This window comes from Balaenoptera borealis (assembly GCF_965194805.1).
Source record: "Balaenoptera borealis genome assembly, chromosome: 17".
In the NCBI taxonomy this organism is placed as follows: domain Eukaryota; kingdom Metazoa; phylum Chordata; class Mammalia; order Artiodactyla; family Balaenopteridae; genus Balaenoptera; species Balaenoptera borealis.
The window spans coordinates 37,819,325-37,941,220 of record NC_138876.1 but is presented as its reverse complement, the minus strand read 5'-3'; the positions used below and the strand labels follow the sequence as shown (position 1 = coordinate 37,941,220).

The 121,896-nt window shown below is 40.2% G+C and overlaps 1 protein-coding gene, 1 long non-coding RNA gene and 1 pseudogene across 18 annotated transcripts; 2 read left to right on the top strand and 1 right to left on the bottom strand.

Annotated features, from left to right (window-relative positions):
- Window positions 1–6,851: 6,851 nt before the first annotated feature.
- NIPAL2 (NIPA like domain containing 2) lies at window positions 6,852–79,621 on the bottom strand. Of its 14 annotated transcripts, none has more exons than XM_082364376.1 (12): window positions 78,171–78,342; window positions 71,085–71,184; window positions 59,092–59,160; window positions 57,598–57,769; window positions 41,206–41,265; window positions 31,873–31,994; window positions 23,150–23,246; window positions 18,210–18,345; window positions 16,185–16,273; window positions 12,222–12,285; window positions 11,011–11,105; window positions 6,852–9,656 (listed from the first exon to the last, which is right to left on the bottom strand). In XM_082364376.1, exons 1-12 carry the CDS (start codon window positions 78,206–78,208, stop codon window positions 9,544–9,546), a joined length of 1,155 nt encoding a protein of 384 aa, XP_082220502.1. In that variant the 5' UTR covers window positions 78,209–78,342; the 3' UTR covers window positions 6,852–9,543. The 14 variants fall into 14 exon arrangements, 11 of the variants coding, with proteins under 11 accessions (XP_082220502.1, XP_082220503.1, XP_082220495.1 ...); XM_082364377.1 differs by having other exon boundaries at window positions 71,085–71,145; XM_082364369.1 differs by lacking the exon at window positions 71,085–71,184 and having other exon boundaries at window positions 78,171–78,452.
- A 1,998-nt stretch (window positions 79,622–81,619) lies between these two features.
- Window positions 81,620–83,074, top strand: LOC309615125 (EF-hand domain-containing protein D1 pseudogene; annotated as a pseudogene). Its single transcript has one exon. The product of its transcript is annotated as an EF-hand domain-containing protein D1 pseudogene (transcript).
- Window positions 83,075–83,144: 70 nt separating this feature from the next.
- Window positions 83,145–96,724, top strand: LOC309615189. 3 transcript variants are annotated; one of them, XR_014236609.1, is made up of 3 exons: window positions 83,145–83,803; window positions 95,659–95,918; window positions 96,474–96,724. It is a non-coding gene; the product is annotated as an uncharacterized lncRNA (long non-coding RNA). The 3 variants fall into 3 exon arrangements; XR_014236608.1 differs by having other exon boundaries at window positions 95,693–96,724; XR_014236610.1 differs by having other exon boundaries at window positions 95,659–96,724.
- The last annotated feature ends 25,172 nt before the right edge of the window (window positions 96,725–121,896 follow it).

Here is a 121,896-nt window from a genome sequence, read left to right as displayed (position 1 = left end):
CCAGATGTCTGGGGGGCAGTGGTCAGGCAGGGGCTGAAATGCCAGTCAAGGAGTTGTGACCACACTTGGCTCTCCGTTGATTTGCACTGATCTGTTTGTTGGGGGGTCCCAGGATCAGTGGAGAGACTGCAGGATCAGGCTGGGAAAAGAGGCAGCGTCCAAGTGAAACCACATGGCTGGACCTACGGCCAAGGTCAGGCTTCTGGCAAATGCTGGATGGCGTCTCTGGCGACTTTACAACTAGATGTTGGATGCTGCCCTTGCTGGTGGCAAAAGAATACATTTTAAAGAGGCCCGTGCTCCAGACTCAACATTTCTGGGAGGAAGTGTCAACTGCCAGGGCTTGGGGACAAGGGGTCTTGCCTTTCAGCTTCCAGGGTGGATGTGTGGGAAGGGTCTGCTTCCCCGCAAGGTTCTCACCATGGTCGATTCCCCAGTCACAGCACGCGAGGCACATGCAGGGGGCTGAGGGAGACAAGAGTCCCTGTGTCAGTTTGCTAGGGCTGCCGTAACAAAGGACCACTGGGGGCATTAAGTCAGAAATGTATTGTCTCATAGTTCTGGAGTCTAGAAGTCCGAGGTCAAGATGTGGGCAGAGTTGGCTGCCTCTGAGGGCCGTGCGGGAGCCTTTGTTGCATGCCTCTCGCCCAGCTCCTGGTAGCCTCAGGCGTTCATTCCTAGACTTGCAGATGGCTGTCTTCTCCCAGTGTCTTCACACTGTCTTCCCTCTGTGCATCTCTTTGTGTCTAAATTTCCTGTTTTTATAAGGACATCAGTCATACTGGATGAGGGCCCACGCTAATAACCTCATTTTTAACTCGACTACCTCTGTCAAGACTCTATTTCCAAATAAAGTCCCATTCTGAGGTAGCGGGGCTTAGGACTTGGATGTATCTTTTGGGGGGGGGGGGACACAATTCAGCCCATGACAGTCCCCTGCAGTAGCATGTTGGTTTGGCTTTTTGTAACTTCAATTCACTTCTCAAGAACAGGATGGTTTCCATCCTGATGGTTTTAGGAAGATATTTGTGTAATTGTCAATTTTTAAATTATGGAAATTAAATAAATCTGCTTTGCTGTTTCAATCATTCATAAGAATCAGTTAACAAGCTTCGGTTTGCTCTCAGCAATTTCTGTTGATAGGTTGGAGATTCAATGCACTGCTTGCGGAGTGTCCCTGGCCGTGGGATAAATGTTTTTTCCATTATTAACTTTATTGTTGTGGTGCAAAAATCAGTCAGGACAGTGGGGCTGTTCTCACTGCTTTCGGACGGAGAAAACACGTTCAGCAAGTGGGCTGCATCAAGGGGCCAAATACCAATTTACAGCTGAGACCCGTCACCCCAGGCCCACCCGGGGGTGGCTGCTTCGCCAGTCAGACCTCCTCCCCACGCGTATTTTCTCCCCCCGTGGTTTCCAGAAAAGACTCAAGTGGCACATGTGTTCGGCCTGACGTCTGGGGGCTTCTGCTCCATCCATCTGGATGAGCTTTTCCCGTCTGGTCACCTGCACCTTTGCTGTTGACTCCACTGTCTCGCGAGCATTCTTCTGAAGGAGGATGGAGGGCCTTGGTGGTGCCAGATCTCAAGTCCCCTCTTTCTGCCGTCCCTTTACATGTGTCATCTGCTCTTTCTTCCACATCTTCCCTCTGGGCCCAGCAGGCCAGGAAAAAAGAGCTCTGCTTTATGAACAGGAAAATGGGGCATCAGAGGCAGACAAGCACCCAGCAATTGGCATCCCTCTAAACAGGGAGAGAAAAGGGAGATTTGGGAATGGACCGGGCAACCCCCCCCAAATAAACATACGTGCAACTAAAGGAAGGGAAATGGCAACAGGGGAGGAAAAAAACTCCTCACTTTCAGTGTTCTTTGGAGGGGCCTCCATGCCCAGATGTCCAGCGGGGCCCCTGGCCAGGGCTGAGAGCAGCAGTACTGAGTAAACAGGAAACGCCAGGAATCTATTTTAATTTGGTGCTGTCTTTACTTTCCCTCGTTTCAGTGGAAAATGAGTCTGCATTCCACAGACTTCTGAGTGCCCAACAAATAGAAGCGGAGACGGTGCCAAGGCTAAGGTTCCTCTGCGCTGGTTTGGACCCGGTTCTCCTTTGTGGAGACCTTGGAAGGCTCGGCCCGGCAGGAAGCAGGTGGTTTGCTTTAGAGAAGACCCGCGGGAGGCAGCGGAGAGCGCCTGCGCCCGTGACAGATTTCTGTCCTCTCTGCAGCAGCCTGCTTCCCATCAGTCGCTGACAAGTTTCAGCCCCGCTCCTGGCCGGACACCAGTCTCCGGGGCTGACAGCGGAGGCGGCCACGCCACAGGGAGAGGATGGCCGTGGCCGCAAGTTCTGTGAGGACACCCAAACTGTTCCTGGAGGCCGAGCAAACTTGGCCTAGGGGTGCGGCCAGATATGGGGCTGCGGTGGGCTGGGGGGTGCTGGGTGGGGGGCGGGTGGTGCATTGCGGGGTTTTGCCCTAAGGCCCACCTGCTCAGATCTGCAGGCCCTGGTGACAGAGTCGAGGAATGAGGTATTTAAAGGGCTCTTTCGTGGTTGAGCTCCCTGGTTTTTTCCCTGTCTGTGTGACTGGGGGTGACTGATCTCTCTCTCCACGTTGAGACGGCTTCACGTGTGTCTCCAGATCCCCACGGCATCCCTTTCTTCAGCCCCTCTCTCACTCAGCAGATGCCTCAGACATCCTTAAATCACCACATTTCAGGATTACTACACCTTTAAAAAAACAACAAGGGGAGCTTCCCTGGGGGTGCAGTGGTTAAGAATCCGCCTGCCAATGCAGGGGACACGGGTTCGAGCCCTGGTCTGGGAAGATCCCACATGCCGCAGAGCAACTAAGCCCGTGCGCCACAACTACTGAGCCTGTGTTCTAGAGCCTGTGAGCCGCAACTACTGAGCCCGTGTGCTACAACTACTGAAGCCCGCGCACCTAGAGCCCGTGCTCTGCAACAAGAGAAGCCACCGCAGTGAGAAGCCCGTGCACTGCAACGAAGAGCAGCCCCCGCTCCCGGCAACTAGAGAAAAGCCCGCACGCAGCAATGAAGACCCAACGCAGCCAAAAATAAATAAATAAAAACAAAAACAAAAAACAAGGTTATGATGTCATCAAGCCTGGGATCTACCAGGGACTTCAGGTCATTTTCTTGGGCCCACCTTCTTCTGCCTCCTGTCTGAAGACTCCCATTGAACGGGTCTGCATTATAATTTGAATACTCGAAGGAATGTCCTGTGGGTTTTTGTGAAGCGTTTCTCCAGTGGGCTCATCCTTTCCCTTTCTGTGCCAGCAGCCCCATCTAACACATGTCTTTTGGAAACCCAATGAGCCCTGGGAAAGTCAGGTTCTGGTGGTGGCCGGGCACAGATATGCTCTGCAGCCAGCTGGGAAGGGCTTGGCTGGTGTGTAAGTGTGCTCACGTGCGGAGGTGAGCCTCAACACACCTGGGCCTTCCCGACACAGGCCTGGGCCTTGGCTCTCTCTTGGTCGGCCCCTCTTGAGTCTCTGTTTCTCTTGCAGGATCTTACTTGCCTTCCTCTGCTAGCAGATTTGGCTCTTAGCTCTTTTACTCCACGATTCCCTCTCCCCTATAACTTTAATTTACTAATAACCGGGGCTTGCTCATGGCCCTTAGCTGTCATTCTACCTTCACACCTTTCTAGGGAGTCTTCCAGCTTCAGCTCCCACTCCTAACTCCTTGGCTCTCTCCACGTCTCCCAATTCAGGTTCTGGAGGGTGCGGCTCTGGTTGACCCAGCTCGTCCTCCTCTGGGCACAGCTTTTGTGCCCCCAGGCCATCTCAGTGGTCACTGTCTAGCCTACGACCCTGCTGCACTTGGTCATTTCTCATAGGACCTGATGTGCCACAAATGCAAAACTTGAATTTGATCATTATTTCTTGAATGTTTATTATGCCATCTGATATCACTCGTGAATGACTAAGAAAGATACAGGGGAAATGTCTTTAAATTCTGATAGGTGAGCTTTTGAAAAGACACCGATGATGTCCTTAGGTCCACCCCACACCCCCAGAAGTGAAGCTAATGCCATCAATTTACCTCCCAAATCAAGTCCAAATTCTCGAGTCTCTATCAGAGCTGGCCACTCAAGGCCTTCTTAGCTGCCTTTCTAGTCCTATCGATCTGTCTTCCTCTTCATGTGACCCGCGTTCCAGATGTTTCCCAAGCTTGCTTTGAGCTATTCAGCTTCTCTTTTGCTCACAGGTTTCCTCTAATGTCCAAATTCTACATGTGCTTCAAAGACCAGCTCAATACCTGTGTTCCTTTCCTGTGGTTGTCCCAACAAATTACCAGTGGGTGGCTTAAAACAACAGAAGTGTATTCTCTCACAGCTCTAGAGGCCAGAGCTGAAGTCAAGGTGTCAGCAGGCCTGCGCTCCCTTCAAAGGCTCCAGGGGAGAATCCTTCCTCACCTCTTCCGGTTTCTGGAGGCTCTGAGCGTTCCTTGGCTTGTGGCTTCAGGCTGTACGCTCTCTGTCTCTGTCTTCACGTGGCCTTCTCCTTTGGGTGTTTGTGTCTTTTCTGTTTCTTACAAGGATCCTCGTCTTTAGATTTAGGGACCACCCAGGTAATCCGGGATGATATCATCTCAAAATTCTTAATTTCATTACATCTGCAAAGATCCTTTTCCCAAATAAGCTCACATTCATAGGTTCTAGGAGTTAGGAGGTGGACATATCTTTTCGGGGTTGGGGGCCCCCATTTGATCCACTACAATCCCCAGTTCCCTTGAAGACTGTCACCTCGCCAAAAGTGACCCTTCTCCCTTTTGGGCTCCCATGCCCTTTATTCAAGACTCTTAAGGCCCTTTGACATTCTACTGTGCAGTTTAGATATTTTGGTACTAGTGGTAAGAGTGTGGGTTGCAGAGGCGTCCTGGGTTCAAATCCCAGCTCTGCCACCTGCCAGCTGAATGGCACTTGTCAAGTTATCTAACTCCTCTTGCCAGGGTCAGGACGCGGTGAGGTGCCTGGGGTACACAATTTAAGGGGGCCCTTATTCACAGGGCCTGCAAGTGCAGGCTTGGCCCTCTCTCTACCCTGAGGGTGAGATTCCCATGAGCTTCCTTACATTTTGTGCCCTAGGTGCCTCTCTTGTCTTACCCTACTCCCTGCCCTGCCTCTTGCCCTGGTTTTTAAATCTGTAAAGTAGAGATAGTGACCTCCCTGAGAGAGAGAGATTATAAGGACTAAATGAACAGCAGAAGTAAAAGACTTACACAGTAAGGGCTCAACAGATGAAAGCTATCGGTTCTCTGACCAGACAGTAAGTTCCTGAAGAGCTAGTCTTCATGTCTAATTTATTTTTATATTTCTAATAACTTTAAACATATTACATTGAAAATAGTATGCGATCAATTATGTTTGAGTATATTAATGCGTATTTGCTGTTTGAGGCATGTGGTAATTGGGTTAGTGTCTATAACCAGGCAGGCAATTCAAGCTTCAAGTCCCTAGATCAAAAGTTCCTGAACTGATTCATTTCCTTTAGTCTAGTGTTTAGAAGATTTAGGTGAGGTGCTTTGGACAGAAGGAGTAGAGCCCAAGCCTCAGAAAATTTTCGAGGCTGGTTTTCAAATTAGAACCATGAAGGAAGAGGCTCCAAAAGCAGGATGCGTGCATGCTGGAAGGATTAGCTTGCGTCTGGATAGCAGCAGCTCAAATGTGCAAAGTGGCTTGTGTCCATGCATGCTGGTCCTTCAGGAATGGATGGGCTCCTTCTCCGTTATGCCTTTGCCAGCTCCCTGGGAAGCAGATTCTTTCCTGGAACACGGAGACTATCTTGCATCTTGCCTGGAACTCTGTGAAACTCCAGCTGCGTGCACCCCAAAACACCACATTTATTTGATATTGGGATTGATATTCCTCTTTTACATTGCGGTTGGGACTCATTAACTCTCAATAAGGACCGACACTGAAGGCGGAGTTTCCTCCCTTTGTAGCAAAAAAAAAAAAAAAAAAAAATTGTTTCCTTGGATGGGCCACCGCTCCTGTAACTGATTTGCTCTCCTGGCACAGGACAGCATGTTGTGTGGTACCCTGAGGCTGGTGAGAAAGCGGAGAGACTCAAGAATTCCTGGGTGGGAAGGTTCTTCCCCGCATTCACAATTACTAAAACACTACATTTAATAGCCCAAGACTGGTCTATATTTGCATGGAAACCACATATATGTGGAATCTTATTTTTTTTACTTCAAGATGGTCATAATAAGAGCCAGACGGTTGATCAGTCTAACAATTAGAAGCAGCTTCTAAATTCCCCACACAGTCATGTTGGGTTCAATTCTGAGATCTTGTTCTAAAAGTTCAAACCGTGTGGTGTTGATCTAGCAACCTCACTAAAGCACTCATATTGGCTGGTGCCAGACATGTGCATTAGGTTTGCAGTTGCCCAGTTCAAGGACTGCTCTATAACCAGCCTTGGAATTTAAATAAAGCAGTCTGGAAGGGTGTTGGAAAGGTTCGTTTTAATAACTGGTTATATTTGCGTCCATAATATCACTATGAAGTTGGCAAGCAGGAGGCAGCCTTCGGTGTGGCCGAGCGTATATCGTCACCACCCCTGGACGAGCTGTGTGCTTTGAAGCAAGGCGCATAAAGGGGTTCTTGGCTTCAGGAACTTGGCTCAATGCTTCTATGCATTTGAGCCATGTCCACCATTGCACCTGCTTCTTCTGGAGCCAGACTTACACATTATCACCATTATTCTTCAATAGCACTGAAATTGCACTAATCTATGAAATCTGTCTCTTCCCTTTCTTTCTCTGCCACAAACTTGAATCTCCAGGAGCTTGTGGGAATGGGTTGGGGGATTGAAAACTACATTCTGGAATCACTGCTTGAGACATGTTTTTATTATATTTTTTTCAAGTGATTCTGGTGACGAAAATAGTATAGTTACAGGGCAAGCAAACACTTAAACTGATAACAATCAGATGGTAAGGACCTCTGCTTTAATCTGCTACATGAGAGGTAACTGCTACTCATTTCTGAGGCAATTATCCACTTAAGAGTGTGGGATTGGAGAGGCCCTTCCGATACAGTTAGTGGTGCTCATAAAAGAACCGCTACCTTCAAGAGAGAAGAATTTGGGCACCAATGATGAACTCATTGCTTTCATTTGTATCTTACATAAGCCACAAGATCCTAATGTAAATATCAAGACATGGCTAACGCTCCCATTGCATCCAGTTTGTTTTTTAAACTCTTGAACGCCCAAGAAATAAGGAAGAAGCAGCACGGCAAGGCCAGAGGAGTCTAGACCAAGGGTTGGAAAGCTATAGCCCACCAACTGGCCACCTCCTTCTGTAAATAAAATTTTACTGACACCAGCCAGGCTCATTTGTTTATATACTGTCTATGGCTGCTTTCATGCTACAATGGCAGAGTTGAGTGGTTGCCACAGACACTGTATGGCCAGCAAACCCCAAAATATTTACTCTCTGTGTCGTTACAGAAGAGTTTGCAGACCCCCCTGGTCTAGACAGTCAGATGACTCAAGTGTTGGCTAAAAGTCCCCAACTCACAATGCCAAGAGAAGGACAGGGTTGGCTTTGGTTGTTGTCGTGCAGTGTGTAATTTAAAAAATCTTTACAAGTCAATACAACTAAATCTCCTACTCACCTTACTTTGAGACGCAATATGGAAAGTAAAATTAGGTCTGAATATATTTTATATGTTACCTAAACTCCTGAAGCATTGCTGGACTGTGCAAATGTGCATGTCAATGTCATTTCTTACAACTTTTAAAAGATGCAAATGTTGGCGACCACTAAAGTACTGGCGTTATGCTTGTCTCTGTGCAAAATTCTACAACGTGCAAAACCACGTGCTATAGCTATAAATATAGTCCCACTTCAAGTAAAACTCTTCTAATTATTTTCCAAATCTTTGAAACCAGTTTTAGGAGTCACCAGAAATCTGTAGTTAAGACACATTTCTTAGCTGAGCCTTCCAATGCCAACATGTTGGACCAAGTTCAGTAAAACATGCCATAAATTATATGACTACGTTATTTGAATTAATGGGACACTTTCCACAATGGCAGGAATTGTTACCAGGAGTTCAAAAGCCAGACATGGGCTCTAGGTTATTATTCATACATTGGTGATGGATTTGAATCTCACCTTTGTGGCCCGGTTTGGTTGGTCTGGTCAGGGATGCAGGTCATGACAAAGAACAAAGATAAAAGACCCAAAGCAGTTAAGACTATAGTTTCAATAGTTCTTAGTTAAACAACCAAACAAATGCAAGACAATTGGCTGGAATAATATTGGACTGGCCTGTCAGAAGTGGTCTGAGGTTTCTGATATGTCATTAAGGATGGGGCTTATTATTTGGTGTTGGTGATAATGAAAGCTAGCTCTTTTCTTCTCATTTAAATATTAGGAGATCATAAATAATCACAGATATGATTATGGACTCTACCTGCAAATGTATCTTAGTAGCTATGTCACTATGGCAGCGGAAGAGCCATTCAGGGTATGGTAGCACCTGGGTCTCCTCCCTAGACTTAGGTTGGACCGCCTGGCCGTGTTCTATGTCTACAGATTTAAAAAGGCTGAAATCTAGTTCTCTAATCATAACTGTTCTTTTACCTAGAAGAATTTTATTCTAAAGCTTGAAGTAATGCCTTGAGGAAGAAACAGAGTGTTAGTGAAAATATCACTAAGAATTTATATATGATTTTTGAGACGTGTTAAAAGTTAAAACATTAAAAACCCACTTGATAAATTATAAGATCTAAACAAATAAAGGCATAGTGTATGAAGTTTGTCTTCAGTTTCAATTCAAGTATAATAGGATCATACAGCTGAAGAAAACGTCACCATTCTATTACATTTTTATTTAAAAAATTGGTACTTATTCTTAAATTTTTCCATTCTTAAGCTTAAAAAAGTCCACCAGTCAAGGTCTTTTGGTTTTGGTATACCCCATCATAGAATGGGGTATAAATTCTAATTTTAAAGACACCCTTAATTTTCAAAGGATATTTGTGATAGGGCTAGTTTTCAGAAAAGATGATTCACCACTCAATTTGGGAATAGGAAGGTGAAATGTTTTGGGGGAGGTTCATAAAAGATGTCTTAGGAAAAATGAATGCTCTCAAACCTTTGGTTTAGGAGCGAGGTGGTGGGGCTAAAGTGTCCCTTTAAAGCAAAGCAACTGATCTTGCAAGCTGTATGGGAAAAGCAACCGATGTGTTCTGCAGCCAAATCGTGGACGCACATTTTTGTGTGACATTCCTGCTTGGGTAGCCAGGCTCTAATTAAGATCTAGCCAGTCCGATGATCACTAGGGAGAGGTCCAGGGTGTGGGGAACACTTCAAATCACATTCCATGAAAACATTAGAGTGTCAAAGCTTAGGAAGGCCCTGATAGTCCATAGACATGGAGGTGGGGTAAAGGACTAAACAAATGGGAGCACATGTCAGCATAAAATAGCTGCTGACACAAATTGAACATGTGCAATTTTTTAAAAGGTGGTATCGAATAACAGGCCAGCAGCCATCCCTCTGGGCATTTCAGACCTCTTTCTTGTCTCCACTTGGGCTCTTTGTGGAGTCACTCCCATCAGGCAAAGTTCCATAGGATAAGCCGTTTGAATCTGGTTGTATTTTGTCCAACATTTGTTTCCCTGCGGAGATAATAATCACAAAGAATCTTTTGAGCTCTTACAGAAGAATAAGTCTTAATAATTTCTCCTCTATCTAGGTCACATTTTATTCCCTTTAAAAGATACTAGGTGGTCACCCTCTAAATAGAAGAGATAAACGTCAAGGAAGAAAGGCCCACGGAACTCCGCGCCCCTTGATGTGTGATCACTGCTGTCCACATGACCGAGCTGTCTCCCGCCCAGGGTCTACCATGCTGAGCACGGAAATCAGGTTGGATCAGTCAGGAGATTAACATGAAGCATGCACTCATCTCCAAACCTCTCTCCCCAGTGTTCTGTCTCCTTGTCCATGTTTAGTCTAACGCATGTAACAACAGAGAAAAACAGTCTTTCCTAGTGGCTTCTAAAGCTGTTACTGATCCTATGTATGGGGCTGTGTGAAATGAAAAATAGAGTTAAGAAGAAGTAAACTTTATTTCCCACCAAAGAACCCCTAACCATACAAGGCATCTCTAACACACACCCTTGCCACGAATGCCAATTCTTGCACTGAGTGCTCTTAGCTGCTAAGATGGCTTGAATGGGAAAGAGAACACAGAACTCATAGGGCCATATTTTCTCAGTCGTAGGGATGAGGCTTTAATGCTCTTTGCTTCAAAGGCTGGGTCCCAGCAGAATGGTGGAGGAAGCTGTGAGAACATCACTGCTTCTTGTCTAGAAATCTATAGGTCACCCCAGATCCCCAGCAAAACTGGAGATTGTTGGGGGTGGTGAGCAGGGGAGGGGGTGAGGACACTGCAGCCCACTTCCTTTGTTCTGGACATGGCTTGTGTTGTGTACGTGACAGAAGCTAGTCATTCTCAGTGAGAGTGGAGAACTGGGACAGAGATGCATCCGCTCTGGATGAGTGAGGTAAGGGAGAGGGGAAGAAGCTCACGTTCAGGTGATCGAGAAGAACGTCTCTCTTGGCCCTACAGTGTACAGGCCACCTCCATCTGAGCACCTGACCTTCTGGCCTTAGATGTTCCCTCAAAGGCTCTCCAAGCAACAAGGGTCTGTTCTTGCCACTCCCACTCCTTTCCCTACCCTTTTCCAATTTAAAGAAACCTCAAAAGGAAATCTGCAACATCACCCAAATCAAGAAGACAGGATCAGTTCTTTTCTAACCCCAGCGTTCTGTGCAAAGCCGATATTCAAATAAATGATTATTAACATTTACAGTTAAACTATCACCTCTGGTTTCATCATGAAATGTACATGTTTTTGAGGGTAAGAATTATGTTTTATATTAATTTAACACCCCAAATCATACCAGCAATGATTAATTTATAAGGATCAAATTTTCTATTCTAAATTAAGGAATACACAGTTTTACCAGGGACATGTCCAAAATCAATGTAAGACTGTGGCAGATGTTCCTTTTCTCGATTTCTTGTGACCAAAACCACACCAAGGAATGACAGAAAACACCTGTGAGAATAATGGTGATAAAGAACACAAGATCACTGAAAGAACTCACAGTGTTAAATAACTGAATTCCATATTCTACACGGTGACATACATTCCACCGGTTTTATTCTTTCTGTTTCTCATGGTAAGCTGCCTAGAACTTGTCTTAATTGCTGCAGCCAATAATATTTGTCCCCAGAACCAAGACCTGGGCAGCTTCCAATAAGTCTCTGCTTCAGGTTTTTACCATCTGGAGGCTAATTTAGGCTCTAAACACTTTGGGTAGACACTAGGTCTCATTTTCTATCCATGCATGCCCAGACTCATTACTGGCATGCAACACGAGCAAAAAAATAATTTATTCTTTAATTTTCTAAGAAATTTTGTTGTCCTTGGCCATAAGAATAGTCATAGTTTCCAGATCCCAGAAGTTTAGCCTCGCCCAAAAATCTTATGAAATTGAATTCTCAAGATAGATGATTTTCTACACTGAAAATAGTCTGGGCTCAAGTTTGCATAACAATGGTCATGCAGGATACCACATCAAGAAGCAACTAAGCATTCACAGAGTGCCAGCTGGAACCAATGGAAGAATTGATACATTGGCGATATTCTGTCAAAGTTCTGCTCTCTGTTTGCCAGAATGCCAGCAGTGACTGTCCTCCAAATCTCCAGGCAGGGTTAAAGCTGGGCACCCAGACACAAGAGAGGAATGGCACCAATCTGATGTTATTAGGTCCAAAGGTAGGGATCTGCCCCAGTCTTGGCCTTTTGTTCTAGGTGATCCTAGAGGCATCTGTGGTTCCCTGATTGAGATCTAACCTAGGGGTTCCCAAGGGTGGGGTAGGTCTGATAGAGTATAAAAATGTGGAGTAGCTACAAGGGCCAGTGGATTTACCTTGACCTTGGCTGGAACAGAAAATCCCCAATGTTTCAGAACCCTCAGAGAGATACTTAAATCACAGACACTGAGCCCTGGGTAGGGTGTTAAGTTGAAAAATATGTTTCTTTTAGGAGCTCGGGGAACTGATGTTTCTTATATAATTTTCCAATTTTCTATGCCTCAGGTACAATGCCAAAAATCTCACATAAAAGTAATAGGATTTCACATACCTTACTTCTGAGACATTTACTCACCCAAAAAGATATATAAATATAGTGAAAAAAGCTGCACCAAGGAATTCCTGATAAAATATGGTACCTACCATAGAAATAGAAGATAACATTAATTTTAGGGTAAGAATATTTACAATAGCTACATACTGTTTTTCAAATTAATATATTATTTTTTCTAAGTATAGTTACCCTTAAAATGCACATCCTGTAGTTTAAAAATATTTGCATGCCATACTAACATTTTCAGTGATCCCAAAAGAACACAGATTTGTAGACTTTATATAATGTAAGTATCATTATTAAAAAATCAGCACCATTAACATAACTTTTGCCAACAGAAGTTTCTTATCCAGTCCAAGATTTGTCCCACTGGCACGTGCAAGAAAACAAAACTCGAGTGATATTTCCCACCTACAGTTTCAAGCCAGGGGTCAGCAAGCCTGACCTGCGCATCTGGGTGGACTCTGGGCCTTTGACACGGCGCTCGCACTTCAGGCCAGCTGCTCCCCATGCTGTCAGTCTTGGCAACGCCCTGCGGTTTGTGGGTCTGGCACATGCTCATTCAGGCACTGGAGGATGCTGATCTGCTACCCCAGCTCCATTTCTCACCGCCAACCCCCTCTCCCATCTCCTTCATCTGGTCTTTCCTTCTGGGTGAAGGGAAATGTGGATGTGTCCTTTACTCCGATGAGCTTTTCTTCTCTCCTCGTTAGTCTCAATGATTTCCTCTTGGCCTATGGTCCCAAAGCCTTCGTAGAGTTTTTACTAAATAAGTTATCTTTAAATTATATATTACTTGGCATCAAATTTGTGTGTGTGTGGTGTTAGCCTTGCTACCCTGTTGACAAGTATTTATTGAGAGTCCTAAGTGCCAGCCACTGCTTAGGTGCTGCAGATACCACAGGGAACAAGACAGGGGCTTTCTCAGTCTCAAGTCTATCTCCTCACCTTAGAGGATAAACTTCCTACAGGAATAAGCCATGTCCCATTCTGATGAATATTTGTTGAATGAATCAACACTTCTGAAGCATTTTTCCATGTTATTACACATTTCCTTGTGATCATTGTAATGTTTTCTTGTTATTCTGAGCTGGTGCCCCATAATATTCATTTCTTGAAGGACATTTTAAATTGTTTCAAATGTTTTGCTTTTGTAAAGTGTCAATAAACTTCTCTACATATTTTTTTCCCAGTATTTTAGGATTTTTTTTGTTGTTGTCGCTTTAAGAGGAATTTCTGTTAAAACAGAGCAAAAACTAAAAAAAGTGTAGTAAAATACACATAACATAAAATTTACCATCCTAAACATTTTAAAGTTTACAGTGCAGTTGTGTTAAGTATACAGTCGTCACTCGGTACCCACAGGATTTGGTTGTAGGACCCCTCCATGGATACCAAAATCCAAGGATGCTCAAGTCCCTTATATAAAATGGCATAATATTTGCATATAACCTACACACATCCTCCACAAATACTTTAAATCATCTCTAAATTACTTATAATACCTAATACAGCGTAAATGCTATGTGAATAGTTGCTACCATGTGGCATATTAAATTTTTGCTTTTTGGAACTTTCTGGAATTTTTTTGGGGGAGGGGATATTTTCTATCCACTGTTGGTTATATCCACAGATGCAGAACTGTTGATATAGAGGGCCAACTATATTCATACTGTTGTGCAACCAATCTTCAGAACTTTTTATCCTGTAAAACTGAAACTCTATACCCATTAAATAACTCCCCATTTCTGCCTCCCCCCAGCCCCTGGCAATCACCACTCTACTTTCCATTTCTGTAAGTTTGACTACTCTGGATACCTCATATAAGTGGAATCATACAGAATTTATCCTTTTGTGACTGGCTTGTTTCACTTAGCATAATGTCCTCAAGGTTCATCCATGTTGTAGCATGTATCAAAAATTCTTTCCTTTTTGATGGCTGAATAATATTCCATTGTATGTATACACCACATATTCTTTATCCATTCATCTGTCAATTTATGTTGCTTCTGACATTTGGCTACTGTGAATAATGCTGCTATGAACCTAGGTGTACAAATATCTGTTTGAGTCCCTGCTTTCAATTCTTTCGGACATATACCCAGAAGTAGAATTGCTGGATCATATGGTAATTCTATGCTTAATTTTTTGAGGAACTGCCATAGTGGCTACACCATTTTACATTCCCACTAACAGTGCACAAGGGTTCCAATTTCTTCATATACTTGCCAACACTTGTTATTTTATTTATTTATTTATTTATTTATTTATTTATTTGCTAGTAGTCATCCTAATGGGTGTGAAGTGGTTTTGGTTTGCATTTTCCTAATGATTAGTGATGTTGAACATCTTTTCATGTGCTTGTTGGCCATTTGTACATCTTCTCTGAAGAAATGTCTTAATCAAGTCCTTTGCCCATTTTTTAATTGGGTTATTTGTTTTTTGTTTTTGAGTTGTAGGATCAAAGAGTAGAAACATTTTTAAGGCTCTTGATAAAAACTATGAAACTCAGTTCTAGGAGGGCGGTACCATGGTACCCAACTCCACGAGAGTGCCTGCAACACTTCAGCCTTGTCAGCATTGATTATTGAGATAAAAAGAGCAAAACAAAAGCTTTACTAATTTAGCAGGCAAAATATGGTATCTCATTTTCGTTTTAAGCTATACTTTTTGATGGGGGCAAAGAAGAGAAGTAAGTCAAGAAGCTTCACCTCCATTCCACACTTCAGTAACATCAGGTGAACTATTATCACTCTCAGAAAGTTCCAGCTTCCCTGATTCATCAATTACTTGGTGTGCTAAGTATTCAGATCCAGACCTGTTGGTCCTCCTATAAAACCTTCTTTTCAGGGGAACTACATGTTTTACACGTCTTTAGCACAGTCATCTTAATTATTATGCTGTACGTCATGCCTATACATGTTTTTGGCCTTGCTCTTTTCCTTTTTCAATATTTCTAGGGCACACAAGTGTACAGTCTTTTGTTACTTTCTTTTGTCAACAAGCATAAAATGCTAAAAAATTAGATGTTTTCAGATATAATCTTTCTCTTTAAAAGTAAGTTTCAATTTTGGGAAACAGAAAATGCATTAATTACACTTAAAAATTGCCCACTGGCAGTCACCCTGTTTGCCATGAAATAAAAAAGATGTGTCCATTAGGCAACAGATAATACCTAATTACCTCCATAATACAGAAACTTTGCATTGGGAAATGAAGTCCCAATATGACAAGGTAGTAAATGCATCTAATAAGCCAATGAACTAAGGTATACCAGTACCAAACTTACAAATGATATACCTGAATCTACTGTATTTTTGTTTGGACCAAGTTTCAAATTTATACTTTTTTAACACTATTGTGTCTGACATATTTTAAAAATTTTCCATAGGAAGAAAAGAACTACAATGGTAGAAAAATAGAGGCCAGAACAGCAAAGGTAGTAGTTTTCTATTCTCATCTGTCTGGCCTTCCCTGGAACACTGGATTCACTTTTGGACCCCTCTCTCTGATGCAGGTGGTGAGGACCAGGGAGGGAAGAGTTCATCGAACTGGGGATGTTTGGTCCAGAGACAGGACACAAGAGGACGTGTGCTTTGATTATCAGAAGGGCTGGCAAGGAGAAGACTCCAGAAAGCAGAACTAAGATGAGCATCTTGAATTCACAGGGAGGCTTATTTCTGCTCCAATACAGGGGAATACTTTCTAATAATTAGAGCTCTCCAAATTATTAGAGCGATTCAAACCAGGACTGAACTGTCTCGGGGGACAGAGAGCACTGGGGAACATTCACACAAAGTAGAATAAGCTCTCCTAGAGGATGTTATGGAGGAAGTTCAGACACTGGGTGGTAGCTAGGAGGATGTGGGCTATACATTCCCTTATAACCAAAATATTCCTTGATTTTCTCATCACTCTGAGGGAGACTTCATTTATGCTTGTTATGGGGATAGAATCACCTAAGCGTAGAAAGCCAAAACTCACCTGCAATAATGGCACTGATTGTAAAGAAAGTATGGTTAACGGGCACCACCGTCGCTGTACTGTAGAGTTTTGTGGCTTGATTCAGGAGCCTAGAGCAGAAGGCACTTACTGAAGCTCTGTCTTTGAGAGACGCTCAACAATAAGTTAACAATAACATCGAGAAATGCATGTTCTTTAGCTACAACTACAAAGGGAAAGGAAGTGCAGTAAAAGGGCATTTCCAATCAGCAGTCATAGCTTATATGCATCTGATGTATGAGATCAGATGTCAGGTTTTACGGTCTGTTTAAACCAACAACAGTAACAATGAAAAGCAATTAATCATATTTGGAGGCCACAGAAGTTTGAGTTGGAAGCGATTCAAGCTGCTGGACCAGTATCACACTGGGGCTGATTCATTAGGATAGACTTTAGAACCTGTTAAATATCATATCTGGGGAATGGTATAGCTATCCCTTGACATGCCACGTGCCAAGAAAGAAGATGGAGAAGTAAAGGAATGTTTAATGTTTCAAAAACAATGCTCAGCCCTCCAGCTGCAGAGCACATGTGGGAGCTCAGCTTCCCACTTTGGCCGCCAACATGGTTCAGGTTCCCACAACTGCACTGTGCAGCCCTGTCAGGGACTAGACCTTTTCTGAAGCAGCGCATTGCATTGACATCACCTGGGCACTTTAAAAAGCACTAGTGTTTAGGTCCTATTCTAGAGCAATTGAAAAAAAAATTTGTGAGTAGAGCCCAAGTGTTCCTCTATGTGTGTGTGTGTACATGCATGTATACACACACACATGCATGTACACAGGCATGTAAGTATATATGTGCATGTATACATATATGTACAAACAAACCTCCTCAGGTAATGAATTGTAATGGGAAGCCAGGGCTGAGAACCATGGTTCTACAGTTCTAGCGTGGTCACGTAGTTCTAGTGTGAGAGGTGCAGGGACTGAAACAAGGATGATAGGAATGTAGTTTACCTTCAGTTGTATCTGGCTTTGAAATTCATGAAGCAGAGTTTAAAGATAATGATGCTAATCACTAAATTCTGAAACTGTACTGATTAATTCAGAAGAGAGATGCAACAAAACAGTTTCATGATTCAAGTATTAGATACACACTTGGTCTGATAAACAAACAAAAGGAACAGTTTGTTTATGACAAATGAAACAGTGACAGGACATTGGATTTCTCCTGTAACACACTCCTTGTAACAGGGTCCATATTCAACCCGTAACAATTAGACTTGACTTCTAGCACCTAAGGAAGGAACCACTCTCCTCCAAAATTTGGGCTTTGATTTCCTGGCTGGCACTGGGCTGGTGCTCCTGCATAGCATTTGGGGTAAACAGAAAGCTTTCTGGTGGACTCAGGAGAACCTAGCAGCAAAGGCAAAATCATGATGTGAACTGGAGGGGAAGAGATTGGAGCAGATGGAGGTGGGGGGAGAGAAGAGCAGAAATTAAAAATGTTCCATATCACCACTGTGAGGCCCCAAGAGAAATGTAAAACAATCATTCTGCAATCCCGTGGGTGCAAAGAAAATTCTGGCTGAAGATGCAAAGTTTTGGGGAAAGGATTTCCCTCCCGGCCAAACGTCTGGTTTTGTCCATCTCTGGGCAATTAATGAGTATGAGCTAAGAAATGAAGGTGAAGGGTTCATGTATTTCCTATATTTAGAATGAAATCCTGGATGTGGACCTGCCCCTTTGATTTATTGCTAATGACAACCTGTGTGCGATGGATATTAATTACAAGCAGAAGAGCATCAGGAAAGTATCAAAGTGCACTTAGCTGGATTATGGCCACACTTTAGAACTCACAAAACATGAAGGCAATGCTTCGTAAAAACTTATTATTGGATGTGAAAGATAAAGCCAGGGATATTGGCCGAGGATAAGCATAGACCCCTCACCCTTAGAAATCAGTTGCATCTAATTTTAATTATCATCTGAGGCCAATAAAGATGAATGCTCAGAGAAGCACAGGAATGTTGAAAGAGCAGTGAGTACGTAAGAGCTAACTTACTTGACTTGGAAAACACAAGATGCTATCATGATGATAAACATGATATAGAAGATGGGATAAGTTAGTTGCATTTTATCCATCACAGAAAAAGTGATCATGCCTGAGACGGCTTTTACTGAAATGACAGTCAATGAGGCTGAAAAAGAAAACACAAAACACAAATAAAATACATATTTGAGGTAGAATTACAAATAAGTATCTTAACTTTACATGGTAGAGTAGTAAATACCCCTATTATGCTTCAAGAATGAAGACTGCCCTGAGAGGTGTAGGGAGAGTAGGTTGTGATGCCAGCCAAGCAGTAGCCCTGTTGCTCAAGCTGTGGGCTTTCCATTTGCTTAAATCAGCTAAAGATCTGTTGTGTGACTGAGTGCTTATCTTTGGAGCAAGATGCTTATTTTCCAGCCCTCACTGTTGAAAGGACGCTGTGGAGGTTATAATTACTAGTAGACGGGAAAGGAAGAAAACAATGAAGGGAGGAGATAAGAAAAGGCAGATTGCCCATGTGACATTAATGGGAAAATAACTATTAAACTATACTGAAAAAATTTAAAGCCAAATAGATGAGAAGACTGGAAAGTGAAAAGCAACTCACTCCGTGAGTTTACTAAGAGTTGTACTAAGTCTACATATGAGTCCTTTTGTTAGTAAACGCCTAGAAGTTTCCTTAAAAATATTTTTTGACAAGGACGTTAATAGTAAGCAGGACAGAGCTGAGTATTCATTTCTCAGAGTCAACCGTAAATCTAAGATTTACATAAGCAATGTCTGTTTATTTTCTATGCTAAAGAGGAACTTATCCCTATGGGAACAAGTTTCTCACATGTTTCAAACAGCAATGAGGAAAAAGTGATTTGATAAGGTTATGTTAGTATGAAAGCAAGGAAGAATTTTCTGGAAACACAGTGTTTCCGTAGGAAGAAGAGAGTGTTTTCTTTTTGTCTTAGGTCCCTTGAAACTACTGTTGCATATAATTCCATAATTTAGCTGAAACCCACAGAAAGTTAAAAAATAATTTTTACATGAAATCAAATATCTGTAAGTCAAAGGCAGTGTGAAGAAGAAATACTATCTTTGATCTACTTGGTCGTAATATATCTGAGCTTTATTCCTTTTAGCTTTTGAAAAGGAGACTATATATATATATATATATATATATATATATAATGTTTAAAATAGCAGGTGATGGCCAACTAGGAAAAGCCTAGTTTTCCAAAAACTAAAAATATACTTTGACTTGAAAGGATACCAGGGCACACTTCCAAATTAGGCATTTTCTTTCTGTTAAAAGTCATAATTAACAGAGGAGACCAGGTGATAAGTTCTAAAAACAAACTTCCAATCTGAACAAAGAGGCCCTTACAGCTGGGCCCTTCTTCACTTTAAATGTTTTTTGACTTGGTCATTTTACATATTTTCTATAGATTATGAAAATAGTCATATTTTAGCTAATCTAGAAATGTAAAATATCTATAGACATATATGTCATTTGATGGTTTAAGTTTATAAGGTTAGCTCTTGCGGGACCTTGATTTCCTCCTAAACACTTGGCTTGAAATTAGAGCGCGATGTGGTGATGGGCTTGTGGTCTGAACAACCAGCTTTCCAAAAGAGATCATTAACGGAGAAAGAGTTGAACACACTATTCCCTTCGCCTCAGAACCTCAGGGTTGCAAAGGCCACCTAATTCAACCACCATCGGATGTTAAATTATACTTAAATACAAAACAAAAACAAAACTAGAATTCTTTATTAAACAGCTAAACCAACTATCAGTTGCTAGAGTTAATCACTATATTTTCAAAGCATGCACAATCACCACCTGATTAATCACTGTTTATTGTATTTCTAAGCTGGTGTTGAGTACTTCTAAATTTTTTTGAGGGCGGGGGTGGTTAATGAGGATGGGTGGGAATACCAAATTGTAATGCAGTATCATTCTAATGCTGTAGATATAAAAGTAGAAAGTACTTACATATGCACAGAAAAAAAGGCTAGAAGAAACTACATCAAGATACTATCAGTGGCTATCTCTAGGCAATGGGATTATGAATAAACTTTAAACTCATTTTTTTTAAACTATAAAAAGTATGCATGCCCATTTACAAAAATTTGGAAAATGCAGAAAAGTCTGGAAAGAAAAATAAAAATCACCTGTAATCTCAACACTCATCCCCAAATCATTTTTAACATTTGAGACTCTTTGTAGTTATTTTTCTATCGCTAAGCACAAATATAACATGTGAATCATACAGTATATACTACTTAGGAACCAATTTTCCATCACCATTAAGTATTTTCTATGCCACTAATTATTCTTCTAAAGTATGATTTTTATTGGCTGGAGAGTAAGCCTTTGTATGAATGGGAATGCCTTTTGGGAATTCCTTACTCTTGGATATTTTGATTGTATCCATTTTTTTGGTATTAAAAATGAAACTGTGATGAATATCCTTGAATACAAATCTTTGTATATCATTCTGCCAATTTCTGTAGGAAAATCACCTAAAGGGCAATTACTGTGTTGACAGCCACTGTTCTTCTGAAATCTGTTGGTAAACTATCTTCTACAGAGGACCAGACACACTCCCATCATATCATGCTGCAGTGCTCAATTATATGAATTTTTATATTTTATATTAAAATATTTTATATTTTATAGTTTCTTGTTGTCTTTCTCTGTTTTCTTAATTCTCAGCAGTAGACATGTATTACTTTCATCATTATAACAGTACAATTTTTACCCAACATTAATTATGCTGACCCATGTTTAAAAGTCAGCCTTCTCAGTTTATTCCTAGTTCTTCCTCAGAACTGATTCTTGGGTTTATGTATCGATCCATTGTTTTTCTGCTTTCTATTTCATTAATTTTTGCCTTTATCTTTATTAATTGCTCCTTTCTGCTTGCCTCAGCTTTATTTCTGTGCTTCTTTCCCCTAACTTCTTGAGTTGAGTACTTAATTGACTTACATTTAAAGCAATGAATTTCCTTCTGAATACAGCATTAGGCATAAACTATAGGTTTAATATTAAGTGTTTTCATAATAATTTAAGAAATATATGCTGTAATGAAATCGTGGTTTCTGCTTTGGCCCAGCTGCAGTTTAAGCATAGTGTTTAACATTCCCAGGTGGTACGGTGTTAGTGGTTCTATTTTTGTTATTATTTTCTGTTTTTATTTCACTGTGATCTGAAAATGTGGTCTGTACTATTTCAACTTCCTGGAATGTATCAAAAATTTCTTTGTGGCCAATCGTAAGATCAGCTTTTGTAAATGTTACACAGGCACTTGAAAGAAGGTGTATTCTCTGCTTTCTGGATTTAGAGTTCAACATTAGAGCTGCCAGATCAAAATTAAGCATTCAGTTTCTCTAATTTTACATATTTTTCTGTCTACTTATTTCCATGAGCTAAGAGAAGTCTCCTGCTCCTCTTATAATTATGCTAATGTAGTTTCTGAAATAGCTGCTGCCCAGTCTACTGAGGGCCCCTGTCCCCTGATGCCTCCTCCTTCCAAGCCCCAGTCCTACCCTGATTAGCAACTAAATACTAACAGGGGAGCCTCCAGGATCCTCTGTTTCATTTAGTGCTTCTGCCTTGATTTCAACTTAGATGGTAATATAATGACCTTCTGCTTTCTTTTACTTTCAATCTGAGTTACCTTGTTTAGATGAAATTTATGTATGAAGTCAAAATATTTCACAACCAGCAGAGGCCAATCAGAAAGGGTGCTGTTTCAATAAACCTTATAGAGCTGAACCAGAGGAAACTGGCTGAATCCAATTTCAGAATCTTTTTCAAAATCAATACAGGAATTTTTCTGAAGTCCAATTTGGAAATCTTTCATTTTCACTTGGTAAACTTACCCCATTTACATTTATGATCAAAGCTGATATGTATGGTCTTAATTCTGTTATCATACTTTCCTATTTAAAATTTCCTTTATTTTCAATATTTTCCTACATAATGTGCATCTTTTCTCTTAGTTTGCTTTTGTTCTCCCTTCCTGGTAATTTGGAAGAAAAAAAATATAAAGTTTCTTTTCTGTTCTTTTGATCAACCACATACCTGAACATGTTCTAGAGTAAATTTGTTTCTATAAGTAACTATCACAAATGTAACTCTTCCAATTCAGAGGAGAGTTGATGAAATGAAGAAATGAAACCTCCAGCACCTCGTGAACATGGGAGCTGCAGCTGCCTCAAAGGTATAAATACAATGTAAAAAGTTAGAGTAAACAACATGTGATGGATGGGTCATCTTAGGCAAAGAAGGAATTATAAATAAATTTTTGAAAAGGGAATTTCCCAAATGATTAGTGAGATCTCCTAGTGTTGAGATATATATATGTATGTATATGTGTGAGAGACAGAGATACAGAGGAGTGGGGAGGGAGAATAGATTTAAAAATATATAGAGGGCTTATGTAAGCATCAGTTTTCAAATCTTATAAGGTGCCTCTGGAAAAAAAGGAAATGGGTAGTTAAATAATGAATGAAAGAAATGTTGTATTCAAGAAAAATCATACTGCTCACATTTGTTTCATATTAGCCATGTTTTAAAGTTTTTTTTTTTTCCTAAATGTAAACAGGATAGTCCTAGATAACTTCTGATACAAAAGTTTCATTTGGGTTTATTCATTTGTTTCTCTTTTAATATTCTTCAATTATTTACTAAGAAAAAAATCCCCAAATTGTCAGAGAGCAAATAAAACTATCAAGAAGTAAAAATCCTTAAATATATTAAAAATTAAACATATATCAATTGCAGCAATGGACATGCAAAGTATAATCTGCGTAACTGAGACTCAGTTTCTATAGATCAGAATTGAAAAGTAGAAACAATGAGAAAAAATAGAATGCTCAAATATTTTCCTTTAAACTCTTTTATGACTTAGCATGGCTAGATTAGATAATTAGAAAACAAAAAATATCCTTACCTAGAAGTGCCACCAGGGTTAGCAGAATCGCAATGTGTTTTATTCCTTTTCTTTTATGGAAATATAGGAGAATGCAGAAAATTAGTATTTCTAAAATCTAGAAATGGAAAAGATGAAAAAGAGTAAAGTGTAAATTATTCTATATGAAGTCTTCAGAATGTCACACTTCTCTTTTTGATTTTGCAACAACTATCATATGAGGGTTGAGGATGACTGGAGCTCCTAAGGACAATTATAAACATATGAGAACAGCATACGGAGCCTTAGTGATCCAGACCCAGAGTTCTAACATCACTTACATGGCAATGATGCCCAAATCTAGATCTCCAGTCCTGACCTCCCAACTCCAGTCTCATTTATCCAGTTGTCTACCAGACATTTTCACATGCATTTTTTTTTTTTTTTTTTTCGCTGCGTTGGGTCTTCTTTGCTGCACATGGGCTTTCTCTAGTTGTGGTGCGTGGGCTTCTCATTGTGGTGGCTTCTCTTGTTGCGGAGCATGGGCTCTAGGCACGCAGGCTTCAGTAGTTGTGGCATGTGGGCTCAGTAGTTGTGGCTCATGGGCTCTAGAGCACAGGCTTAGTAGTTGTGGCACACAGGCTTAGTTGCTCCACACCATGTGGGGTCTTCCCGGACCAGGGCTCAAACCTGTGTCCCTTGCATTGGCAGGCAGATTCTTAACCACTGGGCCGCCAGAGAAGTCTGACACATGCATGTTTAACAGCCATAACACACGAATATGCGCAACACTTAACTCTTTTTTTTTTTTGGCCGTGTCGTGTGGCATGCAGGATATTAGTTTCCCGACCAGGGATCGAACCTGTGCCCCCTGCAGTGGAAGCGCAGAGTCTTAAACACTGGACTGCCAGGGAAGTCCCAACACTTAACTCTCTATTTTTTTTTTCCTTTGGCTGCGTTGGGTCTTCATTGCTGCACGCGGGCTTTCTCTAGTTTTGGCGAGCGGGGGCTACTCTTCCTTGCGGTGCACGGGCTTCTCATTGTGGTGGCTTCTCTTGTTGTGGAGCACAGGCTCTAGGTGCGCAGGCTTCAGTAGTTGTGGCCATGGGCTTAGTTGCTCCGTGACATGTGGGATCTTCCTGGACCAGGACTTGAACCCATGTCCCCTGCACTGGCAGGCGGATTCTTAACCACTGCACCACCAGGGAAGTCCCCAACACTTAACTCTTGGTGGCCTACCTTCCCTACCTGTTCCTCCTGGGCCTCCCCCCCATCAGGAGATGGCATCACCACATGCCCTGTTGCACAAGCTGAAAACTCTTCCCTTTCCCTCATTCCTCACCACCCTCTCTGACTAGTGCAACAGCTTCTACTTTGTCTCTGATTTGACTCTTGCCTCTTTACAATCCAGACATTCAGCAGCAAGAGGAGTCATTTAAAAATACAATTTGGATAATGAAATATTTCATTCATAGAGAGTATATATGAATATACATATCAGGTATTTACAGTAATGTGACAAGTACCATTGTGCCCTCTACTCAACCTGAGAAACAGAACCCATCAATCCCTGTGAAGTCTCTCGTTCCCAATTGCACTCCCCTCCTCCTGCAACCTCCCCAGGAACCACTACATTGAGTTTTGTGTTTACCATTCATTTTCTTTATACTTTATCACATTTCTACGTATCCCCAAATGACGCCGTTTATTTTTGCACACTTGTTCTTTATACAAGTGGAATTATACTTGCTTTCACGCTCCTGCTTTTTTTTCACTGTGCATTATGTTTATGAGATTCATCCAGGATGATACATGTAGTAAAAATAGAAATTAGATCTAGTCATTCCTTTGCTTAAACGTCCCATCACGTTAAGAATAAGATCCACACTCCCTCCTGGATGGCAAAGCCCCAGTTAACTTCTGGGACCTCATCATCTTGTATGGCTGGCTCCTGGACGGTCCAACCTGCACCAGCCACAGATGGCCTACCCTTCCCCGCCAACCCCTGCCACCCCGCTGAGTCCTTTGAGGTCCTCAGATTGCTCAGCTTTGGGGCCTTTGCACTAAGAGTTTGCCCTGCCTGGAATGCTCTTTCCCTGAGCTATTGTTTGCACACTGACTTCTTCTAGTCACTCAGCTCCTTGGAGAGATCTTCCCAGATCGTTCTGATCTCACAGAGCCACCCAGCTGTCCTATCACAACCCCGATGTCAGGTGGCTACCGTAGAGTATTTTATCATGACCTGTTCGCGTGGTTATGTGTTTCTTGTCTGTTTCCCACTAGCACATCTGCTCTATGAGAACAGGGACCTTTTCTGCCTCCAGTGCCTGGAATACAGTTGGTCACTCAATAAGTATTTTTCGAATTAATGAGTAAATTACACCTCAAATTTATTACGAACAACTTGCCAAAAAAACAAGCCTAATGTCTAATAAACTGAGTGTTCAATAAGTATTAATTGACTGAATGTCTAAAATTTTCCTACCTTTAAGAAAACTAGTATAATTTTGAGTCCTCAATTTTATTTTTGTTTTAGCTGTTTTTTTCTTTTTTGTAGTCCTTAAGATAACCTGAAGCATAGCTTTTTTTTTTCTCCCCCCAAAGAGACAGTATCTCTGGACTGAAATCATAAATATGAATGTTTACATTGGACAAGTGAAAATACCAGCATTAATTTTTTTCTTAAAAATGGCTAGAGTTAGGGACTTCACTACTTTCAGGGCTGCATTTTACTTATGGAGCCCTAAATAAACATGTCTCTTCTGTTCTAACTCAAGGTTTTGCTTGTTGGTTTGTTTCTCCCTTTAATCCTCTGTGGGCATGGAAAGCAGCAGGACCATATCTTCCTCATTTAAAAACCTTTTCATCTAAAATGGAAGATTAACTCATCCCTTAGTCTTTTCTTTTCCTGGTAAATTAAACCAATCGTTTTAACTCTTCCTTACAGCACTTATTTGCCAGACCTTTAATTTAATCAAGTCGTGCTTCAAAAGCTATTCAACTCCTATCTCTTTGCCTTCCTGAAAGCTGCCATCGAAACCGAAACATCCCTCTCGACTTGGTCTCCCCTCCACCACAGTTGTCCATTTCTCATGTGATACAATTACAGACAGCTCCCAGCAGCCTTTGGGACCACTGTATTTGTGGCTGGAGGGAAGAGCGCTCTTCCTGCACTAAGGCACAGAGCATGTTAGCTAAATCTGTTAGCATGCCAATTATTAACATTTTTGGGGGGGGATGATGGTAGTTATCAGTTTTGAAAATCATGTATGACTTTTTTTACAAACTCTATCTCTGTGGCTTCAGATCTATAAAACATGAGTTCCTATTATTCACAGAATGACTGCAGTCGCCCTGGGTTCTGTCCTGTGGCAAGAGATCACGGATCTCCCGGGAATAAAATATTCAAGCAGCAAGAGTTAACGTTAATTTTTTCTTTTCTAGTAACATTTTCTCTCCTCTCTGAAAAAATCAATATCAAAGAAGCTGTGACTTCTGCAGGTTGTTGCGACCCAGGAAGAGGCTGCTTTGCTGATTGCTATCTCAGAGGCCAGAAATAATAACAGCACCTAGTGCATGCTTGCCACATGCTTTACTTGTACTAATTCATTGAATCCTCACAACAACCTCAGGAGGTGGGCACTATTACTGTCCTCATTTTACAGATGGGGAAACCAAGGCTCAGAAGGGTTAAGTGGTACAGCTCTGGAAGGCAGAATTACGCCCCCTCTCCCACCCCAAGATGTCCACGTCCTAATCTCTGGAACTTGTGTGTATGTTACTTTACACAGCAAAGGGGCTTTGCAGATGTGATTGAGGCTATGGACCTTGAGATGCGGAGATTATCCTGGATTATCCGAATGGGCCCAGTGTAGTCACAAGGGTCCTTAAAAGCAGAGAACCTTCCCAGCTGTGGTCAGAGAGAGATGTAACATGAGAAAGACCCAAGTCAAGGAATGCTGGCTGCCTCTAGAAGCTGGAAAAGGCAAGGAAACAGATTCTCCCCAAGGGGCGTTCGCAAGGAATACAGCTCTGCCAATACCTTGATTTTAGTCCATGAGACCTGTGTTGGACTTCTGACCTTCAAAACTGTAACAAAATTAATTTGTGTTGTTTTAAGCCACTAAGTTTGTGACAATTTGTTATGGAAACAATAGGAAACTAATTCAGGTTTGGGTACCTGAAGTCTTTCCAGAGGAACAAAATTCTCAGGATGAGTTTTCTGAACTATTCTGGGTTTTCTGGATTCATTCTCCAATTTGATTTAAAGGCCCGCATCACCCTGTTTTCAGTGGTAAAAAGGGCACTGGCAGTCCATGCGATGATGTGACAAAAGACATACACAAAATTTCATCACTGGAAACCCTAGTCTTGCTACCAGAATCTGAGCCTGTGTTCACCTCCTTTTCTCCCACCGAGTTCTTTCTTAAAGTACAGCCTTTGATATATAGCTGCCTTGTCCAGAAGAAATGAGCTCTGCAAAGGTTCTCTCTAAGGCCAAGCCTGGACAAAGGTCTGATACTCGGAGGTCAGCTTGTATTAATTCTGCCTGGAGAGCTGCGTGGGGAAACGAACTGGAGTGTGCACCCCAGAAGTGGATGACCCAGTTTGGAATTCTGGCTCTGCCACTTAGTATTTAAGTGACCTTGGACAAGTGACTGAACCTCCCTAACTCAGTTTCTCCATCTGCCAATGTCTAGGGCTGTTGCACAGATGAAGGACAGAACGTGGTCGGAGTGGGCATAGGGCTCAGACTGCTTGGTGAGGTTGGCTACTGCGGCCGCAAAGTGTATCCTAGCGCAGACCTGCGAGTGCTACTTACATTCAGACAACGAAGCAGATGAACCTCATGCAACAGACACGGAGGCTTTGTACACACATAGTTTTCTCCCTTCAGGTTTTAACACCTGCCGGTGGGTTGTTGAAGCAGCTTTTGCCAGAAAGGCCAACTTAATAATCGGCTTCGGGGTAGAGAATTACACCAATCGACAGGCTGGGTCCCTGCTTTGGCTGATTTAATTTTCGGTCTAGTGGAGAGGAAATGAGCACCATGCAGATTATTTTGTGAAGGATTCTACGTTCACAAGAGAGGTTTCCACCTGAATAGTCTATGGGGAAATCTGGGTGGGCAAAACAGCCACAGTCAAGCCTGCCATAGAACGCGAATTAACTGAGGCTCAGAGCCACGTTCCCTCATGTGGGTTCTGCAGAGGCATTAATAGTTGCTACTCAACAAAAGGTCCTTCAAGAAAAGGGCCTTGTGGTCATATAAGCCTGGGCAGGGCGGGATTAACAAGGTTAAGCCTGTCTCTTTCCTAAAGGACTTCTAGTTTTTAACTTGCTGATGGAGATGTTGAATTTCTCAGGGGGACGTGTATGTTTTATAGCATCTCTCCAAGCTAGTTTGACCTTGCAAACGTGATTGCTCTTTGCTTTTTGGCAAACAGCAGGTGGGAAAAAGTCTGTTTTAGTGGGTGAGCAAAGGACACTTCATTCCTCTCTGGCCAGTAGACACCAGGCTCCTCAAATCCTCTTCCTACCCAAAAAAGTCCCAGCTCAGAGGGTAGGCTCCCGGGCCTTGTTTCTGAGGCTTTGACTTCATGTAAGCCTTAAAAGGAAAATGGATATTGACCTGGGACAGGTCAACACATGATACAAGGAGATGCTATTAACTAGTCTGTAATATGACTTTACAATCCCCTTTTGAGATATGTAAAATTTATTCAGACTTAAAATATTTTTATTCATTTTATTAGTTATTTGATCAGTCCTGAAAGGCAGTTCAGGTGTTGCATTTATACTTGGTGTAATACAAAAACTGTTAGATGAATGTACTTCAAAGAATCGTCTTAATTACTGTAATTATGATCTTTGCAATTATGGTTTGCAGAAAAAGCACAGACTCTGCCACGTTGAAGGATTAAATATTAATTACGTAGATGTTTAACAGATTTAAACCAAACTTCAGCTCAAGATCTTAGTATGTAATTGATAACTTCTAGAGTCTTTAGAGATGCAACATACAATGGATTAAATTCCAAACTGAGATAAACTAAGATAATATAGATCTATTCCCCTAAGAGTCTAATGCCAAAAGTGCTATCCAAATGTGACTTTATTAAAGGTTTATTTTATGCTATCTTATAAATATCTGGAATTATTTACATTTTTGGCAACATTTACTTTCAAATATACTTTCATTATTTTACAGGAATATGGGTCTCTCCCAGGACTATAAAATTCCTGCTTCAGGAATTCTCCTCTGTATTCTACGAGGCTAATAAGTTGAATGAATTAGTGAATAAATGAATGAATTAAGAGCTAACTTTGGAAAGTGGAAAAATGCAATTAATTTCAGAGTACTTTTTTCGTGGAACTATAAGGTTTAAAAAGGTAGTTTTGTTCTTTTAAAATGTTTTCTATGGTGTTAAAACGATATACAATACATCATCATCAAACAATGCTGTTTATTCCAGGAAATAAGTCTTGATGCATCTTTAATCTCCAAAGGATTCAGCTCAGGCTTTTAATTTTCCGGTCACAGACTCTGTGACCCTTTTCTTACCGGATGAAGAATTTGTTTTGCTCGTAGGCAAAGAATAATAATGTGTTGGTAGGACTTCAAGCCTAGACTATCACGAAATGCTCAATGAGCCCTTCTAGTGCTTAGATTTGATTGATGAAAGGCTTAATAGTTAAAGGACTGGGTATGGTGGACATAGGAAGATAAAATAGGGGAGGGGGAGACACAAAGTATGACGGACCTGAGGAAACCTACGCTGAATTGGGAAGCCCAATCCTAAAGTCTGAGGGAGGGCAGGAGTAAGGGGAGCCTTCCAATTTAAGAGAGGAGGGAGTTTAGGGGAAAAGATATTGAGTTCAGTTTTTGAGATGTTACTTTTGTGGAATCTATGGAACATCCAAGCAGGGACGAGTAATAAGTAGACAGATGAGAACACAGCTTTGCAGTTTAGAAGAGATCTGGGAAGGAGATGCAGGTCTGGATTTGGAAGTCTTTCTAAAGAATGATGGTGGTGGAGTGGGCAATGAGATCACCCTAGAAAACCCTGGATGAGTTTTTAGCACAAATAGATAAAGAGTGGATGGCAGAAGAGAAGGAGGTACCTACCAAGAGCCTGGGATGGACTAATCAGAGAGGAGGAAGAGAAACAGGGAAAACAAACCGAGGAAGCCCGGGAAGAGAGAGATGCAAGGAGAAGAGAGTGGACCATCAGGAAGTGCTGCACAAGGCTCAAGAAGAATCAGGACCAAAAAAAGCAATTCCACTTGGTAATTCGTGGGGAGGGGTCTACTAGCTTAGGACAAGTGAGGAGTGACTAGGAGCTGAGAAAGTGGAGGGGAATAAATCTTTGGTGGTGTTTAGAAGGGAAATAGGATAGTTTATTAAAGGGGGTGTAGAGTATGAGGAATGTTTTTAAACAGAGTGTCTCTGTTGAGTAAGAGAAAGAAGTAGAGTGAGAGACTATAAAAAGAAAAGCCCTATAAACACTTGTGTCCCAGTGGTCAGAATTGTATATCAGAGATGGTAAAATATATAGGATTCTTGTCATACGACTAGGAAGGGCCACACAATAGTGTAATACCATGCAGTTCCTGCTGTCATATCCTGAGTTACATCACACTGAGAGCAAAGTTCGCCATGTCTCTGCAAATGCCAATGTCACACGTTTAAATAATAGGTATACAGCAGGATCATACTATTTTACCTGTTTTAATGGCAGATCACTGGACCAGATAGTTTTTTGAGGTCACTTCTAACCCTAAAAATGTTTGACTCTGTGTGCTTTGATTATTTTTATTGAATTCACAACTCTTGATATTTTACCAATTCGGTTCTTGGTTAAATGCTCATTTAGACAATCCCAGTTTTCTTCTTACTGCCTGCCCTTCCTAGAATATTCTTATTCTCCCATCTAAACTGACTTCCATAACAAGTTACATACCAACCATTTCAATCATATTCTCTGTACCAGGGGTCCCCAACCCGCGGGCCTCAGACCTCTACCGCTCTGCACAGCAGCAGGTGAGCGGCGGGCGAGCGACCGAAGGTTCATCTGCCGCTCCCCATCGCTCCCCATCACTCGCATTACTGCCTGAACCACCCCCCCACGCCCCCTCCGTGGAAAAACTGTCTTCCATGAAACCGGTCCCTGGTGCCAAAAAGTTTGGGGACCACTGCTCTATACCTACTGGATACAGCCATTGCATCAAATAAAATATCCCAATTAGTGGCTTCCAATTTCTACATCAGCTCATTCCGTTCTTTCTTTTACACATCTCTCAGTATTGTCCTACCTGCTGTCTGCTTCTCCTAAGATAGGCTACTGCATTGGTCTCAAAGAATGCTTTTTTGAAGGGAATACCTATCTTGGATAAAATTCAGTGAAGTAAAATGTGTCTTCAGGTGCTTTCCTTTGACCTGGGAAGAGAGTTTTTTTGTTTGTTTGTTTTTACTCTGAATTGTCCTAAAATATGTTGCTCTGGAATTTGCCAGGTTAAATTCCATTAAATTGTGGAAATTGTGCCAGTGATAGGTCACCCCCAAGGACAGAATACCTGGGAAACGGGGGTGCTTTTATTGCTGATTTAGTGATTGAAATACTTTAGTACTGGTCAAATATATTTACATTTTAATGAGATATTAATGCTGAGAAGAAAAGATTATATTAGTTCTCCAGCATCTGCATGTACCAGTGGTCTAGATAATATTGCCTCTGCAACAGTAAAATTTTTAGAATTCTTACCCCGTAGGTCATGAACTGCCAGCCAACAAAGTAATACTGTACTGTTCTTGCGGAGATATCCTGAGTTATATTTGGAGCAAAGTTCACCAATAAATATGTTCCTGCAAATGCCAGTGTCATACCTTTAAATAAAATTGAAAAGACAAGTTGAAAAGGGACATTTAAGTCTTTTTGTTTATGTAAACATTACCTATAGACTAAGCATTACTCGTAAAAGTCCATGTCTATTAAAATACAATTCATCAAACCATCCCCAGATAGCATCATGCATTCACCCGACGGCATTACTTTTAAAGGGGGATAAGGGCTAGGGAACAGATGCGGTAGGACATAAATTCTGATTTTTCTCTGTTGTTCCAGATGAATCCTGGCCTCTTCAGAGAAGCTTTCCTCAAAGATGGGGAAGATCAGAACGCATGCATATGGAGACATGAAAACACATCCAACCTGGCTGTTTGTTTCCACGTGGACCAGTAAGGGCACGATGAATCTAGATCCATCTAGATCTAGATGGCAGAGCCCAGAGAGTGGGGAAATCCATCACCTGATGATGATCTACTCTGCACCTAGTCATCTTTGGGTCCTTCACACACACAAACTTGGGTATTTTATACTTTGAAACTCTGGTAAATGAATACCTTAATCATTGCCATTTATTGGAGTCCTTTTAGCAGAAATAACGAAGGTGAAAGATGACTCTGCTGTAAGATTTATTTGATCCAATTTAAAATCTAGAATTCCAGGGATAGCTTGGTAAAATACCACATAATAAACCTATGTAGGAATGTGTTACTGTCATCACCTTAACATTACTTATACTGTAATAATGGAGGAAGGGAATGTGTGGGGGGAGGAGTGGCCACAGAAGAAGGGGACTTGCCTTTCCAAATAACATGGAAAACTGCTTATTTATTAATAATTAGCAGCCTGAGAAAAACTGGTTTATGTAGCATTTTTCAGATAGCACACATGAAAACATAATTCAACCTGTTTCACCACTGAGGTCAGCATTGTTGTGTATATAATTTACAACCAGCATTCACTCCAACCTGGAACAATTTGGTGTGTCTATAAAATCTCACAATTTGAAGACATCAATTTCCTGTTGCTCTTAACCAAATGACTTAGAGTTTTGAACTCTAGTTTCTGAGAATTCATTTGATTTTTTACACAAGCTGGACAATAGCTATTCATGGTGCTGTAGGAGCTATAAAATAAGCTTACTCTAATGCAACAATTTATTCTGTAATACTTTGTGAAGACAGAAATCATATACACAATTTTAAAAGCTATTTTCTAATGAGAATTTTTAAAAAGAAAACAATATACATTATTAAGCATTTCAATGAAAGGAAAATAATAAAAACCATACATAAGAACCTGGACAAAATTATTGGTCAGCTCTGTCCTTTCTTTGGAAAAAAAAAAAAAGATCTTATAAGATAATTGTTCAATATTTCATTCCTAGGAAGAAGGGATTTAAAAAAAAACACTTTTCTAAACTTGGTATAGTAAAGTAGAATAAATGCATTGAATACAATTTCAAAGTCTCAGAGACTTCCAATTTACTTTTGTGAAATCCAGATTTCTTATCTATATTGAGTTCCTCTGCCAGTCATTTCTTTATCTCATCTAACTGCATCTAGTGTCAATTAAATTTCCTTTTTAGAACATTTAGTTTTGAATGGGTAACACACGCATATGGTAAAAAATTCAAAAGCCACACAAGAGGGATCAGTGAAAAGTTAAATCTGTCTCACACCCTTGGGGCTCACTAGGTCCCCTCCTCAAAGTTAGCTACTGCTGCTGGTTCTTGAGGTTTTCTTTTCAGAGATGTTTTAGGCAGGTGTGTGTGAGAGTGCATGTGTTTTGGTTTTTTATGCAAATGATAGTAGCTTATTATACACACTTTTCTGTATCTTGCTTTTTTTCTACTTAACAGAACATCTTTGCAGAATGTTTCACATCATTATATGCAGGGCGGCCTCATTCCTTCAGAGTCTGCATAGTATTCCATTTTGTGGAGGCAGTGTTATTTCCCACATGGTCTCTGTTTCACATCCCGGCACATCCCTCCCTGTTTCACATCTGCTTCCACATTTGCATACTGTGCCCATTTCCACCAATGTAGATCTTCACTGCATTCCAAAACTCCTTAAAAACAAATAAAATGACTGACGGTTTTACAATTATCCTTTCAAAGTACTTTTTCACATGCATTATCTCATCTGTACCTCATGTCACTGCAAGACTAGTGAGTAATTCCGTGGCAGCTCAGGAGGTCATATATTCTTTCTTCTTAATAATTTTAATTTCAGCAACTTCCGACATTTACAAAGGCAGTTCTGGATAGCTGCTACCTGTCATTTGCTTGTTTCTTTGGTGTCATTTTTATTTTTCTGTGTGATTTACTCTCTGCTTCATGAGTCATGTGCACATTAACGTAAGTGTTTAAAAGTGTTGAAGGTAGCCATTAGCAAGTCCTTCAGTAAATTTCTGTAAAATATATTTGCATCCCACCTTTTTCTAAAAGTGGCATGAAACATCAGTTCCTGCTATTTTTATTTCAGTCAAGCCACAAATATTCCTTCTTTTGAAAGGCACAGATTTCTGACTTAGAAAACTTGCTAGTTTACCTTTTGTTGGCCCATTTGACCAAAGGAGTACTCTAGAAGTATAAGATCCTAAAGGAAAGAAAGCAGCACTTGACATGCCCTTGGCCCAGGGAAATGGTTAAATGTCAGGTCAAGACTTGGATAAGAGAAGTCTAATCCAAGCTGAGACTAGCTCCACAGAATTCAAATTTCACTGCTACTGTTAGCTGGAAGGGCCCAGGCAAGTTGATTATCCCTCTGTGACGCAGTGTCCTCATTTCTAGGTACAAATTAACTTATCATACCTGCTAGACTCCAGGAATTTGGCCAGGAATTTGGCAAGAGGCCAGTCTGGGGAGCTGAATATGTTTGAAAGCTCATCTGGAGACCTGATGTGACAAAGGACCCTGGGACAGATCCAACTTAGGATGCTGACTGCCAAGGGTCAAAGACCATCTGAGTCAAGCTTCAAAATTAATCCAAACTCGTATCTCTAATGTTGTAGTCTAGGGATGACCAGGGACTGTCCCTGGGGCTGTCTCTACAGGGTTAACAACTCAATTTGAGAATAGAAGGGCAGGATAGAAAGGACTTGGCTGGCATCTCCTGACTGCCTAGTGAAGACTTCTCTCCACTGGTCTTAAAAGAAGGCAAAAGAAAGCAAAGACATAACTGAGAGAACACAGAGAAGAAGAAACACTACCAGAGCTATGTTTGCTACCCACTGCTAACCTCAGGGAACTGGTGCACAAAGCACCAAGAGCTGGCTATTGAAGGGGACCAAAGGTGGAGCAGTCGGGCAGCAGTGGGTAAGCTGCAGGTGGGGGTCAACCATGGGATGCTGGATACGACCCATGATACAGGGATGTGGCCTCATCTACCACCCTCATGCCCAGACCTGCAGCAAATACATTTTCTCATCAAATACGACTCAAGTCACATAAAAAGTCTATAATGATCTGATGGGAGTTTCAGATTTAGCTTGATACAGTACACAAGTATTAATAAAATCCCTTTCCATAAACTTGTCATATGTACAAAGCAGGGAAACAAACGCATCCCTGCTCTTTATAGTAGATAGACTAGGTATCCTGGGAGGGCAAGGGAAGGTATCATTCTTTTTAAGTGATGTTCTTAAAACTATAGATTTCATAGACAATTGTGGCTGACATGAGAGTTATATTATGATCACCGTCATACAGAAATGTGATGATAATAAGAACTATAATAGTAATAGCTAATACTTAGCACAATTCTAAATGCTTTATACACATATAATAATTCCTACAAAAAAAGCCTACAAAAAATAACTATACCACCATGTTACTATACTAACATATACTACATGTATATTATGTATTATATAATACATAACATTGGATACTGTTAAAGTATTACTAGCCACATTTGACATAGGAGAAAATTGAGTCACAGAAGGGATTTTCTAGCTAAGTGGAGAGCTTGGATTGGAACCTAGCTAACTTATTCTCAGTGATTAGACTCTTCTACCTCTTGTATGTACAATGGACCGGAGCTGATGAACGGACAACTCACGGCTGTCCTTCACATTGTAGTCTCGGCGAGTGGCACCCAGGAGTTGTACCGAGCATAACCTGAGGCTGGATGAAGCATCCCCACTGGGGATGGAAGGAACTGACTCCTCCTGGCAGTGGTCCCTGGGGTTCCTGACTGGCCCTGAGGTTCCTTTAGAAGAGCGTCTCCAAACTGGTGTTCCCTAGAACCCAGTTTCATAAGATGGACCCTCCACCAAAAAAGGTCTCAAGTCAAATCTATTTGGAAAGAGGTGAGTTAAACCAACTTAAATAGTTCTTTTACTGGAAGACCCCTGAGGTCCTCAGTGTGTTAGTGTTCATTGTGAATCTCCTTAGGGAGGATATGGCTGTAATATTTTCTAAACATATTTGACCATTTATATCATCCTGAAGGAGTGTTTTGAGGAATGTTTTATACTCTGAGAAATGCCTGACATTTAACTGGATCCAGCTGTGAGAATGCAGCCTCTGTTTCAAGAGGCTACCGAAGTTCTGTTGCAAAAGTCTCCTATAGATACTTGTGCACTGAAGTTGAAATATAAAAGTGGTGGAAGGGAAAACAGCCTAGAATCAGGCCCCTTCTTATGCTTCTGTTCACCGGCATCTCCAACCCGCTGAGTTCCTCACCTGTGCAAGCCTTGGATTCTAGGGTCTACTTGCATAGTTCTTCCTCAACTGACATCTGGTTTCCCAGCCCACCCTTCTCCTTAAGTAAAACCTGAAATCTCCTTTAATTTTGTCCCCACTCTCCGGCTCAATGCCAGCTAGTGTTAACTGCCTTTTAGCTAGCTTCTGGAATCTGGCTTGACCTGACTTCTGGTAGCCTTAAGAGTTTTAAAAATTCAGCTAACCTGATGTCAACCAACACTGCTGGCTGGTTCTCTTGGAGCCTGAAATATGCCTCCTGATCAATGGGGGTCCAGCTATTGCTTTTGTGGGTTACCAGGAGTCACAGCATAAACTGGACCTCTTAACACCAAAGGATGCCTTCCCCTCAGTACAATCTTTCCAGATTCCCCAGGCTGAAGGCAGCTAAATCCCGAAGGAGCCCTGGATTGGGAAGTCTCAATAATATAGTGAATCCAAATAGTTCTGAATCTAGCATCAGAAAGTCTACCATTCTTGACACAACTTTAAGACCAAATAGCCAACCTGTCCTCTCAAACAGAAATGATGGTTTGTTTGGCTAGATCTGTATTCTAGATACTGGCTTCCAACCAAGCTGACCTCTGGTGTGGGAGTAGGAAGGAAGCAGGTGGTCTTTGTCTCACTATTAATCTCTTGACATTCTATCTGGGGAAACCATTTATAGGTGACTTGAAATAATCAAGTTACTGGTCTCTGGAGAGTGCTGATGAATTGACTATAATTTTTCTTTTTATGATGACGCTATCTGGATTAAATCAACTAGGATCTCACAGACTATTAGATTCAGTATTTTTGATGACTAAGGGAGAAGAGGGGGAAAATACTATAGTTCTGGCTGCTTGAAGGGGAGAGAAATTTGGTGCTTTTTAGAGGAAAAATAATCATTAAAATAATTTAAAATTATTAATCCACTAAGAATCAGAGCACGGTCCAAAGCCTGTCATTGAGTTAATAATAGTTGGCGATTCCTTTCAGACATAGCTTTTGTGAGGTCATTTTTTGAGGCCAGTGCTGAAATGCTTCATAGCCACAGAGCAACATTTGGCAATAAATTAATTCAGCTTGTTTCCACATGGTCCAAAAAAATCTTGATTTGTTCCATCATGAAAAACAAACTTTCATTTGCTTGAAGCAGGGAAAACTAAATGATTTTCTTTTGCACATTTTGACGATTTAGTTTTTAGCATGCTTATACGTTAATCTTTCAAAAAATGCCATTAACTACTCTTTTCCCTGTTTGATTTTAGTCCCTGTAAAGAAAAAAAAACATTTTTAGCTTTTAATGGAAAGAGCCAAAATTTCTCAAGGCAATAGCAATACAGGCCCAATGAAAATAGAGGTGACTTAACACATTACTGAGTACGGTTGGGGAAAAGTCCTTCCCCAAGCACGAAATGGGTTATTACATCTCATATCATGATAATCGTATGATATTGCTGTTGGAAGCATGGGTATGGAATCGGTGACTAAGTCCTTTCTTACTCCTGTGACTCTAGATTCAAGTCAAGAATTGATCACTTTTAATGACAGGAGGAAACAAATGTGACATCAGATATATCCCTGCTCAAAAAGCATTAAGTTAAAAGGCTAAAAAAACTCAACCAGAGTTGTGCGAAATGTTACCTGGATTGCTAAAGTTCGTTAGAATATCCTAATCAAGGTTTCCTCTCGTGAACCAGTAGTGGTGGGTGGTGGTGTTAGTAATAAGGATAATAATAGCTGACATTATTGAGGACTTATTACATGACAGACCCCGTTCTCAGAGATTTACATAAATGAACTCATTTAATCCTATGAGGTAGGTAATACTTCATTTTAAGGTTGAGGAAATGAGGCTTAAAGAGACTAAGTAACTTAGCAAAGGTCACATAGCTCTCTGACACTAGAGACTTACCCTCACCTATTATGCTATAGTTAAATCAGGCTGCCATTATTAGAACACTGGTCCACCACTGACTAATTATTTGACCTTGGTTAAGTTATTTAACCTAAGTATCAGTTCTATAAATGGATTGTTCCTCCATTTAAATGAGGTGGTTCATGTAAAACACAGTACCTGAAAGGGGTAAATATTTAATAAATGTTGACTGTTATTAAAATAAGAGAAATAAGCAAAGAATCAAAGAATTAATAGAGGTTTTTGTTTGTGTTTTTTTTTGTTATGTGTGTATGTGTGTGTGTTTCCTATTTCTTACGTTTTAGTATTACCTCTTGGTAATGAAGTTGATCACAGAAATAATACCAATTTTATTAACAGGGCTTTACATTTCTCAAAGTGCTTGTATCAATTACCCAGTTTGACCCTTAAAACAGTCTTCTAGGGACTTCCCTGGCAGTCCAGTGGTTAAGATTCCACGCTTCCACTGCAGGGGGCGCGCTTCCATCCCTGGCTGGGGAACTAAGATCCCGCATGCTGCGAGCCGCGTGGTGCAGCCAAAAATTAAAAAACAAAAAACAAACAATCCCCTCCCCCCAAAATAGTCGTCTATATTTGTCAGCAAACTGAGGCTTAGAGAAGTTAAGTAATACGTTGGCCACACAGCTGATTGCAGAAGTTGAATACAGATTTGAACCCTTGAGAGTGAGTTTAATTTATACCCTTTGATGTCGAGCTAGTATACTGCTTTTAGCAACGTTTAGTTGATCGGGTTTTCTAAGTATAAAATCAAATCATTGGCACCTATTGCTATTTCTATTTCTTCCCTTTCTATAGTTATGACTTTCATTAATTTTTTTCCTAATCCTCATTGGCAGTGGTTGTAGTACAGTATTACATAGAAACTTGCCTTACTTTTTTGTACCTTTGTCAACACTTCTCGTGTTATTCCCTCTGTATGTCATTCTCCAAATGCTGGGCTGTGGCCCATGCCTGTCCTATTCAGCTGTCAGAACTGATTCAAATGGTACCTCTGCTGTAGAAAATTCTCTCTGAGCTTCCCAGCTAGAGTAATCTCTATTCTAAACCAGTGGTTCTCAACCAGAGGCAATTTTGCCCCCCCCAGGGGAGATTTGACAGTGTTTGAAGTCATTTTTGGTAGTCATAACTGGGGCAAAGTGTGCTATTGGCATCTACTGGGTAAAGGCCAAAAGGAATGCTGCTGAACACCCTACAACGCACAGGACAGCCCCCTAGGATGAATTATCCAGCCTAAAATGTTAGTAGTGCTGAGGTTGAGAAACCCTGCTCTAAACTAAAGGCTCAATGCATTATGATACATATTATTTTCTGCTTTTAAAAAAAGGTGTTTTTGTATACATTTTATCATTGACTGTATTATTTGAAGGCAGGGATTCTGTCTTAATCATCTTTTTATCACAAGGGTTCATGATAATTGGCAAGTTTTCCTTTACATCCATCTGTATTACCTCATTAAATACCTTACATTTATTTAAACATTAACCAACCATTAACTACAAAAGATGACATATGTTAGATTAAATGATTTAAAGTTTCCCTAAGACATTTGATAAATGAGGAACATAATGGAGGACCTAATTGTTTTAATCTATAAAACTCAGGCATTGCTCATTCTTATTTCTGATTCCATACAACCTCCCCAAATGAGTCCATAATCATAATACGAAAAAAGAGTACAGAAAAATAATATATTTGAATTCACATATGAATGCATTTGGAAAAACATTTTAACCATGAAAATTTGACAATGTTGACTAAAAACTCTACTAGCAGGATCAAACCAAGGAAGAAAAAGAGAAAGTGAAAACTCTTTCAAGACACTAGGCTCAAGGGAAACATGATCAGGGAAACAAATGTTCAACATACCAACACTGGTGTCACATTTAAGCTCAAAATTTTTTTAAAATGATCTCTTTGGAACTGAGTAGACATAGATTTATTTAAAGTTTCTAAAGTATCATACTCATTATCATATGTCAGCAGTAATTCACACAGGATTTTGTCAAGGAAGAAAATATGAAGCTCTATAATTCTTCTCACTAATGATATTTCCAACTAGAGGTAGAAGATACAATCAAAATGTGATGGCTTTGCCATATAGCGGAAATCTTTTACAGCCAGGAAGGCTACTGTGATTTTCCATTAATAGCTGTATTTCTAAATAAAATTTTGAAGATCAACATTCTATGTTACTTTTGGAAAGGGCTAAATAGAAATTAAGCAGTTATTTGGTGCATCTAATTTTTGTATGTGGTTTTCATTTTTATGTAGTACTTTCATACAACAATCTATCAAATATGTCCTATGAAGTGGAATACTCTATTAGTTTTCTTGGATTTTATTATGTTCATAAAAATTTCGTAACATTCATAATAATAATACTGTAAAATAATGATTTGCTGTGGTCAACGGCATGGGCAGAGGGTATAATGAAGGTGCACGTATTTCTTGTCAAAGAGCAGATGGCAGTTCCAAGACAGAATAATGTTCGCCTCTAGATGAGACTATATCCATTTCAGTAATTTGCTTCCTGTTTTTAAAACACATATTTTTATTGGATAGGATTATTTATTTCCTCATCAAGCAGTGTTTTAATTACATGAGTTAAATAATTACTTACCTAGTAAATCTGAGGCTCTCAAATTTTCTTTCAGAAACATAACAGAAATAATGGCACTACCTAGAAAGAAAATGGCCATTAGTGGTGTTTCCAAATACAAAAACATATAGTATGCAATGCCATTTGAAAGGAGTTAAGTAGTCTTAGGCCTGACTAGCTGTGTCCTGGTCAGAGACACCCAGTGGCTGGGGCTGTGGAGATGGCCTCTTGCCCCTCATGGTTGAGGATTCATGGAAATTGGCCTGGTTTACAATGAACCTACGACAGTGACTGGGATAGTGCATGGTATACAGTGAGGGCTTAATAAGAGTTTACTAAATGAATGAATGAAGAGAAAAGAAAGGAAGGAAGGAGGGAAGGAAGGAAGGAAGGAAGGAAGGAAGGAAGGGATGGAAAGGCAGAAAGAGATAGATGGGAAGGAAAGAAGAAAGGATGAAAAGGAGGAAGTCTTAACTTTAAATATATTCCAAACGGAAACATTATTTCCCATCATCTCCTCCCATAATCCCTATTCCAGTGATACCTTTATTGAGCACCAGTATCCTAAGGCTCCTCCTGGTACCCCCTCTCCTTCACACCACACATCCAACAGGCTACTGGGTCTGTTAAGTCTGGATTTCACTGTCTCTCAAGTCCATCCCCTCTTCATTCCCTTGTCACAGTTCAGGTCAGCTTCACCTCAGGCTTAGACCGTTAAAGTAGCTTCTCTCTGGGCCTCCCATTTCACTACCCCTTCCCCACAGCACTAGGAGTCATCTTTCTAAAATGGAAATCTAATGTAAATCCACAGCTTTAAAACCTCTTAATGGCTTCTAGCCATCCAGAGACAAAGGCCAAACTACTAAGCATGACATTCAAAGACAGCCGTGACTTTACTCCTGACAACTTCCTTGCCTCGTTTGCCCTCGATCTCTTTTATATTCTATGTCCACTCTTAATAAAATAATCATAATTTCCGGAACCCCCATTGAGTTTCATGCTAAAGGACTTTTATACAAGCTATTCCCTGGGCAACCCTGCCTCCATCCTTTCACCCAACTCTAGACTCAAGCATCACCTCTGGATTCTCCCAGACTGAGTTGACCACTCCACCCATATGTGTGATTACCCCTTATAATATATAACTTTTTTGTTACACTTAAGATTTTTTTTGCCTGTCTCCTGCAAAAGATTATCAGTTCCTTTTACTCTGAGATATGCCTTATTCTTTGAAGATCTCCCATGTGTAGCTAGTACTCAGCATATAAATAAAAGTGTTGGTGGGATCTCCTGCATTTGCTGACCCTTGTGATGTTGAAGACCCTCTTTCCCATTATTGATGCTACTGAAACCTCAGCCTCACAACTGTGCCATGACCTACTGCTATGGCCTCAGGTGTGTGTGGGGTAAGTTGAATCTGAGCTGTTCCTCTTATGGAGTCATGAGTAGAGGCAAGGGAAGATCCAAATTTGCAGTAATACAAAAACAAAAAACAACACCCCACAACATTACTTGTATTTTAAATATTTGACAAAAACTATTAGTTGAATTTCTTATTTTTTTTAAAGCAAAAATACAGAAAGAAAAATCATTATAAAATAATCTCATCATCTAGGAAGGAACCACAGTTAATATGTTTGTGTGTTTATTTCCCTCTGGTTGAGATCAAACTGTAATGCAAAATTTCTTTTCTCAGTTTCCTCAGTTACTGTATTACAGTTTGCCATGTCATTAAAAATTCTTCATAGATATAATTTTAATGAATCTGAATTATAATCCATTAAATCAGTTAAGCTTGAATGTAACTATATCTGGTGCTCTGGCAATTGATTTAAAACAAAATAAAAAAATCCACGCCAGAACACTCATTCAAGATAAGCTGGAATCCACATATGTTTTTTCCATCTTTTTTTCAACCTAGCTCTCTCTCATTCAAGTTGAGCTATGTCCTTGCAAATTTTTCCTGAGCAGGTTATTTATAGGAATGGGGGCTTCACACAAAATAAACAGAGCATGGGAAATGTCCACCAAGCATGAGTTTATTGTGTGGCATGGCTTTAAAACATTAAAGCAATATTTTCTGAAGATAAATTAATGTATAGATATGTGGCCCATTACATTAAGAATTGAGTTTGGGACAAGCATAAAAATGTATGATAAATTTCTATTTCAGATTTGGACCAAATAATTCATGGAAACTAATTTCACATGTTAGAGCATTAGAAAAAGTATAAAAATCAAGACCTCACTCCCAACTCCCATTACTGACTGCCTGTGTAATTAGGTAAGGAATGTTTCCAAGCGGAGGGAGATAGATTAACAACAAAAAATAGGTGAAGTATCATTACACGAACACATACCAGACGCATTCCATTATAACAATACTTGAACTGACCATTTCACAGCAAAGGATTCCAGTAAGAAGGTAGACATTGCTTACATGGAATAAGGAAATTTTAGAGCTAATAGTAGACACAGAGATAATCTACTCTAGGTTCTAAACTTTATAATTGGGAAACTGAGGTCCAAAGAAACTGATCCATTCATCTAACAAACATTTATATTACAGCACAGCTGGAACCAGCATGCATATTTCCTCATTCCAGTCCAGAGCTCTTTCTAGTACATGACACTCCATTTCTCCCTTGGAGTAAGAAAGGCATCATTTTCCTTCTCTTCTTGTTGCTAAACCACCACCTCATAAATAATTTCACTTTCAGAAGGAAGAGGGAAGAATGTTATGTAGGAGATAATTTCACTGCTAAAAGCAAAAAGGACATGACTGGTAACAATAAACTTGAAATATACTATAAGCATCAAATTATATCAATTGCCATAAAATAGAGTTTTATGAAACATAAATATGCTACCTTTACTTTCTGAAAGAATTTATATGTCTGATGCATTTTTTTTTAAGTTTTAAGAGAACATGTGATTTTCTACAAAATTTTTAGATAAGAGAATAAGTTTATCAAAGAAAGTAATAAAAAAGAACATTCTATTAAGATACATCTACTTATAACTCATTTATCTTGCAAAACATGGTTAAAGTGAGAGCTGTGCTGAGTAAAAGACAGTTTCTGAGCAACAGCTAATAACATGACTTCTAAGAACAGAAGTAAATTTTTTAAATGAGAAAAAATAAATAAACTGAAGTGCTCCCATATATATTTGCAATCAGAGATCTGTCAAACTCAACCTTGTCTAGTTGTTGCTACATCAACAACCATTGCCTAATAAACATGTACAACGGGGGAAAAACTATTATACTTCTATTCCTATAGTAAAATTTAATATTTAAAAATAGAGTATTTCAAGATCAATAGTTCAAAAGCAATAAAACAGAACACACCTGTAACTTATTAAACTATAGTTAACCACTGAGCACTAACTTCCAGCACTCAGAGTTTTGTGTACATTTTTGACTACAGGCATATTTGGGCAGAGGTTCATGAATCCTTTTCCATCCTGGCCTTCACAGGACATGGGTCTACACAGAGAGTGCTCCCAGACACTGATCTATACAGCGTGATCCTGGACACTGGAGTTAAATTCATTACACAGTGAACACAGTGACTCCAGAGGCATTGTGACCACAATGATCATAATGCATTAAAAAAAAAAGGTAAAAGGTAGCATATGAAAGATAACATACCAAAATTCAAACAGTGGTTATGGGAAAAAAAAATATAGTAGGGGGACTTCCCTGGTGGTCCAGTGGTAAAGAACCCGCCTTCCAATGCAGGGGACGCAGGTTCGATCCCTGGTTAGGTAACTAAGATCCCACATGCCATGGGGCAACTAAGCCCGCACACCACAATTACTGAGCTCACGTGCCTCAACTAGAGAGCCAGTGTGCCGCAAACTACAAAGCCCACGCGCCCTGGAGCCCATGCGCCACAACTAGAGAGAACCCTGCGCACCACGACAAAGAGCCCGAGCCGCGATGAAAGATCCCACATGCCTCAATGAAGACCCCGCATGCCTCAACTAGATCTGATGCCGCCCGCTCCCCCAAAAGAAAGTAAATAAATAAAATAAATAAATATAAAAAAAAAGAAATAAATGATCAATTTAAAAAAATATAGTAGGAATACCACTGTAAGAGGAAAGGACAAAAAAGTTTTTTCTAGTATTTTCTTTGGTTCAAAAGAGTGCGCCCATGGGGCAGTGTATTAAGGTAGTCACTTGGCCTTCATCATAATACATTATGGTCAGGAGAATCTCAGCAACAATTATAATGTACTGACTCCTACTGGTGAGTCATCTATACTCTTTTAAGCCATTAAATGTCACTTGGTTTAGCAACCAGAATGGAGACGATTTCCTGTCAAGGTTGATACAAGGAAACTTACACTTGGGCATTCTGATTCAGATTTCTAGATGAAAACAGATAGAGGCCTAGCAAGATCCCCGTGGCTTCAGCTGAACCAGGTCTAGGCATGGGGGAGGTGCCAGTCCCAAGTGTAGACATGTGCCCTGATGTTGAGCTCCCTAATGCTTCCTGATCTACGTAGGAATAAACCTTAGTTTGTTCTTCATTCACCTCCAGTCCGACATCACAAGAGGTGGCTGTAATTATGGAAGAGTTACTTACCTGAATGTGGTCAAGAGTTGGCATATGAGAATTCAGATAGGATGTACAAACTTGATTTGGATTATCTTCTGTAATAGCTACTAATGGGGATTAGTAACCCAGAAGTTAAGCATCAACTTTCTATATGTTAGCAATTAAACTCAAGGGTAGACTTTTACATGTGAGTTTAGATTTTTGTGTCTGTAGAATAACAGGTAAATTGGCATTCCTTTTTTCAATTTTCAACATTAAGATATATGTGCACATTTTACTTAAATTCCCTTTCTCCCCAAATAATAATTTTTTTATTAAAGGTTTAAGAGCACAGAAGAGACTTCAGTAACTATTTAAATGTGTTATGGTATGGCTATTTTTAAATGATTTTGTTCACATTTATTTACTTCCCTCCATTTTTGACCCTTTTATGACCGCTTCTAAAAAGGCAAATTTAACCCAAAGTTTTAAAAATCAATTACATTTTACTTAAATGTGATTATGGATATGATATTCTTATCTGATAAAGCTGGAAAGAAAAAAAACCTTTGGTCCACAGGTCACAAACTCAAATGTCTCCAGGGGCCAGTTAAGTAATCCTCTAAAGAAGAAAGAATAATGAGGGTGGTGGGCTGTTAGCGATGAGGGGCTGTGGAACCGTGGTGACCTGGCGTACACAAGATCAGTGAAAGGCGGCAGCCAGAATTCAGCCCTAGCCAACTGCAAGTCCAGTGTTACCAAATCTGATACTTTAAGACAAAAATCTAGTTTTTGTGTATCACTACCCAATTTTTAAACATGGGAAATTAATTTGTATTTTTAAAATACATTCTTTGAGCCAAACAAAACACAACAGTGGCCAGATCTGGTCTACAGGCCACCAGTTTGTAAACTCTGATCTAGTCCGCAAACGAAAATTTCATCAATTTTCCTGCCTGGATATTCAATTTATTGTTTAACCTCTATGATCTGAAGAGAAAGCAGGGTATATGTTTATAATATAGGAAAGTAGAAGACAAAGTAGTAAAGAAAGCACTCTTTTATAAAAAAAAGAACCCATGACATGAAAAGAACATATTTATATAATAATGCTACAAACAGATCCTCACATGTAAATATCTGGCTTGTGGTTTCTGACCACTTATAATGGCAACTTTATTGTACTGCTAAAAAGCAAACCACAAAAGCACTTTCATGTCAGTCACAATCAAGCTTCAAACACGTGGACATGTTGAGTGTGCTCACGGGCTCAATCAACTCTAGCCGTTTTGAGGTATTGACTTCTCCAAAATGACCGTTCCCCGTTAGTTGTAGAATTGGAGGGGAAAAGTATGTCAATTACAGTGAATTCCACGGGATTAGGATTTGAAAATCTGAGGATGTGACACTTTGAAAAATGTTTCTTTATAGAGAGAAAAGTTGTCCCACCATCCATATTGGCAGGAAGGAAAGTGTCCAGTAATTCATGTTAATTAAAAAATAGCTAGAGGGTGTGGAGAAAAAGGAAGCCTCCTACCCTCCTACACTGTTGGTGGGAATGTAAATTGGTGCAGCCACTATGGAGAACAGTATGGAGGTTCCTTAAAAACTAAAAATAGAACTACCATATGACCCAGCAATCCCACTACTGGGCATATACCCTGAGAAAACCATAATTCAAAAAGAGTCATGTACCACAATGTTCATTGCAGCACTATTCACTATAGACAAGACGTGGAAGCAACCTAAACGTCCATCAACAGATGAATGGATAAAGAAGATGTGGTATATATATATACAATGGAATATTACTCAGTCATAGAAAGAATGAAATAATGCCATTTGCAGCAACATGGATGGACCTAGAGATTATCATATTAAGGGAAGTAAATCAGACACAGAAAGACAAATGTTGTATGTTTTCACTTATTTGTGGAATCTAAAAAAAATGATACAAATGAACTTATTTATAAAACAGAAATAGATTCACAGATATAGAAAACAAACTTGTGGTTACCAAAAGGAATAGCAGGGGGCAGGGGGTCGGAGAGATAAATTAGGAGTTTGGGATCAACATGTACACACTACTATATATAAAACAGGTAAACAACAAGGCCCTACTGTATAGCACAGGGAACTATACTCAATATCTTGTAATAACCTATAATGGAAAAGAGTCTGAAAAAAATACATATATATTATATATATATAACTAAATCTCTTTGCTGTACACTTGAAATTAACACAACATTGTAAATTAACTATACCTCAATTTTTAAGAAGGGAAAAAATTGCTATTGTCATTTATTGAAGATAATGAAATTGTAGGTAAAGTGCATAATTTCAAATGAGGAAATTTACCTGGATTAAGAACAATAATCTTTTCTTTTTTTAAAAAATAAATTTATTTATTTATTTACTTTTGGCTGCGTTGGGTCTTCCTTGCTTTCTCTAGTTGCAGCAAGCAGGGCCTACTCTTCGTTGTGGTGCATGGGCTTCTCATTGCGGTGGCTTCTCTTTGTTGTGGAGCACGGGCTCTAGGCGCTCGGGCTTCAGTAGTTGTGGCTCACGGGCTCTAGAGTGCAGGCTCAGTAGTTGTGGCACACGGGCTTAGTCGCTCTGCGGCATGTGGGATCTTCCCGGACCAGGGCTCGAACCCGTGTCCCCTGCACCGGCAGGCGGATTCTTAACCACTGCGCCACCAGGGAAGCCCAATCTTTTCTTTTCTACATTTTTCTTGACGTACATTAGAGATTAAATTGAAAGGAGTCCAAAAAAGTAAAAATACTGTCATTGACAGGATTAACTCTGTATTATAAATGTAATAGTGCATTACATCATCATTAGCAATTTCTTTAGGAATACTCTGTGGCGTTCTCAAAAAATAAGGATGGGTGGAAAAGATGTTTCAAATAAAGTTTTTTAGGTTTTAGGAATGCTTTCAGCTGAGAGTGCATGAGCAGACACAAAATGAGAACTTCAGAGATTTATTTCACACATCTTATTTAGGCTGGTTTTGGGGAAAATGTGCTAAGGCAGACAACCCAGCAAGCCACTGAGAAAAGGGATATTTTCTGCATATTTCCAACATTAAAATAAACGTCCGTGTAAAGTGCCACTATCACAGGCAGCCCATGAGGTTTAGAGCTCCAGTGACTTCATCCAGGCTGGCACCGAGCACAGGGCACTAAAGGACTGAGAGAATCCACAGCGTCGAGGTTTGTGGAACACTACAGGTCACTCTCTCATTGGCCTGTTTATGTTTTCTTTCATTTGTTTCTAATAAAAATCTTGGAGACCAAAGTTTCTGCTTGAGATGACTTCTCTGGAATTCCAAAAGGCCTCACCAGGGCTTTCTGGCTGTGCTATGACCATCATTTAATGGAATACAGACACATTTCAGCTTACAGCTTTATAATGGCACACAGAAATACACGAAACAACGTATATTCCACATCATGAATTTCAATTTGAGCAAAAGCCAGCATGTTAGGGAAAATGAGAGATGGAAAAGACTTACCAGTCATCTGCCTCATTCTCTCAGTGCAGTCAGCTTTCCAGCCTTAATTCAAATTAGCCCAGTCACAGGGTGACTGCTTCTCTTAGGAAATTATTCCAGGGCCAAGGAGACCTCACCGCTATTAATTTTATCATTCCATATAAAATTCCAAGTGTTTGATCTCATATAATTCATCTCAAATTTAACCTACTTATTACTCACTTCTATTCATCTGGGCAGTAATTAAGTAAAATAACAAGGTTGTATGTTTCATACAGTACCTGGCAAGGCGGATGCTCATTCAATATTAGTTTCTTATCTTTAACTATTTCTAAACTGTTGCCTGAATTTAACTTGGAAAAAGGTGATATATTCTCTGAACTCTTTTCTAATTACTTTAAATCAATATACTCAGAGGTATAGAACTGAAAAATGTCCATCACGTTTTTTTTTGTTTTGTTTTGTTTTTTTATAAATTTATTTATTTATTTTTGACTGTGTTGGATCTTCGTTGCTGCACGGGCTTTCTCTAGTTGCGGTGAGCAGGGGCTACTCTTCGTTGCGGTGCGTGGGCTTCTCATTGCTGTGGCTTCTCTTGCTGTGGAGCATGGGCTCTAGGCACGCAGGCTTCAGTAGTTGTGGCACGTGGGCTCAGTAGTTGTGGCTCGTGGGCTTAGCTGCTCCATGGCATGTGGGATCTTCCCGGACCAGGGCTTGAACCCATGTGCCCTGCATTGGCGGGCAGATTCTTAACCACTGCGCCACCAGGGAAGCCCTCTATTACGTTTTATTTCTCCCACCCCCCCCTGCCCCTGCAACAATCTCCCTTCATATCCCATTCCTTTGCCACCCATAGACAAGTCAGTTTTATGCTAAGAAAGGTCTACCAAGAACCTCCTTTAATTTTTTGTGGCTTCAACTCTTTGGATTGTTGATAACTTTATTATTTTTAATCATCTCAATGCTTACGCATAGCACAGATCACAGTCATGGGGATGAACAGAAAAATGAAAACATTAAATGTAAAGTCATGCTTTGTAGATACACAAATAATATAACTCAACCCCCCAAAGGACAAGCTTATAAACCTTTAAATATTTAGAGGAGTGAGTATTCACAAGTTCTTTGCAATGAAATGTTTAGCCATTATGCTTCATCGGGAATTGAAATCTTTTAAACAACACCCTAGAACAGAACAGAACACTTCTCGTCCAACATCCTAGAACAGAGCATCCTAGAATGCCCAATCCTCGTTTTATCAAAATTCAAATTCAAACCAATTCTGTGAGGTTGTATTGTGTGATTTCCTGCACCATGCTCTCCTGGAAAGAGCAGACAGCAGGCACACACAGTCACCAGTCTCCTGGGTCTCAGTTGAATGGCCAGAATGTATTAAAAAGGTCATTGTGAACACGATGAGAGTTGCCAAAGGGGAAGTATAGGGTCAAGCCTGCTACATGCAGTTGAGCAGGTTGTGCACTGCACAAATACACTACACCTGAGGGGGTACCACCCACATGTCAGATCTTGGTGACTTGTATATTTCTCAGGACAATTTTCTGACAGATGGCACCAGAGTGTCCTGCTCTAATGAAATTATTGTATTATGATAATTTGCAGACAGACAGACAGAAATAGAGTATCATGAGAAAGGATGCCTTTTTCTAATTCACAAAGAGGCACCAAATAGCTGAGTAGAGGGCCCATGTAGGGTGCTTAGGGAGCAGAGAATAAGCCTGTTTAATTTAGTGTGGAAGCCCAGAAAGGCCTCCTGGGGAAGTGGGACAGGAAAGATGAGCAGTAGTTTAAAATTTTATTACAAACTCCTCAGAATACTCAACTTATTTCTTTTTATTGGATTTTCTGGTATAATAACTAGTTTCTCAGAAAACACTTTCTCAAATTGCAGTTAGACCTGAAAGACTCTCTGAAGTTAATTAGCAAGTGAACAAAAGTGCTTTGAAGCCAGAGCAAGAAGACAGAAAGTTGCACGCATGTCTCAGACTGCTATGTTTTTCCTTGGACAAATTTCTGTGTCTGTTTTTTAAATGTATTTGGTATTGGTAGGTTATTTGGAAATTTTGGCATTTTCCAACACGTTTTGGAGGGGAATATGTGGAAAAGTCAAAGGGTAAGTGCTGTTTAATGGCTGAACAAATGAGCTGTGAAGAGCCTACATTTCTGCTCCCTGAGAATTAATTACTGCATGGATAAGAACAATAAAAAGCATTTCTTGAAGTGGTTCATCCATTTTAGATAATTTAACCACCAGCCACCTTCAGGGGCATGGAAGTAAACTCTGTTATAAAGAATAAAGTACTGGACTTCCCTGGTGGCGCAGTGGTTAAGAATCCGCCTGCCAATGCAGGGCACGCGGGTTCGAGCCCTGGTCCAGGAAGATCCTACATACTGCAGCGCAACTAAGCCCGTGCGCCACAACTACTGAGCCTGCGCTCTAGAGCCCACGAGCCACAACTACTGAAGGCTCCGCGCCTAGAGCCCAAGCTCTGCAAGAAGAGAAGCCACCGCAATGAGAAGCCCGCGCACCGCAACAAAGAGTAGCCCCCGCTCGCCGCAACTAGAGAAAGCCTTCGCGCAGCAACGAAGACCCAACGCAGCCAAAAATAAATAAATTAAATAAATAAATTCAAAAAAAGAATAAAGTACTTTGTTTCTTTTTAATAATGATTATAAATCACAGTGACAATGGCTAGTTGTCACCGCACTATGTATCCTACACCGTTAAGTGTTTGTGTTTACTCAATTCTTCCCCATGACAACTTCTGAGGTAAGAACTATTTTTATCCCCACTTTACAGATGAGGGAGCTGAGGCATATACCCATTTAAATAACTTGCCCAAGGTCACAGAGCTTTCCAGGGGCAGAACTGAGATCTGAAGGCTGGCAGCGTGGTCCTAGAGCTTGCACTCTTCACCATTCTACTGCCCTGTAGAAGAGTATCCAGCCGAGGCTTTAGACGATGTTGAAAAACCATCCCTTAAGCTTTCTTAATTAATGGAAAAACAAACACAAGTCAACATCTAGAATTAATCAGACTGCCAGCATATAACCAGCATTTTAGTCAGAATAAGCTTTTGCCCTATTATTCACTGAGGAAGCCCTTCAGTGAGAAAAAGAGGGTAAAAGTACAAGGTGATACAAGGGCTCTGATCCTCTTTCTCCAAAAGCTGGACCCAGACTTGGGAATTCAGATCCGCCTGTACACCAGGATCACTCCCCACTATCCACTCCCCACTGCAGGCACCGGCCGGTTATCTACCCTGTTTGAGTCTCTAGGATGCTGTGACTGCTTGTGAGCATTGCTTGAAGAACTCTAAAGGGTTTTCTGCAAAACTGTTGTCCCTTGAGATACTTCTTATAAAGGCACCTTGTGGACAATAGGTTTGGGAAAGTTGGCTTACGGCATCTGCCTCTGAAAGACTGACAGCATGCCTGGGCCCATCCCAGGGCCTCAAGAAGTCCTCCACTAACGAAACCTGTGTCACGTTTTAAATCCAATATTGCGGAAACCTGTTTGCTTACAGAATTCTTTGTTTCTTAGAACACCTATGAAACCATCAGTAAAAGTAGTGCTTGAGAAATGCTGTCTCCAGGTAAGCATGTCAGTGTAGAGCAGCAGGCCACACAGATAGAGGGAAAGAAAGAATAGAAAGGAAGATGGTTCAAGGCAGGAACGTGGGTAGAGTGAGAACTGAAATATCCATGGTGCTTACTGTAATGCCAATCCTAAAAAAAAAAAAAAAAAAAAAATCTGTTCCACTGAAGTGTACAAAGGGAGGAGGAATTTTGATTATGTAAGACAAAACAGTGGGACTGACAATATTAGCAGCCTGGATGTAGTGAGATGGTGACTCACACAATTTATCCTTACTTCTGGAGAGGAGAAAAGGAACACAGTGTGTTGGTATGAACCAGGCTGCCCAAGGAGAATGAGGAAAATGGAAGAAAGTTCCTTCACTCAGACTTAAGAGCTAAAACTTTTTAAAAACTGTTCTGGACTTCAGTTTTCTTCCTTTCTTATTTTTTTTCCTTTTCAAATTTTGAAAGCCAGAAAAGAATATGCAATCTCTCATGCAACATTGCAACAGACATTATCTTTAAAAAAAAAAGAAAATTCAAAGAAAGGTTTGATTTCCCAAGAAATAATAGGGAAAATAAAATTTGTAGCTCAGTAAAGTGTAGACACTCTTCTGCCTCATCTGTAGACATAGCCATAAGATAACGTATTTATTAAAAAATACTGTCCCTTTTGCTTCAAGTTTTCTAGAGTTTCTAGAATCTTTATAAAGAATTATAAAAGTGGTAGGGGGCTGTTCTGGGGAAAATTCTCAATCACCAGCATCCCTTACCCACCCACAGCATTGCACAGTGACCTAAATTCAGTGCAAGAGTGCTGTGAGAATATTATGTATGAGCATATATTACTGTTTGCAAAGACTGTAAAGCAGGAAACGATTTGTGTTTGAGGCTATAAGTTTACTTCTTGGAATCATTTTAAATGGGCAGAGAGGGAGGTTGCTAAAAATGTTCTAAAGTTGAAACATTAATCCAGGCTAGGAGCAGACAAAGAAAAATGATCTGTAGCATTGAGAAAAGCCCATCTCCAAGTCTGAAGGTGGGTGGACATCCCCCTCCCCCCAGGGAGCTTGGGGAGGACAGGTCACTGTCCGAGGGGAAGGTGGTTAAACTTAAAACTTCCCGTTATTAATGAGAGTTTCGAGCAAGTCATGCCAAAATGAGCAGCCTCACAGGCGTCTTCATTGAAGGTCTGTGAGGAGTATCAAGGCTGGCCCTTCATCTCTGGCAATTTCCAAATTCTCACTTCAGGTCCCAAGAGGCCTGGCTAATATTTCATTTCTGTGAGATCGCTGATCTTTATAATAAATCTAGCACATCCCCCTTTCTTTGTGCTAGTTGGAATGGCTCTTTTCTTCTCATTCCCAGAAAAAAGGTTTCCCAGGACTGGGGAACTAGAGGTAAATGGAGAATTTCAGTACAGTGTGGCTCACACACTCAACCCTCCCCCGCCAGGCATCTGTTTGATCTGCACGGACACTTTTGTCTTTGGATATTGCATGGAAACTGAGCATGAAGCAGAATAAGAAACAAAACTAAAGATCAGCTCTAAATAGATACTCGCTGTGAAAAATAATACAACATTTTCAGAACAATTGGGGCCTGTAGAGGCCCCAAGGTGACAATGTAACTATACTTTTTATCTATTATTTCTCAAATTTTGAGAAGAAAAAAATATCCAGAACGTCCACGTACGCAGTATGTGCAGTAGTAAATAGAAGATAAGATATCCTCAAATTGCTGATTGTATCTGAATGTTAAAAATGTCAAATGAAAAAGAAAAAAGAAAAAAAATGTCAAATGATTACATAAATTGTGTGCCTATTCAGAGTAGGGTGATTTTAACTGAGCAATTTCTAGAAAGCCAAAAAAGTGTTCTTTGCTAACTATTCTACTATTGTACATCATGAAAGTATTTTAAATAAGATATTTTAAATTATTAAGAAGGGGAAACTACTTTCAAAATGAAATAAATTTCTCTTTGAGTATACATTATTTCAGTTTAAACTATGCTTTTTTTTTTAAAGACTATCATATAATTTTTTGGAGAAATATTACAATTGGGATATGTGGGTGCACATTATGCTTGATCTAGTTGCTACCAGACAATAGCCATCAACTTGTTTCTATTTCAATGAAGATTCCAAATTCACAGAAACTTAGAAACATGCTGTTTCCATAGCAGCAGATAAAGGGTGAAACAAAAGATTTTATTGATTTTAACATGGCTTAGAGAATTTGTTCTCTTTTTTAGCAGTAATTTTTGCTTTTTTTTTTCTTAGTCTTCACCAACATCATATTTTCTTTTCTAAATGTATTTAGTAAGTCATATAAATTTTGAAAGTAGGATAATTGTGACATTACTGTAAAATTACACATTCTTTCTTTTTTTAAATTTATTTATTTGTTTTTTTTCTTTCCTTTAATTTTTGGCTTTGTTGGGTCTTTGTTGCTGTGCGCAAGCTTTCTCCAGTTGCGGCAAGCGGGGGCTACTCTTCTTTGCAGTGCGCGGGCCTCTCATTGCGGTGGCTTCTCTTCTTGTGGAGCACAGGCTCCAGGCGCACGGGCTTCCGTAGTTGTAGCACACGGGCTCAAGTAGTTGTGGCTCGCGGGGTCTAGAGCACAGGCTCAGTAGTTGTGGTGCACGGGCTTAGTTGCTCCACGGCATGTGGGATCTTCCCAGACCAGGGCTCACACCCGTGTCCCCTGCACTGGCAGGCGGATCCTTAACCACTGTGCCACCAGGGAAGCCCTAAAATTACACATTCTTATAGTAATGTAGAATAACCAATATCGAATTCTTTATTTTTTTAAACATCTTTATTGGAGCATAATTGCTTTACATTGTTGTGTTAGTTTCTGCTTTATAACAAAGTGAATCAGTTATACATATACATATATCCCCATATCTCTTCCCTCTTGCGTCTCCCTCCCTCCCACCCTCCCTATCCCACCCCTCTAGGTGGTCACAAAGCACCGAGCTGATCTCCCTGTGCTATGTGGCTGCTTCCCACTAGCTATCTGTTTTACATTTGGTAGTGTATGTATGTCCATGCCACTCTCTCACTTCGTCCCAGCTTCCCCTTCCCCCTCCCCGTGTCCTCAAGTCCATTCTCTATGTCTGTGTCTTTATTCCTGTCCTGCCTCTAGGTTTTTCAGAACCTTTTTTTTTTTTTTAGATTCCATATATATGTGTTAGCGTACGGTATTTGCTTTTCTCTTTCTGACTTACTTTACTCTGTATGACAGATTCTAGGTCCATCCACCTCACTACAAATAACTCAATTTCATTTCTTTTTATGGCTGAATAATATTCCATTGTATATACGTGCCACATCTTCTTTATCCATTCATCGGTCAATGGACACTTAGGTTGCTTCCATGTCCTGGCTATTGTAAATAGTGCTACAATGAACATCGTGGTATGTGACTCTTTTTGAGTTATGGTTTTCTCAGGGTATATGCCCAGTAGTGGGATGGCTGGGTCATATGGTAGTTCTATTTTTAGTTTTTTAAGAAACCTCCATAGTGTTCTCCATAGTGGCTGTATCAATTTACATTCCCACCAACAGTGCAATAAGGTTCCCTTTTCTCCACACACCCTCCAGCATTTATTGTTTGTAGATTTTTTGATGATGGCCATTCTGACTGGTGTGAGGTGATACCTCATTGTAGTTTTGATTTGCATTTCTCTGATGATTAGTGATGTTGAGCATCCTTTCATGTGTTTGTTGGCAATCTGTACATCTTCTTTGGAGAAATGTCTATTTAGGTCTTCTGCCCATTTTTGGATTGGGTTGTTTGTTTTTTTGATATTGAGCTGCATGAGCTGCTTGTATATTTTGGAGATTTTTCCTTTGTCAGTTGCTTCACTTGCAAATATTTTCTGCCATTATGAGGGTTGTCTTTTCGTCTTGTTTATGGTTTCCTTTGCTGTGCAAAAGCTTTTAAGTTTCATTAGGTCCCATTTGTTTGTTTTTATTTCTAATTCTTAATGTAAAAGAGATGCTAAACTATGGATCAGGCATCAAGGACTCTACGTGTAATGTCAGTTTAGCATATGAATAAAACATAACATTTGGGCTTCCCTGGTGGCGCAGTGGTTGAGAGTCTGCCTGCCAATGCAGGGGACATGGGTTCGAGCCCTGGTCTCGGAAGATCCCACATGCCGTGGAGCGGCTGGGCCCGTGAGCCACAGCTACTGAGCCTGCGCGTCTGGAGCCTGTGCTCCGCAACAAGAGAGGCCGCGATAGTGAGAGGCCCGCGCACTGCGATGAAGAGTGGCCCCCACTTGCCGCAACTAGAGAAAGCCCTCACACAGAAACGAAGACCCAACACAGCCATGAATAAATAGATAAAATTAAAAAAAAAAATAGGAATGCCCCATGTAGTAAACAGAAATCTATTTCCAAAAAAAAAAAAAATAACATTTTATTACAAATGCTTTAAGATTATTCATTAATGATTAAAAAGCATGGTATAACATTTTCTGTTACTGTTAATTTCATTTATTAAGACTCAGACACCGAGAATCAGGCTTTTAAACATAGATGTTACGGCTACAAAATGCAAGTTTCTTTGTGGTTAACGTGGCACCATGACAGTGAATAACTGAAATTGGTAGTATAATTGTTCCAAGTTAACATGTTAAGAAAACAGGAAACGACTTTTTTCTTTTGTGCATGTGTTGTTTAAGTTGTATGTTTTTTTGCCAACTATTTTGATCTCTTAAAATTTCTATTTGTCAAAACACAGAAAAATGGCTCACCTGTAACAGACATACAGCCTAATGGAGCAATGAGAGTAATGGGGGCAAATCCATAGGCTGCAAAGTTTCCTGTCTCTCCCACAGCCATCAGTACGATGCTGCCCCACCACAGCACGCTCTTGAAGTACGGCCTTGGGTGTTCTTGTTGCGCCAACTGAAGATGCGAATATTTCTGGAAGTACATCACGATGTAAATAAGAAAATATTTCCACCCAACCAAAACTTGCCTTGAAATTTTTGGTCCTATAAAATTGCTTCATGGTTTTTAAATTTATTTGCAGATTATTATAGAGCAATTATTACGGTTTTCTGTTTGTTCCAAACATATTAACAGAAGTGAATCATACTGATATAGCATTTTATAGTTTAAAGGGCCTTCTCACATATTGCTTAATTCTCATAACAACTCTGTGAAGTAAATATCATTATTACTATCTAAAGACGGAGTGTGTGTTAAGGAGTTAAGTGACTTTTTAGTCCACCACACCAAAATACTTCTTTTAGATTGTCAAAAAAATTCAAATGCTGAAATAAAGATAATAAATTACTAAAGAAACACCTTTGGAAAAGGGATTCAAATCTATGCGTCAAAGTTGCTACCACAATAAGCATAACAGGGCAGAAAGCTCTGGTAGCAGAGGGTTGGGATGGGGGAACTCATTTATATCTGGTTTGAGTATTTCTTTGTATTGGAAATGTATGAATTCCTGGAAACTGGCCATTAAATAAAGCTCTATTTCCCTATTGATTTTATGATAACTGAACTTACTTCCTTAAGAAGTATGTACAATTCTAGATTACTTTAAAATCTTTTCTTTAAAATTCTTTTAAAATTTCAGAAGTTATTTAGAAAATAATAAAAGTACTATAAGAAAACGTAGAACATTAAAATAAATCTTGGCTTATGCCAAGATATGAACATCTTTTTATTTATTTATTTATTTATGGCTGTGTTGGGTCTTCGTTTCTGTGCGAGGGCTTTCTCTAGTTGTGGCAAGCGGGGGCCACTCTTCATCGCGGTGCACGGGCCTCTCAATATCGTGGCCTCTCTTGTTGCGGAGCACAGGCTCCAGATGCGCAGGCTCAGTAATTGTGGCTCACGGGCCTAGTTGCTCTGCGGCATGTGGGATCTTCCCAGACCAGGGCTCGAACCCGTGTCCCCTGCATTGGCAGGCGGATTCTCAACCACTGCGCCACCAGGGAAGCCCCTGAACATCTTTTTAAGTGTGATACAAATTCACAGGCGCCTGGTCTGGGGTACATAATACTATTAAGAGGCTTACAAAACATTTAATCTCTTTTAAAATCAGAAGAAGAAAAAAGATGGACACAATCTAGCCTGGATTATATTTGTCTTTATATCAATGAGGTCATAAGATATACTTTCTTTAATGGAGGAAGAAGTCCAAGAAGGCAAAAGTGCCTGAGGCTCATTGAAGTCATAATATGTCCCTGGATCAAACTACAGAGTTAGAAAAATAAGCTTCTTCTTACCTGAATATTTAGGGAAATGCTGATTACCAAGTTTCCTAAAATGGCCAGCAAAACTCCAAAAAGGTGAATCTATAAAAGAAAATGTTTTATTTAAATGGTACTTTAAATAGCACTTGTAAGATATTTACCAAAAAAATTACGAAAATTTAAGTTGATACATTCATTCATTTGTTCATTCATTCAGCAAATATTTACTTAGCACCCGTTTGCCAGGGTCATTTGGAATATGAATGATGGTTTTATTAGGATTAATTTTTCACTTTAGTCAAATATTATTTTTTATAACTAGTTCAGTCCTTTACTGAATTCTCTAGATATGTGCTTCATTCACTAAAATAAACAGTCATCAGGTTCTGACTTTTTCCCACTAAGATGCTTCTATTTATCCTGTCTGCCAATTTCCTCAGCAACCTCTCTGATCGGGGTGTTCATTGCCTCAAGTATGGACTATATAATTTTTTCTGTTCTCCCCCTTTTCTTTCTCTTAAGATATTCTGGAAGACTGTGGTATGAAAGAAAGATCATTGGCTTTGGGGTTAAAGGATGAACCTGAGATTCAGATCTGCTATTTTCTAATGGGCGACATTGAGTAAGTTATTTCAGCTCCCCGGCCTCAGTAAACAGGGGATGTTGGATAAGATGTTTCCAAAAATCCCTTTATCTCTAAACTGCTATGAACCTCACTGGAGACAGACTAAATTTTCCCGCCACTCTGCTGGTCAAGAACCCACAATGTCTCTCTACAGACAATTATATTAAATACAAAACTACTGTACCAGCTCCCCATAATCGGTCTTCATCCTGACCATCCAATTGTCCACAGCACACTTTAATGTGCTCCCTCTACCTTGGGTACCTGGCTCCTGACTTCTCCAGTCAGATGCCATACTTTTTCTCATGTCATTCCTCTCACCCAGACAGAGCATCTTCTTCCCTCAGCCCATTTCAATCAGACCTCACCCTCCTGGCCATCGGAGCTCCACCTCCTTACGACCTTCTCAGACACCACAGCTCATCTTTACTTTCTCAGACTCTAAATGGTGAACATCCCTTATTTCTTCTTTTATATTGTCAGGTGTATCATTAGGCTCTATAAATAGACGGCAAATTCTCTGAGGGAAGGGAATCATGTCTAAGACTTCCATTGGGTCTTCTACATCATCTACTATACAAAATGAGGGGCTTAAAAAAATACTTGCTCGAGAAAGTATAGAGTGGTTTAAAACAAGAACTGCAGAGGTTAAAAAACAAGTTCTGACACATTGCCCAAGATCTATCTTTACTATAGATAGCATATGTATTATTTGATGACTTCAAAAGATGCATATTCTGCTCCTATCTAGGTACAAAGATGTAATATCTTCTAGCAGTAAAAATTAGCAATGATAGAAGGGCTCTTCCCCCTTCTTCTTCTACAGTACATAACTTCTAGCTAGCTTCAAATTCCAAGGAGTTATTTGAATTTCAAATGAACATTACAACCACAAGGAACCCTTTTCAGAATGCAAAATGTCTTTGAAGTTTTAGAACTTCATTATATGTGCTGAAGTGAAATTCAGTATTTCTAAAAAACGAAGCAGGAAAGTTGAAAACCCATTTAATAGTTGACATATAATATCCATAGTCTTTAATCAGTTAAGAATTTTCTTTTCCTAATAAAAGCAGTTGGCAATAATTTTGATCACTATTCCTCATGGGGAACAACTGTATCATAATATATTGTGCTATTTCCATGCTTTCGATTTACAATTGACTGCATTTGGCAGTAATCAGGAAAATAAAAATTCAGAAGAAGTTTGGGATTGAATGGATAATTATGAAAATCTTCTATAATTATAAAAGTAAATTGTTGAATAGAAATAACTTACTTCAAAATTCTTTAAATGATTCACTGAGTAGTTTAAACACCACCAGGCCAAGTGTTTAGAAATTGGTTAGCAGGATTTCGCAATGATTTCTTGGATATAACATGAAAAGCACAGGCAACAGAAGAAAAAATAGATAAGCTGGACTTTATCAAGATTAAAATCTTTTGTGCACCAAAGGACACTATTAGCAGAATGAAAGGCAACCCACACAATGGGAGAAAATATTTGCAAATCACGTATCTGATAAAGATTGATATCTAGAATATATAAAGAACCCCTACAACTCAACAACAAAAAAATAAACAATGCAACTGAAAAATGGTCAAAGAACTCAAATAGACTTTTCTTCAAAGAAGATATATAAATGGGCAATAGGCACATGAAAAGATGCTCAACAGCACTAATCATTAGGGAAATGCAAATCAAAACCACAATAAGCTACCACTTCACACCCATTAGGAGAGCTACAATTAAAAAGAAAAACAACAGAAAATAACAAGTGTTGGTAAGGATGTGGAGAAATTGAAACCCTAGTTCATTGTTGGTGGGGATGTAAAATGGTACAGCTGCTGATCTCATAACATATACAAAAATTAACTCAAAATTAACCAAAAGACCTAAATGTAGGAGCCAAAACTATAAAATTCTCAGAAGAAAACATAAGGGTAAATCTTTGTGACCTTGGATTTGGCCATGGATTCCCATAGATAAGACATCAAAAGCGTAAGCAACAAAGAAAAAATAATTGGACCTCATCAATATTCAAAAACTTTGTTTCAAAGGGCACTATCAAGGAAAGTGAAAAGATAATGCACAAAATGGGAGAAAATATCTGGAAATCATATATCTGACAAAGGACTTATACCTAGACTATATAAAGAACACTTACAATGCAATAATAAAAAGACAAATGACCCAATTAAAAATGGGCAAAGGATCTGAATAGACATTTCTCCAAAGAAGACAAATGGCTAACAAGTACATTGAAAAGATGTTCAACATCACTAGTCATCAGGGATTGCAAATCAAAACCACAGTGATATACCACTTCATACCAAATAATATAGCTATAATAAAAAAAGTCAGATAATAACAAGTGTTAGTAAGGATGTAGATAAATCAGAACCCTCAAACACTGCTCATGGAAATATATAATGGTGCAACCACTTTGGAAAACAGTCTGGAAGTTCTTCAAAAAGTTAAGCATGGAATTTCCATTTGACTCAGCAATTCCATGCCGAGGTATATATCCAAGAGAAACGAAAACATATATCCACACAAAAACTTGTACACAAATTTACATACCAGTATTGTTCATATGACAGCTAACGGCTGGGGGTAATGATTGTACAACTCAGTGAATTGTACAATTTAAATGAGTGGATTATATGATATGTGAATTATATTTCAATAAGTTGTTATAAAAAATAATTTTAAAAACACAAAGCATTTACATCTTTTTTTTTTTTGCCCAAAGAAATAAAATATTACAAATGTAACTAGCTCTATTTCAGTCTCTTCTTCCTCCCAGAGATAAGTGATTTTTTTTTCTGAAGTTGATACAAATATATTTCTTTCTTTCCTCGATTAATTTTTATTATCTATTTTGTTTACTCAGCTTTTCTTTTTTTCATCGTTTTCATTTGGACTCTTAACTCATTAGCTTTTTCTGTTTCTTTCTATCATGCAAATAGGGCTTTACATTTCCCTCTAAGTACACCCTCTGTTTTAGCTGCCCACATAGTTTTGGCATGTACAGTTTTCATTGGCATTTAGTTCTAAATATTTCCTGATTATCTCATCATTTTTATCTGAGTCTTATATTATTCAGAGATGTGTTTTTTAATATTTCTAAATGAATGGGGTGTTGATTATCACTTTATTACTAATTTCTAATTTTACTGAGTTGTGGGCAGAAAATACTCTGTGTGTATATTAACATTTGCTTTTGACCTATTATACAGTGTAAATTGGAATTTGTTTTGTGACCTGCTGGTGTAGGGTCAAGTTTATGAGTGTTCCATGTATGTTTGAAAATAAAGTATTTAAAAGTTGAGTTAATACAATTTATATATCCTTCCTATCTATCTATCTATCCATTCATCTATCTATCTCTCCTTCCTATCTATCTATCTATCCATTCATCTATCTCCATTAAGTCATTGTTCAAATCTTTGATATTCTTACTAAATTTTGGATTGCTTTGTCTATCAATTGCCTAGGGAGGTATGTTAAAAATCTACTCAAACATGTATTTATATATTTTAAGACTATAGTCCTAGGTGTATACAAGATCAGGATTGTTTTATCTTCCCAGCTAACTGTTCTTTTTAAAAATTTTTTTAATTTTTATTTATTTATTTACTTATGTTTATTATTTATTTATTTATTTATTTCTTATTAGTCATCCATTTTATACACATCAGTGTACACATGTCAATCCCAATCTCCCAATTCATCACACCACCCCCCACCCCCGTAATTGTTCCTTTTATCATTAGGTTTTTTCTTTAAAATCTATTTTAGCTGATATTACTGTAGCTGCTTTCTTTTGATATTTGCTACTTTCCACATCACTTTAACATTTTTGCATCATATTTTAGTCAAGTCTCTTATACATAGAAAATAACTAGATTAAAAAAAAAACCTGAGACTTTGTCAGATGGGGAGGTTAGTCCATTTTGTTTACTGTGATTATAAATATATTTTCCTTTATTTCTATCTTTTTTTGTTTGTAGTTATCTTGCTTTTTCTTTGCTTTCTAATTTCTTTTTTCCTGCATCCTGTTGAAATGATTGAGTTTTCTTTATTCTTTTCTTTCCCCTACTCTTCTAGCTAGGAAGTTACACATCTTATTTATATTCTTTCAGTAATTACCGTTAAATGTTTTTAATTTTGAAATAATTATGGACTCACAGTAGGTTGCAAAGAAATGTCCAGGTAGGTCCAGGCGCTCTTCCCCCAGGCCTCCCCTTGATGTTAACATTTTACACAACTACAATCCAATATCTATGGTTCTCTCTATTCTCTCCACGTGGAACTCCTCTTACAAGTATGTTGGACTTTTTAATTCTTGTTTCCTAAAATAGCTCTCATATTTTCCAACTCTTTATCTCTTTGTACTGAGTTATGGATAAAATACTGCATTTTATACAAATTGAAGGTTTGCGGCAACCCTGCAACAAGCAGGTCTATCAGCGTCATTTTTCCAACAGCATTTGCTCACTTTGTGTCTCTGTGTCACATTTTGGTAATTCTTGCAATATTTCAAACTTTTTCATTATCATAGTATTTGTTACGGTGATCTGTGATCAGTGATCTTTGATGTTACTATTGCAAAAAGATTATGACACATTGAAGGCTCAGATGATGGTTAGCATTTCTTAGCAATAAAGTGTTTTTTAATCAATATACATTGTTTTTTTAGACATGATGCAATATGCAATATAATTGCACATTTAACAGACTACTGTAAGTGTAAATATAACTCTTACATGCACTGGGAAACCAAAAAATTCATGTGACTCACTTTGTTGTGATACTTGCTTTATTGCGGTGGTCTGGAACTGAACGTGCAATATCTCGGAAGTACGCCAGTACACATTATAAACTGGTATATCTTATTCTTCGTTTTTCTGAAAATTTACCTAATTATTCAAGGTTAATTGCATGCTCATTAAATTCATTTGGCACATACCTGTAAAGAGTAGTAATTCAGTAAATCCTCATTAATGCCCCTAATTGTTGGGGAGGGAAGGTTCAAATTTGCAATGTTTCTTAAAAAAGGTGTTTAATTACCTTCAAGGACATAGACTGACTTGAGGCAAGCATTACTAAATGCTGTTTCCAATTAGAGGCTCTGGTAAATGTGCTTTCATGACTACAAAATCCTCACCTGCAATCAGAAGTGTCATTTGCATACAATGAGCAGCCCTTATAAACTTGCCATTTAAATTAAAGACATCTAGTTTACTTCACTACTTTATTCAGAGTGTTATCTGATTTCTAGCATATTAGAATTAGTGGAAACTCAGAGCTCCTCTCTCCCCCGCCCTCTTTTCTCCCCTCCCTGTTGATCTGGAGACTGGTGGTCAGGAAAGAGAAGAGAGGGCCAGAGAAGGAAAGTGACTTGTGCAAAGTCACACAGCTAGATAGATACCAGGCAAATTCTGGCCCCAAGGCACCCAGCTCATGTCTGAATCACCATTTCTTCACAGACTGCAATAGGTAACCATCTGGCTAGTCAATGCCAATTTGCCACAGTTTTAAAATTAGCAGGATCTGTTTCTTTTTCTCAGTGCAAATAAAATAAAGCAAAGATAATAGTTAGAAGGAAAGGTTGCCCCACATCTTAACAATGCAGCTAGAAGTACAGACCAGAAACACAGAAAGATGCCCTTAATTTTTGCCATGCTCACTCCTGTCAGTACTGTAGCTCAATTTCTGGCTGTTCCAGGGTGGCTTGACAAATAGACGGTGGGAGCCACAGCAAACAATTTATGGAGAATGAGGTTCAAAATATCAGCACTAATGAGTAGTAAGGATGTTTTTGTTTTATTTGGAATAACAATCTTATCTCCTACTTTTTGGTGCCAGAATGTTCTTTAGGTATTTCACATAAAGTTATTGACCTGTAATCCATGGGTGGGGCAGTTTGGCCAGATGGCAATGGGATATGATAACAGGGATGTGTGGAACTGGTCATAGTCTATCCCAGTTCTGGCTTTGAACTCAACCATATTCCTGGCTCTGCCTTCAAAACATAAATCTGGAATCAGACCCAGTGGAGCTAGTACATGGTTCAAAAGAACCATAGATTCAGAGCTAGCCTTGAACACTGTTAATAGTCATATTCAACTCACAACTAGAATAATATTACCTCCTGTTCCAGGCAGTAAAATATCCCTGAACATGGACATGAGCGATCCAGTTTCGAATACCAGAAATACCACAGGTTAAGTGATTTAGGTCAACTAATCACTGCAGGAATGATCTTAAGAGCCTGAGCCTGAAAGGGAATGATATACCTGAGAAATGAACATTCAGGTCACTTCATCTCACAGGAAACTCTTAGGAATGAGCTGGGGTTGTTTTTTATTTGCACCTAGTAAACAGGTAGACACACATCTACTTCCAGAAAGTTGGGAGGGGATAGGAGGACATCCAAAATCTTGGTGATACATCCTTAAGTTTCTAGGAGTGAAGACTCATAATGTGTGCAACTTACTTTCAAATGATACATGACAATATAAAATAAAAAACAGAGGGATAGAGAGAGAGAACAAACAAATATTTCACAATGTTAGCAACAGGTGAATCTCCACGTGAAGGACATATGGTGTTTACTGTATTATTCTTCTGAATTATCTATAGGTTGGAAACTTTTCAAACTAAGAAGTTAAAAAATTCTGCTTTATATACTCAATGAAATTAAAGAGAATATGGATTCATTGAAAAAGAGTTAAAAGAGGAGATGATAACAAGGAAAGAAATAAAAGCAAGAAATAAAAAGGAAGCTGGCTGAACCAAGGAAAGAGATTAAGCAGAAAAATAAAACCACGGCACAGCTTAAAACCACAGGTAGACACTGCTTGGGAAAAACACACAAGCTGGAGGAAAAGGACATGAAATGGAAGTGATCAGAGAGAAGATGGTAGATATGGGAGACAGACAACTCGAAGCCCACACCAGAAGCTATTCACTCAGTCGTGCACCCATTTGGTATTTATTTAGTAACTGCTAAATATTAGGTCCTATTTCAGGAACTAAGGATGCAAAGTATCCTCGATAAGCTCAGAAGAGGTAGAAAAAGCGACCGATAACAGACTACCACCTGTGAAATCTATAATAGAGGTACGTTCTGTAGAACCCATGGGAACAGAAGGGACAAAGTACACATCTGCCTAGGTTGCAGAGTATGTTAGCTTCCTGTGACTGCTGTAACAAATTAGCGCAAACCTGGTGGCTTAAAACAACAGAAATTTATTCTCTCACAGTTCTGGAGCCCAGAAGCCCAAAATCAATTTCACTGGGTTGAAATCAAGATGGCAGGGCCCACATTCCAAGAAGTTCAGTTGCTAGTTCATAGGGTATGCATACGTCTGGGTTTTATAATCACTCACAAAGATTTTTCTAAAATGTTATATAGTAGTAAATAACATTTCCAGGTGCCTCTCTCCACCTCCAACACTTGGTATCTTGGTATTGCAATTTTTTTTAAGTTTAGCTATTCTGGAGAACCTCACATCTCATTATGGTTTAAATTTCCATTTTTATAATGACCAATGATGTTGAACCTTCAGATCATCTTATAAACCACTTGGCTCTCTTGTTTCATTAAATGTTTTTCCAGACTGTCCAATTTTTAATTTATGGTGGCAGTCTTTTTGTACTTGATGTGTCAGAGTACTTTATCCCCAATATGATTTCCTTTTGAATATATGCATTCCATACAACTTTTCTCACTCTGTGTCTTGCCTCTTTTTGCATAGAAACTTTTAAGTAATAAACGGACTTAAATATACTCTATTGAGGAAGTAAACTTATTGATCCTTAACTTTATGTGTGGTACCCTTTATATCTGGGTTAAAAGGTCATGAGAAAACTTCCTACATTTTTTTCTAGAAGCCTTATTTAAAATAACATTTTGCATATAGGTGCACAGACTGGAACTTGTTTGCCTATGCTGTGATATAAGGCTCTTTTGCTGTTTCCCATTTACTGTTTACCTAATCTGTTTAGTTATTAATTTCAGTCATTAAAATTTTTATTTCAAGGATTAAAGAAAAAAAAAATGGCAGGGCCACACTCTCTCTAGAGGCTTTAAGGGAGAATCCATTCCTTGCCTCCCCCAGTTTCTGGTAGCTGCTGACATATCCTTGGATTATGGTTATATCACTCTAATCTCTGTCTCTGTGGCCACATTGCCTTCCTCTTCCACATGAAATCTCCCTGGGTCTTCCTCTTATAAAAAGATACATGTGACAGCATTTAGGGTCCATCCAGATAATCCAGGATAATCATCCCACCTCAAGATCTTTAATTTAATCACATCTGCACGACTCCAGTATAGCTGGACCGGAGAGGCAGGCAGGAGCCTTTTCGTGCCATGGATCTGCTGCTGGTGCTACAACACGCAGGGCTCTAAACCAGAGAATGTTAGGTCCAGCCGTGACTTTTAGAAGACTCATCCTGGCTACAGTGTGGAGGATGGACTAGGAGGGAGCAAGACGGGGAACAGGAAAACCAATTAGGAGACACTTTGGGATCTCAGAGAAGAAGTAGGGGACATGTGGAGAGTGAATTACAACAGGGCCATCGAGGAACAATATTCATATTCATCCCAGCAAACACTGGAGGCAACCTGAAATATGAAATGCTTTTTAGATTACCGAATGGGTTGGACTATTCTTACCACTAATCTCCTTTGCCCTTGTAGATAATTGCGTTGTCTGCAGTACTAACCCAAACTAAGTTAAAACTATAATCCCGTACGTGAAAAAGAAGAAAGGAAAATTTTCAGTCAGGAACAGATTTTTAATTTGTTATCTTGGTTTTTGTATGCTATACAGTTATTGCCTTTCTATCCTGAGAAACTCTCATGACACTGGATCCAAATCTGGTGATTTAGAGCCAACAGAAAAGGTCAGGGTTACATACCACAGTATATCGTTGCTATTCTACAAGCTGTCCCATGCCAATTTTTAATCAACCTTAAAACCTAGGCAGAAAAGCCCAACATATTGCCTTTCCATACAATTAAGCACTATTACATTTTGTCTTTTACTCGGGAACACATTTACTTACATAACTGTACATTCATTATTTTAAAAAACTGAACTCCATTAAGGATAAGCCTTACTAAGCTTACTAAGAAGCCACCGTGTTTTTTTGCTTTTGAGAAATTTAAGTTGCAGCAGAACAAATTTATGGGAAAAATTTAATAAGACATCCTTTGGGGGCTTTTAACACTTTGTTAAAAGGACAGCAACAATAGTCAAGGAAGGTGTGATATCACTTAAGGAAATCTTAAACTTGGTTCTATTACAAAACAAATCAACCCCATTTAACACTGGAAAGGTGAATCTTTGAAACAAGGACAGACATGCTGAACACAAAGAATGCTATTGTTTGCATCCAGATCAAGATGAGGTCCCATTACTTTCAAATTTTTCAAGAACATATTCATAATAATAATTTAAAAAATCTGTCATCTTTTGTTTCCAAAGAAGCAGGATTGCAGGCTGCCTTTTGCAGGGCCAGCCCAGGGTTTGCGAGAGGCTTCCTACCCTAAAGTTGGAAACTTGGGAGCTCACTGAATGACAGCTCTTTCCCCAACACCTGCTTAGGTTTCAAGAGTCTATGTCCGTTTTGAGAGCAATGCCTGCCTTGAACTCTGGCTGTATTTTGCCAGCTCCATCCTCCTGGAGACTAAACTCTATTGTCTATGTCAGGCCCCAGCCACTGGGTGAGTTTGTGCCTCAGTATGGGGGAGGGATCATGACATTGCCACTCACTGACACATATCTGCCAGGCCACCCACCAGACCAGATCTTTCTGACATCAAGGCAGGAATCAAGTTCAAATTTTCTCCTCTGGGACACTCTGACTTGGACTCTTCATTGCCTCTAAAGGGTCAGTCCTCATAGCCAAGATAATTTCCCCCATTCCTGGCAAAATTCTCCCGTCCCACTGGTCCAGCAGGCAGGTTCCAACATACTTTATGATCATCCCACATATGATACCCATAGGACTCATTGATGGTGACTCTGATTTGGGTCTGCAAGTATAGTTCAAAAGGCTAATAAAATGCTGTACATGTAACTCAGAATTATTCTCTATTTTATGGCTGTGGCAGCTGCTTGTAACATGAGGTCTGCTTGTACCTTGTTCACAAACAATCACTCATTTCTCCACTGCTGTGACTCAGGCAGCCATATCCAAAGGTACATCACACAATTTCCTCTTCTGCTTTGGCTCTCTTTATTTACAATTACATAACTGTACTATGTTAGTCTTGGAAGCACAATGGAAGCAATCCATCAGATTATATAAGCAAGGGTAGCTTCACACCAGCCCTTCAAATGTTGTTTTTCAAGTATTTCAAAAGCAGTCTCTCTCTCTGTCTCTCTATCTCACTTTCACACATACACATTGTACATTGTATAATGTACACGTGATATAATTTATGTATATCACACACATATGTATGGCTACAGTTTGAGGACACAGTCCATGTTTTCTGATTTCTTTGATATCACTACCCAACACTGTTCTGTTGAGAAGGACCCTCTGCTTGCGATTTCTTTTTTTTTTAAACATCTTTATTGGAGTATAATTGCTTTACAATGGTGTGTTAGTTTCTGCTTTATAACAAAGTGAATCAGTTATACATATACATATATCCCCATATCTCCTCCCTCTTGCGTCTCCCTCCCACCCTCCCTATCCCACCCCTCTAGGTGGACACAAAGCACCGAGCTGATCTCCCTGTGCTATGCGGCTGCTTCCCACTAGCTATCTATTTTACGTTTGGTAGTGTATATATGTCCATGCCATTCTCTCACTTTGTCACAGCTTACCCTTCCCCCTTCCCATATCCTCAAGTCCATTCTCTAGTAGGTCTGTGTCTTTATTCCCGTCTTACCCCTAGGTTCTTCATGACCTTTTTTTTTTTCCTTAGATTCCATATATATGTGTTAGCATACGGTATTTGTTTTTCTCTTATTGAGTGGAATGTTGGTTGCATTTTGGGCCCTCATTGTCGATTAGCTGATCAAGATTAATGTGGGCTGTGACGAGAGGGAACAGAGTGCTGCTGTCTCCCAAACAGCCCCAGAACAACCAGAGCCCTGCAAGTCCAAAGGCTGAAGAAGAAATAAAGACCCCCCAGAATTCACGGGATTCTCCTCAAGCCTGAATGACATATCAGCAATGCTGACACGGCTTCTAGGACTCCATACAACATCACACTCACATACCACACTATTTCACCTAAATCCACTAAACTTTTAGGAGATCCCTACCGACTGAAGAGAAGACTGTCAATGGTAAAGAAATCGCTAAGCAGGTAGAGGCAAGATTGAGACGAAGCAAGGGACACTGCCTTTGCCAGTGGATACCCACCTCGTTCAGGCAGACTAAAGCCGATGTATTTTCAGTGTTGGAGAAAGTCAAGCTTTCCTTCCTGGAAGTGAAAAGGGAGAATGTAGGCTGGAGGGTGAGCCTGCAAAAAGTGGAAACAAAAGCCCTGAGGAACAGAAGTTGAAGAGGAGAGTGAGAACCCGAGCATTTGCCATGTTGTTGGAGACTGTGGATCAAGGCTGGTGTGGACCCAGAGTTCTTCCAGCCTTCCACGTCATCCAGACTGATTAACTCCCTCTATTACTTAAGCCAGTTAATGTTAGGTTTCCTGTGACTCGAAAACCAAAGCCTCTTAACTTACAAAGCATTCTTGGTAGGGAAGCCAAGTTCAAAAGCCAGAAGAGAGATGGACTCCCGTTGCAAGCTAAAGAAGTCAGGCCAGGGGTCCAAGTTACTGAAAGGAGAAAATTTGAGAGGTGCCGAGAAGGTGAGGGGGTGGCTTAGGAAACCAGAGGTGGGGCTGTTGGCAGGCCTCAAGACGACCTGCCATGGCCAGGGTGGGTCTCTGAAGGAGTCACGCCAGGACAAACGCAATATTTGGTGAGGTGTGGAGCTCATGACTAAACATGTGTTAGCCTGTGTTTACACGAGCCTGTATTTACTCCGTGTCTCCCAACGGGTGCCAAAGATGACAGGAGACCATGCTGGGAGTGACCAAGGGCCAAGCAAGTGACAAGGTGAAGCAAATGTACAGGTATGCACATGCTGAGAACTATGTGGAGGGGAAGTGGAGTGTTATCTGCCAGCCTCCAGGCAATTAGGACACTCTGGTGGACCAGGACAGACTGGCGAAGAGCTCTGACTTTATGTAAAATGTAATTCTGTTGCACGGAACATGTGAGGTAGGTTAGAAAAGGTGTAAACTGAACAGAGGAATGTTGGACCTTCAGAAAACAAAAAACACTCAAGCTAAAATAAATAGCATTTAAGTCTTAACGCTAACACTGCATGAGCCTTCCCAAGCTGGGGTGCTGGTCCTGCTGGGTGGTTAAACTATAGTCAATGTCTGAAGACATCATCACACTACTGCCACCAAAACCTGTCAGCTGTTCCCAGGGCTACACACCCATCCACCCCAACCCTGAATTCTGGAAAGTGGCATTAGACATGGGAGGAATCTTTGCCTTAGTACTTCAAGATAACAAGTGTTCCAATTAGGAGATTACTGCAATCAGGAAGTGTTCTGTAATGTGAATATGTTTGGAGAGTGAAGGGGAGGCAAACATCAAAGGGAGTGAGGAAGGCACTGGATGTAGAGAATTCAGTGGTTTTAGATTAAAGAAAACAGAATTACATCAAATAACTGACATGATTTCTCTTATTTCCGTTTGTAATGAGTTAAGTACAATAATTATTAATTATTAGAAATATGTATTTTATGACTTTCCTATAATATAGGTTGACTGTAATACTTCTAATAATAGCTAGTGTTTATTGAGGGCTTTCTATGTGTCTGGAACTGCTAACTATTTGATATACATTATCTTACTTTATTCCTACATCAACCTTATAAGGTATGTAGTGTTATTATTATTACCATTTCAATAGAGAAAGCCAAGATTTGGAGAAATTAAGAAACTTGCCAACGCACCTAGTAAAGAGGCTGAGCTTTTTAAACCACACTATCCTCGAACAAAAAGGATAGCTTAGGGGAATGTCATCCTTTCCATGGTAAACTCTCAAATGCCAATGTGAACAATCACCAACATTTTAAAAAGAAATTGTTTAAATAATTCTCCTAAGCAAACAAAATGAATATGGCATACCATTTCCCACACCATCTGGGTAAAACATGCAAGTTGAACAGTCATAGCAATCCTAATATTTCTTAACGTTTTAAAATTGTAGAATATAATAGATACAGGCAACCATAAAGAAAATGATATAGATGAACAATTTACTAAAATGAATTATTATAAGGCAAATACCCTCATAACAGCATCCAGATCAAGAAACAGAAATTGGGCGCCTACCCAAAGACCTCCCTTTGCCTCATCCCATCCCAGCCTCTCCCTTCCCCAAGGAAACACTGGCCTGACTCTATGGCAATCACTTCCTTGCTTGTCTCTATAGTTTTATCACCCAAGTGTGCATCCCTAGACACTGTGCACGAAGGCTGTCTTTTTTCCTAATAGGTCTTTTAGGTGTATTTTAATCTACAGATTCTCCCTCTATCCTTGCTCTCCTTTTTTTTTTTCCTTGTAAAAATGATTTTTGAAGAAACTGAGCCACATAAACCTGTAAACTGAAGTTTCCCACAGCCTGAACTTAGCTGATTGCATTAATGCAAGTATTATAGCTGGTTAATATAAATCAAGCCGTAAAGAGGATAACAGGTAGATTTAAAGGCAAACGCGTGGTGTGACAAATGCACAACAGCATTAAGAGTCTGTTCCTCTAATAAGGACCATGGGATGATGATGATGAGAATGATTACAAAAGCTTTGAGGTAATCATTTTCTTCCTTCTTTTTTGCTGCCTTATACATACATCTCGAAGAAAATGTGGTAAAGGGAAAATGCCATGTTGGATATATAAGGAAGGCAAAAAAAAAAAAAAAAAAAAAAAGAAAGGTCAGTAAGTATAAACAAAACAAAAAAGGGATTTTTCTTGGGAAGGAAACGGAAAGGACCAGCAACCTCTACCTGGCCCTTTGGTTATTTGTAAGTTTTGGCACTTTTCTTTCTCTAAGAGGCAATCAGATGCAGCGACCAGCAGAAAGGAGATAAACGGTAGCAAAGCAAAATCAATAAAAGGGCAATATAAAACTCAATGCGATTTTTCTTTAGTACAGTGAGACAAGCCATATTCATTTTCCCCTGCCACATTCTTTTCAAGCCTTAGTTTCTAAGCAATGGCCTTCAGGCATGGAATAAAAATATCTTTGCAGTTAAATCTACTTGCTGTAAGATCTGGGGGCAAGTTATTTAACACAAGTTTCCTTACATGAACAGTGAGGATAATATGTACCTTACGAGGTTGTTCGGGGCTCCAATGAGATAATAGCTATAAAGTGTCACATAGTAAATGCATAACAAATGTCTCTTCGATTCGCCTCTTCCCTGCCAAGTTGTATCAATTTTCCTCTAAATATGTTGACTTTAAAAATTCAAGCCATTGAACATCAAAAGTTCAAATAAAGGACATTAAAAAAATCTAAATTTTTCATTTCACCCTGTGCAGAATAAACCTTTCTAACAGTGTCTTTGTGAATTTAGAGATTTAGCAACATGCATAAACTTAAAGAAACAGCCACAAAACCCCTCCTTCACAATATTCCCACGTTCATCCTTTCCTGTCCATTCCCTCTACAGCCTTGCCGGATTGGCACTTATTTATTCAACCAGATAGCATGAAAGAGCCTGGGGATCTTCTATTCTAAGCCTAATTTTACCAGTAAGGAAAACTGAAGCCCAGTGTGACGCCCACGTGAACTCCGCTAGTTGACGGCAGAAACTAGACAACAGCCTCTAACGCTGGTTGCAAATTAAGTGCCTACAAGGCGAGTAGGTAAAGGAGATGAGAGCAAAGAGAGGGGCCTAAGTGGGGAGCACAGTTGTTCTAAACAGTGAACTCCCCCTCGCAGTTATCACGTGCGAAAGAGGGCCAAGTTGCTAGCACTTCTAATATTTAAACAGATCATGGAAACTTGAAACCTTATACATAATCTACTCATTTTTAAACATTGGCAACGTATTAAACATTTTCTAAACCTCTCTTCAGTTTGACACAAGATACGTCTACGGGCTGGATTCGGTCCATAGCTAGCCAGTTAGAGGCCTCTGCGTCCTGCTAACCCTAATTTGTGTGTTCTTTTTTTTTTCTTTTGGCTGCGTTGGGTCTTCGTTGCTGCACGTGAGCTTTCTCTCGTTGTGGCGAGCGGGGGCTACTCTTTGTTGCAGTGCGCGGGCTTCTCATTGTGATGGCTTCTCTTTGTTGCAGAGCACGGGCTCTAGGTGCATGGGCTTCAATAGTTGTGGCTTCCAGGCTCTAGAGCACAGGCTCAGTAGTTGTGGCGCATGGGCTTAGTTGCTCCGTGGCATGTGGGATCTTCCCGGACCAGGGCTTGAACCCATGTCCCCTGCACTGGCAGGTGGATTCTTAACCACTGAGCCACCACGGAAGTCCCTGACCCTAATTTAAATGTCTTTAATTTGTTTTGATCCTTTTACTCCCTGTTTGAAAAACCTTCAATGGCTCCCCACTGTCTACCAGATATAGTCCAAACTTCTTAACCTGTTGTCCTTCATGGCAATCCATGACAATATCTAAGACCCAAAACTGTATTTCCACTTTCCAGTCAGTGTCAGTTTTCCATTGCAACCAGAATGGCCACTGACTTCTACTCTAGGTACAAAAATGTTCAGAAGGGCACCTGCTCAGACAGCATGGGCTGCTCTTTGGTCTCCAGACTTTTCCCTTTCTTGGAATGCTTTCCACCTGTGTGACTCCCATCAATGAAACTCTGTCTTTAGGTGTCCAGCTCAAATACCACCTCTCCACAAAACATCCTTGATAGCCCCTGCTAAAAGCCACCTTGCTCTGAATTCCCAAAGGACTTTATATTCCTCACACGACACTTAAAACATACTGCCTTGTTTTACAGTTACCCGCATAGCTCGTTTCCCCAAGCACCGAATAACATTAGGAAGGAAGGAAGGGGTTGAGTCTAAAGACTATGTTGAATATCCCACAGTGATTTGTACAAAGCAGGGAGCTCAATAACCATCGCAGAAACATTATTTTTTATACTGAAAACTTGTGGATCAAACAAAAAAGAAAATACCTTTGTAGAACTTTATTGCATTTATACTTGTATAGGTAGACTCCTAAGAGATACAGATGGGGCAAAGGCCTCACTTCCCTGATTCCCTAAAACATTTTCCCCACTGAACTTCTACTTCCTACTTGTTTTGGGATTTCTTCCTCTAGAAGCACTCACATCTTTGCCTTAGACCACACTGATTCTAAGCGGGCACTGTTAAATATTCATCTGTCACCTGAATGTGTTTCAGGGAAGTTGGTCTTTTTCTGTCAGTAAGGTTAATTTATCAGATCTGATGGTTGTCTCTTGGAAAGACACAGAAAGCTGGGCTATCAGTGAACAGACACTGTTCAAACATTTCAGTAGTGATACAACTTATTAAACCCTGGCTATCCAGCAATCAAGGTTAGTTTCAAGTCTTAAACTTTCATCTCTTATTTTGTTTTCCTGGAGCCACTCCCATTTTCAGCCATCTGTATTTAGTTAGTGTCCAAAAAGGAAAGAAAAGAAAAATTAGATTCCATTTTATTTCTACTGGCCTGCCCAGCACTAGAGGCACTCAATAAAATGTTTGCTGAATGAATTTTTAAAAATCAATTTTTACTTTTGCTTAAAAACAAATTCAATCGCTGAAAGGATAAAATACCACAATCTTATAAGATAGTCCAAGTTTGCATAATAATGGGAAAGGCTGATATAGTCTTACCTCAAACTAGCTATGCTTGGGTGTCAGCTGAGTAGTTTCAATTAGCATATCCTGGATACACCCTTTCTAACCTGTACAAATCTATATTGTCAAAGGCAAGTTAAGCCTTGCAAACATAAAGTTAAATTCTCACATTTATGTCACACGATAAGCTGTGTTTGGTGTCAGAGAGCCAAGACAATCTTGAATTCCAGGAAACATTAAAGAAAACCAATGACTGCAGAGGTTTCCACTCTGCAAACAATGTCCTCCTGTTTTGGATGATGCCCTGGTAGGTCACATTTACTCTTTAATTCCTTTACCAAAAGACAAAATATCATTCTTAAACTTTTATTGCGAGTGCTTCTAGCATAAGCATATTATAATATGCTTTATAACATATGCTAGCATAAGCATAGTGTAACAGATATGCTCAAAGAACTTCCCATAAAAAGCAATTCTTGTCTTTGTAACTCCTGTGGGTGGAAGCAAGGAGAAATGGAATCCAATAGGCTCTGTGCCCCCCATTTTTCCTATTTTAGTATGTTTTGTGGTAAAACATACTCAAAGTGATACTCTCTCCTCTGTTGAATACTAATAACGTGAACATGCTAATTTTGTCTTTATATAAGTAAATTATCTTCCGTGTTGTTTTTGAAAACAAAATTTTAACATTTCAGAAACTAACATTCGAAACACGTTTCAAGTATAAAATGCTTCTAGGCCTTTGATTATTGGTAAAACCCCTGATGTAGACCAACAGCAACAAATATTTTATAATTATATTGTTGTAAAGTAAAAAGAACCATTGATTTGTTAAAGAACAAGAACAAAGCAACACCCATATGAAAACAGAAGGAAGCTTGGAATCGACCATATCAAGATCACTTGCACCCACTAGAAAGAACAGAAATACGGCTAGAGGAAGGGCTTTTTTTCTGATCTTAAAACAAGCCCCAAATAAATGGGCAGCTCTAATCCTCTTTGATCCTGTTAAACGTGTACTTCCAGCGTACATGCACGTTGTTGAGGCTCTCGACGTTTCCCCAAAGGGCCGGTGAAAAAGGAGTCTGGCGATCGCAAGCTGAGAGCATCAGCGATCCTCTCGCCGCAATGCAAGAGCTGTGCTGACCCACTGGGGACCCACACACACGCACACGCTCAGAGCATCCGCACAGAGGTGACATTTGGCGGCCCTTAACGAGTTCTCTGATTCGGAGAACAGAGTGTCACTTATTTTTTTTGAACTGTAAAATGATCCTGGCGGGGGGCAGGGGGGGGATATGGGTGGAGGAGATTCGCCCCGCACTCCTAGAATCGTTCCGGGAGAAGAAGGCGGATTCAGGCCTGAGAGGCGGGATGGTTGGGGACCCAGAGGCCCATGACCGCAGACCTGTGCGACCCGCTCCCAGGGACCGATGCCCAGGAGAGGCAGACCAGGGCTTCCCGCTCTCCCAAACGAGGGGCAGTGAAATCAATGTGTGGTAACATCATGTCAGCTCTGCCCACTTGGACAGCCCAGTGTCCTTCTGAGAGTCGGCGGGACAGCGGCCGAGGGGCACGAGGCGCCGCGGCACCACCCCGATCCCCACCAGGCGGCGGGGCGGCCGGCCCTTACCTGGTTCCGGCGGTACCAAGGGCCCGACAGGGAGCCATTGCCGGCGCCCAGCGCCCCGTACGTGAGGTTCCGGGACAGCTCGTCCAGGGCGGCCGAGGCGGCGGCTCCGGGGCCCCCGGGCGCAGGCGCCGCCATTAGCTCTCGCTCCCCGCGCTGGGATTCGGGCTCCCGCCTCCTCCCGGCCCGGCCGCACAGCACGGCGCCACAAAGGAGGCGCGCCCTGCGGAGGCCGCGCCCGGGGCGCACCGCAGCCACTTCCTGCTCGGTGCCCGGGCGAGGCGGGCGCGCCGTGGCCACCTGACTCCCGCCCCCGCGCGGCGCCAGGTTGCCGGGGGCGCCCCGCGCTCTGCGGCCTCCCGGGGCGGCTCGGCTCGCTCCGCATCGTCCCGCCGCCGGGCACGGGCGCGCGGAGGCCTCACGGGCCCGAAGGGGGAGAAGAGCCGCGCCCCTCTGCGCGCCGGGTCCGCACCTGTCGGGGCCAAAGCCCTTCCAGCCCCAGCGGCGCGGAGTCAACACTTATCTAAGTGAATAGGAGTGAAAGGAGACATTGGCGAACCCAAAGCAGCCACCTTCACTCCGCCTGTACCTGGCAATCCAGCTCTCTATCTCAGATGCAGTGTTTCTCACTTGTATTTTTTAAAATGGTTTGCATATGGAAAAGTCACGAGTTCCCGGAAAATGCTGTAAGCGACATGAGAATAAAGATAGGAGAGATTAAATCTCAGTGCCAGCACTTGATAGAGCCTTAGCAAATATTCCTAGAATGAAAGAAGGACTCTCCAGTGGTAGCCGGGGGACGCTGACGTGTTTTGGGGACTGGATGGGGTTTCCTTCAGATGGAACAAGAAGGACATGCAGAAAAGTTGCCAGCCACTGCATATAGGAATTTAGGTTGGGAGATAATTGTTAATGGTCTTAAGGAACTCTAACCAGATGTTCTGGTGTTATCTGTATTCAAATTCTACTGCGTTACTACAGGTGATGTTAGGTACCTCTCACCTTGAGAACTCTGTGATTCTGTATTGTTGTTCGAAGCCCTGGAACTTGCAGTTCTTTTGTTTGCACGATGCTGAGCTTCTTCTTAAATAATGTGCTATGACTGCCATGACTTCATGAAACAGAGACCTTCAAAAAGAGAGAATTGCTGCCTAGCGAGGAACAGGGAGAAATGTTCTTAGGGAAATGTGCGAATGAGAGAAGAAAATGAGAAAAAGATCATTTCAGATAGAGAAAAAATAAGACATCTCCGGGGTTGTATAGTTTCTTGCTTGAGCACCCAAAATGTTCAGTGAACAGTTAATATGGTAGCTATTTCCAATTTTCTGGCTCATTTATTTCAATTAAGTATCTGAAGGAAAAAGTGTCTATTTTTAATATTTTCTTTAACATTATATTACATTGTATTGGAGGCTTTATTAATGCTTCTTTCCTTGAGATGGTGTAGGGTACAAGTAACAGAATATCCAAGTAAAAGTGGCTTGAACAATAAGCATCTGTTATCTCCAAAGGGAAGGTGGCTCTGTGTGGTTCTATGACGCCGTGACCTCCATCTCTCTGCTCTGCCATCCCTGAGGTACTGGCCTTGTCCCTATTCACGGTGGCAGCTCCAGGCATTACATGCAAACACGATCATATTTAGAAAAGAAGCGGGGCTTTTCTTCTTACGCATCTTTTTATTAGAGAGGGAAACCTTTTCCAGAATCCCCTTAGCAACCTCTCCCACCAGGTCCCATTAGCCAGGACTGGGTCACATGCCCGTATTCTACCTGCCAGGGAGGCTGGGAAAGTGATTGTCAGGCATTTCCAGGCTTCGGAGTGGGAGGCGAGCTCTGCCGGCAGGGAAGAACCGGGCTGGGGTAGGAGGGCACCACCGGCAGAGCTTGTCACAGCCAGTCTTTAGGGTATTCTATCACCCAGATTGTAACCAGTCATACAGTCTGTAACGAGCAAAATAATAAACGGTTCGTGTTACTTTCCTGTTTAAAAGACTTCCAAACCTGCTCACTGACACAGTGAAGTTCACACTTCTTAAGTCTGTCAGTATGAGACCCTTTATGATCTGGCCCACATTCAGCTCATTCCCACTTTATTTTATACTCTGCCACATTCAGCTCATTCCCATTTTATTTTTTAATTAAAAATCATTTTCAGCTTCTTGGCATTTGTTTAAAAACCTTTAATTTTGGAGGAAGATGGCACTTGGTGCAGAATAGGTATGATGTCTAGCCTGTGATGTGCTATTCTCCAGATTCCAAGATGTCACTGCAGTTGCTATGACTGTCCTAGCGTGTGCGGGTAGTTGAAACAAAGAATTCGTGACCAGTGTTCCTTCCCACACAGTTCACAAGGAGGCGGCAGGAAGGCCGTGTGAGCTATTTTGGTCCCAGCAGTGTAGGCAGAGCTGGAGGCTGTTCCGGGCATTGTGATGGCCTCTGCCTTTTGCAGGGTTTCTTCAGGGGATATTCTGTTCGCTTTACAAGATGCCAAAAGCCTTTGATCAATCTTCTGTCCTCAACTCTGGAACGGTGGAAGTCTGCCTTCCTCAGTTAATTCAAAGAATTGTATTCTGGGACACATCATTTGAAGTTCAACTTCACTGTGAACTTTGAGAGCAGGGTTACATTTTGCTTGGGATCACTCTCTTGCAGTCTCCACGAAATAGGTTTTGTTTTTTTTTTAAAGTTGAGAATTATGGGTTTTTTTTTTTAAGTCTTTATTGAATTTGTTACAATATTACTTCTGTTTTATGTTTTGGTTTTTTGGCCCCGAGTCATGTGGGATCTTAGCTCCCCGCACCCCCTGCATTGGAAGGCGAAGTCTTAACCACTGGACCACCAGGGAAGTCTCTAGTTTTTTTTTTGTTTGTTTGTTTTTAAATTCATCTTTAGCATGAATCAGTCAACACTAGTTTCACTAATGATGAATGTCTAAGGGGATAAAGTAGTTATTAAAGATTAATTCAGGTATCTTACATCATATACAAAAGCCAACTTCAGATTAAATACTTTAATGAGAAAGGTAAAACTCTAAATCTTTTAGACTCACCAGATGATCTCTACAACTGGAAGTATAAACAGTCTTTAAAGTGCAAATGCTAAAGGCAGATGGTCTGGGTTCAAATCCCGAGTCCACTGCTTATTTACTGTGTGACATTGATCAAATTGCTTAATTTCTCTGTGTCTTACACGTTCGTTATCCATGAAAGGGAATTAAGAGTAATGAAACACAGAAAGTACTCAGTAAATGCTGGTGTTTACTATTTATGACCTTAGGATAGGGAAGGATTCCTTATAACAGACAGAAAAAATGCAAACCACAGAGGAAAAGACGGACACATGCAATTACAATAAAATTAAAAACTTTTGGAAGTGTCACAGAGTCGCTAGTTGGCGAAGAGCGCGCTGTCTGCCCAGTCCCCGCGTCCCTGCGTCCCCGCATCCACCGTGGCCATGGCCAGCGAGGAGCTAGCGAGCAAGCTGCAGCAGTGACTGAAGTGGGAGGAGGTGGACGGCGGGCTCCAGCCTGCGCCCCGAGCCGCCCCAGTCCCCGAGCCCCAGCCGCAGCCGTCTGCCTGGGCGCCCACGGCCAGAGCCCACGCCGAGCTGAGCGCACGGCTGGACGTCAACGAGGGCGCGGCGCGACTCCGCCGCTGCAAGGTCTTCCACCCCTACTCCGAGTTCCCGGAGTTCAGCCACCGCCTCATCAAGGACCTGGAGAGCATGTTCAAACTGTACGATGCCGGAAGGGATGGCTTCATCGACCTGATGGAGCTGAAGCCGGTGATGGAGAAGCTGGGGGCCCCCAGACCCACCTGACCAAGGAGGTGCACGAGGACTTTGACGGCAAACTCAGCTTCCGTGAGTTCCTGCCCATATTCCACAAGGCCGCAGCAGGGGAGCGACGGGAGGACAGTGGGCTGAGGGCCCTGGCGAAGCTTTCGGAGATCCATGTTGCCCTGGAGGGCGTCAAAGGTGCCAAGGACTTCTTTGAAGCCAAGGTCCAAGCCTTGTCCTCTGCCAGTAAGTCTGAAGTGGAGCTAAAAGCGGAGCAAGATGAGCGGAAGCGGCCGGAAGACAAGAGGAAGCTCCACCAGGCAGCCTTCCGGGAACTCAAGGCCGCTTTCAGTACATAGTTGGGCTGAGCTGGACCTCTGTCCACAGCTGTGCCTCACAGATGCCCCGGGGAGAGCTGGCCGGGCATCCTCGCCCCCGCTGACCCTTTGCCCCAACAAGCCTCCACAACCACCACCCAGCGCAAACTCCTTAACCGCATCAGGGTGGCGGGGCGGGGGCGGCTCTCGCCTTCATTTGGGAGGCCCTCCCAGAGAGTCCAACTGCCCCCCTCAAGTCCCTCTCCTGCGCACCTTCCTCTGCCCTTCTCTGTAGCCGGAATGTGCCTCTACTTGGCAACCTTTACTTCTTCCTTTTATCTTTCCCCCTCCACATCAAAGAGTGGTCTGCTGTGTTAATTTGCACAGATACTTCTTTCTTTGGTGGTCCTCAGAGGAGATAGTCCCTGGAGGCCTATGATGGTAATGTTGGGTAATCCTTTTCTGTGCCTCTTCCTGTCATGCCCCTCTCTCCTTTGTTTCCCATCCAGCTTCCCTGTTCTCATTCTTAGCCTGATCCTGCCAGGTGCTTTTGCATCTTCTGTCCTTTGATGATGGTGAGGTTTAAGGCAGGCCAGGCTCGACCACTGCCTGTCCCCTCTCCAATAGGGGAAACGGCATGCTGCTGAGATGACACAAAATGGTGAAAAGATGGAGATTCTGTTCCTTCCCATCACCTTTCTCCTGTCCTCTTAGCATTCCCCCTAGATCTATCCTCTTCATTCTTCTTCCCACTTCAGCCTTTTTTTTCCTACCCCTAAATACTGTGCTACTTAACTGTAAGAATGATTTTAAGTAATATATATTTTTTCAATTTGTATAATTTTTATTTAAATTAAATACGGGTGGACCTACTGGAGGGGCTAAAATTTTTTAAAGTGACAATGACAAATATTGATGAGGGTGTGGAACAACACAAACTCACACATTGTTGGTGGGAGTGTTAAAATGGCATAACTACTTTAAAAATGCTCTGGCTAATTCTTTTTTTTTTTTTTTGTCTTTTTTTTTTTTTTTTAATCAGTCATCAATTCTATACACATCAGTGTATACATGTCAATCCCAATCGCCCAATTCAGCACACCACATTATAAGTAATATTAATGAGTAGAAGAATTCCTGTTAACTCTGACTTCATGCAAATTATATTGCAGTAAACCCCTGACATTCCCAAGTGACACATCCAGAGCCTTTCAAAATCCCAAAAGTCATGACCCTCCTCACCATCTAGCCAGTTTCCAACATCTGCTCTAAGGTGCTGAGGTGAAGCTGTTTTCAGCATAAATTTTTATATGTTATGAGTTCTTGGGATTGCTCACAAATATCAGGGGTTTGTTGTATTTTACAAAATAATTTCTAACATCGTACTTATTTCTTCTCTTTTTTAACTGCCGTCTCTACAAAAAGAAAACATCTGCATTTTTACCTTACAGCTATTCTTTTTAAATAGATGGTGCAAATGGACTTTGCCATCACACACACAAAAAAGAACTTTTATACATCAATAGACCGTAAATATAAAAAGGTAAGTCACGAACTAAGAACGTTTATTTGTTGCACATGTGATTGACAAAGGATTCATGTCCAGAAAATATAAATAACAGGTAAATAACAAAAAGTCAGACAACCCAGTGGAAAAATGGCAAAAAATATAAAAAGGCATTTTTCATGAGAAAATATAAATGGCTCATAAACACGTAAAATGCTTCCATCTCACCAATAATCAGAAAAAAGCAAGTTAAAACCCCAGTGAGAACCATTTTACACCTGCCTGTTTGGCAGAAAAAATTTTTTTTAATTTACAAATTGTCTTGGTATGTTTGGGAACATCACTGATTGGCTAGCTTATAAACAACAGAAATTTATTGCTCACAGTTTTGGAGGCTGAAAGTCCATGATCAAGTCGCCAGCATGGTCATATTCAGGGAGGCCCTCTTCCTGGTTCATGGCCAGCACTTTTTGCTGTGTCCTCACATGGTGGAAGGGGCTAGGGATCTCTCTGGAGCCTCTTTTATCAGGCATTAATCCCATTCATGAGGGTTCCCCCTCCTAAAGACCTCACCTACTAATACCAGCACCTTTGGGGGGGGTGGAATTTAAATATGAGTTTTGGGAGGACACAAACATTCAAACCAAATGTTGGTAAAGATGTGGAGCATCCGAAACTACTATTCATTGCTGATGACGTTGGAAATAGTTTGACATTGTTTGGTAAAGATGAAGGTGCGCATATGAATTTCACTCTTATGAATATATCCCAGAGAAACTTCTGTATGTGGATAGCAGAATTGTACAAGGATAACAGCACTCTTTGTAAAAACAAGTAAACAAACAAACAAACCTGGAAATAGCTCAAGCATCCATCAACAGGAGTAGTGGACAAATGAACTTTGATACATTTATATGATGGAATACAATACATTGTTTGAGTACATCCATAATGTGGGAAAATCTAAAGAAAAGCAAGGGAATGATAAACACAAAATTTGGATAGTGGTTCAAAGGTATTGGCAATGTTCTATTTCCTAAACTGGGCAATGGACTACATGGGCATTCATTTTATTATTATTCTTAAAGATATGAATTTATGTGTAATATGACATAACTTTTGTACTATTATATATTTTATAACTAATACAAAAGACTAATTCAGGAATAAAAGCACGGTTTTGTGGTCAGAGTTTCCAAAAGTTCAAGGTCCATAGACCTAGATTTAAGTTCAGTCTTCTGCTCTTTACCAGCTACATGGCTTTGGACAAATTCTCTGAGATTCAGTTTCCTAATCATAAAGTGAAAATAATCATATTTATCTCAAAGTCTGTTGCAAACTTTCAGTGACAGGTAATATGAGTGAAAAATATCTTATAGTTCAGTTCAGTTCACCAAACATGTACTTTGTGCAGGAGCCAAAGACACAAGGTTAAATGAAACATGGGCTCTGTCCCTGGGAGCTTGCATCCTAGTGAGCGGATAGGCAGGTACACTGGTAAACTCAAGTTAACTTCTGCCTGAGAGCTAGGAGAGAGCAAAGAAGATGCACTCAGTTCAGCTCAGGAAGGCAGGTGCAAGCCTGAGATGCCTGCCTAGAGGGAGGTGATGTCTGTTGCGAATCCTGAAGGATGAGTTAGCCAAATGAAAGAGAGAGGTAGGGGGTGAACAGGGCTGGAACAGCATAAGCAGAGGCCAGAGGCAAGAAACAGCATAGTTTGTATGTTTTCATATTAGTCTTGGGTGAGATGAGATATACTCTAAAATAAGGATAGAGAGACTGGCACGGCCAGGAAATTGAGGATTTTGCCAGTTGGGTTGTCAAAATTGGACTTGACTCTTTTTTTTTAATATTAATTTATTTATTTTTGGCTGCTTTGGGTCTTTGTTGGTGCGCGCGGGCTTCTCATTGCGGTGGCTTCTCTTGTTGCGGAGCACGGTCTCTAGGCACGCAGGCTTCAGTAGTTGTGGCTTGTGGGCTCTAGAGCGCAGGCTCAGTAGTTGTGGCGCACGGGCTTAATTGCTCCGCGGCATGTGGGATCTTCCCGGACCAGGGCTTGAACCCGTGTCCCCTGCATTGGCAGGCGGATTCTTAACCACTGCTCCACCAGGGAAGTCCCGGACTTGACTCTTAATGGGAGTCATTGAGTACTTTAGATAAGGGACCTGCAGGACAAGATTGGGGCTGTAAAAGATCCCCTGCTGGAGGGACAGGTGGAAAACAAGAGAGATAAAGAGACAAGTGAGAAGACTGCAATGGCTCAAGTGAGGATATATGAGAAAGGCTGGAGAGAAGGAGAGAGAGTTTAAGAAAAGTTTAGAAGTAAAACCAGCACAACCTTTTGGTGGGGCAGGGGAGGAAGGCAGAAGGAATAATCTAGCTTGGGCTGCTGGGTGCAAAGCCAGCACCATTACTGATGGGAATTGGGAAGAGGAACTGGTTTAGGGGGAAAGGATGAGTTCAGTTTAAGTTCGAAACTTACTGAATTTGAGGTCCTTGTGGGGCATCCGAGCAGAAAAGGGTGTGCAGAATTATCCCAAGATGCAGGGTGAGGTCAGGGCCAGGGAAATGGATTTGGGAGTCACCAGCTTGCAGGTGGATGAGACTGGCTGGGAGAGCTCATGGCCTCCATCTTTTGGGGTAGGGCTCAGCACAATTTTTCTGTAATGGGCCGGGGAGTAAATATTTTAGGTTTTGTGGACTGTATGGTCACTATCATAACTATTCAACTCTGATATTGTAGTGTGAAAGCAGCCGCAGACAATACATAAGTAAATGCATGTGGATGTGTTCCAATAAAACTACGTACAAAAACAGATGGCCAGCCAGATTTCGCCCATGAGCCATAGTTTGCCGACCCCTGTTCTAGAGAGAGAAGAGCTGAGTGCAGAACACAAGATCAAAAAGGACCACTCGAGAGGGAAGAGACTATATTTTCCAGGCCTCTTGGCACGTGAATGATAGAATCCCAATTCAAAGGGAAATTCAATAATTCGTAACTAAAATCTGGGAAGGCAGGGATGGAGCCAGACCACTGGATCTAGGGACTTGATTTTTTGGATATGGGCTTCATCCTCAGATCAGCTTCACATGGTGGGGGGCGGGTAGGGCCACAGCAGCTTCCAGTGTCCATCTTTAGAGCCTGGGTTCAGAAAGGTAAAGGGAGTGTGGCAGATTGGTCATTGTTCCCAGTTCTTCATGCCCCTCCATGCAGGGATATTTGCATTACATAGTCCCTCCCGTTGCTGAGTGACTGCAGTTGCTCCCACCAGAGGCATCTTCCCAGTGATGTTGGGTGTGGCCACATGACTTGCTTTGGAAATGTGGACAGAGGGACAATGTGACAGTTCCGGGCCACGACTTTAAGAGGTATCACATGTTTCTGCTTGCTCTGTGCTCCTGTGCTCCTTCCTAAGAAGAGTATGTCCCCAGTAGCCACTGGTCCAGAGAGAATAAAGAAACCTGTGAAGCATATCTGAAGCCAGTCCTTGCCACTTCTGTCCTGTAGACTCAAGCGCAAGAAAATAAATACTAGTTGTTATAAGCCACTGAGATTTTGAGGGTATTTGTTACACAGCAAAACTGATTGATTAAGGGTACTCCCAACCAGCTTCATTTAGAAAATCCTAGTGAAAAACTGATTGGCCTGATTTGGGACATGTGACCCATCTCTGGACCAATCACTGAGGACAGAGAGATTTGATATTATGATAGGCCAACCTGGGTCATGTGCTCACTCTATTCAGGGAGGTGGGGCACTTACCAAGGTAAGGAAAAGGGATGCTGAGCAGACAAAAGCATGTTGTGGAGAACCAGCAGATAATAGTGCCATGGAAACTTAGGCAGGAGAGAGTAACAAAAATGAGGGTATGTTGAATAATGCCATCAGCAGCAAAGAGGACACCAAGACAATAAATGAAATGTGTTTCTTGGTTTTGACAATAACGACCAATAAAAGTCATTGGTGATCTTTGCCTGAGCAGTTTCAGTTGAGTGTTGGGATGACGGCCTGATTATAGGTAACAATAATATTTCAGTAAACTCTCATCCACTATAGGAATGTTAGTTGTAACTAAAAAGGGCCTTAGATAGGAGCAGGTTAGGAGTCTGCTAAGGGAGAGCCAGGAGTTTTACCTAATTGTGCATCACTTTGAAGCCACAGGAGGCTTAGGAGAGGGAGTATTGGGATCATCCACATTAGAGGGACACGATTCCCGAAGTGGGAGAGGTCGCTCGAGGGTGGAACCAGGCTGAAAGGTGGAGCACAGTCCTGGTGTGACCCTCAGGGCCTGTGGCAGAATTGCATCTTTGGGAATCAGAAGTGAAGACAGTATCCAAGCAACAAGAAGTTTAAAACAGCAGAGTTTAGTGAGAGATCATGAGGAGGTGGGAGAGGCCAAGGGAGGAGAGAGTTGATAAGAGTCTCTGGTCTCTGGCCTGGAGAAACAGGTACAGAGCCAGTTGCTGTAACACTAGTGTCCAATTGACAGAATGTTCATCCAGTGCCCACCCCTTTGGAGGAGTCTGACCTTTTCTTGACTTCTTTCAAGACCTCTTTCTTGGCCCCTCCCATCCTCTGTCCTCCATCTGCACTCTGTCCCTCCTGCTTTCACTGACGTCTGACTGTGTATAACTTCCCAAGGCTGTGTCCCACTCGGGCCGGTCCTCCCCAGACAGTCCCCCAGCATCTCTCCCTCTGCCTCATCTTAAATTGTACCGTCTTATGTCTCAGTCTTTTGCTCTCTACTTTCATATGGGAAAGAATCCACGCCAAGATATTAAAGTAATAGATATTTTGTGGTTATTTGCCTTCTAAATAGACCCCTGGTAATGTGATGTCTTAACCCAAAGGAGTATTTCTGTCAAAGGAATAAGAATTGGGGCCAGTGGAGGTGGGACATACAAAACTGTCCCTCAGATCTTACCACAAGAAGAGTTGATTTTGCAGTTCAAGTTTGAAGACAGGAAAAAACTGATGTCCCAGCTCAGCAGTGGCGTGGTGGAGTGGGTAGGAATTCCCTCTTATTCAGCCTTTTGTTCTACTGATTGGATGAGGCCCACCTACATTAGGGAGGGCAAGCTACTCCACTTAGTTTACTGATTCAAATGCTAGTCTCACCCAGAAACACTCAAAATAATGTTTGACCAAATGCCTGGGCATCCATGGCCCAGTCAAGTTGACCCATGAAGTTACCCATCATAGTGGGCTCCTCAAGGAAGGGAATAAGAAAGACAGCCCTGTGTTGTTCTTAATACTAACAAAATGGCCTGTGAAGCCAGATGTGGCAAATGCGGCAGGCAGAAGTTTCACAGACATAAATTTGATGATTTCTACCATTTTCCTTTGGCCTGGAGTTTGATCTCTATAGAGGTTTGTTTTGTAGGTTTCTGTGAGCTTTCTACCCGAATAGAATTTCTTTTCTATCTTTGTCCTCCTCTCCTTCTCCTCCAGCATCATCACAGTCGTCATTGTCATCAACATCTAAGGTTTCTTGCGTGCCTGCTGCTTATATGGCTCTGTACCAGGAAGGAATTTGGAATTTGCAGGGGAAACTAGATCTATCCCTTGTTTTGAGTGGCTAAATTCCAGTTTAGGAGACAGAACATGTACACAAAGAAGTACAAATCAAGTATAAATCAAGTATGACCTAGATAACTAAGTGCTAAATGAAGGAGGATATTCATCTTAGATTCCAGAAAAAGGAGCGATTAGCAGGCTGACCATGGTCTGGAATAGCTTCAAGGAGGTTGGGAACCTTGGGTAGGGCCTGAGGAAAGAGTGTGACCAAAATAAGTGTTGGGAAGGAGAAAGACTATGACAGGAATACAGAATGCCGGACGCAAGTGGAGGGTGCAAGTATGTGTGGGGACAGACAGTGCGCGGTGGCTTGGTGGCACCTGTGCCACTGAACAGCTTGACGCCTGAAGCGCAGCACCCCAGGAACAGCTTTAGGCCCAGCTTGCTCATTAAAATTTTTTGACTGTGTGTGAAGTTTTCCAGGATCAGCACGGAGCCTCCAGTCTGCATCTCCTGGAGGCGTCTCCTCCCAAACACGCCTTCCTAAACCTGCCCAGATGGTCAAGCGTCACTGCTGCTCTGCTGACTTACACACACGTCCTCTGAAAAGCCCTTCTCCTGGGTTTGCACATGATCAAAAGAAAGAAAAGCAATTAAAGCAAAAGCCTCAACTTGTTTGCCTGTGCGCAGTTCGTGCTGGTTTTATACTGTTAGTCCTGTGTATCTGGGTCCACAGCACTGTAGGTTCTTCGTGAGTGCTTTGGGGACATGATAGAAACTGCGTGAGCTAGGAGACAGTGTAAACTTTGCTTCCTGCCGCCGATAGGGCAGCCCTGCACCGCCCCTGAATTTCCCCCAGGCCTTCCTCTGTCCTCAGGAGGCAGTGTGGGTTGTGGAGAGAGTCATGTTCTGTGAGAAACCACATGCGCTCCAGTTCTGCTCTGCCACTAACCAGCTGCATGACCTTGGGCAAGTTCATTTGACCTCTCCGATCCTCAGCTTCTCATCTGTGAAATGAGAGGTTTGGCGCTTCCCTGGTGGCGCAGTGGTTGAGAATCTGCCTGCCAATGCAGGGGACACGGGTTCGAGCCCTGGTCTGGGAAGATCCCACATGCTGCGGAGCAACTGGGCCCGTGAGCCACAACTACTGAGCCTGCGCGTCTGGAGCCTGTGCTGCGCAACAAGAGAGGCCGCGACAGTGAGAGGCCTGCGCACCGCGATGAAGAGTGGCCCCCTCTCGCCGCAACTAGAGAAAGCCCTCGCACAGAAACGAAGACCCAACACCGCTAAAAATAATAAATAAATAATAAATAAATAAATTTATTAAAAAAAATGAGAGGTTTGGACCACATGATCATGCAGAATGTTTCCAACTCTGAAGGATGAGTCTAGGAGAATTTTTATCTTTTTTGGATTATATCAAACAGTGTTTTTTTTTTTTTCTCCCCTGTCTACTTAGGGGAAGAGAGAGCAGCTTTAGAAGGGACTAATCCCTCTCCCTAAAATGTCTCGAGATGTCTGACAGTCTCTAATCAAAGAGGGTTGGCTTTTACCTACCAGCCACATTTTTAAAAATATCTTTTATGGGTAATTTAGAGAGATGGACTATTTAGAGAACTTTAAATGTAGGAGAACTAAGCTTCAAATAATGCCATAATTTAGTTGCTGTATGATCTTGGACAGGTTACTTCACTTTTCTGAGATTCAGTTTCCTTTTTTGTACAATAAGAGTAACAATAACAACAAGAACCACACTCCTTAGGGTTATTGTGAGGGTTAAATATGTAAGCATCAGCTGCTGAGGACAGTGCCTTCACATAGTAAATCTCCACAAACTGAAGCCATCAGGGTGACTGTTACCTGTGTATTTGTGAGGAAATGAGGTGTGATGTACAGTGGTTAGCAGTGGGACACTGGAGCCAGACAGATCTGAATTTCACTCTGCGCTTTGTCCCTTTTGTGTGTCCTTGGGCAAGTTAATTTTACTTCCCCAAGCCTCAGTTTCTTCCTCTTTATGGGAATAATAATAGTTCCTGCTTTGTAGGATTATTAATGAACATTCAGCGAGACAAGGCATCAAAAGTGCTTAGCCCGCTTACAGAGTAAGCATTCAACAAATTTAATCACAGTAACAAACAAAAATAAAAATAACAAATGTCGTGCTTCCCTCCTCCACTGGCTTTCCTCCAGGGACAGCAGGAGTGGAAGGAAAATCTCCTGACTGGGGAGAGGACTGAATCATGTGGCCGGATAGCAAGGTTCATGAGTGTAGGGCCATGTCCATCTGGTTTATCCTGAAGCTACAGTGCCTAGCGCAGAGCCCAACAAGTAGCAGGCACCGGCAAGAAGCCTTTACTTATGGAGGAAACAAGACAGAGATGCTCATAAATCGTCCTACTTTTACAAGACAAGGCTTAGCTGCCAAGCTTTCAGGCCTATCCCATCCGCTGCCTTAATGGCTCCACCCAGGAGGACGTCCAGAGATGTCTAGATCTTCTCTTAAGTCTAGACCAGCACTGTCCCAAAGAACAGTAAGGCGAGCCACACGTGGAATTTTAAAAATCTTAGTAGCCATGTGAAGAAGGTAAAAAGAAAGTAATGAAATTAATTTTAATAAGGTATTTAACCCACTATATCCAAAATATGATCATTTCAACACATAGTCAATATAAAAATATTAATTAAATATTTAATTTTTTCATGCTAAGTTTAAAATCTGGTATGGATTTTACACTTGCACATCTCAATTCAGACAGCATAGTTCAAGGGCTCAATAGCCACATACATCTAATGGCTGCTCTATTAGGAGGCGTAGTCCAGATAAGCAAGATGAAGCCTCTCCTTCCACCACCTTCAAGGCCACCCCTCAGTTCTCCTTCCTGTTCGAGGACCCAGTTCTTTCCCAGGTGGCTGCCCTGGAGAAAGGCTTCAGGCTTCTTAGAAGACACGTCCACCACCCACATGGGTGTGCTTTAGCCTTACATGTCTTACCAGAAAAATCACATCAGAATACAACACCAGGGCTTCCCTGGCGGCGCAGTGGTTGAGAATCTGCCTGCCAATGCAGGGGACACGAGTTCGAGCCCTGGTCTGGTAGGATCCCACATGCCGCGGAGCAGCTGGGCCCGTGAGCCACAACTACAGAGCCTGCGCGTCTGGAGCCTGTGCTCCACAACAAGAGAGGCCGTGACAGTGAGAGGCCTGCGCACTGCGATGAAGAGTGGCCCCCGCTTGCCGCAACTAGAGAAAGCCCTCGCACAGAAACGAAGACCCAACACACCCAAAAATAAAAAAAAATTAAAAAAAAAAAGAATACAATACCATAACCTCAACATCCATTCCACAAGATACAAGTACGCCACAGGAATTAATTTTTCAAGGCACTTCAAGCTTGTTACTTGAAGTATCAACTATCATCAAATATCAACTATCAACCTCTTTTTCAGACAAGCTTTTGGAGAGGTTTATCTACTGTGATGTTGCCCACATTCAGCCTTCTCTGAAAATTCATTTGTTCGTTCATTTTATTGAGCACCTACTATGTATAATGGAGTTAGGAATGTAACCATGAGCAGGAAGGATGCAGTGCCTGCCCTCGGGAACCTTAAACTCGAGTTGAATGGACAGATGAGTAAGCAGGATCTTATAACACAGAGTAGTGAGGGAGATTAATACTAAATACCCTGAAAGCTCATAGAAGGGCAACTAACCTAACACAGGAGTGTGTGTGTGTGTGTGTGTGTGTGTTTGTGTGTGTGTGTAAGGGGGCAGTCAGGGAAGAAACATCTAAAGTAAGACCTGAAGTGTGGAGAAAAGGGAACCCTCTTGCACTGTTGGTGGGAATGTAAATTGATACAGCCACAATGGAGAACAGTATGGAGGTTCCTTAAAAAACTAAAAATAGAACTATCATATGACCCAGCAATCCCACTATTGGGCATACATCCAGAAAAGATAAAGTAAGACCTAAAGGTTGAGTTGGAGTGTGAATTATTGGGGTGTACGGGGCTGTGGAAAGGAAAAGAGCATTCCAGATAGGTGAGGAAAGAGCAATCACATGTCCCAGAAGGTGCAAAGACCAAGTAGGGGGTCTGTAAATCACCCCATTCAGCTCGAGTCCAGGAAAAGTACATCTTTGTCTAGAGTAGATATAGAGAAGGCATAGTCAATAGTTTGGACTTTATTTAAATTCTATAGTAAAGATCCTGGAAACTTCAGCTTTGGTTCTGATTTCTCACCTACTTTCTTAAGCTGTATTTCTGGCTGTTTACAGTGTAGCTCCATGTTTCACTTAAAATCAACATGCTCAGAATTACTCATCCCTTCATTCCTCTACTAAGTATTCCAAACTGGTTCTCTGTCTTAATTTCTCTGTCTCTCATAATGAGATTAGCATAATTCTAGTCTCCTACCACAGCTAAGACATCTTTTGTCTCTTCCATATCTTCACCCCCCGTACCCAAGCTGTCACTAAATCTTGCTTATTTTTTGACCGAATCGCTGAAAGCTTTTGGTTCAAGCACTTTCTGGCTTCCTTGAATTCATCACTCATCTTTCTATAATAGCTTTAAATTTTCACCAAGGCTATCTAAACTCCAAGTGGTATAACTTATACTCCTTTGAGATATCATTTTGGAACAAACCAGCAGTTTTAAAGATCACATCAGATTATAAAGTAGGAAAATAATTTCTGCAGTCCAGAAAAGCCTTAAGTAATTTTTGCTGGAAAAAAAAGACAATTCTTAATGTTTTATTTATTTTTGATTCTGTCTTCTTCTATCTTAAAAAAATTCAGCAACTTTCCTCCTGGAATCTCAAGGTTTTATTACCTGCATAGAGAATCCAGAAACAGGGATTTTTATTTGTCTAATAGTGTCCCTCCCTTTCTATTCAAGGCCTTTCCTGGATACATTACCTGAATGCTCACTCACCCTAAAAAAATGTTGAACACTGTTTAAACTTGCCCTGATTACCAAGTATCTTACTTCATACTGGCTCAGCAATTCATTATAACCACACCCCGAGAACTGGAAAATTTAAAATACAAGAACCAGATTGCATTTCGTGTCTCAGGAATAAATGAGAAGAGAAATGATAATTTCCCCCAGTTGTATTTTGTCATATTTTAAACAAAATGTCCACTGGCTGGAAATTCCATTTCAATCAGTTAAGTATTTAGTGAGGTTTAAGTACTGTGTTCAGCATGAAACTACTTGTTAGAGTTACGGTCACCATGTTTTCTACAGTTTAAAATTAGGACACATGGTGTGACAATGGGACAGAGCATTTGAAATCAATACTACCCTGGAAAATTTGAGTTATGTAATTGCCATAGTTACAGAAAATGCAAGGGAAATATTGTCCCTCAAGTTTACAATTTTATTGGAAACACAAGTCTAACACACATTCATTTATTTCACCACTGAATAGTTAGTGAACACCTAGTATAGGAGGTACTTTGTTAGCCAGTAAGATTACAAAGATGAAAAATACAGTTGCTTTAAATGCTTTCTTAGGACTCCCGTGGTGGCGCAGTGTTTAAGAATCTGCCTGCCAATGCAGGGGACACGGGTTCAAGCCCTGGTCCGGGAAGATCCCACGTGACGCGGAGTGACTAAGCCCGTGAACCACAACTACAGAGCCTGCGCCATAGAGCCCATGAGCCACAACTACTGAGCCTACGTACCACAACTACTGAAGCCCACGCACCTAGAGCCCGTGCTCCGCAACAAGAGAAGCCATCACAATGAGAAGCCCGTGCACCGCAACGAAGAGTAGCCTGCGCTCGCCACAACTAGAGAAAACCCATGTGCAGCAACGAAGACCCAATGCAGCCGAAAGTTAAAAAAAAAAAAAAAAAGCTTTCTTAAACAAGGTCGGCCCTTGTCAGGTTAATTATATGTGTCACCTAGGCTATGGTGCCCAGTTGTTTGGTCAAACACCATTCTAGATGTTGCTGTTACGTATTTTTTTAGATGTGATTAACATTTAAATAAGTAGACTTGAGTAAAGCAGATAATCCTCCATAATGTGGACAGGCCTCATTCAATCATTTGAAGGCCTAAAGAGCAAAGACTGAGGTTTTCCCCAAGGAGAGGGAATTCGGCTTTCAGACTCAAGACTACAAGATCGATTCCTGGGGGAATTTCCAGCCTGCCAGCCTACCCTGCAGAGTTTGGATTTACCATTCCCCACAGTCATGCGAGCCAATTCCTTAAAATTAAATCTCTCTGTCTCTGGAGAATTTTAATACAGCCCTCATAAGAATTGTTATTTAAATAAATAACATTCCTGAGGTGTATTTTTAAGCATACTTGTATAATCTTTTTTTTTCCACAAACAGTAACATTCCCCTTCACAATATGTCTTCTAGCAATGTTTTTAAACATATGGCATTCACTTTCAAGGCCCAACTTGCTGCTCAAGAGAAAATTTAGAAGCTGATGTGTAATTATCTGATGGAACAAAGTTGCCTAATTTCAAGTGGAATGGAAATAAGGGAATGCAGAGAACTTGAGGAAACCCGAGAACGTTCAAGTCAGAGAGACAACAGGAACAAAAGCACAGAGAAGGCAGCTTTCTGATGACAGAATTTGGAGGCGAGAAACTGTCTGGATGATAGGGCCAGTGCCTGTGAGTATCTTTACAGTGGAAAAAGATACTTTGTGGGAAAAAAGAGGACAGTAGAGCGAAGCTGGTCAAAGCAATTGGGATAATAATCAAAATTGCTCGTGGGTAAAAAATGAGCAAAGAATGTCATTTAAGGTATAGAACTATGAGTTCAACACTAGATTGTTTGGGGGCTTTGGAGTTTCTATGAGCTTTTCCAGTGGAAAATGGTACAGGTTGATCTGTTCTAAAAGGAAATGTGGGTGCTTTATAGCAAGACAGTTTTGGACGGAATAAGTGATAATTGATTTCCACACCTGATTTGAGCACGTAGCGAACCCACTTCTCTGAACTGGCGATAGAAACCTCTTGGAAGGGGGAAATCTTATAAATAATTAGACATAATTAGGTAGTCAGCTCATATATCATTATGTCTTGCCTCTCAGGGATGTTTTGAGATTAATTAGTTAATGTTTGTAAAATAAGCTCCAAGTGCCATGTATCATTGGCATAGAATTTGATTTTCAGTGTGATGAATGTAATTAAGTCATGCTGATTTCATATGAACATTCATTGCAGGGTAACGTCTGTTCTGGAGTATTCTGAGGGCATGGGCGCACTGGTTCTCGTATTGCCATTTCATCAAGAAGAGCTCTGACACTGGGAGCGCTGTGGCAGGCATTTTGCATCGTGTGTGATACACATCTCAGGTGAGATGAGGCATTTAAAGTGTTAGATGAGAATTGTGGCTTCTCCTGATGAATAAATGCATTTGTAATGATACCCAGCTTGACAGTACAGTGAATAAAAACAAACTATTTATTTATTTATTTAACATCTTTATTGGAGTATAATTGCTTTACAGTGGTGTGTTAGTTTCTGCTTTATAACAAAGTGAATCAGTTATACATATACATATGTTCCCATATCTCTTCCCTCTTGCGTCTCCCTCCCTCCCACCCCCCCTGTCCCACCCATCTAGGTGGTCACAAAGCACCGAGCTGATCTCCCTGTGCTATGTGGCTGCTTCCCCCTAGCTATCTGTTTTACATTTGGTAATGTATATATGTCCATGACACTTTCTCACTTCGTCCCAGCTTACCCTTCCCCCTCCCCGTGTCCTCAAGTCCACTCTCTATGTCTGCGTCTTTATTCCTGTCCTGCCCCTAGGTTCTCCAGAACCTTTTTTTGTTTGTTTTAGATTCCATATATATGTGTTAGCATACGGTATTTGCTTTCCTCTTTCTGACTTACTTCATTCTGTATGACAGATTCTAGGTCCATCCACCTCACTACAAATAACTCAATTTCATTTCTTTTTATGGCTGAGTAATATTCCACTGTATATACGTGCCATATCCTCTTTATCCATTCATCTGTCGATGGACACTTAGGTTGCTTCCATGTCCTGGCTCTTGTAAATAGTGCTGCAATGAACATTGGGGTGCATGCCTCTCTCTTTTTTTTTAAAAAAATTATTTATTTATTTATTTATGGCTGTGTTGAGTCTTCGTTTCTGTGCGAGGGCTTTCTCCAGTTGTGGCAAGTGGGGGCCACTCCTCATCGCGGTGCACGGGCCTCTCACTATCGCGGCCTCTCCTCTTGCGGAGCACAGGCTCCAGACGCGCAGGCTCAGTAATTGTGGCTCACGGGCCTAGTTGCTACGTGGCATGTGGGATCTTCCCAGACCAGGGCTCGAGCTCGTGTCCCCTGCATTGGCAGGCAGATTCTCAACCACTGCGCCACCAGGGAAGCCCGCATGTCTTTTTTTGAATTATGGTTTTCTCAGGGTATATGCCCAGTAGTGGGATTGCTGGGTCGTATGGTAGTTCTATTTTTAGTTTTTTAAGGAACCTCTATAGTGTTCTCCATAGTGGCTGTATCAATTTACCTTCCCACCAACAGTGCAAGAAGGTTCCCCTTTCTCCACACCCTCTCCAGCGTTTATTGTTTGTAGATTTTTTGATGATGGCCATTCTGACCGGTGTGAGGTGATACCACATTGTAGTTTTGATTTGCATTTCTCTGATGATTAGTGATGTTGAGCATCCTTTCATGTGTTTGTTGGCAATTTGTATATCTTCTTTGGAGAAATGTCTATTTAGGTCTTCTGCCCATTTTTGGATTGGGTTGTTTGTTTTTTTGATATTGAGCTGCTTGAGCTGCTTGTACATTTTGGAAATTAATCCTTTGTCAGTTGCTTCATTTGCAAATATTTTCTCCCATTCTGAGGGTTGTCTTTTTGTCTTGTTTATGGTTTCCTTTGTTGTGCAAAGCCTTTATGTTTCACTAGGTCCCATTTGTTTATTTTTGTTTTTATTTCCATTTCTCTAGGAGGTGGGTCAAAAAGTATCTTGCTGTGATTTATGTCATAGAGTGTTCTGCCTATGTTTTCCTCTAAGAGTTTGATAGTGTCTGGCCTTACATTTGGGTCTTTAATCCACTTTGAGTTTATTTTTGTGTATTGTGTTAGGGCGTGTTCTAATTTCATTCTTTTTCATGTAGCTGTCCAGTTTTCCCAGCACCACTTATTGAAGAGGCTGTCTTTGCTCCATTGTATATTCTTGCCTCCTTTATCAAAAATAAGGTGACCATATGTGAGTGGGTTTATCTCTGGGCTTTCTATCCTGTTCCATTGATCTATATTTCTGTTTTTGTGCCAGTACCATACTGTCTTGATTTCTGTAGCTTTGTAGTATAATCTGAAGTCAGGGAGCCTGATTCCTCCAGCTCCATTTTTCTTTCTCAGATTACTTTGTCTATTCGGGGTCTTTCGTGTTTCCATGCAAATTGTGAAATTTTTTGTTCTAGTTCTGTGAAAAATGCCGTTGGTAGTTTGATAGGGATTGCATTGAATCTGTAGATTGCTTTGGGTAGTAGAGTCATTTTCACAATGTTGATTCTTCCAAACGAAGAACATGGTATATCTCTCCATCTGTTTGTATCATCTTTAATTTCTTTCATCAGTGTCTTATAGTTTCTGCATACAGGTCTTTTGTCTCCTTAGGTAGGTTTATTCTAGGCATTTTATTCTTTTTGTTGCAATGGTGAATGGGAGTGTTTCCTTAATTTCTCTTTCAGATTTTTCATCATTAGTGTATAGGAATGCAAGAGATTTCTGTGCATTAATTTTGTATCCTGCTACTTTACCAGATTCATTGTTTAGCTCTAGGAGTTTTCTGGTAGCATCTTTAGGATTCTCTATGTATAGTATCATGTCATCTGCAAACAGTGACAGCTTTACTTCTTCTTTTCCAATTTGGATTCCTTTTATTTCTTTTTCTTCTCTGACTGCTGTGAATAAAACTTCCAAAATTGTGTTGAATAATAGTGGTAAGAGTGGACAACCTTGTCTTGTTCCTGATCTTAGTGGAAATGGTTTCAGTTTTTCACCATTGAGAATGATGTTGGCTGTGGGTTTGTCATATATGGGCTTTATTATGTTGAGGTACATTCCCTCTTTGCCTATTTTCTGGAGGTTTTTTTATCATAAATGGGTGTTGAATTTTGTTGAAAGCTTTTTCTGCATCTATTGAGATGATCATATGGTTTTCTCCTTTAATTTGTTAATGTGGTGTATCACATTGATTGATTTGTGTATATTGAAGAATCCTTGCATTCCTGGGATAAACCCCACTTGATCATGGTGTATGATCCTTTTAATGTGCTGTTGGATTCTGGTTGCTAGTATTTTGTTGAGGATTTTTGCATCTATGTTCATCAGTGATATTGGCCTGTAGTTTTCTTTCTTTGTGACATCTTTGTCTGCTTTTGGTATCAAGGTGATGGTGGCCTTGTAGAATGAGTTTGGGAGTGCTCCTCCCTCTAAAAGCAAACACTTTAATATCAAGATGAGCAGGAGAGAAAACACTAAAGGTCTTAGTTGGGGTCTTATGTTATCCTTGCCTATTATATGATGTGTACTTTAAATATTCTTCAGTTAGGAAATTCATTTTTTAAACCCAGAAATGGCTTTAAGTATTCCCTCATCCATACCTGTTTGTAAGCTCTTCTTACACAGTATAATTGATTGTTGATTCAGAAGCTCAAATGCATATTCATATTTTTGGATTTGAGAGAAGAGTCAAATAAGGTCTAGGACAGTGTTTTCAAACGTTTTGGTTTCAACATTCTTTATACTCTTAAAAATCATTGAGGACCCAAAAGAGCTTTTGTTCAGGTGTGTTCTGTCTATCAATGTTTATTATATTAGACATTAAAGGTAAGAAAAAATTTTTTAAAAAAATTTATATATTCATTGAAAATAATAAGCTCACTATATAATAACATAAGTAAGAGACTTTTAAGGAGAAAAGGTGAGAAGAGTGACATTGTTTTACATTTTTAATAAATCTTTTAAATGTCTATCTTAATAGAAAACAGCTGTAGTTCCATATCTGCTTCTGCATCCAATCTGATATGATACATCATTTGGTTGCAATAGATGAAGAAAATTTGGCCTAACACAAATATGTAACTGGAAAAGGAGGAGTATTTTAACAGCCTTCTTAGATATTTGTGGATATTGCTTTTTGACTTGACACCATAATGCAAAAAGTGATAGATTTTGTTTTGTTTTAACTTTTTATTTTATATTGGAGTATATTTTATTAACAATGTTGTGATAGTTTCAGGTGTCCAGCAAAGTGATTCAGTTATACATATAAGTAATAGTTTTTAAAGGTTAGTTTCTTAAATGTTGGTGGATTCTAAACCATATTAATGACTTTTTATACTCCATTGCTTTAAAAACCATTGGTCTATCTTGTACTTGTGTCATGCAATGGTCATTTGGAAAACATTGATTCACTGAGTTATGCAGATCTTGCAAATGTTGACACATTTCATTATACAATATCAAACAATCACTTTGGTCAATATCACCACTGATTTCATCCTAAAATTCTTTAAGTATTGGTATACTGTCAAGTTTTCTAAAATTTTCATTTTTGCTATAAAGCTAGAATTTTATTATTGGCAATAAATACTTTCAGTTGTTTTCCTTGAAGTGATAGTCTCACTTTGTTCATTTTAGAAAAAAATGTCTGCTAAATACCCACATCTGAATAAGCATAGTTTGTTTTCAAGTAAAAATGGTATTCCATTAAAAAGCAGCTAGCTTAGCTCACAACCATCATGATTGGTATGCATCGAGGTCTTGTTAGAACATCCCATTTCTCACACAGAATATTAAAATGACATGTGTTCAAGGGTTGACATTTAATAAAGTGAATACTTTTTACTGCCTTATCAGGATCATTGTTAAGTGAAATTGACACTTTAAGAAAAATCCAGGAGGGCATGGCAGTGCCATATACACTGGCTGTTACAATTTGGTGCCACTGCCTCAACTGGTGCTAGGGCCCCAGCTGATTTATCCATTTTGCCTTTGCTGCACCAATGCAAATGTCAGCACAGTGAAAATACAAATAACATCCTCGTCTTACAATGAACTTGTAGACTCTTTTCAGAGATCTCCAGAGTCCATGGACAGCACTTTGAGAATCACTGGTATAAGAAATGCACTGAAAGTGGAGCAGAGGAGAGAGACAGGGTAGTTTTTTAAAGCAGCTACTTCAAGAATAGCTATGATGATGCAGGGCAATATAATTTGATGGAATTTGCTGCTGTCACTGTTTTTTTTTAAGCAGCAGGAAGCATAATATACTGCCCTAAATCAGTTTTTCAAGCTTTTTTGACTGTAATACACAAAAGATATATTATCTACATTGTAGCACAGTGTACAATACATACAGATATATTATATTTACTGAATAAAGATATCCTGACAATTTGTGATGAACTCTAACATTTTATGTTATTCTGTTTCATTTTTTAAAAAAATGCTGGTCATGACCCAATAAATTAATCTTGCAACTCACTAATGGGAAACCACAGTTGGCAAAAATCTGGTTTAAATGAAGATGCTTTCCTTTTGTAATATATAAACGCTCCTAAAGGTTGATTACCTTTGGTTGGAGACTAAATGTATCCAGAAGTTTTTAATGGTTGCTTATTCTGACATTTCTTGATTCAGTTGCAAATGAGTTCAGATTTTAATGTGTAGTCAAATGAGAAACACTTTGTTTTAAGGATGCAGAATGTATATTATTACATTAAATACCTGTTTGTTTTTTTTAAAAATAAATTTATTTATTTATTTTTGGCTGCGGTGGGTCTTTGTTGCTGTGCGCCGGCTTTCTCTAGTTGCGGCGAGTGGGGGCTACTCTTGGTTGTGGTGCGCAGGCTTCTCACTGTGGTGGCTTCTCTTGTTGCGGAGCACGGGCTCTAGGTGTGCGGGCTTCAGTAGTTGTGGTGCGTGGGCTCAGTAGTTGTGGCTCGCGGGCTCTAGAGCACAGGCTCAGTAGTTTGATGCACGGGCTTAGTTGCTCCGTGACATGTGGGATCTTCCCGGCCCAGGGCTCGAACCCGTGTCCCCTACATTGGCAGGAGGATTCCTAACCACTGCGCCACCAGGGAAGCCCAATATCTGTTTGATTTTGTTTTCTCTGATAAAGTTTAAATGTTTACCTGGGGTTGATAAAACCTAACACTTTCCCTCCAACGTTGGTGGTTAAATAGACTCACTACAGTCTTATAAAAGATATAATGTTGAGACTGATACAGTAGTAATTATTACTCTCATAAAAAGAACACTTTAGTACTTTCCCAGGATCTAGGTTTATATCCTATTTAATACTGCTCTGACTTCCTACTCTGCCAATATTTTGAGAATCATTACTTTGACAGGTACAACTAATTGTAAATACCAAAATGAAGTGGCTATCAATTTTGGTTTTTTTGCTTTAACAGAATTATTTCTTGTTGGTGATATAAGAATATAGATGGTAAGAAAGTAGAATGTACCAGACATAAAGAAGTAGCTTCTTTGACCTCTTCAGTATTGGTCCCTTCTTTCTTCTTCTCCTTGGCTCTCAGGATATCCCTTCAGAATCAATCTCTCTCTCTCTCTCATTCTCCCTATATTTTCCAATAGTTTTAAAATACTGATCTATTGATCTATTCTACCTTAATCTTTAAAAGTCAGTTTTTAAAAAAATTTTTTATTGGAGTATAGTTGATTTGTAATGTTGTGTTCGTTTCAGGTGTGCAGCAAAGTGAATCAGTTATACATACACTTTTTAAGATTCTTTCCCCATATAGGCCATTACAGAGTATTGAATAGAGTTCCCTGTGCTATACAGTAGGTCCTTATTAGTTATCTATTTTATATATAGTCACTTGTATATGTTGATCCTAATCTTCCAGTTTATCCCCCTCCCCCCTTACCCCCGTAAGTTTCTACATCTGTAGCTCTATTTCTGTTTTGCAGCTAAGTTCATTTGTACCGTTTTCTTCAGATTCCACCTATAAGCGATATCATATATTTGTCTTTCTCTGACTTACTTCACTCAGTATGACAATCTCTAGGTCTATCCGTGTTGCTGCAAATGGCATTATTTCATTCTTTTTTATGGCTAATATTCCATTGTATATATGTACCACATCTTTATCCACTCATCTGTTGATGGACATTTAGGTTGCTTCCATGTCCTGGCTATTGTAAATAGCGCTGCAATGAACATTGGGGTGCATGTATCTTTTCGAATTATGATTTTCTCCGGATATATGCCCAGGAGTGGGATTGTTGGATCATATGGTGGCTCTATTTTTAGTTTTTTAAGGAACCTCCATACTGTTCTCCATAGTGGCTGTATCAATTTACATTCCCACCAACAGTGCAAGAGGGGTCCCTTTTCTCCACACCCTCTGCAGCACTTATTGTTTGTAGATTTTTTGATGAGGACCATTCTGACTGGTGTGAGGTGATACCTCATTGTAGTTTTAATTTGCATTTCTCTAATAATTAGTGATGCTGAGCAGCTTTTCATGTGCTTTTTAACCATCTGTATGTCTTCTTTGGAGAAATGTCTATTTAGATCTTCTGCCCATTTTTTGATCGGGTTGTTTTTTTTTTGACATTGAGCTGCATGAGCTGTTTGTATATTTTAGAGATTAATTCCTTGTCAGTTGCTTCGTTGGCAAATATTTTCTCCCATTCTGAGGGCTGTCTTTTCATTTTGTTTATGGTTTCCTTTGCTGTGCAAAAGCTTTTAAGTTTAATTAGGTCCCAGTTTTCTCTCTGTTCAAGGTCAAGATACTTACTTAGCCTTGCCTCCTGTGCTTTGGCATCATTTATTCCCTGGCTTCAAGCGATGTATAGGAATGATTGGGCACGGAGACAGGATGTGAGAAAAAGAGTTAGCTACCTATTGCAATTGTTCAGAAGAGAAATGAATTAGGAAGGTGCCTCTGGGAATGGAAAAGAATGAACAGACCTAGAAGATTTGTCTGGTGATTACAATGGGGATGCAGGAGAAAGAAAGATTACTTTGAGATTCTCACTTGGAAGAACCTGGTATGGTAGGAAGAGGACCTGATACAGGAAAATGATTAGGTCATTTAAAAAAACATGTTGCAGACTTTAAACAGGCACCAGAAAATATAATAGTGGAACTAGAGAGAGTGCAGGCCTAGAGACTTGAGCTAAATTATCTACACAGGAGCAGTTGTTGAACTCATAAGTATAAATGAAGTCGATGATGTAGAGAACACAATAGAAGAAGCTGACTGAAGATAAACTTCGGGGAATTTTGAAATTGGAAAGAACAATGAGAGACCAGGAGCCCCCAAAGGAGACATTCAAGGAGCAGAGAACCAGTTAGAAGAATGGAACTTATAGAGACAAAGTACTTTGACAGCACATGAAATACTAAGTTCAGTTCTTTGGGGGAAAGGACAGCTTCTTTCTTTTTTCTGAGCAAATGGTAACACTGAGCAATGTTCAAGGAGATGCGTGATGTGGAGAGAAAGATCCTAGAATTTGGAGCCAGCAGCCATGGGTTTTCATTTCCTCCTAAGTGCTTACTAGTTATGTGACCTTGGGCAAGCCACAAAACACAGATATGAAGCCATTAGAGAACAGCTGCAGGATAATCTGCATGTGATATATTGTCAAAAGTACATCAAATCAAATAAAGACACACATGTAGAATAATGGACTTGAGGACACGGGGAGGGGGAAGGGTAAGCTGGGACCAAGTGAGAGAGTAGCACTGACATATATACGCTACCAAATGTAAAACAGATAGCTAGTGGGAAGCAGCCGCATAGCACAGGGAGATCAGCTTGGTGCTTTGTGACCATCTAGGGGGTGGGTAGGGAGGGTGGGAGGGAGACGCAAGAGGGAGGGGATATGGAGATATATGTATATGTATAGCTGATTCACTTTGTTATACAGCAGAAACTAACACACCATTGTAAAGCAACTATAGTCCAATAAAGATGTTAAAAAAAAAAGTATATCAAATCAGAAAGAGTATAGCTTTCTGGTCAGAGGAAGACAGAGAACATCACTGAGTGTGCAGAACTTGAATAAAGTGTCAAAAGATGAATATGATTTCGGCAGATACAATAGTGAAGGGAGAATATGTGACTCAGAAAAATGAAGGTTCATCATCTGGAGAAGAGAGAACGGAAGACACAGATTCTCCCAGAAGAGAATTTTTGTGCTTTCCTTTCCCTTGTTTTGGAACTTAGGAGTCTTGTTTATTTGAGATGTTGATATACTGTAGTTTGATGCTTGATGGAAGAAGAAAAAGAAAAGAAAAAGTACACACTTATATGAAAAGTCTTCCTTTAGGATGAATGGGTTAATCTTCATTTTACTTTATTCACTTTCATTTTAGAAATGTACCGTGAAAAGTTTTCAACAAGATGCTTCTTATGTTATTTGTTAAGGAGATTAGTAGTACTTTATGTAGAAAATTCAGCAACCCCTTAAACATCTCTCCATTTTACAAGTTGCAGGTACAAATAAGCAACTCATTGTTTAACCTCGAGATCAAAAGTGAGAGTCATACAATAGAGGTCTGGGAGATGCATATTAGATGTGATATGAAAGTGCGTCTTCTTGGATCACAATAATAGAGAAAAACAGGAGTTGATTTCAAACTGAATAGAGACACAGAGGGAATACAATCCAGAGGAATAAATTGTTTAAGAGTATTGTGACTTTAAGATAAAATATCAGTTTGGTAGTAAACCAACATTCTTGGGCCATGATGCTTGTTCTTTGGGGGGAAAATTAAATCAAGCAAACATAAAGGCGTTTTTATTCCACTATCTTTGGGGAAAATACAGTTACATATTTGACCTCTTAGAATCTGTTCCAGAATCCGATGGGCTTTATGGACCATGAACTGGAACAGGATCAACAGTTAGGGTGTGTGGCAGACACTGTGTTTGTGGCTGAGAATTGTTCATTAGGCATTACCAGAGGCTTCAGAAACGGTATCCGTGTGGCTCACCTGGCTTTAAACGAAACCAGTGAGATCACCAGTGCTCACTTCAGTTGAGGACAAGCTGAGGATTAGCAGCTTTTCAAAATAAAAACCAGAGAGTACTCAATGTGTCCTCACTGGGAGGCAGTGCTCTGGGTTTAAGAGGATTTGGACACATACAGAGATCATTACTCTGTTATTAAGCATTTAGAAGTTAGTTTATATTTGCTAAATGCAAATATAAAAATCATTTCTTAATTATATGGGCATTAACGTCTTGCACCATTAACCACATATGTAAAACAGCTTTGTATCACTTACAAAAACAATTTAAAATATCAGATTATTGAATTTTCTCTGTTCTAATGGCCAACTGCCTTACAGCCAGGATTAACCTGTTTATTATCTTATAATTAAATACATTAAAAAGCGTTATTCTCTCATTTATCAAAAATTGAAGTTCAGGGAAATGAAGCAATTTGTGCATATATATTCATCAATCCAGTGTTCAAATTGAAGAATCAGACTCTGATTGTTTTTTAACCTGGTCTGTATTTGTACAGTATGTCAGGCAGGCAGCATACTGTTAAGAGAAAAGAAGGAAAATAATAAAATTTAAAAAAATTATTAGCTTTGAGTTGAATAACAAAGGAGCACCAAATGGAAACTCATCCACTAGCCAAGAAGGGCTATAGTTCACTCCCCCATCCATCACCACCAGCTGGCAGATGGGCTCAAGAGTAATGCAGTCCTCCTTAGATGCCAAGTTCTCTGCTTATGCAGCAGTCTTTGTCCTTGCCATCCAGAGAGGGAGAACAAGGAGTGGCTGGAGCCTACAGTTCCACGTAGCAGTACATCCCACTGTGAAGGAAACTCTTGGGGTTAGCCAGCAAAAATGGAATTCAAATTTGGAACCAGATCTCACCTGATATATTTTAATTGATTGCCATGTGATTGGCCATCTGTTTATAATTTGAGTGTCTTTTCTTTGTGTGAGAAATGCTTTTGTACAGGGTGGGACCCATGCGCCTCTCAATTTCTATATGGAAAAAAATATTTTCTATCTTTTCATTGCTTTGTTGAGTAGCTTTCAACAAGTTTTTGGAAAAAGTCTGGATCCAGATTTATAAAGTATCAACTGATGCTGTGCTAAAACAATGGGGTATTTTATGGGTTGTAAAGCTCTTATTATTAAGTAATTTTTGGTTGTGATAATTTTAATAATAATAGTAATAAACTATTTTAGAGGCTGGAAGGCTGAGGAACATTTTAAAATCAGTTGAGGTTGTTTAAATTCAGTTTATGCCTTAAGAGATAAATCTTAAGTATAATTTGGCTATAGCTATAGTTCTATAATTTATTTGAATGTCACCATTTAGATGATATATAGAAATTGATGCTAGCTAGAATTATGGATCAAAATGATCAGTCCCTAAAATTTCCAGAAATGCAAAAATTGTTTTATTTTTACAATTTAAAATATGCTAATCTTCATTGGGCCAAGTTTGATTCTCTTCTCTAAACCTCCCTTTTATGAGTCTCTCATTAAAATTGTGGTGGTTAATATAGGACATTGGAGCTGCATTTCTTAAGGAAAAAGAGCAGAGGTTCTCTGACTTTGGTGCCTCAGAATAATGGTGAGAGCCCCCGGTCCAGCCTAAACCCATGGAATCAGAATCTGGGGTCTGCACAGCTTTTGTTGTCACAAGTCGCTCAGGTCATTCTGATGCACACCAAAGTTTGAGAACAACTCAGGTTGAGGACAAGATCAGCCCAAAGGCCAAATCCACCCACTGACTGTTTTTGTACATAACATTTTATTGGAATACAGCCATAGCCATCATTTTTGTATTGTCTATGGCTGCTTTCCCGATACAATGACAGAGTTGAGTAGTTGTGACATAAACCATATGGCTCACAAACCTGAAAATATTTACTATCTGTCCCTTTACAGAAAAAGTTCGCCAACTCCTGAACGAGATGAATGATATAAAAAGAGATACGTTTTTCCAGATCTAGTTGTTTCAGTTCACCCATTCATTCATTCCTTTGCCAAGACAAATAGGAACTAAAATTCATAGAATCACTCAGGGGGTTAAAAATGTCTTTAGATATTACCTTTTAACTTTCTTCAAACCTTTCAGTTGTTTCAAACAAAGAAAGGAAAAACTAAACTGAATAATATGTTTTTTAAAAAATTAGCTGTATTTGATTAAGATTTTGGATATTTAATGATTTTCCAACTTACTGCAAAATGATTCATTGCTAAGTTACAACTCTGTAATATCATGAATTTTAACAGCGATTCAAATAAAATTCAAATATAAGAAAAAAATAAACATTTTCATCTCAAAAGGTGGATAATGTTAAAAGATTAAAGGGGCTTAGAAATGTGTTTGGATTCAGCAAGCCAGTGAAATGGGGAAAAGGGCTAATGATCTTTAGGGCTGCCTAGCCAAAAGACAACCATCATAAAACAAAGATGCTTTCTGGTGATACAGTACAAGAATGCTCTGTACACAGTATGAAGCATCTTGAAATGTGAATAAATTGGATGAAGTTCCAAAAACAATAGATATGCTCAAGTGAATGGGAGGACCGAGATGCAGCAAGGCTTTTGATTTACATAGCATGATTGTTTCAAGGCACACACAGCCCTTCCCAAGAGCTGGGATGGATTTTCCTCCCAGCGCCTGTAGGAGATGTTGAATTGACATCACAGAAAATTGTCAGCAGAGAAGAGAGACAGATTGCTGGGCTGTAGGAGGGAGTTGGAGAAGGGAATTAGGTTCCTTACACCTTGTTCGTCATGTCATTCACTCCCTTCCTCAGAGATCTTCAATGACTTCTTATTACTTAAAGGATTAAAGACAAATCCCAGCTGGCATTTCAGGCGTTCTCTAATCTGTCCCTTATGTGGTATCGCAAAGCATTTTCATGCCTATTACTTCATTTGATCTTTACAGTACCCTCATGCAAGTCAGAGGGGATGTTTGCATTCCCATTTTACAGATAAATAAGCTCAGGTATAGCTGGTTTAATAGACCGGCTAAAGGCCACACAGCCGTAAGGGGCTGAGTTAGGGCTGGAACTCATGTCTCCTGCATCACGAGACATGTTCATGAATCTTTTCTTCTAGGTTAGACTTGTTCCCGAAACATGCCTGATGCTTGCCTAGCTGATTCTTTGCTGCACCACGGAATGCCTCCCCCTTCTCCATGTGCAATGTCACCTTTTGAGTTCCCGTTCACTTTCTGCCTGCTAGCAAACGTTTCCTGAGCTCCGGTATTCCGTGCTCTCTTTCTCCTCCTCTGAGCTCACACACTTTTTTGTTGACACCGTTTCCTTTTCCTCAGAATCCTACCATGTTTTGTGGCACCTCTACCTTGTTGGGTGTTTGTCTTGTGCACTGAGACTCTTGAATTTCTCCTCGACTCTGCCCATGTGTATGCCTCATGTCTCCAACGGCACTGTATGCTCTTGGGAGGGAACATCTAGCTAGCATATATTTCTTTTCTCCTCCACAATGCCTTCTGTAGTGCATTAAGAAGGCGGGGGCCCAATAAATATTTGTTGGACAAACGAATGATTTCATTCTCATGCTGTCTCTGAATATGATTAAGAGAAATGAGATGAAACTGAAACACGGAGCCCAGGTTGCCTTTTTAACAGCAAATTCTTTTCTAATGAATCAAAGTATTCCAAGGACAGCCACTGACGCTCCATGTTTAGCTGAGGCCTGGAGTCGTAAGGGCTGAGTGATCCTAAACTGGGCATAACAGAAACCAGCCCACAGGAAACTAAGACTTGGAATATACACTGATAAGACAATTCTTTCACAACTTTCACTTAAGGCCAGCAACTCATAGACAGTTGGCATAACAGGAAGAAACAGGAACAGTTTTCCCCCCAAAAGGATGGCTTTGCCATTTCCCCACCTTCCTGAGGTTAGCACAGCTCTGCACTTTCCTGGCCAGAAACCAGAGGCGCAGCTGTAACAAGGCAAACCTTCTTTGGAGCTTTGACAAGGTCTTCTCATCTCTCTTTGGTTGTGGGATTAAGAACTAAACATAGTCCCTTTGGAAAATCTGAGAAGTGGGAAATACAATTCATGGTGTGACACCTCACAGGTTTGGTGCTTGCTCCAGAGCAGGCTTGGCCAAGCCTTCACGATGCCCACTTCCTGCCACTCTCAATCATGGGCGGTGCTTTCCCCCCCATGTTGTGCATCTCCTGCCCAGTTGCACTGATCCCACCCCCCCAACCCCGGGATTAGTGCATGAAACGATTCAGGGCTAATCTCACCTCCTGCGCCGACCACACCTGTGATCAGCATTCTCTGAGTTCAGAGCCTCGGCCAGGTCAGGAGAGCTGTGCGGTCTATACCATTCCTCCTGTTTCTGGAGGAGTACATTGACCAAGTTACAACTAAATTCGAGGCTATACCTCTTTACATTGATGACTTCCTCTTGATTTACTAGATCTTCCTACCACAGAAGGTGATTAGATTAATCTGAGTGCTACCTGGGAAGTTGAAAATTTATGTGGTTTTTATTACTTCTGCAAGAGCCTCTCAATTATATTCTACACACATATTTCTTCACTTAAGAGTAAAACAGAGCTGTGTAAAGTGAGCAGCATGTTTACACTAGATCCCTATGGCTTGCTATCAAATTAGTGGCAAATCAGTATTATAGTAAACAGAGGTCAAAGATCAAACCCACAATTTCACATAAAATTCAAAACACAAGACACAAAACACAAAATAGAAGGCTCGTGTCATGAGACCATCAACTACTCTTAAAAAATAATCAAAACCAGGAAAAGATGAGAGGAAACAAAGTTTAAACATGATTTTAGTCCAGACTCTGATGCAAAAGCCAGACCTTACAGAGATCTTTTAAAAACCATGACAACTGACTACTTGTCACTCATCTTAAATGGAAACACACATCAAAAGGTGGCAAGAACCAAGATTTAGTAACTCCCGGATTCTATTCATGGATTTGACACTGACTTTGGACAAGTCAAAATCTGTCTTCATTTTTTACTCTGAAAATTCGGGTGGAAACTATTGTTTAACTTCCCTTGATGGACAACTCTGGAGAGAGTCATGCTAATAAGGAGACAGTGGTAATTCTCTCCTAGATTTGATTAGATGTATTTTTCAAAGGTCAAATGATTTAGTAGCATAAAATTGTACACACCACACCCTATTTTTACTGTGGGCAGCTCTCCACTCTTGGCTTCTAAGCAGGAAACTAGAATAATCACATTCCATGTTAAAGCATTCCTTGAAACCAAAAAAAAAAAAACCCATAAAAATTGATTACTGTTTAGCTCTTACTGTTGAAATTGAAGTCCTAAATTAGTCAACAGTTCACACCTATCATTATTAATCTAGGTTTAATTCACCTTGAGTTAAAACATAATGTTTTACTGAGTGTCTTAGATGAATGGACTAAGCCAGTTGATAAATATTATCGGGGAACAGCAAAGCCTTTTTAAATAGAGTTTAGGAAAGCTCCAAAGGAATGCTGAATATTTAAAAAGAATTCAGTCAATAATTTTAATTACAATGCTTATTAATTCATAAGTATTTGCTTAATCAGTGCCACCAGATGTCAGTATACTCTGTATGATTAGCACTGAGTTCTCAAAACCAGCCAGAGTTTTCATTCCAGTTAATGAAAATGATGTAGTGGCCAAATAATTAAGGCTCTCTAGAGGATTATAAATCCTATTCCTCAACGTTGGTTATGTTATGGTTGAGGCCCCTCAGTTTAGAAACAAATTCCCAACTTCCCAATAAATCTTGGCACTGAGGTTCTTGAAAGTAAGAATGCCATTCTCTGAAATTGATGCATGGTCTTCGAGCTCAAACAGCATGCTGAAGAACATAAACTTAAGCACAGCTTAAGCTGGGCCAGCTCTAGACCTGTACTTCTGTGTTTTTTTCTAGCCTATTGACCTGACTTTTGCATTTGGGCAATGTCTTATTGGCATTTGATGCTTAAACCAAAGGGTTATCAGCTAGATAAGGGGCATTTTATTAACGGAGGAATAATTTTTACTGAATTCCTAGATATGTACTAGGACTTTTACCTGTGTTATCGTATTGAAACAATAAAAAACTGAGAAAGAAAGAAAGTTTAAAATGCCCTGGGGACTTCCCTGGTGGCGCAGTGGTTAAGAATCCGCCTGCCAATGCAGGGGACAGGGGTTTGAGCCCTGGTCCGGGAAGATCCCACATGCCGCGGAGCAACTAAGCCCGTGCGCCACAACTACTGAGCCTGCGTGCCACAACTACTGAAGTCCGCATGCCTAGAGCCTGTGCTCTGCAACAAGAGAAGCCACCGCAGTGAGAAGCCTGCACACCACAACAAGGAGTAGCCCCCGGTCACTGCAACTAGAGAAAGCCCGTGCGCAGTAATGAAGACCCAACACAGCCACAAATAAATAAATAAATTTATAAATAAATAAACAAATAATAAAATAAAATGCCTGAAAGCTTATTGTGTGTTTCTTTTTGACAACATGAAAGACTTAAAATGAGTTCTCAAGCCTTTCAACATTTTCATTTCAGTTAACAAAAGTGATGTCGTGGTCAAAAAATTAACTAAAACTGGCAAAATCTTACATTTTTAGGTTATTATTAAGCAACGACTGGTTGATTCTTTAACTGGATAAATCTGGAAAGCATTTAAGGAGCTAGTAAGGATAAAATTTTAAATGCCATTTAACAGTATGCCTTTGTGAGATATGTGTGCATTTTGTTAACTGTAAGCTTTAGAAATATTCAAAGTCCCTGGCACTTTGCTATGTTTTCAGAAGAAAAAAAAAATTTTTGCATAAACGAAGTCCATGTTGGAACTTCACATTATGAAGTCTTAGTGTGGGAGGGTCCTGGGCGTGGTCCCTAGGGACAGCATGGCAAGGTAGCTCCAGGCTTCTTGCTGCATAATGAAGAATGCACATTTTAATTACGAATAAAGAAGTTGATATTGCTGTAGGTTTTGCCCTTGAAGAGAAATCCTTTGAAATATTCACCTTTATTATGTGAAAAATTGTTATAGTCTTGTCCTCTAGGACAAGAGGAAGAAAAGCCAGACAAAATTCCTTGGACTCTACTTACAAAAACATTGAGACACCTGCCATTGTGCTTGTGAAAAGATAACTGAATTTTAAAAAAGCTTTTCTGACTTCAAAGTGTTTGTGAAGTTCACTGCAAACAGAACTCCCCTTGTCTCCAAATGCACGTGCACACATTATTTCATTGGCACATAGAGATTGCTGAACCAAATAGTTAAGATTCTCTATTGGACAATGTCAAATGGGGAATTTTTACTTGGTAACATACATGTTTCATGAAATAGACCACCGAAGTCATTGTATTTCAATATCTGCACTCACATACCATCACCATCATAAAGCCTTAGAAATCAGAACATTTTACCTAGTAACTAAGAGAAGACGCTACAAAAGCCACTCAGACAAATCTTACTTGTCCTAGAATGTTTCCTTATAAAAATACTTTCCACAGACTACAGAACTAAACATTGGTTGAATCAAAATCATGCCAGCTGGGGAGGACTTCGGTCTTCATGCAGTGATAGTCAAACCCACTGCTTCCCCCAGCCCCACTTTTCATTTGGGGGACACATGGTCAGAGGAGTAACTTGCTTAGGGCCTTGTAGGTCAGCCGTGGCATGTGAATCCCAGCCACTCTCAGGCCCCTGGGCATATGCACTATTTAATTCCTTTTTATTGAAGTATAGTTGATTTACAATGTTGTGTTAGTTTCAGGTATACTGCAGAGTGATTCAGTTATACATATAACTGAAAAGAATACATATATGTATTCTTTTTCAGATTCTTTTCCCTTATAGGTTATTATAAGATATTGAGTATAGTTCCCTGTGCTATACAATAGGTCCTTGTTGTTTATCTATTTTATATATAGTAGTGTGTATATGTTAATCCCAAACTCTCTCCCCCTCCCTTTCCCCTTTGGTAACCATAAGTTTGCTTTCTGTGTCTGTGAGTCTATTTCTGCTTTGTAAATAAGTATTTTGTATCATTTTTTCAGTTTCCACATGTAAGTGATATTGTATCATATTTGTCTTTGTCTGACTGACTTCACTTCGTAAGATACTCTCTAGGTTCAGCCATGTTGCTGCAAATGGCATTATTCTTCTTAATTCTTTTTTTCTTTTTTTAATAAATTTATTTTTTTATGTATTTATTTTTGGCTGTGTTGGGTCTTCAGTGCTACATGCTGGCTTTCTCTAGTTGTGGCGAGGGGGGGCTACTCTTCGTTGAGGTGCGCGGGCCTCTCATTGCGGTGGCTTCTCTTGTCGCGGAGCATGGGCTCTAGGCATGAGGGCTCAATAGTTGTGGCTTGCGGGCTCTAGAGCGCAGGCTCAGTAGTTGTGGTGCATGGGCTTAGTTGCTCTGCAGCATGTGGGATCTTCCCAGACCAGGGATAGAACCTGTGTCCCTTGCATTGGCAGGCGGATTCTTAACCACTGTGCCACCAGGGAAGTCCCTTCTTAATTCTTAATAATCGTAGTTTTATTGTAAACTAATTTATTTTACTCACTAAAACTGGTTTCTAGACATTAACTAATCTTAACTAATCTTCCTAATAGATCATTAGACAAGTAGGTAGCAGGTATAATTCATCTTTTAAAGCTGGAAAAAGAAAACAGGAGGAAGTGGAAGGCATTTTACACACATTGTCTCGTTTATTCTTCACAAAACCGTATGAGGGAGGGTAACCCTTTCCATGTGACAAACAAGGAAACTGGTTCAGAGAAGTTAATTAACATGCCCAAGGTCACTATAGAGCCAGGATTTAAACCCAGATCTGTCTGGTTCCAGACACCATGCTCTCTGTCCAGTCCAAGATGTCTCTGATTAAGTTACTTTTCCAAAATGACATGAGGAAGGATAATAGAATTGGACATGAAAGTCACTGCCAATGTACTGGATTATGTTTGAACAGGATCTTCACAATAAAGTCCAACAGTCTAACTCTTAGCACTAACCAACAACAGCCTAAATTTTTCTCTCTCTTTTACTACTAGTCCTGATTTATTCCACATACTCAATATCTTAACTAAATTACAGGTTTGCTTTTCTCTTGCAGTCTGTAAACCCCCTGAAAAGGACAGTCCATAGATCCCCAAGGAAATAAAATGTAAAAAATCCCAGCAAGGAATACTGTTCAAATGTGGTTTTAAATGCAAATATGTGTGGTCAGCGGGCTTCTGCCTGCTCATTGAACTTCAAATGGGGCAGGAAGAGGGAACATGGACTCAGAACCCTCACGCTGGCTCAGTGCTCCAAATGTCCTGTTCTCATCCTGTAGCTCATCTTTCCCCCATTTCTCACCTCTAATTTAAAACATCATTTCCAGAACAGAAAGAAAGAGAAAGACAAAAAACAAGAGTTGATAATACCTTGATGATTTTATTATCAAGTTATGAGAGACTGATATTGTGCTGACAAGTTTAGGGTCTAAAAATTGATATATTTTAAAATTCAGCCTTGTTTAATTAACATGGGTCTCAATAGGCTTAGGTGGCACAAAGTTCTTAAACAGACCTCAATACCAAGGGCGCAATGGGAAATAAACCTCTTCCCTAACCAGATAGCTTTGTTTGTTTTTAACTGAATGACTGAGGCAGTTTCTACTCTGGTGTCTGATTGATGATCCCCAGTGTTTTGGAAAAGTAATAAGATCCTTCCTGGGGCCAGTTTGGAGCCAGCCCTCAAAAGATCACAAAGTATTGGGCCAGAGAGGCTCCTAAGGACACCAGCACTTGCTGAGTTAACACTCATGGCCTAACGGCTGCCATTTTGTTCTTGGGTATACAGAGAACATGTGTAACAAGGGGGAGTGGAAAGGAAAATAATTTCACAAGATTGTGCAAGTATTACTTATAACTTTCCATTGGGGAAGTTCATGGGATTTAAGAAACCATCTTTTTTGGTGTTCACTCACCAGTTGGTCCTGGGGGGTGGTATTCAACACTTCATCTAACCTTGAAAGTCATCTCATAAAAATTCCAGCTGTTCTGATACAATGGAAGAGAAACGCTTACTCTTGTGTGTTTGCATATTCTGTGCAGGAGATGAGGCTTTACTCTGGTTTATCCCTCTGCAGATCCTTTGGTTATGAATGACCCAAAGCCTGGTCATAGTCCTAGAATCACTCTGGAGGGCCTTTCCGTAGCAAAGTGGCTCTTCCCAAGCTTGGCTGCAGAGCTGCTGTCAGAGGGCACCCTGAGTAGAGCCAGAGATTTTAAATACTGCACATCTTCTGCTTTGTTTTTTAGGGTAAACATACCTCTGTGTGCAGGTAAAGGAAAAAATAACCAATTGACATTTCATTGACCCAAAAAGGGCAGGCTCTGAAACTTTCACGAAACAAAAAGAATCTAGGCTAGAAAGAAAAGACTGACTTTTGCAAAGATTTGCACTGACAATATAGTCTATGAATTAAAAAAAATTTTTAACGTCCTCAATATAGGAGTCTGAAACCTATCAAATCATTTTCACCATATGCCTGTTTTTCTTAATCATATCATAATATTTCAAAGTAAATTGGCTAGCTTTCTTACTTCCAACGGTTCTGATACAATGAAAAAAAGAGCTTCTCTCTCTCTTTTTTATTTTTGGAAAGTGTTTTTTTATCAAGTTTGTACTCCCCATGACATTGCGGACAAGATTCCTTCCTCTGGCTCTCCACTGTCATAACACTAGTTCATGATCTCAACATTAATCATAAAATAATAGAACTAATAATAATAGTTATTACTTATTGATTAATTTGTATCGGCCATAACTCTGCTGAGAACCTCATATACATAATTTAATTTAATCCTCACAAAAGTAAGAGAACAAATAAGGTTAACACTGAGGGCTTACTGTGTGTAATAGATAATTTTATTTTTATTTATTTATTTATTTATTTTTATTTTTTTATTTTTTTTTTCAAATTAAAGGTTGTGGACCAAATTTTTTTTTTTTTAATTTTTATTTATTTATTTATTTATTTATTTATTTATTTATGGCTGTGTTGGGTCTTCGTTTCTGTGCGAGGGCTTTCTCTAGTTGCGGCAAGTGGGGGCCACTCTTCATCGCGGTGCGCGGGCCTCTCACTATCGCGGCTTCTCTTGTTGCGGAGCACAGGCTCCAGACGCGCAGGCTCAGTAGTTGTGGCTCACCGGCCTAGTTGCTCTGCGGCATGTGGGATCTTCCCAGACCAGGGCTCGAACCCGTGTCCCCTGCATTGGCAGGCAGATTCTCAACCACTGTGCCACCAGGGAAGCCCTATTTATTTTTTTAAAAACATCTTTATTGGAGTAAAATTGCTTCATAATGGTGTGTTAGTTTCTGCATTATAACAAAGTGAATCAGCTATAAATATACATATATCCCCATATCTCTTCCCTCTTGCGTCTCCCTCCCTCCCACCCTCCCTATCCCACCCCTCTAGGTGGTCACAAAGCACTGAGCTGATCTCCCTGTGCTATGCGGCTGCTTCCCACTAGCTATCTATTTTATATTTGGTAGTGTATATATGTCCATGCCACTCTCTCACTTTGTCCCAGCTTACCCTTCCCCCTCCCTGTATCTTCAAGTCCATTCTCTAGTAGGTCTGTGTCTTTATTCCCATCTTACCTCTAGGTTCTTCATGACCATTTTCTTCCTTTTTTTTTTTTGGATTCCATATATATGTGTTAGCATACGGTATTTGCTTTTCTTTTTATGACTTACTTCACTCTGTATGACAGACTCTAGGTCCATCCACCTCACTACAAATAACTCAATTTCGTTTCTTTTTATGGCTGAGTAATATTCGATTGTATATATGTGCCACATCTTCTTTATCCATTCATCGTTCGATGGGCACTTAGGTTGCTTCCATGTCCTGGCTATTGTAAATACGGCTGCAATGAACATTGTGGTACATGACTCTTTTTGAATTATGGTTTTCTCAGGGTATATGCCCAGTAGTGGTATGGCTGGGTCTTATGGTAGTTCTATTTTTAGTTTTTTACGGAACCTCTATAGTGTTCTCCATAGTGGCTGTATCAATTTACATTCCCAACAACAGTTCAAGAGGTTTCCGTTTTCTCCACACCCTTTCCAGCATTTATTGTTTGTAGATTTTTGATGATGGCCATTCTGACCGGTGTGAGGTGATACCGCATTGTACTTTTGATTTGCATTTCTCTAATGATTAGTGATGTTGAGCATCCTTTCATGTGTTTGTTGGCAATCTCTATATCTTCTTTGGAGAAATGTCTGTTTAGGTCTTCTGCCTATTTTTGGATTGGGTTGTTTTTTTTTTCATATTGGGCTGCATGAGCTGCTTGTAAATTTTGGAGTTTAATCCTTTGTCAGTTGGTTCATTTGCAAATATTTTCTCCCATTCTGAGGGTTGTCTTTTCATCTTGTTTATGGTTTCCTTTGCTGTGCAAAACCTTTTAAGTTTCATTATGTCCCATTTGTTTATTTTGTTTTTATTTCCATTTCTCTAGGAGGTGGGTCAAAAAGGATCTTGCTGTGATTTATGTCATAGAGTCTTCTGCCTAAGTTTTCCTCTAAGAGTTTTATAGTGTCTGGCCTTACATTTAGGTCTTTAATCCATTTTGAGTTTATTATTCTGTATGGTGTTAGGGAGTGTTCTAATTTCTTTCTTTTTCATGTAGCTGTCCAGTTTTCCCAGCACCACTTATTGAAGAGGCTGTCTTTGCTCCATTGCATATTCTTGCCTCCTTTATCAAAAATAAGGTGACCATATGTGAGTGGGTTTATCTCTGGGCTTTCTATCCTGTTCCATTGATCTATATTTCTGTTTTTGTGCTAGTACCATACTGTCTTGATTTCTCTAGCTTTGTAGTATAGTCTGAAGTCAGGGAGCCTGATTCCTCCAGCTCCATTTTTCTTTCTCAAGATTGCTTTGGCTATTCGGGGTCTTTCGTGTTCCCATACAAATTGTGAAATTTTTTGTTCTAGTTCTGTGAAAAATGCCATTGGTAGGGTAGTTTGATAGGGATTGCATTGAATCTGTAGATTGCTTTGGGTAGTAGAGTCATTTTCACAATGTTGATTCTTCCAAACGAAGAACATGGTATATCTCTCCTTCTGTTTGTATCTTTTTAAATTTCTTTCATCAGTGTCTTATAGTTTCTGCATACAGGTCTTTTGTCTCCTTAGGTAGGTTTATTCCTAGGCATTTCATTCTTTTTGTTGCAATGGTAAATGGGAGTGTTTCCTTAATTTCTCTTTCAGATTTTTCATCATTAGTGTATAGGAATGCAAGAGACTTCTGTGCATTAATTTTGTATCCTGCTACTTTACCAAATTCATTGATTAGCTCTAGTAGTTTTCTGGTAGCATCTTTAGGATTCTCTATGTATAGTATCATGTCATCTGCAAACAGTGACAGCTTTACCTGTTCTTTTCCAATTTGGATTCCTTTTATTTCTTTTTCTTCTCTGACTGATGTGGATAAAACTTCCCAAATTATGTTGAATAATAGTGGTGAGAGTGGGCAACCTTGTCTTGTTCCTGATCTTAGTGGAAATGGCTTCAGTTTTTCACCATTGAGACCAATGTTGGCTGTGGGTTTGTCATATATGGCCTTTATTATGTTGAGGTAAGTTCCCTCTATGCTTACTTTCTGGAGGGTCTTTATCATAAATGGGTGTTGAATTTTGTCGAAAGCTTTTTCTGCATCTATTGAGATGATCATATGGTTTTTCTCCTTCAATTTATTAATATGGTGTATCACATTGATTGATTTGTGTATATTGAAGAATCCCTGCATTCCTGGGATAAATCCCACTTGATCATGGTGTATGATCCTTTTAATGTGCTGTTGGATTCTGTTTGCTAGTATTTTGTTGAGGATTTTTGCATCTGTGTTCTTCAGTGATATTGGCCTGTAGTTTTCTTTCTTTGTGACATCTTTGTCTGGTTTTGGTATCAGGGTGATAGTGGCCTCGTAGAATGAGTTTGGGAGTGTTCCTCCCTCTGCTATGTTTTGAAGAGTTTGAGAAGGATAGGTGTTAGCTTTTCTCTAAATGTGTGATAGAATTCACCTGTGAAGCCATCTGGTCCTGGGCTTTTGTTTGTTGGAAGATGTTTAATTACAGTCTCAATTAAAGTGCTTGTGATTGGCCTGTTTATATTTTCTATTTCTTCCTGGTTCAGTCTTGGAAGGTTGTGCTTTTCTAAGAATGTGTCCATTTCTTCCAGGTTACCCAGTTTATTGGCATAGAGTTGCTTGTAGTAATCTCTCATGATCTTTTGTATTTCTGCAGTGTCAGTTGTTACTTCTCCTTTTTCATTTCTAATTCTATTGATTTGAGTCTTTTTTTCTAGATGAGTCTGGCTAACGGTCTATCAATTTTGTTTATCTTCTCAAAGAACAAGCTTTTAGTTTTATTGATCATTGCTATTGTTTCCTTCATTTCTTTTTCATTTATTTCTGATCTGATCTTTATGATTTCTTTCCTTCTGCTCACTTTGCAGTTTTTTTGTTCTTCTTTCTCTAATTGCTTTAGGTGTAAGGTTAGGTTGTTTATTTGAGATATTTCTGGTTTCTTGAGGTAGGATTGTATTGCTATAAACTTCCCTCTTAGAACTGCTTTTGCTGCATCCCATAGGTTTTGGGTTGCCGTGTTTTCATTGTCATTTGTTTCTAGGTATTTTTTGATTTCCTCTTTGATTTCTTCAGTGATCTCTTAGTTATTAAGTAGTGTATTGTTTAGCCTCCATGTGTTTGTATTTTTTACAGATTTTTTTCCTGTAATTGATATCTAGTCTCATAGTGTTGTGGTCAGAAAAGATACTTCATACAATTTCAATATTCTTAAATTTACCAAGGCTTGATTTGTGACCTAAGATATGATCTATCCTGGAGAATGTTCTATGAGCACATGAGAAGAAAGTGTATTCTGTTGTTTTTGGATGGAATGTCCTATAAATATCAATTAAGTCCATCTTGTTTAATATGTCATTTAAAGCTTATGTTTCCTTATTTATTTTCATTTGGATGATCTGTCCATTGGTGAAAGTAGGGTGTTAAAGTCCCGTACTATGATTGTGTTACTGTCAATTTCCCCTTTTATGGCTCTTAGTATTTGCCTTATGTATTGAGGTGCTCCTATGTTGGGTGCATAAATATTTACAACTGTTATATCTTCTTCTTGGATTGATCCCTTGATCATTATGTAGTGTCTTTCTTTGTCTCTTGTAATAGCCTTTATTTTAAAGTCGATTTTGTCTGATATGAGAATTGCTACTCCAGCTTTCTTTTGATTTCCATTTGCATGGAATATCTTTTTCCATTCCCTCACTTTCAGTCTGTATGTGTCCCTAGGTTTGAAGTGGGTCTCTTGTAGACAGCATATATACAGGTCTTGGTTTTGTATCCATTCAGCCAGTCTATGTCTTTTGGTTGGAGCATTTAATCCATTTACATTTAAAGTCATTATCAATATGTATGTTCCTATTACCATTTTCTTAATTGTTTTGGGTTTGTTATTGTAGGTCTTTTTCTTCTCTTGTGTTTCCTGCCTAGAGAAGTTCCTTTAGCATTTGTTGTAAAGCTGGTTTGGTGGTGCTGAATTCTCTTA

Coding starts and splice junctions, on each gene's coding strand:
- NIPAL2 (XM_082364373.1), bottom strand. CDS start 78,552: ATGCGGAGCGAGCCGAGCCGCCCCGGGAGGCCGCAGAGCGCGGGGCGC. Junction 31,995..57,597: donor AGGCTGTATGTCTGTTACAG/GTGAGCCATTTT, acceptor TTTTATTTAAAG/GTATGACACTGGCATTTGCA. Junction 9,657..11,010: donor TGATTTTGGACATGTCCCTG/GTAAAACTGTGT, acceptor TTATCTCCGCAG/GGAAACAAATGTTGGACAAA.